Source organism: Mytilus californianus, unplaced genomic scaffold (assembly GCF_021869535.1).
Source record: "Mytilus californianus isolate M0D057914Y unplaced genomic scaffold, xbMytCali1.0.p SCAF_3, whole genome shotgun sequence".
Taxonomy (NCBI): domain Eukaryota; kingdom Metazoa; phylum Mollusca; class Bivalvia; order Mytilida; family Mytilidae; genus Mytilus; species Mytilus californianus.
Genome location: NW_026262679.1, coordinates 124,913,773 through 125,057,951, shown reverse-complemented (window position 1 = coordinate 125,057,951; position 144,179 = coordinate 124,913,773). Strand labels below are relative to the sequence as shown.

The window sequence follows — 144,179 nt, the reverse complement described above, 5'->3', positions numbered from 1 at the left end:
AATAGGGTTCATCTGTCTAGCAGGGTTCATCTGACCTTTACTCCATCTACATGGATCATTGATCTGTTAATTTCATGTAATACTTATTGTATAACCATTTTCCCTAAGACTGACAACATAAATTCAATCATGACCAGTAATGCAATCGAGACATTTCAGCATGCACACTCTTGTTTAGTGTTTTACATATATATAATATAAAGCAAACATGATAGAAGGTCTAGATTTACAAATTTGTCAATAAATGAGTCATTGCCCTTGAATGCTGATTTTTATATTGCTTATAAGATAGACGTAAAATTGAGAATGGAAATGGGGAATATGTCAAAGAGACAACAACCCGACCAAAGAGCAGACAACAGCCGAAGGCCGCCAATGGGTCTTCATACATGTACATAGCTACGGGAAAAGGTTAAATAAAGTATTTTGCAGACTTACCATTATACCATGATAACGTTGTTTGCATGGATAGTTTTGGTATGATAGACAGTTTTGTGTGCTTGAAAATTAAATTGAACATAAAAAGATGGAGGAAATAAAAATGTTAAGCAACATTTGAGTCTTTATAGAAACGTGTATCATGAATGTTCATATACCAACTGAATACCACATAATATCACACAAAACTAATACTAGTACATGGATCAGTATTCAAACGTTCCATATTCCTAAAGAACAAAACGGACTTTATAATGAAACTGAAACTACACATAGGTCCTGTCCACAATTTAGTAATTATATCTTTGAATGTATCAACTAAATAACATATTCCACCTCTAAATATCAAAAAATTAGGAGATGTAGTATGAATACCAAGGTCCACATTTTGGTAAACCAATACCGGGCTTGGGAAAAAAGGGGGATACAAAAAGTTCATATTATACGATGCCTGCCTGAAATCCCCTTAACAATCAATAGCATGGATGTTGAACGAATGAATCAGAACCACATGTACTTAATTCAGCCCAATATATTAGCCAGTGAGGATCTATTGATATCCTCAGTGTTCAATATCTTCTTATCTTCTTTGCAAATTCAGTACATGGTAAGTTATTGGAAGCAAAAACTCTACATTTATCCTTATATACCCAATGGCCTATACATAAGGCTAGGGCCATTTCTCAAAAAGCCTTCTTCCAAAAACTCAAAATAGATTGAAAAAAAAAACATAATGCAATGCAACATTTAATCAATAGAATTCCCTGCATTATACATGACATCTAATCCATAAGTATCCAAAATGTTAAACATTATAATAGTATAACTTATATTACTGACAGAAACTTCATAAATATAAGACTTATAAAATGACAAGCATATATTGTGGCACATAAATCAGCTATACATCTTGAATAATCTGCTTGTTCCCTTATTTTTACTCTAAATCTTTAGTCAACATTCTCAACAGATATAATATATTTGCTTTCCCTTTGTTGCCTTTATTTTTATCTATGACTTGGTGGGTAGTTCCTTCGCAAAATGAAGTCCAGATATAAACACATTTCTCCTGAGGTGCCTGGTGTCAACCAGGGGGTTAACTGCCCAAGTGGTTCCCATTTACAGACCATCACATATTTGAGTCCAAGGACATCAGTGTGGACCAAAATGAACCTCGACTAATGACTATAAACTTTCGCCCAACATTCTGACTAGATGGAACAAAAACAAGATGCAATTCAATATTATTATCCACTACATATCTAAATATTTCTTTCAAAATACTACTTAAGGCCCGACATTTACCACCCTGACTATACCATGCTCGTTTTACTGTCATTCTATCAGTCAGTATGTCAACCCAGGAATTCAACAGTCTCTACTAAAGATCGAAACTTGAGAGTGGCATCAGTCTCCTTTTCATCAATTTGTCTTGTGTCATTATCAGACTTTTAATCACCAAGAACCAGTTTCTCCTTACTTGGCTGTACTAGAGCACCATACCTATATACCTATAACCAGATGCATTCGTTGACATTTCGTCCTTCAGAGCTATCAACACTTAAACCGCTATATAGAGGGTTATTTTCGCGGGTGTAAAATTTCGCGATTTTCATTGAATACGGTATACGAAGTATTTTGGCGGTTATTATTTTGGCGGATTCAAAACTTTTATCAATACCTTTGCATATACACTTTTAATTTGGCGGAATTTATTTTGGCGATTTTGTTCTATCCGCGAAAAAAAGCGAAAATTTACACCCCGCGAAAATAACCCGCTATACGGTATTCCTTATAGAAAAGAATATCGCTGCATTAATCTACCGACAAAACAGTGTACAACACGATAGAGCCAACGACATAGAACCGCATTTCCAACAGAATCTTTGCAATGTTCTCAAGGTTATCTCATTGCACGATAATATTGATTCCTAAATAAACATCTTGAAGTATAAAGCCTAACCGAGTCAACAGGAAAACCCAGAAACTTCTTGCATGAAGCTGGTACAAAGTAACACTTCTTTAGTGAGAGTGTATCCCAACTTTGTTAACACTTCTAGCATGACATACGTCAACTCATTAAATCGTGAATTGTATTATTCATAACATTTAGGCATCTTCAGTATTGACTGATACACGAAAGGTGAAGCCTTCTGACCAAAAGGGAGGGTTGTATTAAGAATTGAATGCTTCTTTTTGTAAATTTATTGGGGTGTGAAAGCGTTGACCGAAGTACATTTTGTATGAAGCGTGCGCGCGGTCAACGCTTTCACAACCCTATAAAATTACTAAAAGAAGCATTCAATACTTATAATTACATTTTTTTGCTAGGATCATGAAAACACGATTTCTATCAAGTTTTTCTTTTATTTACCTGTGCACTTTATTGTGGAAGCTCGTGTCATCATGCATGTTACATTTCATTTTGAAATGAAGGTTAATTTCAGAATGACGCGAGATTGCTGTTAGCCAATCAAAATAACGTATTATAATGAAACATACATGAAGTGTTACATGATACAGCACCTTCATAGGCACTTCTCTTAATGTCTCTTAGTGAAAAGCTCAATATTTTACCCACATGTTCTTAAACCGCTTACCATGGCATAAGGCGTGGTTTACTTGGCTCTATTATAAGTGGCATTACAACATATGTGGTAGACAAGTGCATATTTTTCCTAATAGTTTAATTGATCATGAAGAGATTCCCTTGCAGAATTTATTGGAAACAGAAAAAATATTGATTTGGACGAACATCTGACTAGAAGGCTTTGCCTTTGATATTGCCCTTGAAATGTCGGGTGGAAAGGGGGGTGGGGTGGAACCTCAAACATCGACCCTAATGGTTAATCATTTCAAAATATTTGTCTCCATCATTTCTTTGCTAATAATAGCTTGCCAATTTGAAAGACATTCCTGAATTTGGCCATCTACAAAACAGTCAGGATCCATAATAGCAATGAGCAAGAATAAAAATAATGATATCAATAAGCACTTCCTTGGCCTATGGTAAGCGAGTTGCAAACGAATGCGTTCACTGTCACCCGTACATGCTGGCTTCTAATGTGCACCTTTGTCAGATCAAAAACACTCTCAATTTCCAAGTCAGGAACTTGTTTATTAGTGATTCATGGTCTTTTGGTTTTTGTTCTATTCTGTAGAAAAACTAAATATTTGTTATTGCTTGTAAATTTATTAAAAACTAGCATAGCACTCCTCGGGTACAATTCACGCGGTATACCACTAGGTATATGTGTCCCTTGAATTGCCGACAAAGAAACTTCAAGCTGAACAAACATACAAAATGTATACAGTAAAGTTCAAACAGGAAAGAGGAAGCTTCCATCATGTATTGTTGTCATCTATATAACACTTCAAAAAGTTGAATCCGATGCGTTTGTAACAATAGCCTCTGCGAACAAAACATAACAACCTGGGTCCGTGAATGTACATTTTATAATTTCATAACTTTAGATATATACATACATAACATCTGCATCGCTGTCATTCGGTATATCGAGAAAATTGATCGTGTAAGAATAAGTAACGGTGGTTAAGTATTGCGATTGGATCGTGAAAGATCTGGTATAGGATCGTGAAGGAAATCTTATCGAGAAGACACATGCAACGTCAGAAAATAATCTAATTTAATGAATAATAATGACAAATATAAAACTGTCTGTCAAAAAAGTTTAACCTTATGATCAGTATCCGAGAAAATCAAGGTTTAAAAGTACACCGTTTTTACAAAACTACAAAAGGCAGATTGCTCCTCGAAATTTCAAAGAAATAAAAATGTAAACAAACATGATTTTTTTCATTTTTTGAATGCATAAATTACTTTTCTCATAAATATATCATTCCATATTACTGTTTAAAATGGTTATTAAAGTTATTGAGTTCTAGTTTAATTAGAAACTTCGCAAAAATAGGAATATTTGTAAACTTTGAGATTGATATTCCGGATCGTGAAAAATCGGATACCGTTTTTTGATGGTCGTGAAAAGGATCATGGAAGATTCGGTTGTCACTTATTCTTTATTGCAAAATTCCACGAAAACGATCAAATCATTTTTGAACACATGATAATCTATATTTGTAATTGTTAAGTAAATAAATAAATAAATTTTTATGCACAATCCTTTCTATAAAACGAAGATCTTTGTTGATTTTTGTAACAAAAGGGAAAAAGACATTGTTTAAAAAAAAAACCGCAGGAAAACAACTATCATATTCCTGACTTGGAATCATTTTGACAGACATATTTCTTTTTTCTGATTTGTTCCACTTTTTGAAAATACAGCCATAAATTGCACGATCCGATCGCAATACTTTACCACCATTTGTTATTCTTTCACGATAATTTTTCTCGATATACCGAATGACACCAGTGATCTGGTCCTATCAAAATTAGTCATTCAAATTACAAAACAACGATGGAATAACTTAAAAATATAAGATTGTCACAAAACCAAGTATATAAATCAATGTATGAACCACTATTTCATATGAACATACTAGAACATACCCGCGACATCGCGGGTCCGTGACTGAATTTAAGTACCTATGCCTTATTTTTAGCCTGGATTCGTATTGCCATTTAATAAAGTCATGCTGATTGTAAGGAGCGCAGTTTTCTCTGCTTTCAAAATCTTTCTGTTTGAACCCGACCTGGTTTACTTACTACAAGTTACTACATTACTATTAGTTATATATAAAGTTGTTTTTAAGGGGTTCACGCTTATATATTGGCGAGTTTAAGATGTGTCTATGGGCCACTCGATATCCTCAGAATCACGATTCTCAAAACGTCTCGAAAATTTTCCAACATGTCTTTGATACGGCCCCTCTATGGATAGGCTACCACGTGACATTGTATATTTCAACAATCCGGCAAAGTTCATTTGTAGATTTGAAAGTAAAACAATAAAGACTAGGTTGCATTCTAAAATCATTTATATGTTAGTACCTATTTGCCTTTTTACAAAACATATATGTTTTTAATTATGTGAATATTTATTGAATATCAAGTATAATGATAACGCAATTATATAATTCGTGCTTTGAGACGGTCCCTCTACGCGTTGTGTATGTAGTATTTTATAAACCTGGGAATAGTTTATTGATAAACAATGACCCAGAATAAACTGATTATTTCTAAACGTTTATCATTTGATATTTAGTATTTCAATCATAGCATGAGAAAATGTCGGAAAGCATGTAGAAAATTAAGAAAACGATATTTCTGTTTAAAATATTTATCTATAAGGTCGAAAACACAGTGGTCGGAAAGCAGAAAGATAATCAAACAAAAGGATTTTTCTTTAAAAAAAATACCTAATTTCATTAATAGATACTACCAGACTAAGAGAATACTCATCGTTAAGGTAAAACTGAGACTGAATTTATTCCTAATAATTATAGAATATAATCAAAATTGTAATGTATACATGCATTATGTCTCACAGGTTTGATCAGTCATTACATTTTTACATTTATGAAAATTATATGTAACGTATGAGCACCAATAAGCAGGGGTGCGTATCCAACGTTAGCTAAATAACTAAATTTTAAACGGTAGTGAATGAAAAAAATACTTGCGTGGTTTCAATTCACAAGAATTTTAAATCCTTGCATCTCACAAAAAACGTAATTAATATTTTACAATAATCATAACAAAATTAATTACAATCATAATGCCAATTGTTTTATACTGTTTAAGAAGGGATTTATAAGTCTCTACTTATATTTTGTATAGCAATATATTCATATAGTGGAATGATAGACTTTAAAAAGAGATTCATTTGATAAATAAAATGTCCATCCGTAAATACTTGACATTTGTGTTTATTGATATTATATGCAAGCCATTTTCGGAAAAAAAGTTCACTATCAGGATTGTATATATAAAAAAGAAGATGTGGTACGATTGCCAATGAGACAACTCTCCACAAGAGACCAAATGACACTGAAATTAACAACTATAGGTCACCGTGCGGCCTTCAACAATGAGCAAAGCCCATACCGCACAGTCAGCTATAAAAGGCCCCGGAATGACAATGTAAAACAATTCAAACGAGAAAACTAACGGCCTAATTTATGTACAAAAAATGAACGAAAAACAAATATGTAACACATAAACAAACGACAACCACTGAATTACAGGCTCCTGACTTGGGACAGGCACATACAAACATAATGTGGCGGGGTTAAACATATTAGCGGGATCCCAACCCTCCCCCTAACCTGGGACAGTGGTGTAACAGTACAACATAAGAACGAACTATTAAAATCAGTTGAAAGAGGCTTAACTCATCAGATGGATAAAAATACAAATAATACAAATACAAGTGGACGTGGCCGGGTACTTGTACATCCAAACAACAAAAAGACACTAAGTACAGGTCTGATAGTACTCGCAGTTACTGACAGCTAGTTCAAAGCCACTAACAACTAATAAAAAAAATCATGCATCTAAGACTAAATAGTTTATGTTTATTATAAAATTTCAATTTTTTTTTTCTTTTATAACCTTGTAGCATCTAAATATTTGTACTATAGTACGGTTTTGAAAATTGTATTCATTGTGGTGACCAGCTATCCTACACGTCTTGGTTCATTCACATTATACATCACCCTGTTCACACGCACACTATCGGTTTGCGTTCATAATGTCAATGAATCCGGAGTCAAAACAATTAAGGTAGGTAGTTTGACATCCGAATTCAACTATTAGATTAATATATGTGATGACGTAAATGCGTGTTCTTATCAGAGTATCAGTGCGTATGCTTTCTATTTACTATTTCTTGCGCAAAAATACCACATTCATGCATAAATATTTATTTCACTTTTCTCTTTTTCGCTTTTCTTATCTAAATTCAGGACACGGCAGTATAAGAGCTTGACATGTGACTTTCAAGCACGGTTATCATGCTTACGGTATTCTGACCTCTAGCTGTTTCTCTTTTGTTTTCTTTTTTGAGTCACTGTCCTTTTATAAACTTTGACTTTTTCGAAATGCCAAGGATTTTCTACCCAAGGAATAAATTACTTAACTTCGTACTTTATTTTGTCTTTTTAACTACTTTTATTCGAGCGTCACTGATGATTATTTGTAGAGTTAACTCGCGTCTGGCGTACAACATGTTAATCCTGGTATCTTTTTATATCTACATGTCTTTTTATATAAATTGGTTCTTTTGAGAGTATGTTCAGGTATTCATAAAACTTCTGAAAATAAGATATTCTTCAAAACCAAGTTTCCCTGTAGAATATTTGGGTTGATTTAAGTAAAATCAGGAAATCCTTAAAATTTGAGATGTTTTATGAGACCAAAATAAGTCTTTATATAAGAGGTCCAAATGAAGCTGGTGTGTTACTCTCAAGAAAAATATACGAAACCTTCTAATAAATTACATGCCACAGGGTTTCACTTCACATGGAAAATGGACTTTAAATGAATCTATACAACATCTACCATGAGTAAAGACAGCTTCAATAACGATTTGGTAATATTAAGGCATCCATGCAGGAAACAAAACACAAAGATATGATAGATAAAATAAATGCATCCAGATTATAAAGCAAACTGAGTGCTTAAATTTATATTGCGATTGGTTTGTGCAACTTGCATTATACATCCATTGTAGAAACTGGGATTTGCAATAGGGTTATGAAAAAATGATGTACAATCCCAAGTAATAAATGAAATAGTCGAGCTTTAAAATGAATATTCAAATAGTAGCTGTATGTCTGCCTATGTGTAGTGACGACTGTAAATTATACCTTGTCCATCGGATTTCTTATGATTAAGAAATACCAGGCTTTAGAATATTTATAAAGTGCCTAGAAAATCAACCTAACAATGTTAGAGTAGATTTGATTCTTTACTTCCTCCCCGGCCGGGGCTTGAACCTGTACTTTTCACTTCACACTTCTACGACAACACCGCCTAGCATTGCGCAGACGCCTTATCCCCTCCTCTAGCTATAGCTGATAAAAATCAGCTTTCGTTTCGGGGCTTAAAAATACTTTGTGTAATGCGTCTAGATGTCCTTGTTTAATTCCTACGAGAAGGTAACACCTCCCGAAACGAAAGCTGATTTTTAACAGCTATAGTTGGAGGAGGGGATAATGAATCTGCGCAATGCTAGGCGGTGTTGTCGTACAAGTATGAAGTGAAAAGTACAGGTTCCAGTCCCGGCCGGGGAGGAAGTAAAGAATCAAATCTACTCTAACATTGTAAAATTAAATAGTAGCTGTATATACACTTTTCTATTCACAACTATACAACATTGCTTTCAACTGACTTGTGCAAGAATGTACACCCTATTACATATATTTAATAAATGTAGTTTAACTTCATCATTATCTTCTTCTATTCACAATAAATTATTTCAATTCAAAAGCATACAAAAATTAAGCAACAATCTTTTGGTGACCAGTCAGCGGTCTTAGGTTCACGTATTGCTTTTTCTTTTTTTAAAGAAAGCAACTTGTTTTTTATTCGTCGTTTTTGCGTCATTTCGGCTTACAAATTAGACCTCGTTATTTGAGTAGTATAGATAATTTTACAATGTATAATTTTGCAGTTACGTGAATAACTTTAAGAACTTATAATTGTACCAGACATTTGTCACTGAATCGAGCACACAAGAAAATGTATGAACCACCATTTTATGTAAACAAGACCTTTTAATGTTCATCACATTTTGGCATATCTCTTTTTCTTCATCATCTTAAGCAGGTTTTTTGGTATTGCAACCAAGTGGTTGAAAATACGATATACAGCATTATAACCTTGCTTATAGCTAGCTCTACGTTCTTGTAGGGTTGGCCATTGCAGTTGTTGAAAAATGTTTGTAACACTGGTGGTTCGAATGTAATCACCAGTAACAAACCTTGCCGCCCTTCGTTGTACCAGTTCCAGGTTATAAATGTTGATGGTAGTTGTGTGTTCCATATGATGCTGGCATACTTCATCTGTGGTCAAGCTATCGGCATTCCCATGAGAACCAACTTTACTCCTCCTCTTGTCGACTTGTTCTTTTATTCACATGAGGCTAAACCAATACAAGAGCATTATCCTTTAAATTCACGATCCGCTATATAGATGATGTCATCTCACTAAATAATCCAAAGTTTGGTGACTATGTCGAAGGCATCTATCCCATCGAATTTGAAAGAGTTAAGTCTGCTCATGTCCTGACTTCTAGAAATTGACAATGAGGGTTGGTTTAGAACAAAACTCTAAGACAAAAGAGATGATTTCAGCTGCCTACTTGTGAACTTTCCATTTCTATGTAGCAACATTCTAGCAATCTCCCAGTTGATATGATATTCTAGAACTTGCATTTTCTATCATGATTTCCGTAATAGAGGGTTGCTGCTTACATGCAAGGAAGATATAAAACCAAGAGTTCCAAGTGGTGAAGTTGAAATCATCCCTTCGAAAATTTTACGGACGCCAGTTTGTTGACTGTTATGAAATATCTGTTTCACAGATAACGACGGATATGGTCCAAGACAGGCGAAGGCTACCAAAGGGACATTCACACTCATAAGTCGAACGCCATGGCAAAAAAAGAGAAAAATACCAAGAGTCAAAAACTAAAGACCGAGCAACGCGAACCCACCAAAAAACCGGGAAAGTTGCTACAAATCATACACAAGTGAACATAATATTGCGGAGTTTATAACTAAGGGTCAAATTGGTGAATAAGCAGACTGTTCAAACAAAGACAATCTTGTCACGAGTATTTTAACTCGATATATGTCTTCTGTCAATTGGAGTGCTTGTCTATTTTGCAATAAAAAAAAAAAGCTACAAGCATGACAAAAAACTTCTGAACACTGTATAAGATGACAGGGATTTCGCCATACAAAGGCTGCAAACTGTTACGGTGATTCAAACTTGCTAAATAAAATTAACCAGGACAATGTTATAATAATAATAATAATAATAATAATAATAATAATAATAATAATAATAATAATAATAATAATAATAAATTCTTTATTTAAAGAGGGTACACACAGTTAGTAACAACAAACTAATCTTCCCTAGGGCCCTTACATACAAATTACAATACAATCAAAAACAGATATTTACACTTAGAACATACTCACCCCTTCTCGTCCAATGAAAAGTCAATTTTTCCCTTCTAATTTTCATAGTACATGGCTTTCCATGCACTATGAAATGCTTTACATGAATGGCTTTTCATTGTAGATCAATTATGAAAGGGAACTCTTAATAACTACACTAACGAAGTGTGCAAATCCCTGAGGCATTTTCCTTGGGAAAATAGAAGAGGGACGAACGATACCAGAGGGACAGTCAAACTCATAGATCGAAAACAAACTGACAACGCCATGGCCAAAAATAAAAAGACAAACAGACAAATAATAGTACAGATGACACAACATAGAAAACCAAAGACTAAGCAACACGAACCCCACAAAAAAACTGGGGGTGATCTCAGGTGCTCCGGAAGGGTAAGCAGATCCTGCTCCACATGTGGCACCCGTCGTGTTGCTTATGTTATTACAAATCCGGTAAATAGTCTAATTTGGTAAGTCACATTCGTGAAAAGGGATGGTATTGTAGTTACGACATAAGGAACATATCCGATATCATCTGTGAAACGGTTATTCCATAGCCTACTGATTAAAGATGAAAGAGAATAGAATTATAAAAAAAACATTTTGAATTTTGCAAATGTTTATCATGGTACATATATATAACAAACAAAAATGAAATGGGGGCAAAGGTGTAGGTAAAATAATCTTTTATTCAATTTTGATACCAGACATTCGAGTCATTTATTTTCTTTCAAGAAAACAATGTCAGACTGCTGATATATAAAGCAAAGGACTTTTTCCGAGAAAAAAAAACCACACAATACTTGTACATTCATTAATAAAAAGTAAGCATCTGATGTTGAATGGTTGTAATTCAAATATGTTGTTGAGAATATACTGCAAATGTTAACGTTATGTTTCCCGTATTTACGTCTTATGTTTATGACGTTAATTTGTACCTTTGTATGGGCGCCTTCGATATAGATTTTGATCATAAAAGTAACACAACGCAAAGTATAGAGTTTTATTCGTTTATTACAATACATTTTGGTGCCGTGACGCCATGGAAAGTAAACTGAAAGCGGTGAGAGCAGGCCATAAAAGTGCTGTAACAAGACTTTTGAGAAAATCTGAAGAAGACCAGAATTTAGACATAGAAGAAAGTACAGAATTATTAGAAACACTTTCGCAAAAACAGAAGATTATTAGTGCTTTGGATGAAGAAATTCTAAATTTAACAAAGGATGAGGATGTTGAGGATGAAATTCTACAGACAGATGAGTATAAATTCTTTCTGAATACTAAAATTAGACACATTCGTAAAAAATACTCAAATTCACCAACTTCGAACATTACCACCTTACCTAATCTGAATAATCAATCAACGGAAAATACGAATCAGCATAGTTCAGTAGAAAATACATATAGCTCTGTTCAACAACAAATGTACCATGTTCCGCCCAACGTTATGCAAAATCACCAACTTCCGAAACTCACCTTACCTACATTTACAGGAGAAACACTCATGTGGCAAACTTTTTGGGACTCGTTCGAATCATCTGTACACTATAATCCCACACTTACCGACATACAGAAATTCACATATTTGAAATCGCAACTTAGTAATGAAGCCGTTCGATGTATTGATGGACTACCGCTCACAAACAATAATTATACGGAAGCTATAAAATTATTAAAAGAACGTTTTGGTCAGCCACATAAAATCACAAATGCCTACATGCAAGCCCTATTAGAACTTCCTTCACCGCAATACAACATTATTAGCCTCCGAAATTATCACGACAAACAAGAAGCATATATAAGAGGTCTAGAATCGTTAGGTAGATCGGGAGATTCATATGGCGCACTGCTCATCCCAATCATCTTGAATAAGCTACCGTCAGTTGTAAGACAGAACTTAGCCAGGGAAAACGGAACTGATAATTGGGAATTAAAAGAACTGAGACACGGGATATTGAAAGAAATTACAATTTTGGAAGCTGGAAAACGCACCGATGTAGTTATTGAAAATGTACCGTCTACAGCGTCATTTTTAACAAGCACCAATAAAAGAGATTACCTGCGAATGCAAGATAGATCTGAAAACCGCCAGAAACAAAGTACGAATATTCGTCAGAAACCTTGCATATATTGCTACGATATGCACGACCCCGCAAAATGCTTAAAAGTTCCAGATTATGAACACCGTATAACAATTATAAAACACAAGAAATTATGTTTTAATTGCTTAGGAACGCACCGAGCAAGTGAATGTAGATCTCAATTTCGTTGCCGACTCTGTAACAAGAAGCACCATACTAGTTTATGTACCAAACATACCGATAGATCGTACTTTGATAAAGCGTCAAATGGAAATAAATATGAAACGTCAGTAAACACCGTAGTCAACAATGAAAGTGTTGCCACTGCCACAAGTTTTCATTCGTCCACGATACAACCCCGTTCAAGCGTATTATTGAAAACCGCCGTAGCACCCGTTTGGAGTGAACATCAAGGAATGAATACGAATATATTGTTCGATGAAGGAGCACAGCGTTCTTTCGTGACCGAGGAATTAGCTTCAAAACTAGACATAAAGGCAGTAGGTACAGAAGTTATTCACCTTTCTGCATTTGGAAATACTAGTACTAAAGTTCGACATTTACCGCAAGCAATTGTATACGTTGAGTCAATAGAAGGAGTAAAAATACCCATTGAAGTCTTAGTAGTCCCAACTATAGCAAGTCCGATTACAAGTTATAGTGTAAATGATACCCGAGATTGCAAACATCTCAAAGGATTACAATTAGCACATCCGATCACAAACGACGACAAGTTTAGTATATCTTTACTGATAGGAGCAGATTTTTACTGGGATTTTATAGAAGATACCGTTATAAGAGGAAAAGGTCCGACAGCAGTTAAGTCTAAACTTGGTTACCTGTTGTCTGGTCCGACATCACCAGATTTGAATCGTAAATCGGGAGCCGTAGGAATGTTCAACATTTTGACAAATCACAAAACGGAAGAGTTTAATTTAGAAGCATTTTGGAAATTGGAGTCATTAGGAGTAGTCGACGTAGAACCGGAGGATGAAAATATCGACTTTATGAATGTGTACCAGAAAACCTCAGTAGAATTTCGTAAAAACAGGTACGTAGCTAAGTTGCCATGGAAACAAGATCACGAGAACTTGCCAACAAATTTTGTAATAACAAAACAGAGAACCCATAACGTTGTCAAAAAATTAAGTCAGGACCCCTACATGCTGCAAACATACGATAAAATAATTAAGGATCAGGAGCGCAGAGGATTTATCGAGAGAGTGGAGGAGCCAGATAAAACTATTGGTCAGGTTCATTATATTCCACACCACCCCGTAAAGAAGGACTCTACTACTACACCAATAAGAATCGTTTACGATTGCAGTTGCCGACAATCCCGACAATTACCGAGTCTGAATGACTGTTTACTCAGTACACCACCGATATTGAACGGCTTGACCACGTTACTTGTTAGATATGATTAAACCCTGTTGCCATAGTAACGGATATAGAGAAAGCATTTTTACACGTGGGACTACATGAAGAGGATCGTGATGTGACAAGATTTCTTTGGTTAAGTGACCCTAAAGATCCAAGAAGCCATCTAACGACTTACAGATTTAAATCAGTACTGTTTGGAGCGACTTGTTCACCATTTATTTTGAACGCCGTTTTACTTAAACATCTGCAAAAAGAAGGATCCGCAACAGCGAAAATACTTGAGCGAGACCTTTATGTTGATAACATTTTATCAAGCGTTACTGATGAAAAAGAAGCCATCAATTACTTCACAGAAGCAAGACAACTGATGCGAAAAGCTGGATTTAACCTTCGATCATGGACTTCGAATAATGGACAACTTCGTCAGCAAGCCGCCAAAGAGGATGTATTAGACACCGACAAACAGACAAAGATCCTAGGAATGCGCTGGAACGTTGAAAATGATGAACTTACGTATTCAAAACGGACAGTCGTACCAGCACAAGGAGATGAAAAAAGTATTACAAAACGTGAAATTTTGAAGGAATCATCTAAAATATACGACCCGCTTGGATTATTGAGTCCAGTAAGCATTAGAGCTAAGATACTTATACAAGACTTATGGAAAGGAGGTTACGACTGGGACGAGCTTTTACCACATGCGTTACTATCAGAATGGACCCGTTTAGCTCAAGACATAGAAACCGCTACAGAAACCACTTTTTCTAGGCACTATTTTGATGAGAGTAGCGAGTCATCGCAAAAAGTACTGCATGTATTTGTGGACGCAAGTATGAAAGCTTACGGAGCAGTTGCGTATTTAAACAACGAAAAGGACTCTTCACTGGTAATGGCAAAAACAAGAGTGGCTCCTCTTAAAAAACTTACTTTACCACAACTAGAGTTAATGGCTGCAGTAATAGGAGCCCGTTTAGCATGTCATCTTCAAACTACATTAAAATGTTCAAATATTACACTATGGTCAGATAGTCAAATCGTATTACAGTGGATAAAGACTACCAAAACATTAAAACGTTTCGTTTCAAATAGAATCAATGAAATTAAGAAATTAACAGACAACTGTGAATGGAAGTATTGCCCGACAAATTACAACCCTGCTGATTTACTATCACGTGGTATGACTACGAAACAGTTCAAGGAAAGCACGTTATGGAGAAAAGGACCGATTTGGATAGGTGATAAATCAAAACACCCGAAAACATTTATAGAGATAAATACAGCTTTATCCGTATTTACCGACGACGACAAAGAACCATTAGACGATGAAGAGAGCAAAACTTGCGAAAATGATATTCAGTATGGAATAGACAGAATTATAGATATTAACAATTATGGATCATACAAGAAACTTTTGCGAGTGTCAGCCTTTGTACATCGATTTATTCACAATTGTAGAACAGTCAAATCTTTTAGAAACGTTGGAGCAATAACACCAGATGAACTACAGCAATCAACAATTTTTTATTATGGATACGATGTTGTCAAGCGATAGCATACCAAGATGAAGTTCGCGCACTAAAGCTAAAACAGATACAGAAAACTAAATTGCCACGACTTCGACAACTTCAGTTATATTTAGATAACAACGATTTAATGAGATGCAAAGGAAGAATTCATAATGCGCCAATACCCGAATCGGCAAAACACCCTTACCTTTTACCGCCAAATCACCGATTATCGGAACTTATTGTATTGAACTCACACGAACTAGTTTTACATTCTGGAGTTAATGCCACGGTTACACAAGTCCGTCAAACATTTTGGATTCCGTCGTTGCGTCAATTTGTGCGCAAATTACTATATAGATGTACAACATGTAAAAGAGTTATAGGAAAACCATACAGGGCACCAGACCCTCCTCCGTTACATAAAATTAGACTTCAAGAAGCCCCACCGTTTACCGTCACTGGTGTAGATTTTTCTGGAGCTCTTCATATTAAGGAAAAGAACAGAACATTCATTAAAGCATACATATGTTTATTTACCTGTGCATCGACAAGAGCCGTTCATTTAGAGGTTGTACCCGACATGACAGAAGAATCATTTTTGTTAGGATTCAGAAGATTTACTTGTAAAAAATCCTTACCACATGTTATCATGTCAGACAACGCTACATCTTTTATTTCAGCATCACAAGAGATTAAACAACTGTGTGAATCCCAGAAGATCAAAGAGACATTATCTACGCATGGAGTCGAGTGGAGATTTATCCCTAGCCGAGCCCCGTGGTTCGGAGGATGGTGGGAGAGACTTATTGCATTAACTAAAACGAATTTAAAGAAAATACTTGGACGTGCATTGATTAACATGGAGACACTGCAAACGTTAATTGCCGAAATTGAAAAGATTTTAAATGATCGACCATTGACTTATGTATCTTCAGACATTGATGACAGTGAACCATTAACACCGGCCCACCTACTATATGGTCGTCGTATTACATCTGTACCATATCCGAGAATTGAGATAGATAATATTGATGAACCTTACGTAATGAACACGTCTGATGCTTCAAAGCGTGCACAAAGACTTTCGTTTATAATTGAACAATTTTGGAACCGTTGGAAGTCCGAATATTTAACAGCACTTAGAGAGTTTCATAAAAAGAGTGGAGACAACAAAATCAACATCCGGGTCGGAGATATTGTACAAGTTCATGACGACAAACCTCGAAATCGGTGGAAAATAGCAATTGTTGAAGAATTAGTTGTTGGAAATGATGGTTTAATCAGATCTGCAACTATCAGAACTAACAGTGGCCGTACGACTCGCCCGATCGTCAAACTTTATCCGCTAGAGATCAACGAAGAGGAACTACCAAATAAAGCAGATGAGACGAATGAAGTTGATACCAGAAGAACAGTGCCTATGCGAAAGGCAGCTATGCGTGCAAAGGAGAACATTAAAACTTGGACAATATCTTTGACATTAATTTTGTGTCCGATTTTAAAATCGTTATAGAGACTGCTAATTTTTCATTTTATCATAGTGATTTCTAGAGACAGTAATTGCCAATCATATTTTAAAACATATTTTTTCGTTTCATATATGGACAGTTAAAGAAATATTTCAATTTTATACAAAGATATACTTTTGCGGCCCCCCAGTACAAAATGTATTGTAATAAACGAATAAAACTCTATACTTTGCGTTGTGTTACTTTTATGATCAAAATCTATATCGAAGGCGCCCATACAAAGGTACAAATTAACGTCATAAACATAAGACGTAAATACGGGAAACATAACGTTAACATTTGCAGTATATTCTCAACATATGTATAGAGTTTGTTTTATAATTATCAAAAAATATACAAATTTCAAAAAGCTGATTTATATATATATATAACATTGTGGGCTTTTTAAAATCAAGAAATTTAAGGTATATTAGAATATAGCAAAGTACTCTCGACCAATGAAATTGTAGGATTGGATGCCTCTTAATTGTGAAGAATGAATGTAAATCATGTTCTTAGTAAGGGATTATCCTATTACTTGGGTCTATTTACAGTTCAAAACAAAGAGTTTCTATAAATGAGTTACAACTGCCCCGAAGCACATTTATCAGATTGAAAGGATTTATCACACAGTGATTGAAACTGACTAAAAGTTGAATTGTCAACATGATTGTGAAACAAACAAAAATCTCAAAATAAGTTGAAGTTTACTGGTGCAGTAAAATTGGTACCGTGAATTTTATTATGAAAATATTAATAACTTCAAATTACTATAAAATTAAACAATACCAAAGCAATGCAAAAAAAAAAAAGAAAAAAATCTACAGATAAAAAATAACCTAAATCTTTAGCTTTCCAAAACTTTGATTACTTGATCAGCGGTTGGGGAGAATAGTTATTTCCAATACATGTATTCCGATAAAAAAAACAGGAATTTAATTTTGAACATATTAAAAACTTTTAAGGGCATTATTTTTGAACATTCCCCTGACATAATGAAACAGTATTTGATGTAAAAAGCCGGACCAAATTATTGGCTGTGAAATAAAATTTAGTTGTAACTCAAATGTATTAATTGATTTAAACTGTAAATAAAAAAAGGATAATTCCTCACTAAAATATTACATGATTTACATTCATACTCACAATCAGAAAATATACAATTCCTACCTTTTCTTTCTACTGTTGTGTCACCTAATATCTATAACGCATTTTTTTTTTAAAAAGTATTTCCCAAAAGCCCAAATGATAAGAAAGTCCTCACATCACTAAAACTAATCCATAAATGACATGCCGAAAAAGGAAGTCATGCATCAATTATAAACATTGCACTGACAATGAAACTAATTCTTGAATAGATCATTTGAGCCTTGAGCACTTTACAATATTCTAAGTTTGTAAGAGAATGATAATCCCTTACTTCATGATAAGTACTCGCTAACGCTCGTACTTATTCATGAAGAAAGGGATTATCATTCTCTTACATATACTAAGTATTAGATTTTACCTGAAGCCGAAGAAAAACTCAATGTTTGAACAATTTATTCTTTTTGTCTTTACAAAACTGTGTTAGTGTTATTTCATTCCATTTATTAACCTAGTTAACGCTTCATTATGAAAAGTGAATTCTTATTAAGGTTTGAATATTACAATGGGAAAGGATAATTTTGTAAGGTCACTCGAAGGTTTGAATATGTTCCAAATTGGTCAGACAATACTTGGTCATGTTTTATGAACATTTAAAACCCTCAGCTCATTTTGGGCTTTAAATCTTCATAAAACATGACCAAGTATTGTCTTACCTTTACATAGTTAATTTACAGTCAAGTAGTTCAGAGTATTATTATTAACATGATAAGATATAAAACTGTTCAAGAGGTACATGTAGTAAAAAAATAAAAAAATAAAATAAAAATAAAATAAAAAATATACTAATCAAAATAATACATTGTAGAAAACAGATTCTTATCAGGACTGTGTTAAGTACTTCTTGATACTTTGTTTAAAAGTGAAAGTGTTTTGAGCTTTATGCATTTTGTGTGGTAGTCCATTCCATAACACTGATCCAGAATAGACAAAAGATTTCTTAAACAGCTCAGCTTTTGGCTTTGGAACTATCAGGTTACATTAAGTGACACTTCTCAAGGAGTAAGGATTATTATATGATTTCAGTTTAAACTTTTTAACTAGGTACATTGGTGCTTCCATACGCACACATTTATATTGAAGTAAATGTGTGTGGAATTTAATTTTATTTTCAACAGTCATCCACCCTAGATAAGGGGGCTGAGCCTAGGGGGATAAAGATCTGTATCTAGAATTAATCTTGCTGCCCTTTTTTGGAGTTTTCGTGTTATCCCTTCATTTTTGCTTTCTCCCCAAATAATACAGCAGTAGTCAATTAAGGGCAGAATATACCCTTTTGTAATATGTTATCCTAGCTCTTATATCTAAAATTTCTTTATTTTAGAAAGAAGGTATATTCTGGAGGATATATTAGCACAAACTTGGTTAAATTGATTTCTCCAGCTATGTGTGCTGTCAATTTTAACACCTTATAATTTTTCACATGAATAATTTTGTAATATTTTTGAATTTCTTATTAAGTTTGGTTGATAAGTCTGAATTGATAGTTTCTGCTTTGTTCCAGTAACCAAACATTTTGTTTTATTTGCATTGATGAACATGTTATTCATTTTGCACCACTCTTCAACCCTGCATAAATCTTCTTGAACATCATCATGTATATTTGTATATTTTCCCCTGATTTATGAAGAGTGGTGTCATCAGCATATAGGTCTGTTTCACAATTTCCAATGCATAAGGTGAAGGCTTGAAAAAACTAACAGTAGCCTCACTAAAAAAATAGGTACTTTTTTTAAGGCAAAAATGGCACAACCCTACCAAAAAATAATGAAGTTATCCCCCTACCCCGTGATATTTTTACAAAAAAAAACTGTTGAAATTTGGTCGTTTTTAGAGGCCAAGTTTGATATACATCGCGTTTTTTTAAACTGTGTGTTTCCTTTTTAGGATGCCTCAGAGCATGCAAATAACAGATACATGATGACTCATTGCTTCGGGGTAGATTTTCCACAAGTCTTTAGATTCAAATTTAAATGGTTTACTAGTAATATACCTTTTTTTTAATCAAATCTTTGATGTTATCTTGGAGATGGTAATTCTGTGAGAATAAAAAAAAATTGGCATTTTTTGTATGTGTTATATTAAAATTTTGTCTTTGGCAATTCATAATTTTACTAGTGTAAAATCATTCAAACAGGAAAACCAACGGTCTAATCTATACGAAAAACACTTATGAACCACATCAACAAACGACAACCACTGAACATCAGGTTCCAGACTTAGGACAGGTGCAAACAAATTCAAGCTATGGTATAGTAACGCTCCGATCCTGGAATTTTGAATGGTTGTAAACAAGTACGCCCCCGTGATGATGTCACACCCTTTCGGATACGTTCTTCCCATTAAATAGATGTAGATACTTAACTAAGAATAAAGTAACGCGTATATAAAAGCGTTAATTACATTTCAATCTTTTAAATCTCTCTGGCAAATGTCGAACAAAAGAAAAGTGTGTAAAAACATTTATTAGGCTTAGATCAGCATCTCAAAAAACTTAAAGGTCTACACAAAATAAACTATACACACAACACAAAAAACAAATGACAGTCAAAATACAATTACATGTAACTTACTCAAACAGAAGGTACAAAAACCTATCTTTCAAAGAACCCTCTATACACACGGGAGAAAAAATTCTGAATAAAAATATAATTTAAAAAAAAGGGCTGGGTGGGCGGGTATTTCAATAATTATGAATTTAAGTCGATCGACGCGTCAACTTAATAAAAATTATGACCTGCTCAGAGAAAACTGATTAGAAGAATGAAACTTTACTGAGTAGAAATGGACCAGCCAGGTAAAATGTAAAATTAACTGAACCAATGAGAAAAAATGTATCACTCTAATCGTGCATGCGGAACCAGCACTAAGGAAAAGTAAATGCTAATAGTTATAGAAAACAAATGAAAGATAATTGAATCTTAATTATGCATATTTAGAATAAAAAAAATACTATTGCGTAAGTATACGCGTATATGGTGTATTGAACGAGAATATAACAAATAGATTTGAATAAAGTATAAACGTGTTTATCAACGCGTCACATGATATTTTAACAACATACGCGTATATAACACTGACCAATATACGCGTATATAGCAGCAAAATACGCGTATATGTTGGTAATATACGACGGTATATAATTATATACGCGTATATTGTCGCGCAAATAACATGAACGGCCAATCATAGATCTCAGGTGCTTTGGAGGGGTAAGAAGATCCTGCTCCACACGTGGCACCCGTCCAAATGTCGTAACCACAATCACTTCCTCTTTTCTTCGAACGTGATCTACCGAATCAGATCTATCACCGGGTTTGTACTTACATGAGCAATACTACGGGTGCCACGTTTGGAACATAATTTGCTTACCCTTCCGGAGCACCTAGCTGAGATCATATGATACTATGATACGTCTAATCGCAATTATTACACTGCGTGCTTCAAGAACTGAGCTATAGTTGATTAAAAAATTATTGATTGTTTCTTTTGGACTTTTTATAATTAAGATATACGTTTAAGTATATGTTATAAGTCAAATATAAGAATTTGGGTCTAATCATTTAACACTGTTACGGATTTGACAGCTGAGCTCATATGCCCCTTTAAAGAAACACTTAGAATTCAAATGCATGCGGAACAGCATGACGTGTGGGTTATGTATCATGACGATGACCATGGATAATGGCTGCACTTTTGACGTGTAATATAGTTTGATACATTCATCCGTGATATTTCGATGCGCAGAGCTGCTTGAGAGGCTAGAAAAAACTGAATACATGTACGTAGACTTTCAATTTCGTTATTACAACCATACTAGTTTAGTGTTGGATGTCCATGTCCCCTCATCCATTAGTCCAGTATCTTTGAATTTTGTATGTCTACTTCTGATCTGGGGGTTATTATACTAACGGAACTGGAAACTGATCGATCTGTTGAGATTTCATTGTCCCGATAGCGGATTATTGACTTTTTGTTTTGATTGACAGCTTATCGTGTCACTTGGTTAATTAGCCTTCGATACATGTAAACAACAGATTTCGGCGAATAAGTCAGCATATAGAATACCGTTAAAATTGATGGATTTAGAATGAAAAAGAAATAATTAAAAGCAAAAAATACAAATATATAAATAATAAAACCATTTTAACAAATTAAATACATTAACCAGAAAGAAATATTTTTACACAGGAATAAAGTAATGCCGATTAAACTAGCTTTTTCTCAATTTGAAAGTTAGTATGATAGTCCCAGTTCTGATTTACACCGCCCCTCGTACATTGGGAAGCTCATTAACGGACTCGTTATAAAATAGTTAACTCATTCACGAACATATAAATAAATATCAGAGTTTTTTCTGTTTTCTAATTTTTTGTTTTTGTTTTTTTTTTTGCAAAATATGTCCTTGTATAGTAAAAAAGAGCACCATTAACTAAAAATGCAAATAGGAAAACAATGTGCAGTTTATAATATACCAAAAGAAAGAAACCAATTTTGAGGAATCGGTTTTTGGACATGTCTTCCCACAATGCACTGTAAGACAACGAACTTCCTGTACGTGTTTGTCGCCATTCGAGAAATTAATAGGTGCTTTATTTGAAATTTATCGCCGGAATTCGTCGTTTTACATTGATTATTCTGGTATTATCTGAGAAAAATCATTTTCTATCAAGATGGACATGGACGAATCAAACCCAAAGACACTGTAAGTATCATTTTACTGTTTAATTCTCCACAAATCTGTTTCGTTTTGTTATTTCACATGTTATTACTTTCACATTCACCCTATCTCAATGTCAGTCTATATGTAAGTGATATACACTTATTTCATAGGTATGTCGGAAATCTGGATCCATCGGTTACAGAGAGCCTAATCCTGGCCTTGTTTGGACAAATTGGACCATGCAAAAGTTGCAAAATTATATACGAGGTATGTTAATATAGCTTTTAATTCTTCATCATTTAGTTTTATCTTTCACAGCTTTTTTTTATATTGTTATAAATGTGATCTTGTGTTTGAAATGCAACATTGGTGTTGTCATGTTTGTTTTTCATGTTGGAACCACATTTGACTTAAAAGACAACTAGTGCAACCTTTGTTCTTTATTAAACCAGGAAGCTTATTAATAGGAAGTTCAGATTCTATTTCCTACTTTAATATTGTGTAACATTAATATTTTAAATTTTTATCAGCTCTTTCCATTCTCAACGTTTCTCTAGAAATGTCAGCATAGAAGTTCAAAATTTTGAGAAACTTCTGTCTGGGTTCATACGCATCATCCGGTTCCAGCAATTCAACCCTTGCTTAAGTAGGGCATACATTTGAATGTGTAAATACATGTATGTATCCAGGTCCGGTTAAACTGGAGGCTTTAAATCTCGTTGAAAGAGAGTGCCACATGGGTATGATTGAATTAAGAAATAAGGAGATGTGATATGATTACCATGAGACAACTATCCAGCAGAGGTCAAATGATGTGGAAGTAAGCAACTATAGGTCACTCCATGGCATTCAAGAAAGAGCAAAACTGTATAGACAGCTATCACAGGCCCGACATGGCAAAGTGTGAAAACCAATGGCTGGATTTATGCTAAACAGGTACATGTACATGTATGACAGACAGCAATTAAGGAAAACCACTGAATTACAGGCTCCTGACTTGGGACACACACACATATAGAATGTTGCACTGTTAAACATGTTTGTGAGTGCTTAACTCTCCCTTAACCAGGAAAGTGGTGTTACAGAAAAACATAAGATCAAACTGAAAAAATCAGTAGACATGAATCGCCAAAAAAAACTAACTAAAATTCAAAAGACACAATGTACCAACAAGAATACAAAAGACACAAAGTACCAATCTTAGAGTACTCACATGTACTGAATGCAAGTTCAAAGCCAATAATTACAACTAATAATTCAGTGATATTGTTTGCCTCAAATTACATCCGAAATTCGGCTTTTTCCCTTAGAGAAAATTCCCAATAACTAAAAAAAATGGCATAAAATTCCTCCCAATAAGTTTTACATTTTTCCCAAACATTGATGGAATCGGTAGTAATAAATGTAAATTTCGTATTCATGTTATTGTTTTGATATTATGAAAGCGCTTTTGAGATCCAGGTTTCTGATTAGAATCATCAAGGTGTTTGTAACACGTGGTTTTCAATGTATTGAGTACCATCATTATTTTCGTTTCTTTCCCCTCCCGAAAAAGTTCCTTTCAGGTTGAAAATGTCTAACAATCAAAATATACGTGAAAAAACTGTGCAAAAATGACAGGAAAGGTCAGCAAAAAATCTGAGATGTGTTAAAAAAAATTAACAGACTTCCCAATTTCAATAAAAATTATGCATTTTTCCCCCCAAAAAAACGGTAGAGGTAGTTTTGAAAAAAAAGACAACAATATCACTGTAATTAAATCATGTTGTCCCAGACTAAAATTAATTGCCTTCATAAGACCTTTTTAGTCTACAAGGGTTTTTGTCCTCAGGGTACATGTACAATTTGTACATGCCAGCCCCTTTTATATCATTAATTGCTAAATATCTTGAAAGCTATTCAAATCTTATCCCCTAAAACATTATATTCTCTGTTGTCATCACAAGATCTTTTCAGTGTAATGTATGTTTTGTCCTTGAGAGTTGTGCCTACCAGGCGAAGTGTGTGAGATTTTTTATCCCCATGGGATTAATTCCTGATCTCACCCTTAAGAACCATCAGACCAAAAACAAAATATATGTCTTTCCGGTTGCATGCCCCCAAAAAATAGGGTAGGTAGGTGGGGATTTTTGTTTTATAATAATTTTTTTTCTTCAGTTGATCTAGTCATGAAGTTCTTTGAACTGCTATTTGAATGTTTTAACAAATAGTGCAAATAAGACCCAGATGATTTTGGGACATGTTAAAGGAAGAGCTTTTTCCAATCACAGCAATTTTGGGATATGCTGAAAGAAGAGCTTTTTTCCCGATCCTACAGAAATTCAACAATTTTGTAAAAAAAGAAAATTGAAAAAATGTTAAGGATGCCTTATTAATTATGGTCTATAGGGCAACCAAAAAATACTTTTTTTATTAGCCTAAAGGAGAAGTTTGTATCCCTCTTGATTTTTGAAAAATTCTCTATCAGAAAACACATGATTCTAATATTTTAGGGAATAAATATGTTACTACATTAGACCATGGCTAAAATGATCTTAATTACGACACACAGATTGCATTATTAATGTTATAGTCATGTGTCGTTGTTTACAGGGGTAGATGCTGACCTGCCAAACATGACCTAATATATTCAAGTTGAAAATTCATCTTTATCTAATTGCAATCCATTCTATAAATACAAATGCATGACTCTACTTTCAAACTAGATATCTACATGTATTTCCAAATTAAATTTATTAAAGAAGTAATCTTGCAATCTTATACATAAGCGCCTGTTCAATTCTATTTATTAATGTTTGATTACAACTTCCTGTTATTTTTGGATGAAAATATGGAGAAATCCCTGTGACAAAGGGCCAAGTGATTAGAAAGAAGAAGATGTGGTATGAGTGCCAATGAGACAACACTCCATCCAAGTCACATTGTGTAAAAAGTGAACAATTATAGGTAGTACGGCCTTCAACAGGGAGCCTTGGCTCACACCGAACAGCAAGCTATAAAGGGCCCCAAAATGACTAGTGTGAAACAATTCAAACAGGAAAACATGGCAAAAATGTTCAGAATGTTGAGCTCTATCAATTGTTCATTGACTTCAAAACTGTTAGGGACTTCTTATAGGAGTTATTGCCCTTAAATGACAAATTTTACCATTTTTTTTTCATTTTTGCCTTTTATCTTGAAAACTATAAAAGCTAAAGAGAAACTTTAAGTTGCAAAAATGATCAGCAAGACAAGATCGATCTACGAATACATATGCATGGTCGAAATCGTCAGTCAACTCTATATTTGAATTCTTGCCCTTTGATGACAATTTTTACCAATTTTTGCATTTTTGCATAATATCTTTAAAATTATAATAGATAGATAGAAACTTAATTAGGCAAAAATGATCAGCAAGACAAGATCTACATTCAATTTGAAGGAAATCTTCTTATAGGAGTTATTGCCCTTTATTGATGATTTTAACCAATTTATTTTGCATTTTGCCTTATATGATACACATTATAATAGATAAATAGAAACTTTAATTACAAAATGATCAGTAAGGCAAGATCCACAAGCAAGTCATACATTGTATTTTGCTGATAAAGTTAACAAGACTTTTGTTAGAATAAGTTTTGAAATACAGCAAACATTAATCAATTCCTTAATTAATTCATTCAGACCACAAGACAAGGAACAAGATAAACAGTTGTCATGCAAAAGAATTCTAAAAATAAAAAGAAGGTACAGATGCAGCATCATGCTGGGCAATCTAAGTGCACCAAATAATTTGTTAGAATTGGGGGCTTGGGGTCATGCCCTGCCCTTTCATATAAATTGTTAAGTATATTGACAACAGTTGAGATTTCTGCCCATTAACCATATTTAAAGTATCCTTATTTGTCATAACAATACCTTACAGAGTTTCTAGTATTAGAATGTGTTCATTAGGCTTTTACTTTATGAGTGTGACTTCTGTAGATGAAGGACAGACACTAGTTTCACCTAATTATAATTTGAGTAGTGTGTGTGTGTATTTTTTTGTGTTTTATTTATTGATGTCTTGGGGAAGGTGAAATTTCTGTCAATGACCTGTCAGGTGACTGGCCTGAGAACTTGGTAGTCAGGTGTTCTCTTTAATCTATGTTGACTATACTGTATGTTACAGTGTTCTCCACGAACTTTTGGATAGCACCAGGGTAATCAAGGCAAACAAATTAGATATATGTGTTGAACATAAAATTGAGAATGGAAATGGGGAATGTGTCAAAGAGACAACAACCCTACCAAAGAGCAGAAAACAGCTGAAGGCCACCAGTGAGTCTTCGACACAGTGAGAAAATCCTGCACCCGGAGGCAGACTTCAGCTGGCCCCTAAACAAAAATGTGTACTAGTTCAGTGAAAATGGACGTCACACTAAACTCCAAAACATATAAATGAACTAAAATTAAAAAAACATACAAGACTAACAAAGGCCATTTCCTCTATCCTCCTTAGGGTTACTTCCCATAAAGTTAATCCTTCTTTCTTATTACCTTTTATCTATTTTGAGGTTTTCTTTTCTTTGTACTGTTTTACAGGTTTGTGCAGTAACTTAACTAAATAGTAAGAACTAGTGAAAATGGACATCACACTAAACTCCAAAACATATAAATGAACTAAAATTAAAAAACATACAAGACTAACAAAGGCCATTTCCTCTATCCTCCTTAGGGTTACTTCCCATAAAGTTAATCCTTCTTTCTTATTACCTTTTATCTATTTTGAGGTTTTCTTTTCTTTTGTACTGTTTTACAGGTTTGTGCAGTAACTTAACTAAATAGTAAGAACTTCTACTGAAGGGATGAATCCTTCAATATGTATGTTACCAGCACCAGGTCCTTCCATCAAATAGTTACATGTACATTTTATATTCTCTTTTTAATAGACAAAACAGTAGTGAAAGAGAATGTATTCTCAATTCAGTCATGGGATTTGATGGTATTGACTATCTCATTTATACTTCATATTTATTATCATTAGATTCAGTTTGAGTAAAGAAATCCACATAGATTTTATACTTAAATATACAAGGGTGAGTTTAAGCAGTTTTGACTATCCAAGAGGTCTCACTCAGTCAGCAATCACAATGTTGATGGGGATGTCTAATCACTCTAATGTTTAATCTCATTAGAAGTATTGAAGATATTACCTCTCATTTACAATGTATTATTTCTGTATGTATACAGAATTTTAATTTTTATTAAATTACATTCTATTTCAATAGTTAGTAAATAATTTTTGTCGAGCCTGCGACTTTTGTCGCAGAAAGCTCGACATAGGGATAGCGATCCGGCGGCGGCGGCGGCGGCAGCGGCGTTAGCTAACTTCTTAAAAGCTTTATATTTTAGAAGATGGAAGACCTGGATGCTTCATACTTTGTATATGGATGCCTCATGTTACGAAGTTTCCGTCAGTCACATGTCCAATGTCCTTGACCTCATTTTCATGGTTCAGTGACTACTTGAAAAAAAAGTTCAGATTTTTTGTAATGTTAAATTCTCTCTTATTATAAGTAATAGGATAACTATATTTGGTATGTGCGTACCTTGCAAGGTCCTCATGCCCGTCAGACAGTTTTCACTTGACCTCGACCTCATTTCATGGATCAGTGAACAAGGTTAAGTTTTCGTGGTCAAGTCCATATCTCAGATACTATAAGCAATAGGTCTAGTATATTCGGTGTATGGAAGGACTGTAAGGTGTACATGTCCAACTGGCAGGTGTCATCTGACCTTGACCTCATTTTCATGGTTCAGTGGTTATAGTTAAGTTTTTGTGTTTTGGTCTGTTTTTCTTATACTGTATGCAATAGGTCTACTATATTTGGTGTATGGAATGATTGTAAGGTGTACATGTCTAGCTGGCAGGTGTCATCTGACCTTGACCTCATTTTCATGGTTCAGTGGTCAAAGTTAAGTTTTTGAGTTTTGGTCTGTTTTTCTTATACTGTATGCAATAGGTCTACTATATTTGGTGTATGGAATGATTGTAAGGTGTACATGTCTAGCTGGCAGGTGTCATCTGACCTTGACCTCATTTTCATGGTTCAGTGGTCAAAGTTAAGTTTTTGAGTTTTGGTCTTTTTTTCTAATACTGCATGCAATAGGTCAGCTATATTTGGTGTATGGAATGATTGTAAGGTGTACATGTCTAGCTGGCAGGTGTCATCTTACCTTGACCTCATTTTCATGGTTCAGTGGTCAAAGTTAAGTTTTTGAGTTTTGGTCTTTTTTTCTAATACTATATGCAATAGTTCAACTATATTTGTTGTATGGAAATATTTTATGATCTATATGTCAGTCACGCAGGTTTTATTTGACCTTGACCTCATTTTCAAGGTTCATTGCTCAGTGTTAAGTTTTTGTGTTTTCGTCTGTTTTTCTTAAACTATAAGCAATAGGTCAACTATATTTGTTGTATGGAAGAATTGTTAGCTGTACATGCCTGCCTAGCATGGTTCATCTGACCTTGACCTCATTTTCATGGTTCATTGGTCAATGTTTAGTTTACTTGGTTAATGTTAAGTTTATGTGACAGTTGTAATAAAGCTTTATATTTAGGACTATCAACATAATATCAATGATTAGTAAAGAAGGCGAGACATTTCAGCGTGTGCACTCTTGTTAATTTATTAACTTTCTTACGAGTTAACATATTTTTAGCATGAGAATTTCAAAAAGCCAAAAATAGGGGGAGTAACTCTTTATGAATTTAATATGAAAACGTATTTTGCTGTTTAAAAAATAATCATCATACCTCTGTCAATAGAAGTCACTTTAGGGTCCAAATAAATTTTGGCTGATGTGTAAAATTCATAAAATTAACTGGGCTAAACTAGAAGAAAACCAGCGGTTAAAAACGTAAGTTTTATTGTTGTATAAGAGAAGGAAGACCCATTCAAGGTGACAGGATGTGATTGCTAGCTTGGACAACTTGCTTCATACAGAATAAAAATATGCATAATTGTCAATTATTATTACTTAATGGACCAACAGTTAATCTTTTATAAAGAATAAACAATTTTCGGCACATGTACAACTGTTGGCATGGTGTACAAATTAAGATTCTGAGTAGATCACTGGTCAGTGCTTGGGTGGTTAGTGAAGCAATAAAATTGTTGTCAGAAGTCATTAATTATCTCCATATCAATTAAAACACAAAAGAATCATGTTACATGGACTAAATCCAATCAACAAGGTCAACCTCATAAGGTAAATTGATCATGTGGTGTAAACAATCAACATACTGGTTAAATTTCACCTGGAATTTTATACCGCACGGAAAAGATTTAAGTTGTTTAAAATTTTACCGATTTATGATTTCAGACCGGTAGAACCAATCTAAAAAATTATACCACCGCGGACCTGCGGTCCTTTAAGGGCCTTGGGAGAACACTGTAACAGTTAAATATTTCTTCTTTATACCATATCTCATAGTTGGTGCTATTGATAAAAGGAGAGATAAAAAGAACATGTACCATGTTTCAGAATGATTTTCAAGTCCAATACAAGTTTAACCTTGCTTAAAAGGTACAGACTGCTTTGCAATATCATAAATTACGTCAACAAGAAGCAATAATTGTTGATTGGGTCTTGAATATCCTTATTGTGGTATTTTCTTCTGTCTGGGTCATTAGATAAAATTTGAGGAAATCCCTGTTGACATTGAAGCCATTGACTTCTGTTTTAGTGAGAAAGTTGCAAAGAAAAACTTTAATATATAAACAATGTATGTGATATATTTTATTTTAAACTGAAATCAACAATTTATACAGAAAATAGCAATACAAAATCCTTTTTACATTGTAGCTCACTTGGCCCATGGGCCAAGTAAGTAATTCTCATCACTTCTCATCTGTCTTTGTTAACTTTTACAACAATCTTCTCCTCTGAAACTATTGGGCCAATTTGAACAAAACTTGGCCACAGTTATTCTTGCTGTATTAAGTTTCTGATGGTCCAGCCTGCCACCAACATGGGTACCAAGAAGAAAGGGTTAAAATGCAAGTTTTGTTTATTATTTTGACCAATATGGATAGAGAAAACCTGACTGGGGCAAAAGTGTTTTGAATGTAAAGGTCCACCTAATGTCAATTTTGACCCAAAAAAATTTCAGAAGACTCCTTATAGAAGTTAATGTCCTTAAATGACAATTTTTGTCTCGCCTGCGACAGCAAAAATGTAGGTATTGCTTTTTCCAGCGTCATTGTAGATGTCAACAGTTGTTAAGTTTTCTGCTTAAGTTAGTTTGATAAGAACTACTTGTGATAGATCAATGATATTTAAAGTTACATTACTATCAGTACATCTCAGTTTGATGACTATTTTGACTCCCTGCCCCTGTAGGTCATGGTCCAGTGACTTTCAATTTATTAGCAATTTTCAATGTTAAGTTTTCTACTTACATGCATGTAAGTGAGTTTGATAGGAACTACTTACAATAGACAACAATATTTTCTATAACGTTACATTACTGTCTGTACATCTCAGTCTGTTGACCATTTCAAAGACCAGACCTGCCCACTAGTTCATTGTTCAGCAACTTTGAATTAATAAGCAATGCTACTGTCCGTCATATTGTCTCTTCCTGAATTTTATGCCAACAGGTGAGACATATCTCTGTGTCATCAGTTTATTATAATTTTGTTTTAATTTTTGCTGTCATAGATAGAAACTTTAAATGGCAAAACTGATCATGATCAGCAAGAAAAATATACAAATAATAGAAAAGAAAGCATGACACAAAATCAGTACAAGTACAGCAAAAAATACAAAAAGCAAAGAAACAGCTCTTTTATTGCTGTTCTTATTTCAACATGGCCGAAACTGTCGCTCAACTCTTTTTTAAGATATAGGAGTTATTACCCTTTAATGATGATTTGTTTGCCATTTTTTTAGCGTTTTTGTCATTTATATTGTAATAGATAGAGAAAGACAATATATATATAGCAAAAATGTTGAGCAGGGTTTCTTAGTTTGTCAACACAATCAAAATGGTCTGTTAACTACTCACAAGAGTTATTCCCCTTTAATGAACATTTTTACCAATTTTTTGGCAAAAGTTTAGAAAATAAAGAAAAACTTTATAGCAAAACATGATGTAAAAAAAATGTCATCATAGCAGAAATTTTGTTGGAAAGTAGACGTTGTAGAAGATACACATACATGTACATGCAGATCCAGGTGAGCAACACAGGCTCTCTAAAGCCCCTTGAAAGTGAAAAGCTTTGAAAAGAATAATCTTACCAAAGAATAAAGATTTAAATGGAAAGCTGATTTATATATAAATTTTCTGATACATGTCATTCACCTGCCAATATGTTACATGTATATGATGTAAATTTACATTCAAATATTGATTCCTACTTGTATGTTTTACTTAAATTACACAAAAGTTATCAATGCATATCAATTACTTCAAAAAGGGATGATGGGTTATCTGGTTATATCAAAATAAACACCAACCCAACAACACAATAAACAAGTAGACATGTCAACATACAGTCTTCAACATACCACCATTGTCAATAATATAACAAGCTTCAAATTGACCAAGTCTTAGATAAGTGTGAAAAAATTAATATACATGTAGACCATCAAATTGGCTATAGGACAAAAGCTTAAAAGACATTACTCAAGGCAAACTAGGATACTGTCAAACTGTAAAAAAATTATAGAGCGAAAAAAAATACACAGTAACAGCCTGACTTGATTACAAGTGCTATTTAATTTTTTTATAGGGGACAACAGCTTTCATTTTCAGCTTGTTATCATGGTCATGGGGTTAAAAGAAATTTTATTCAGTGCATTAGCTAGGGTCACATGAAAATAAGGGATTCCCATATGTCATTAAGAATGAGGTGCTTCCTGTGTCTCAGAAGTAGAATTATACATAGGAATGATCATTATACATTGTCTTATGGGTCTGTTATTGTTATCACTTTTATAACCTACTCATTGCACTGTCTCTATATTATTTTTCTCTCAATATTTTTGGTGTTTCCCATTCCAAACAATACTGCATGAAATTGATAAAATTTAAAGCTACAATTAAGACCCCACTTTTTTGGGCAAATTTTCAACAGAAGTAAGAGTCCAGGCAAGAAAACTTGACACCATAATTTATTTTTGACCAATACCACATACAGAGAACTGAGAGCAAGAGAACTACTGTGATCATCTAAAATTTAAAATGATTGGCTAAGATTTAGAGAAGTCATCTATAAGCTCCACAAAAATACATTTGTAGACCACTTGCGAGTACAAATGTATGTACCAATGAAAAATGGTATAATTTTCAGTTATGCCATTGTTTTATTAAACTTTTTTAACTAGGTCTGTATCTTGGAAACATAAGATTTTGTTTAAGAATTACTTATAAAATTAAATGCATATGAACATGTACTCCTGCAAGGTTTATTGGCCTTGACCTGCTGCCAGCAGTAGGACCATTTTTGATTGCCAACTCTTGTCTAGTTTTACATGGTTTTATGCAGGGAAACTTTAATTTGCTTACATGTAACTGTATGCGAATGTGATGTGTGCAAATTACAAGTAGAAATTCTTCCTGGCACATATCTTGATTTTAGGACCTTCTTTGAAGTGAACTATATCTTTTTCCTATGGCTGTTTTTTAAGTTACATAGGATGAAGGACAATGTATCATATGAATCCCTGATTTATTAAGTTTACATTTCTTCTATCGTTGATACAAAGTTGCTTCCCTTTATCTAATATGTATGCCTAGTAAATGTTTGAAAAAGGCTTACTTACTGAAGTGTCACTAGATTTAAATAGAGTTGTTTGAACCAGTTTGATAGTTAAATTTATTCTTTGTAAACTTTTATAAAAGATGTGCTTTATGTACTTTTATTATATATGCATGATATGCAAAGTCTTGTCCAATATCACCCATCTGAACAAATTTTATCAAATAAATATGAATTTTGGAAAACTAAATTAGATATTAATATTTTATGGAGCACTTATACTTTAATTGAAATTCAAATCTAAAATTTTGTCATATAAAAGTATGTTTAACTTATAAAATGTTGGCATTTAATATTGATCAGTTCGGTTGATTTGATATGACAAATGTGACATTCGTAGAGCGAGGTATGTTGTCTACAGCAGTCATGTGATGTGTTTTGATATGTAACCAGCAATGTTGAAATCTAACAGAATAAAACATGAAAAAATTGATAATTTACATTTAATAACAGGATATTTATTGTGGGCAATAAACGTTAAGGTTCCCTAGCGTGAATTACTAAAATGTCACCAATTATCCTGTTAACAAATTGCTTTTAGTAAAAGAGCCCACCAGTTTGTAATCGTTTGTTATGAGTCAGTGTCCTTGGCAGTTGTGTTGTCATATAGACCTGTAGGAATGGATAATCTGGTTTTACTGACCCCCGTTTACAATCCCCAGCCACAGCTGTCATTGGCCTATGGGGGACAGGATCTTTACTGTGTGGTAGGAACTTTTTCAATTGTTTCTGGTAGTTTGTTACAGCAGTTTTTTATATAAATTTGATAAAAAAAATAAAATATGTTTAAAACCTTACATATGAATTGTGGTATGCTTATTTTGAAAAAATGTAGATTTTCATTTTACACTTAAAAGTACTTGAAGAATACCAGATTTGACCATAAAAAGTTCATTCATTTTTAAAGATAAATTAAACCTCCAGAGCTTACAAAGGGAATTTCATTTTATCTGGTTTAATGTGATCCTAGTGACTATTCCTGTTGTACATCTTCAAACATCATAAACTATTGATATTTCTTTAGAATTTTTTCCAGAATAAGGGTAATATCTAAGAAACTTTCATGTAGATATATACTGATGTATTGTATGATTAAGGAGGATAATTGATGACTTATTTTAGCTTTCAAAAGATTTTCCAAGTCAAGTTCAGTAGTTTTTGTGTACCTTCCTTTATATCAGACAGTGGGTCTCTGATGACATAAAATGTGTCAGATTTCAAATAAAATTTTCAAACTTTTACCAGCATGTCATTGTAGCATTGATATGAAAGCTTTGTTGACCTACATACATGACATATGATTCATTTAAGAATGCATTTCCTGAAAAAACAAAAAAATAATATTGTTATGGAAATGCTTCCTCAATCTCTGACCATTATTTGTATAAAAATAGCCACATGACTATTATTTGTGAGTCTTTTTAAAAATGCAAACACACTTAAATTTTAGACACATCAAATTTATGAAGTTTTATTTTCACTTTTATCTCTTGGTTCATACCACTGCTGATGGACTACTAGTCTCCAAGGATATCACCAGGGACATCACCTTAGTAGTCAGTGCTTCTGTACTCATATACTTTATAGCACAACTTTCATAAATTCTCTGTTGACAAATTTAGAAATCATTAAGGAATTATGGTTCCAACTCCCTCAGGCAAAGTCGACCTGCTATTGAGTTTGCCTTTTTTATGGTCCCTTTTAGTTTAAACAATATTTATTCAGATAAATTATCGCAACGATACAAAACAATTGAAACAAATAAATAATTAGGATTCAGAAACAAACAAATTTGCTTTTACAAATCTGTCTCCTTTTACACAAATAATACACTATTGAACAATATATAAATATAAATACTGGCATGCTCTGGTCCATTTTGATTATAATTGATTGATCGATTGGTGTTTAACACCACTTTCAGCACTTATTGTTTAGTTTCTGAACAATAAAATATGTTTAAACTAAACTTATTGGCTATTTCATGGCAATAAGTTTTTATTGGTGCAGCTCGAGGAAGCCAGAGAGAATCATGACCTTCGGCATGAAAACTGACAATCCTAATTCATTATGATTGGAGTTGAATGCACATGCCACATGCAGGATACTGACTGACAACCTCAGTATTGACAGGCTAGTGAAACAGTTGTTTGACTACTTATTCCACTCGGGCCATGAGGCCACTTTTTGGTTATAAAGCTCCAGTATAAAATAGTTATACATCCTTTGCTTTTAAATTTTTGGATTTGATAAAAATTCCTTTGAGAGTTGGCTTCAGACAAATCATATTACTGTACCGGTATAACAATATATTGAGCTTGAATAGAAACATACATTAGTTGTATCTGTCTGAAAAGTTGCTTTTTGTAGAAGTTTTGCTAGCCATGTCTCAAGCTGCTTGTGTAAGTCGTAAATTGAGTGTAATTGAAGTATTCCATTTTTATACGACCGCAAAAAATTTGTGTTCGTATATTGCTATCATGTGGTCGTCATCCGAAGACATTTGGTTTCCGGACAATAACTTTTGGGGGTTATGTTCCCAACTGTTTAGGAATAAGTGGTCAAAAAGGGGCCAAAAAAGGAATTTTTCTAGTTACCGGACAATAACTTGTGTATAAGTGTATGGATCTCTATGAAATTGTACCACAAGGTTCCATACCACAATGGGAAGGTTGGGATTGACTTTGGGGGTTATGGCCCAAACTGTTCAGGAATTAGGGGCAAAAAAGGGGGGAAAACAAGGTTTTTCTGGTTAATGGACAATTACTTAAGTATTAGTCTGTGGACCTCTATGAAATTGAAACACAAGGTTCCATACCACAAAGGGAAGGTTGGGTTTGACTTTGGGGGTTATGGCTCAAACCGTTCATAAATAAGGGGAAAAAGGGGGGGGGAAGAACAAGGTTTTTCTGGTTTCCGGACAAATACTTAAGTATTAGTCAATGTATCTCTATGAAATTGTACCACAAGGTTCCATATCAAGGATCCGGAAATTTTTCCAGACAATTTCGGTCATTTTGAGATGTTTGAAAAGTTGGTGCCCCTTTTCAAATTGTCGATATCAACTTGACTATATTCATAGCATCAACGAACATGACGAACTTGTATTGTTGTTTCATCGCATTTACTAAGTAAATGTCTTACCATTACCATGAAGGACAGTTTAGGGAAGGCAACAGTCTAAAATTGAAATGATTTTAATGACTCAAAATGGTTAATTTCTCAGACATTGCTTACGTTTCTTTCGATTTGACAAAAGTTAAAACCGGAAGTTCAGGGAACTAATGTTTTAAAGATATTATTCTGAGCTTGTGATCACTGTCAGGTGTGAATTAAAACCACAGGTAAAAAGTGATTAGCGATCATTAGCCAATGTTTCCCGGAGGCATTGAGATAGATATTAGGAGGGCCCTCAGGATTATCAAACTACTGTAGTGGCAGTTTTATTACAGGAAAGGGATTATAAACAAAAACAAGTGATCACAAGTGCAAAATGGCGATTAAGAAATCCGATTTCAAACATTGAGTCAATGAAATGACCGAAATTACTTCTGTAAAAAAATAAAATTTGTCCTAAATCCCAATTACTCGTTTAGGACAAATAGTTTCATCTTAGGACATGACTGGCAAATATGACCGTTTCCGGACCCTTGTTCCATATCACACACAGAAGGTTGGGGTTGATTTTGTGGGTTGTGGCTTTCTTCATAAGAAACTAGAGGCCAAATAGGGGCCAAAAACAAGACTTTTCTAGTACTGGCTAAGCTGGTTCTTACATAAATTATTTCTGATCTATATAAAGAAACAACAAATACTGATATGACAGGAGATACACACCAAACAGGGTGTGTAAATTATTATATTTAGTATGTAAACTGATTTACTAAGTATTGTGCAACAGCATAGTATTGCACAACAGGAAGAAATCTTCAATTGAAAATAAATACAGATCTTTTAACCAATTTCAATGAGGATTAATTTAAAGTCTTGAATTTTTGAGGTTTTTACCATGTATTACTATATTGGATATTTGGACATTTTTAAATAGGTCTAGATTGAGGTCCATAGGGTCCAAAATTAGACTTTGTTTGATTTCATCAAAAACTGAATTCTTGTGGTTCTATGATATGCTGAATCTAACTGTGCACTCAGATTTTTAATTTTTGGCCCTGTTTTCAAATTAGATCATATTGAGGTCCAAAGGGTCCAAAATTAAACTTTTTTTGAATTCATGCTTTTTTTATGCCCCCGCCATAGCGGAGGGGGCTTTAAGTCGTACCCTTGTCCGTCTGTACGTCCGTCCGTCCATCCATCCGGAATTGGTTTCCGTTCTCTAACTTTAGTTTGCCTCAACCAAATGCTATGAAACTTATACACAATGCTTATTATTACCACAAAACACAGATCAAGTTTGAATTTTGGTGGCGTTACTTTTACCGTTCTAGAGTTATGCCTCTTTATAAATGGAAAAATTGCTGGATTTTTCGTTTCCGTTCTCTAACTTAAGTTTGCCTCGACCAAATGTTAAGAAACGTATACACAATGCTTATTTCCACAAAACTCAGATCAAGTAAAAATTAAGGTAGTGTCACTTTTACAGTTCTTGAGTTATGTCCCTTTATAACATTATATGGAAGCGGGGGCATCATCTGTGTCCCATGGACACATTCCCCATTTATTTTTATATGCTGAATCTAACCATGGAATTAGATTTTGGATATTGGACCATTAAGGAGATTAAATGTCCCATTTCAAATTTTTAAGTTATCTGACTACATTTATTCTGTGTCAGAAATCTATAATGTGTCAAATATTTAATCACTATCCAAGTTCAGAGCTGTATCAAGCTTGAATATTGTTTCCATACTTGCCCCAACTGTTCAGAGTTCTAGTACCTCTGCGGTCGTATCGAGCTGCTCCAGGCAGAGCACATTTTTGTGAAATAAAAGCATGTTGACAATATTAGGAATAATAAATGCATAGTAAAGTAATGTGTTTAGATTTTTGTTGCCACAACTTCTCACACAGAGTATTTTTTTAGACACACCTTTTAGGGAAGGGTTCATCAGATAGACATCCAAATTGTACTATAGGTTTAGTAAGATATGATGATTTTATTCTTCCAGTATATCGGTTTATTTTGTTGATATCAAGACCTAAAGGAGGAATGATAAAAGACCAACATTCAGGTGTTCAAATTTGCTTTACGTAATGAAAGGTCCAGGACTAATTGATTTTTCAAATGTAAAGGGCCTCCTTTAAGATCAACAGTTCAGTTTAAAGTATCAGTGTAAATACTGGGAGGTCCTTGATTTTTGTAATTCAAAAATGAAAAGCCTCCTCCCAAAAAAGGGAGGTTAGGAACCTCTTACCCTCACTAATTTGAACCCCTGAACATTGTATAAATTGATTGCATAATGCATTTGTCAGTTGAATGTGGATCCAACAAATCAAAATTCTCATTATCACGATATTCATTTTTATCATACTTATGTTGTTGTTGCAGGAATATGTTATATATGTACATATTTTATGTTAAGTATTGTCATTTTTATCAAATCAATAAATACTCCACTTGTATTTTATACCAGGATGTTACCAGTTATAAAGAGCTATCATAGGCCAAATGAAATTAAATATTTGTCAGGGTTAATACCTTCTAATCATTTTATGCATTTTGAGTTTCATTTTCATTTTGATTAAACACATTCAATGACATGGAAAAACTACATTAACACATGATCATAATAAGAATTAGACATGTACAGAGGATAATTTTTGTTCAAAGATTTTTATTTAACCTCTTCTTCAATTTATAGGAACCACACATATTATGTTTGTTTTATCTTATTTAATGTTTTCTTTCATTGAAGAAGATTCTGCTGAAGTAGCTCTAGATAGTGATTTTATAACATCCTTGTCAAAAGCAGTATACTGTTATTGTCTCTTAAATACACACATGTTTATACAAGATCAGTTCTAAAACTTGAACCTTTTCAGGATACTTCATATAGGGAAGACTGGGAATGTCTGAATAGACCAATTTTGCACTTATTGAGTTTTATCTTACTTAAAGAAAAGTCTTAATTTTACTTGAATTATTTTAAATGATATTTTTACAATACTGAACATCCGAAACATATTTCAGAAACAGACTCTGAACTGTACTGTACTAGCACATTGGGACCAAATGCAAGTCAGAACTGTTCAGCACTGTTGACGCAGGTTTGAACAAATTGGGTAAAAATTCAAACTTTTTCTGAGTTGTTAAGTAAAACTTTAAAAAGTTATAAACATAAGTACATTAAGGTTTATTCAGACTTTTTGCAGTTTTTAATGTAACTACTTTCATGCTGAATTCAGTACTTCTGAGACTAATTGTAGGCAAAAAAAAAAAAACATATTGAAATTTGAATTTTCAGTTAATTCAGGTCTTAAAATAATCTTTATAAAACTTGAACAGGCACACAGGTATATATAAAACAGGTGCATACTGTATCTTATGTTTTTTTCTCCAGAATATTTCATCAATTCATATATAAACTAACGGTATTCTTCAATAAATCATATATATTTTTCAATATTGAATCATGCTTATATAATTACAAGTACTAACACCATAATAGTTTAATACCATTACCACTGGCAATGTACTGTTGATTTTATTACAGACTATGACCAATGCTCGAGGGGATCCAGCGGCAGAAGTAGGTCCTATTTCATTTTTTATCTTATATCACATGGCTGAACCACTATATAATGTTTCTAGATTCTCAGTCAACTTCTTTTCTGAATTAGATGAATCAGAGAAGCAACATACATATAGCTAAAAGTAACATGATTATTGTAGGTATCAAAATTTAACATACATGTAGCTAAAAAGTACATGCTCATTGTAGATGGTATCAAAATCTTACTTTCAAAACCGGTAAAGTTTGGTGTTTTGCTAGGCTAGGGGGTTCAACTTACACAAAGTATGTTAATGGAGGTCTGCTAAATTTGGCACTAAATATACTTACACAAATGAAAATAGATCTTAGTTATCTATGCAGGATGAAGATTAGCAATTCAGATAATTCTTTTAGATATTTTACTCCGTAAAGCATGTAACATCAAGCAAATATTCTGCAATATTGCATTGATGGTTCTGTGGCAAAGGTAGGATATATAGGGAAGTCAGGAAATTTACTTACTTTCAATTATAAAAGATTAACAAACTTAATTGAAAGATAAGACAAAAAGCTTTTGAAATTAGTTTCTGTCAGGAAGAACTTGAGGATTGTGAGATCTTTAAACATTGCATGGTTCAGCCTCTTAAAAATATCAATCATATAAAACAAGAGTTATTGCTCTTTGTAAGTTAATGGAGGTAAACATACCATTATAAATGATATATGTCTCAATACAAGTAAAGAAGACAAACATTCTCTTCTTATGATTGAACAGGGTTTACAGATCTATATATTGTTCAATTACTGATTTTGCATTTAGAAGTTAGTAGCTCAGTGGTAGCTCATGGAGTATTTATGTCTTGGGTATAAATATTTACATCAGTTGAACTAAATAACAGTAAGTATATTGTATCCTTAAGCCCTAAATAGTAAAACAGTTGTTCTGAGAAAAGTCACAGAACTACCTTCGTACCACTAAATACATCACAAATGTTAACTGTCCTTTTAATAAACCTTATATGGTATTTAACAGTTACCCAACAATATCTGAAGATGAAGGTAAGTATTCAATGAAATAGGGATCTCCGCTGACCTACCACTGAAATTTTATTGTTTTATATAAAGTAATTATTGTACAGCTCTTATTTGTTAGTTTGATTTGTTTTATTTCAAATTTGGTAGTTCAGTTATCTGCTGACAGTGAAAATCTGTTATAATGCATTGCCTTGAAAAATATCAGTTTGAAGAAATTTTGAAATGAAAAAATGTTTAGATCTGATAAAGAGATTTTATCAACAGAGAGTTCAGAAGAGGGATATCTACAAAAATTCATTTAAAAATAAAACAGGCATGACCAGGTAAGACAATTTTCTTTATTTTTTGAATTTTTTAACATTTGACTGCAAACATTTTGAAAACTTGTCTTTAAGGTTGGCTGAAGAAGTCCAAAGCCAGACATCACAAGTATCAGGTCTGATGACAAGTCGTGGGTATGGACTTTTTGTTTTTATACATTATATAGTCCATTTCTGATTTGTACACTTATAGTTTGCTGTTAATAAACAAGCAAACAAATATAACAGTTGTCAACAAGATTTTTAGGGAATACATGCATAACATTTAGATGAAAATATGCAAAATTCACACTTCTGACAAATTTATTAAATTGGCACATGTTTATGGCATAAATTTTCTGCTTTTCTAATTTTATAATGTCCATCTTTAATCTTTTTGGAGTCTTTTTTGGTTTCCTTAAGAAACAAAAACATTTCAAATTGACTTGGGAGCTGTACTGTAAATTAGCCTAAAAACATTTGGACTTTTTATGGTCAAGTCTACAAAAATGCAGGATCAGTAAAAAAAAGCTTAAACATTTAATTTTTTTTCATTTGAGATTTGAGTATATTTGTGTTTTTTCAGCCTGGTGCAGACCCTTATTGTTTTGTTGAATTCTATGAACACAAAGATGCAGCCGCTGCCCTATCTGCCATGAATAAAAGAATGTGCATGGGAAGGGTAAGTCGTGTAGTATTGTCATTACATTGTCTCTTTGTTTCTTACTTTTGACTTTTTTCACATTCCACATATTGAAAAAAAAACTTGGTCATTTTCTCCACAAAGCCAAAATACAGATGCAGATATTAACCAATAGACACAAGGTGTAGTGCAAATTTTTGTTAATATTTGTTGTATGTATAAAGTCTTTCCAACTACCAAGGATTGTTTTGCACACAGTAGTCTAAACGAAATCATAGGTTTATTGAAGAACAACAAAGGCCAATTGTATATATATTTATAAAGTCTGTTGACAAGGGGGTAAAAAAACACACAACATTCCATTGATCAAAAATAGAGAGATATGGATGAAGGGAAGAAGGAAATGACTGCATGAGAAGGTAAGTTTTGGGGTGAGTCAGTCTACAGAAGCAGGTAAGTAACTGTATTATATATTGCATAGTAATTAATTGACATGAAAGTTTCAATATGAATAAAAAAAAAGCCTTAAGGTGATGATTCTGACCAATTTTAATGTTTATAAAAATATATTAAATACATTTAAAAAAAGGAACAATTTGTACAGAGTTGAATGTACTTGTACAAATCTTATTCATGAACCACTTTTTCGTAAATGGCAATTTTATTAAAAGAATTGTAATAAAGTCTTGTAATATCTGGACACACTGAGTGGATTTCATTTAAAAAAATGTACCATGGCTCAGGGCAATAAAACTTTACTCATTACTCGAAGTACAGAATTAATATTTGAAAAACCAAATCCAGCATTTTAATTGATTGAATTCTGAGTCTGAGTAAGATAATCATATATATACTCAAAATGTAATATTGACTGCTAGGCCTGATATTTCTGCATTTGAAACTCTTACAATAAAAAAAGCTTTGGTCTGAGTAAAAAATCATGCTTCAGGGAAGAGACTAGAAATGTTAACTAAGAATCCTGACCCCCTAAACTTGTACTATATATATATTATGGATGGTCAATGACTTTGCCAAGCATGAAATAGTAACATTGAAATAACATAAGTTTAGCGATACTTTGTATAAAGAATAATTGTATCAATTGATCATTCTAAGAATAAATTTGCAGTTCACAAAAGAAGAATTGTCATAGACGACTTGTAGTGAATCATATTTTAATAAAATATTAAAGATTTCAATAGTTTCCATCTGAGTAAAACTTTGAAGTCTGCCTGTAGTTACAAGGTTTGGAATCCTAATGAGAAAGCAGGGAATTTATCAAAGTTAAATGTATAAACAGTGATAGAAGTCTTTGGGTTTTATCATTAATTATTGATGAGTAATGTGTGCATCTTAACACCTTAAATATTAGAATCAGACTATTTATATTGTATTATTGCATGTTGGAATCCATTCTCAGCCTATTTTTATACGACCGCAAAAATTGAAAATTTTTTGGTCGTATATTGGTATGACGTTGGCGTCGTCGTCGTCGTCGTCGTCGTCGTCGTCGTCGTCGTCGTCGTCGTCGTCTGGCGTCGTCCGGCGTCGTCCGAAGACACATTGGTTTTCGCACTCTAACTTTAGTTTAAGCGAATGGATCTCCATGAAATTTTACCATAAGGTTCAATACCACGAAAGGAAGGTTGGGATTGATTTTGGGGGTTATGGTACCAACAGTTAAGGAATTAGGGGCCAAAAAGGGGCCAAAAATAAGCTTTTTGTAACTTCCAGACAATAACTTGTGTGTAAGTGTATGGATCTCTCTGACATTGTACCACAAGGTTCCATATCACAAAGGGAAGGCTGTAATTGATTTTGGGGGTAATTGCCTCAAAATTTTAGGAATTAGGGGCCAAAAAAGGGGCAAAAAACAAGCATTTTTCTAGTTTCATGACAATAACTTGTGTGTAAGTGTTTGGATATTTCTGAAATTGTACTACAAGGTTCCATATCACAAAGGGAAAGCTGGAATTGAGTTTGTGGGTAATTGCCCGAAACGTTTAGGAATAGGGGGCCAAAAAGGGGCCAAAAATAAGCATTTTTCTAGTTTCCAGACAATAACTTGTGTTCAAGTGTATGGATCTCTCTGAAATTGTACTGCAAGGTACCATACCACAAAGGGAAGGCTGGGATTGAGTTTGGGGGTGATGAATCATAAGGGGGTTCAAAAAATTTGGGGGGGGGGGGGGGTTTTTTTTTCCTTTTTTTTTCTTTTTCTCCTTTTTTTTTTCTTTTAAAATTTTGCATTTTAAGTTGGTTATTTCTGATTAATATTTAAAAGCAAATAATAATGATATGGTAGGAGATACACACCAAACAGGATGTGTAAATTATTATATAATAAGTATTGTGCAATAGCAAGTAATTTTCAATTGCACAGTATTGCACAATTGCAAGAAATCTTCAATTGCACAGTATTGCGCAATAGCAAGAAATCTTCAATTGCACAGTATTGCGCAATAGCAAGAAATATCCAATAGCACAATATTGCGCAATAGCAAGAAATTGTCAATTGTACAGTATTGCACAATAGCAAGAAATATTCAATTGCACAGTATTGTGCAAAAGAAGATACTTCGTATAAATTGCTTATTTCTTGATCAATTTCAATGGGGTTTTATTCTTGAATTCTTGGGGTTCTTTAATATGCTGAATCTAACCAAGTATTAAGTTTTTGGATTTTGGGCCCCGTTTTTAAATTGGTCCACATTGAGGTCCAAAGGGTCCAAAATTTAACTTTGTTTGATTTCATCAAAAATTGAATTATTGGGGTTCTTTGATATGCCGAATCTAACCGTGTATTTAGATTCTTAATTTTTGGTTCCGTTTTCAAATTGGTCTACATTAAGGTCAAAAGGGTCCAAAATTAAACTTAGTTTGATTTCAACAAAAATTGAATATATGGGGTTCTTTGATATGCTGAATCTAACCATGTATTTAGATTTTTTATTTGTGGACCCACTATCAAATTGGTTCATATTGAGGTCAAAAGGGTCCAAAATTAAACTTTGTTTGATTTCATCAAAAATTGAATTATTGGGGTTCTTTGATATGCCAAATCTAACCGTGTATTTAGATTTTTAATTTTGGGTCCCGTTTTTAAATTGGTCTACATTAAGGTCCAAAGGGTCCAAAATTAAACTTAGTTTGATTTTAACAAAAATTGAATTCTTGGGGTTCTTTGATATGCTGAATCTAAACATGTGTTTAGATTTTTGATTATGAGCCCAGTTTTCAAGTTGGTCCAAGTTGGGGTCCAAAATTAAACTTTGTTTGATTTCAACAAAAATTGAATTCTTTGGGTTCTTTGATATGCTGAATCTAACCATGTATTTAGATTTTTTATTTGTGGACCCACTATCAAATTGGTTCATATTGAGGTCAAAAGGGTCCAAAATTAAACTTTGTTTGATTTCATCAAAAATTGAATTATTGGGGTTCTTTGATATGCCAAATCTAACCGTGTATTTAGATTTTTAATTTTGGGTCCCGTTTTTAAATTGGTCTACATTAAGGTCCAAAGGGTCCAAAATTAAACTTAGTTTGATTTTAACAAAAATTGAATTCTTGGGGTTCTTTGATATGCTGAATCTAAACATGTGTTTAGATTTTTGATTATGAGCCCAGTTTTCAAGTTGGTCCAAGTTGGGGTCCAAAATTAAACTTTGTTTGATTTCAACAAAAATTGAATATATGGGGTTCTTTGATATGCTGAATCTAAACATATATTTAGATTTTAGATTTTTGGCCCAGTTTTCAAGTTGGTCCAAATTGGGGTCCAAAATTAAACTTTGTTTGATTTCAACAAAAATTGAATATATGGGGTTCTTTGATATGCTGAATCTTACCATGTATTTAGATTTTTTATTTGTGGGCCCGCTATCAAATTGGTTCATATTGAGGTCAAAAGGGTCCAAAATTAAACTTTGTTTGATTTCTTCAAAAATTTAATTATTGGGGTTCTTTGATATGCCAAATCTAACCGTGTATTTAGATTTTTAATTTTGGGTCCCGTTTTTTAAATTGGTCTACATTAAGGTCCAAAGGGTCCAAAATTAAACTTAGTTTGAGTTTAACAAAAATTGAATTTTTGGGGTTATTTGATATGCTGAATCTAAACATGTGTTTAGATTTTTGATTATGGGACCAGTTTTCAAGTTGGTCCAAGTTGGGGTCCAAAATTAAACTTTGTTTGATTTCAACAAAAATTGAATATATGGGGTTCTTTGATATGCTGAATCTAAACATGTATTTAGATTTTAGATTTTTGGCCCAGTTTTCAAGTTGGTCCAAATTGGGGTCCAAAATTAAACTTTGTTTGATTTCAACAAAAATTGAATATATGGGGTTCTTTGATATGCTGAATCTTACCATGTATTTAGATTTTTTATTTTGTGGGCCCGCTTTCAAATTGGTTCATATTGAGGTCAAAAGGGTCCAAAATTAAACTTTGTTTGATTTCATCAAAAATTGAATTATTGGGGTTCTTTGATATGCCAAATCTAACCGTGTTTTTAGATTTTTAATTTTGGGTCCCGTTTTTTAAATTGGTTTTTGCTATGTTTAGCCATGACTATGATGTCATTTTCTATTTTAATATCTGTTATGATGTATTTAAATGGGCTTTTATGGTTACAAAGGAATTTTATTTTTAGATATTACTATAAAATGTTGCTGATGCTGATTAAGGATTTTGTTTATTTTTAGCCATGACTATGATGTCATTTTCTATTTTAATACCTTTATGATGTAATTTCCATTTTTAGATATTACTGTTAAATGATGCTGATTAAGGGTTTTTTGCTATGTTTAGCCATGACTATGATGTCATTTTCTATTTTAATATCTTTATGATGTATTTAAATGGGCTTTTATGGTTACAAAGGAATTTTATTTTTAGATATTACTTTAAATGTTGCTGATTAAGGATTTTTGTTTATTTTTAGCCATGACTATGATGTCACTTTCTATTTTAATACCTTTATGATGTATTTAAATGGGCTCCCATGTATTTAGATTTTTGATTATTTATACATGTTACCAAATTGGTCCACATTGAACAAAAACGGTCCAAATTTCAACTTTATTACATTACATCAAACATTGAATTCTACATATTCTTTGATATATTGAAATTAACAAACAATTTAGTTTATGGATATTCCACCATAATAGGTAAATTAAATTTTTTCCAGTTCTTACACCACATTCATCCTGTGTCAGAAACCTATGCTGTGTCAAATATTTAATGACAATCCAAAGTCATAGCTGTATCAAGCTTGAATTTTGTGTCCATACTTGCCCCAACTGTTCAGGGTTCGACCTCTGCGGTCGTATCAAGCTGCGCCCCAGCGAAGCATTTTATTACATATTTAGAGAATTTTTTTTATCACTTTTCAACTCATGCATTATTTTATACCCACTGAACTTTATGGTTTTGTGAAACATGATACATGTATTATTAATTCTTGTGCATTCGAAAGAAGTTATGATTTGGGGTAGAATTGGCCCTAAAATCAAATATAGTTTAATTTTATCAGTAAATTTGTGCAAATTTTAAATATGTGTACTCATATAAATAATTGTAAATTGGTTTTAAAATATACTCTCTCCATGGGTTTTACAACCTTTATATAACAGAATATTCAGCAAATTGGAAAAACTTTGTAAAACCATGACTATTTGACTTGCACATGCTTAGATTTTCCATAGAGTAGTCAGTACAACCCATAGTTCAACAGTTGGTGTATTTTGTGTTAATCTATTCACTGGCAATAAATAGTTCAGGCCCATAGCCAGGACTTTCCAAGGGGGGGTTCGATACAGTTACAATTCAAACAGAATAACGACTAACAGTGCTTATTTGTTTTCAAGGGGGGGTTCGTACGAACCCCTCGATCTCCCCCTGGCTATGGGTATGTAGTTATTGGTGCAGCTTACGTTTTACATGTCATGAAGACTTGCAAATATTAAAATTTTCTGAAAGCCTTTTTTTAAGCTTAAAAAAATTGATTAATATTTATCATTAAATTATGTTGTTTTATGAATTTGCAGGGCACAATTAGCCTCATTAAGAACCTTCTTATATCTTCCTATTTATATTTAATTTTGGTTCATTTCCTCAACAAACCTTTATAACTAGCTAAACATGTTACTTTAAGAGCACAAAAATATGTCCACATTTTTATATATAAGCAGTATTGCAATATCCCTGTAGACATTTCAGCTAACAGCATTGTTCATAAGTCATGTTTTATATGCCATGAAATGCTTGAAAGTTCAATACAGCTGTAGATTGTAGAATTAATAATTTAAGTACAATAAATTGCCCTGAGCTGTCTTAACTTTAGAAAAATAGATTAAACACATCAATCTTCCTTTTGAATGGAAAGAGAAAGCAAACAAAGACATCATTTTTATTGAGGCATATTGCAGCTAATGTACTTATTACCTTTTCAATTAGTACATACATCTACATCATTTGGTCTCTGGTGGAGAGTACTACTTAGTCTCACTGGTAATCATACCACATCTTATTTGGCAATCATACCACGTCTTATTTTTTTTATATTGGTGAGCATTCTAATACTCTTGAGTGGGGTAATTTTTTTTATCATTAAAGAGTTAGCAACCTGAATGCGTGTTTCCTATAGTGGGGTTAAAGAGTTAGCAATCTAAATAAATGTTTCCTATAGTGGGGTTAAAAGTGCTGTTTTAGATCATAGTGGGGTTAAATGTGTTGTGACAGATAACTAAACATGTAGCTAGGTCCAAGGAGGTTATATGTGGTGTGCTGGATACCTACACATGTCCTGTATTGTGACAGATAACTAAACGTGTACCAAGGTCCAAGGAGGTTATATGTGGTGTGCTAGATACCTACAAGTGTGTCCTAGTGGGGTTACATGTATTGTGACACCCCTAAACATGTACCAAGGTCCAAGGAGGTTATATGTGGTGTGCTTATACCTACATGTGTCCTAGTGGGGTTACTTGTCCTGTGATGGTTACCTAAACTTCAGTCACCAGTGATACCAAGGGGACAATTAACCAGCAACAATTATATGCTATAAGTTGTTTATGCCCCTGTAATGGACAAAGGTGGCATTAAGGTTTACCCTTGTTCGTACATCCGAAAAATTGGTTTCTGTTCTCTAACTTTACTTTGCCTCAACCAAATGTTATGAAACTTATACTCAATGCTTATTACCACCAAAAACAGATCAAGTTTGAATTTAGGTGGCATCACTTTCACTATTCTTGAGGTTTGTCCTTTTATAAATGAAAAAATGCTGAATTTCCCATATATATTTGTATTTACAAACAGGAGCATCTACTGGTATGTCCCATGGACACATTCTTCTTTTATTTTTATGCCCCCGCTGTAGCTGAGGGGGCATTAAGTTTTAACCTTGACTGTCTGTACGTACGTCCGTATTGCCCGATATTGGTTTCTGTTCTCTAACTTAAGTTTGCCTCAACCAAATGTTATGAATCTTATACACAGTGCTTATTACCACAAAACACAGATCAAGTTTGAATTTTGGTATCATCACTTTTACCATTCTAGAGTTACGCCCCTGTACAAATGGAAAAATTGCTGAATTTTTCTTTTCCGTTCTCTGACTTAAGTTTGCCTCAACCAATTGTTATGACTCATACACAATATAGAAAAGAAGATGTGGTATGATTGCCAATGAGACAACTCTCCACAAGAGACCAAATGACACAGAAATTAAAGCTATAGGTCACCGTACGGCCTTCAACTATGAGCAAAGCCCATACTGCATAGTCAGCTATAAAAGGCCCAGAAATGACAAATGTAAAACAATTTAAACGAGAAAACTAACGACCTAATTAATGTATAAAAAAATGAACGAAAAACAAATACCGTAAGTAACACAGCAACTAACGAAATTACAGGCTCCTGACTTGGGACAGGCACATACATACAGAATGTGGCAGGGTTAAACATGTTAGCGGGATCCCAACCCTCCCCTAACCTGGGACAGTGGTGTAACAGTACAACATAAGAATGAACTATAAAAATCAGTTGAAAAAGGCTTTACTCATCAGATGGATACCAATAGAAATACATATAAGAAAAACCTGTAGACGTGACTGGGTACTTGTACATCCCACCAAGTATAGATCTGAGAGTACTCGCAGTTACTGACAGCTAGTTCAAAGCCAATAACAACTAATATAAAAAATCATGCATCTAAGACTAAATTATCAATCAGTAAACATCCAACATCCAATGGATTTAGTGTAAAGAAGTCATAAACAGTCAGAGAAAAACATGACCTTGTGCAATGCCAAGATACAGCGACACTTTTCACAAAAAATCTTACGATTAAAATTGATCGTAAGTTATACTGAAATGTTCATGACTTACGAGTATTTTTACTCGTAAGATTTTTTGTGAAAAGAGCCCCTGGAGTCCACAGATTGTATATCCATGAAAGTGCATATGTATATAACAATAATATTTAGTTTGCTTTTAATTTACAGATAACAAAATCAATATTAATACCAATAAAAATAACATTCAAAGATCTAATGACAGTGTTGAATTGGTAATCTTTTAGAATAAGTTTATTTAAAGGATCAATAAGTTTACCAGGATTATTTCTAAATTTCCGGGCACAGTAAACAACATCTCAGTAAAAATGAGGATGTGCTATCCCATTTGAAATAAGTTTTCTACAGGTACAACCGAACTTCAAAACCAAATATTTATATCTATGGAAGAATTTAGTAAAAGTTTTAAGTAATTTGTGGTACTGTGGATTCATTTATTTTTGTGGGTAACAATTTTCGTAGATTGAGAAAAAATTGCATTTTCGTGGATATTAGATTTCGTGGTTTTGTCAATCTCTGCATACAAAGCCTTTAGAAAATTTGTAATTCATTGAACATTTGAATTCGTGATTCGTCTGTACCCACGAAACCCACGAAAATTGGTATCCAACGAATAATAATGAATCCACAGTAACAAAATCCCTGACTTAATAATTTACCAGTAATACATAGGACAATGCTTATTACCACAAAACACAGATCAAGTTTGAATTTTGAAGGCATCACTTTACCCTTCTAGAGTTATGCCCCTTTACAAATGGAAAAATTGCTGAATTTTTTGTTTCCGTTCTCTAACTTAAGTTTGCCTCAACCAAATGTTATGAAACATATACACAATGCTTATTACCACAAAACTCAGATCAAGTATGAATTTGGGTAGTGTCACTTTTATTGTTCTTGAGTTATGTCCCTTTATAGCGTTATATGCAAGTGGGGGCATCATCTGTGTCCATGGCATCTGTGTCCCATGGACTCATTCCCTATTTATTTTTTAAGGACTTAATTTATGAAATGGCAGACATGTATAAACATCTTTAACATGTACTTGTATCAAGTCTATGAAAATTATTTACGATACATAGAATAGAGAATGGAAATGAGGAATGTGTCAAAGAGACAGCAACCTGACTAAAGAGCAAACAACCTGACTAAAGAGACAGCAACCTGACTAAAGAGCAAACAACAGCCCAAGGCTACCAGTTTGTTTTCAATGCAGTGAGAAAATTCAGCACCAAGAGGCGAGCTTCAGCTAGCCCCTAAAGTTTACATTGACAGTTATTGTCTCTTTCCAAGCTTAAAGACCTGGTCTTGATGCACACAGATTATAATTAGCAAGCATGGTATTCATAAACTTCCACGAGTTTTCTATATCTATACATATTTCTAATTTCAAGTTAATCATATCTGATACAATTAATTTGAAAGTAGAAATATGTAATTCACAATAATCCTAAAGGTTATGCAAAGTTAATGCAGGTTCTGTAAAAGAAATAACAATTTTTTAAATAAGATGATTTTTGTTAGGAATCAACAATAAAGCATGATGTATATAGGTTCTTTGTACATAGATTGTTTATTAGGACGGAAGCTTGGATGGTGGTAATCCCTCATAATTAAACAAGACGTATGACAAGTTTTGCCTGTGATTCAGGCAAAGAAACAGATGGGATTTTCATGTCTTTGTGTCAGAGACGGCCATTGTTTGATTCAGTAAAAAGCTTAGAGATATATATTGATTAAGTTGGCATGTTGTATTAAAATTCCAGTTTTTTCCATAGCTAACCTTTCATGCTATATTATATTCCTATCAACTCAGCGGGATTGTTAAATTAACTTTAATGGCCACACAGTTGTGTTGCTTGTATACTTATTTTTAATGTGAAATGAACTTTGTTGTTCGGCATTAGCTGAAAATTCAGACAGAAATCTGCTTCCAACGTAACTCAGTCTTGCATTGTTATATGTATTAGTGCACATATACTTATGACTTTAGTTGATTTCACTAGAACTGGTGATACAGATGTTAGAGCAAACATATTGATGTTTGTGTAGAGCATAAGCATATTTGTTTAAAAAGATAATTCTCTTACTTCTTCTTACTTTTGTTTGGAAAGTTTTATTGCATGGGATTTGGCTGGGTGTAGGGATACAGTTTCTAGTTTAGCTTTTTACATTTTTAGATTGAAATGCTAATGTCTATGTTTGGCAATCAAATTTTTCATGAATAAACACTAAGCTGCATAAACCTTGATGACAGTGTTCTAATATTATGTTGTTACACCACTCTCCCAGGTAAGAATGGGGGGTAGGGGTTGGGGACAGTTCACAAACATACCTCTACAACTTCTTTATGTGCCTGTCTCAAGACAGTATCCTGTAGTAGTTGCACTTAGTAACTGTATTCAATAGATATTGAATAACATTTTTGAAGACAGCAACCAAGGGCAACATCACAGTTTATATATATATATATATATATATATATATAAGTACGTCTGAACCAGTGACAACTCTACTACAGATTTATCCATCGGATCACCAGCAGTGATGGTGATACATGGCTGTGTACATTCTGTATATACAACTCGTCTAAACATCAGCCCAACAATGTTAGATCTGTAAATTTGCTTTCGCAAATTTTTTGTTCTTCCCTCGCCTGGATTCGAACTCATGCTACTGAGATATCTGATATATACAGCACAAACAACAATTTGTGCTGTATTTAGACCCTTCTACCAAGAAATTTGTTTTGCATGCACACGTATAAAAATTGTGGTTTTTATCCAACGCAATTATAGGTTTGAACGTTGTTTTCAATTTAGACTTGTATATATATATATATATATATATATATATATGATTTACTTTTGAAGACCTCTACAGACTTAATATTGATCTATAGAAATGGTGAAAGAGTGGGACTTTTAATGTGAATACTACATAGCTATTGTCTGAATAGTTGGATATTTATTGACTAGATTCCTAACTGTAAATTATGGCACGACTTGAAAAGAGATATCAAAAAGTAGACTTTAGGGATTAAGGAAACATAGAGAATAAGAGCTGGATTTTATAAAATGTCTTTACTTTTCATGTTAAGATGTAATTTTTGTAGAGACAGTTTTAATGACAATTTATTGTAAGGCTGTTCAGAAACAACTAATTCTGCAATGACTGTGATGGTCATCAAACACATCTGTTTAAAGGCTGGATATGACATTTCTCATTATGTATTCCTCATTTGCTTTGAAAAGTGCAGAAATTTGCAAGATACAAGAATAATTAGGAGTTAGTTTTTTTTGTATTTATATAATATAATATTAGCATCCTCTTCTTAAAAATATAATGTTAGTGGTATTAAAATGTCAGTAAGTACGTTTGTATAATTAGGAATCATTTGAAATGGTATACATATTTTACAAGGCTTGCTTGACGACTTAAAAGGTTAAACTATCTTGGTTCCAGACCCAATGTTTTCTAGGATTTATCAAGAATCAAATATCTATTCCTTATAAAGAGTTACTTGAAAAATCTGCAAAATTCTTAAAACTTAATAATTAACTTATCCCACTCTTACTGACTCCCAAAATAAGATTGTTACATAAAAATTTCTGGTATGTTAAAAAAACGACCATTTCAAAAACAACAAGATCAAGCTGTAAGATGAATCATTTGTGAATACCTACCATCATCAGTTATATTTTCTTGTTGACCCAAAAGTTCAGTAGTCATCACTGTTTTAAAACTTCTGGTGATCCAAGGGGTAAAGCAACAGTGTATTATTTGTGAATTATCTGTCAAGATCTACCATGTTAACACTTGGGGTAAATAATTGATTTAGATGACTACTATATATCCCCAGTAGTCAAGTAGTTGTTCAATGTACTATGGATGGTTACAGGGTCAAAGTAGCTTTTGAATGTACTCTTGGTGATCTTTGTGGCTAGATAGCTGGACAGTGTACTTTTGTTGATCCAATTGGCAAAGTAGCTGGTCAATGTACTTTTGTTGATACAGTGGGCAAAGAATGTGGTTGGTGATCCAGTGGGCAAAGTAGCTGATCAGTGTACTCTTGGTTATCCAAAGAGAGGCAGTTTGCCCTTGTTGATCAAAATTTATCGGGTTTTGTTTTTGAACTTGAAGTCCAATCAGATTTAGTAGGTGGTAAATATTCTTATTGACCCAAAGGTTTGAGTAGCTGGTCAATAATGAATAGATCAGTTTCTACTGTTGGTGATACCTCAGTGGGTCGGAAAGGTAGTCAGCCTCTATCTGAAATGACCAAAATGATCTGTTCCATATTACCCATCTTTGCTAGCCAAGGGTTATGATCCAGTCCCCTCCTCTCCACCCTTGACTGATTAAGAGAGAATTTCGGATCCACGAGGTAATGCTTTCCATTGGTCGCAGTTGTAACTGGCTGCATCCAATCAAAAAGGACCTTTAACATGATCACGTGTAAATGTAGAAAATGTTAGATAAACAATAGCCACGTGCTGATTGTGCAACAAGTCTTTACCCCCAAAAATATACGACGATTTTTAGTAACAATTTAAAGGTTCTTAACCAACTAATAGAAGTTCTTAAATATGTTTCTTGCGCAAATGTTGGAATGTCAACGTATATTTTTGGTTCCTGCTTCACGAAGCTTGTAAACTCTTAGAAGCTACCGTTTTTACACCTCCACACTGAAGAGAGTTCAAGTGCTACCATTGGTCAAGAATAATGTATTCAGAATGGGTGTGACTGTTATCAACCGATAGATGGCGCAACATTGTTATCACAAATGTTGGCTTAATCTGCCAAGGGTGGAGAGGAGGGGACTGGATTGTAACCCTTGGCTAGCGAAGATGCATATTACCTTGACTGACCAACTGAGGTAAATTTCTCTATTTAATTCACCTTTGATGACCAAGATCAAACAGTTTTGTACAAGCAGTTTTTACTAGACATCCACAAATTAAATTCTGAAGGTTCTCATATTTTGTAAAGTTCGGCCAATAAAGAAGTTAATATTACTGGGAAACACAGAGTTTTTGACTAATGCTGGTCATACAAATGAAAAACATTTAAAAAAGACTGTAATAACAATTTAAAGACAAATTTTTGAAACTGTTACTTATGATAGCTTGTTTTGAAAATTTTTTTTCTGTTTTTTTCCAAGAACGATTAGGCTGAATTAATGAAAATATGAATAATTAATTACTGTATTTGCAGCTGTAATGAATCAGCCTATATTTTTTCAAGGGGAAAATTTCAGGTAATGATAAAAAGATTATGAATTGATTTTTGCATCCTGAACAAAAAACGCATAATATTTATCAACTGATTGTTGTCAACAAAATTCATTACAAATTATTGAGGCATTAATTCTTGTTGTAATGGGAATTACATTTAACAGATGAAACAGGATCATTATTTGGTGTTCTGGTTCTATTGCTTTTCTATTCTCTTTGAAATTGGTGTTTTGTGGAATAGGATGGTTTTAATATGTGATCACACATGATTATCATTGAGAAAAACAAGTAATGCAAATAAAAAAAAAATTAGAAGAAAAAAAGCCTAAAGATAAAATTATTCGAAATTTTTTATGGACAGTGAATTTTACAGATTGGTTTTCATAACTATTCAATTGTTACAAGAAGACCATCTGTTGAAAAATCACTGAGAAGAGGGAAAACTACCCATCTTAGAACATTCCTAGAACCCTGGAACAATTATACCACCCCATTTTAGAAGTGGGAGGTATATAGTGATTGAGGAGTCCATGCATTTGTCCACCCATTCATGTTTAGGCAGAATTTTGTGAAATTTTCACAATCTTACTTGCATGATGTTCTTTTGCACTTGCTATTTCATTTCTTTATCTGAATGATTTTTGGGGTTTTCTTTGGTATGACATGGACATTGTCATGTCAGCACAGTACAGTTTGCATTTGTTTTGCCATCTCCACCTTAACTCTATAAATAAGAATGTTATGAAACTAACACGACATAAAATCCAGGGATCTTAATTGTCCAAAGAATACATTATAGGAATGTATCTATTGTGACACAGCATAAGATACTATGGGGGAACTGAATTCTTCAAAGAATTTCAGAATACATTATAGGAATGTATCTTTTGTGACACAGCATAAGATCTTGGGGAACTGAATTCTTTAAAGAATTTCAGAATACAGTAAAGGAATGTATCTACTGTTACATGGCATAAGATCTGGGCGAACTGAATTCTCCAAAGTATTGCAGATTAGATTTAGGTAAGCTCAGGTCCGAAGGCATTATAGAAAATTCTCAAAGTATTGCAGAATATATCTGGTAATAAGCTCAGGTCCGAAGGCATCATAGAAATTCTCCAAATATTGCAGAATAGATCTGGTAATAAGCTCAGGTCCGAATGCATTACAGAGTGCAATGTTTCCTTCTTCATGTAATGGTATTGTTTCAATTCTAGTTTCAGTGGTAAGCTGAGATCAAATCACATGTGGATAATTAAATAACAATAATGATCCAGTCTGTCAGTGACAAAATCTCAGCAGATAACTTTCATCTATTATATCTCTATTGTTTCAGGCTACATTAAAATTGTTTTTATAATGACATTACATTTTTCGCTGAAAACTTAAATGTGGGTTAATTGCCAACATCGTGTAGTTTCAGGATTTATATCCTTATTTTACCATATAAAACAAGGACTAACAATCATGATATTGAAAAAAGATTAAACTTGTTACACTTAAGAGATATAATTATGTCTTTTTCTATCGTTATCGTTGGTTTATGTATGGTTATTCTGTTTGGTAAACAGAGGTTTGTTCATGCAATTTAAACATAATTAGCGTTTAAACAAGGGAAGTAATCAGGATTTGGTTGTTGCATGTCTAAGAAAGTGATTACAAGTAAACTTGGAAGGTTTCACATTATTAATCCGGTGACAGAGATATTATTTTGCTAATGGATGAATGCCTGGGTAATCACTGCCACTTATGTGTAATTATATAAATTAACTCGTCCAGATATTGTGATTTACTATATTCACGGAGCTCGACTGACAGAAGACGACAATAGAATCAATGACAACATATTGTAGCAGAGGATATTGTTTTAATTTTCAAAACGTCCAAAACATGCAAGTGTCTTTTGAACATAGATAGGAATGTTCAACTTTAATGTGTTTCATCCCAGTTGTCATGAGAGCTGATTGTCTTTAAGGTCATGGCATGTTTAAATTGAAATTATGAAAATAATTATGGTTTCTAAATGTATGTAATGTAAGATTCTAGTTCTGTCATGTTTCATGTTAAAAATAAAAGTTGTTTTCCATAATGGTTGACTAACAAACCAATGAGTCAGCATGGATTCCTTCTGACTGATATGACATGGAGTTTTAGGAATAATATAGTTTGTGTTTGTCTGAGTTTTTATTTTGACAGCCAGAAGCAAGCTGTATTAAGATTGAAAAGAATCTGCTTTTAGGTTTTAAATAATGATAATACAACTCAGTACAAAGCTATTGAGTAGTTTCTTGTAAATGACAATCATATATTACCCTATCAATTAACCATCATGACTGCCATTACTAAAGATAGAAGGATGAAACTATCTTCTTTTACTTGAGGAGTTCCTGTACTTAGGGATTTGGGTTCAGTTTATGGTTAGGGCTTTGACTAGTGATAAGGATAGGTAGGTGTTAGGGTTACCCTAGTTTAGGGTAAGTTTAATATAGTTTTGTATGAATTTGAAGATATTATAAATACATTTTTTCCCAAATTTTTAAGTAAATATCAATATGGCTAACTTCCTCCAGATGAGTGTTTCAGGCTCCGTAGAGACTACTATTTTATTTTAAGGATTTCTCCCACATATGTATCTTTATAAGTACCACTTGGGTTATGAACACTGTTTCGGATGTGAACACTTCAGCTCATCATTTAGGACATTGATAGGTTTTCAGGATGAAGTAAAGATGCTGCTCCTGTGACATGTTTTCCAATATAGAGATTCTTTTCTCATGTACATCTTCCTTTATACCTCATCTATGAATCCGTCTTTAATCAAACAACAGTCCATTGAAAATAGAAGGAATAGTATGTATGTTTTTATGCCCCCGCTATAGCCGAGGGGGCATTAAGTTTTACCCTTGTCCGTCTGTACGTACATATGTCCCAAAATTGGTTTCCGTTCTCTAACTTTAGTTTGCCTCAACCAAATGTTATGAAACCTATACACAATGCTTATTACCACAAAACACACATCAAGTTTGAATTTTGTGGCGTCACTTTTACCATTCTAGGTTTATGCCCCTTCACAAATGGAAAAATTGCTGAATTTTTCGTTTCCGTTCTCTCACTTATGTTTGCCTCAACCAAATGTTATGATACTTATACACAATGCTTTATATTACCACAAAACACAGATCATGCATGAATTTTGGTGGCGTCACTTTTACTGTTCTAGGCTTGTGCCCCTTTATAAATGGAAAATTTCCTGAAATATTTTTTTCTGTTCTCTGACTTAAGTTGCCTCAACTCAATGTTATGAAACTTATGCACAAGGCTTTTTACCACAAAACTCAGATCAAGTACAAATTTGGGTAGCGTCACTTTTACAGTTCTTGAGTTATATCCCTTTATAACGTTATATGCAAGCGGGGGCATCATCTGTGTCCCATGGACACATTCCCCATTTATTTTTATTTACATTGTACATTTTGTGTTAGATTCAAATTTGGATAATTATGTGATTGCATGATATGGTTAAAAGTCTTACACTTAATAAATTTTAAGAATATGTAATAATTATACAATTGCATGGAGTGAATACCTTTTGAAAGTGTCTGTCAGCTTACTTGCTTATTTTCAAAGTTATTTGGGATAAACTGCACTAATACATATTAAGATGGATTTTCTTGCCTGCAACCTAGCAAGACCTACCCATGCTGTTTGTAGCGATATTTGCAAACAACAGCTGTCATGGTCCATTGACTTTCCCTTTTTTGCATAGTTTACATGTTAGTGATTTGGTCAGTGTAAGGGGTACTTACTAATGGTTAGTCAAAGATAATTGGTATGCAGTTGTATAAGCAGTTGCATTTCTCATTTCAATGGCGATTAATTTGTCAGGTTCTTCAGTCATGGTCCATTGCTTTTGAAAGTTTTGTATAGTTTAAATGTAAAAGTGTCGACCTTTAAATTTCATTATTGTATTTTTGAAATTACATACAGACTAGACTTATATCTCTGTGTCATCTCTTCATTTTCATTTTGTCTTCTTAATGACAGTTTACTTCAGTGGCTTGGCAACAGATTTTGGATAACTCTTACAGTTTCAAAGTTATAATGGGACATAATCACACTTCTTCAATCAAATAAATGTGTTCATCAGCACATATCCACGGTGACTTTTGATATACTTATACACATACAAAGTTGATTCTGTTTATCATGTATTGAAGTCTTGATATCAGATATTTAAGAAATAATTCATGGGGGCTTGAATATATCGTGATTTTACCACGGGTTGGCCCTTTATGACAAATATTTTACCCTGAGCGAAAGCGAGTGGTAAAATATCGGCATAAAGGGACAATCCGTGGTAAAATCAAGATATATTCAAGCCCCCATGAATTATTTCCATTCTAATAGGACAAGTACGGCAATTGTTTTGGATCGAAGCACTCTAGATGAAGGCATTATTTGCTGTTCCCATAAATAAACGCACTATTAAATTGACGTAAAAGACCGGAGCAAACTGAATAAATGACATGCTTAAACTATTTACAATAACATATTTAGATAGGTTTGGATGAATCTAAATGATAATTGTACTTATATGTCTTGTATGTATACAAACAATGGCTTATATAATACATTTTAGCATCGTCTGTTTACGTTTCCTTGTTGTGATGATTTTCGGTTTCACAAGCGTGTATTTTCCAGTAAAATGCTTATATTCTTACGTCATCGTTCTATGACGTCGGGTAGCTCATTCATAAAAAAGCATATGACGAGGGAGTACGATCGAAACAGCCCAACAATATATTCATATTTTACCATGGGTGTGTACTCAAAGCGTTTAAAGAACGTCATGTTAGAATGGAAGATAAAACTAGTGTTATTTCTGTCTTAATTAAGTCATTAGGAGACATTATTTTAAAAAAAAATGATAAAATATTTTGCTTAGAATAATTTGAGAACCTAGTTTAAAGTATAGACAGACTTCTTAGTTTTATATTGTATAATCATGGTTACAAAATGTTTGTCAGTTTAACCAGCATTATTAGATAGAGAGGCTGATAATTCTCAGTTATTTGACAGGCTAGTGGTAAGCATTGTAGCAGTTAAGATTTATTAGGCTTAAATTGCTTTAATAATTTATTTCAAATTTGTTTTCTCTTTTATTTATTGTGTCAGGAGCAGGCCTCATACAGAACGAAAAGCTAATATAATTTCAATTAAAAGCAGTAACATATAATACCTTGACTCAGTTAATGATTATTAAATTTTCCATGCTACAAACACCAGGTTTACATAGTTGATCTGAAAGTCTTCCAATTAACACAGGAGTGTGTAAGGATATGGTCATATGACTTACAGTCGAGTGCCTGCTTACAGATGAGACAAAGTCATTTATTCTCAGCTTCAGCTGCTAAAAAGGAAGCTAATTTCATTTTTTATTCTTCAGGGTATTTCTGGTAATGGATGAGTCTGGGATTAGTTAGTTAAGAAGAAAATTACCTGCCCACAATTGTCTCGGACTATTCTATATAATTTGATATTAACGTTATAAATGTATTTATTTGATTTTCGGTGTAATGATAGAGAGGCTGTCATTATTCAGTCATAGATACTGTGTCATATATGAATATTTTTCAGAATTATGATGTATCATGATGTTTGTCTGTCACCAATACGACTTACTTGTTTACAATTTGTGCAATTTTTCTTGTTTTTAAAATCTGTTTCTCGCCTAAAGTTTTGATTGGACAATCTTAAGTAGTTTTCTATGCTTTGATATATTATCTGTCTGAAATATTTACATTTAAGTTGTTCATTGTATAATTTTGCCACTTAGTCAAGTTTTTGTTTTGCCATGTATTGACTAGTACTTTGATAGTGTTTTGATATATCACCAGTTTACAACTGCCAACTTTTTAGAACAGCATGGCTTCATTTTCACAGATTTTTTTTCATTTTTGTTTGTCATTATAGATAAGCTGATTTTTCTAAAGTACTCTTTAAGTAAAACAATTTGAAGTTTGCTCATCCTTACAAATCTACCTTTTCTTGATAGAAAATATAGGTCAAATTTATTGGTTGTTGGAATAGGCATGATATTTTTTGGCTAATTCTGGCAATATTATTTGACGATACTATGTTTCAAAGCAGTCACCTTTTCTTTACTTGAAATTTGTTCTTGTAAGAATGCACAAGAATTTACAGTAATTTTAAGATTTTTTGCCTCTCTTGTACATTGGGCATGTTGGTCCAATTTATCCATTCTGAGATATTTATCTTTCATTACAATCAATACAGCAATTGTGGAATATATGTTCTTCTATATCCACATTTGTGTGGTATGTTTATGAACTGATCAGGTCCCTAGTGACTGAGTTATTGAGTCATTGTAGAGAAACAATAAAGTACCCCTATAGTCAGCTCAATAACATCTAAGCATTAAATATTAAAGTCACATTACTGTGTTACTGTCATAATTAGATTATAACATATTGAAGGGAAATTTGTATGTATGCCTGTAGCGCAATTATTTATACTGTAATTGAATATCGTAATGGATTTTTTCACCAGTATACTTGTTTTCCAATTGCAATTTAGGGTAGCTAGAGACTTGTTGTTGAGAGTCGTATAGCAGACCTACATTTTTGAATGCCTCGTCTAATTTCCGAAATGATTTTATGTAATTCATATGAAGTTTGGAGAATATTTCCCTGGTTACTATTCTGTTGTCTAAATATATATACTATGTCTTTTAATTTTTTCTTGCTTTTCCTTGGTTATTTTGTTTCTTTGTGCATTGCACTTCCCGTCTTTACATATTGTCTAATAAACATGTATTTGATGTTGGTAATATACTTTGGTTTAAAATAAATTTGACAAAATACATATATCTTAAGAATAAAATACACTAAGAGGTTACTTACCTCAGACATGGTTCCTGGCTTTGGACAGTCACATGAAAATGTGTTTGTTTTAATGATCATTTTGGTACCTGGAGTAAGAAGGCTTGGTGAATTTTCATCAAATATGAAATAGTTGCTGGAAGTCTCCCAGACCCATTATTTTTGAAAAATGTACCTAGGAACCATTTATACCTTGTACCAAAAGATAGCAATTCCAAATGATTGGTTAATTTTCGCTCAGATCCCTTATTTTTGGTCAAGTATCTATTAACCATATCGCCTGTAATCAATGACTCCGTCTGTCTGTCTGTCTGTCCGTCTGTCCATCCGTCAGTTGGGCAAATCAGTTTTCCACCCTTTTTTTCTTCATGCTTGAAGATATTGATTTGATATTTGGTGTATTGTTTTATCATGACAAGTTACAGATTAAGTTTGAATTTTGTCCCAGTCTGATGATTTTATGCAGAGTTCTGGTCCTTTGACTTAAAAAATTCACTAAAATAATCAGTTTTCCGCACTTTATTTTGACATTCTTGAAGATATTGATTTGAAAATTGGTATATAGTTTTATCATGACAAGTTACAGATCAAATTCGAATTTTGTTCTGGTCTGATGATTTTGTGCAGAGTTATGGTCCTTGGACGTACAAAATTCACTTAAATAATCAGTTTATAAAAAAAATGTTGTCATGCTTGAAGATATTGACTTGATATTTGTTATATAGTTTACACCATTACAAGTTATAGATCAAGTTAGAATTTTGTTCCAATACAATGAATTTTTAACCGGTAGGGGACTATGTATTGCCATGCAATACTCACAGAATGCTTGTTTGAACAAAATTACCCTGCACCATCTGTTTCTGGAAACAGTACTATTTCACAGACATTTTGATTTGAAAAGATTGCTATTCCAACTTTGGTGAATTACCAGAACAGACTCAATATTTTTTGTGGGGATGGCGATATATATAGCCAAGAAAATGATAAACAATTTGGAAAGCAGCTTGGCAACATTAATTTAGAAATGTAGGTGAAATTGCTTGTTGTAAACATAAGCCAGTTCCCAATTTCAATTTATTCCAGAATGGATAGACTAACATTACTTTGACACAGTAGAAAAATGATCATTTAAGATAACATGCATGCTTGTACAGAAGTTTTCCATTTTGTTCTGTGGGAGTCTTGTCATTGAGTTTAATAAATTTATTTTTCTGTGGCCAATATCAAGGATAAATTTGTTCGAAATAATTCAAATTAATGACCATGATAATGACATCTAAGTTGAAAACATATTAAATTTGATATTTTACAACCACTGATTGAACATAAAAATAATTTGTATAGGATATACATTTTTTTCATACATATAAGAATGAATCGATATTAAAGTATTCACTTTGGTAGAAGTAAAAAAGTCTTTATTTAAAATCTTCCACTGTATTTGAAGAGTTTTTCAGAAGTTAGAAACATAACAAAAATAGCTTGTAAAAAAGTATAGCAAAAATACCAAACTCAAAGGTAAATTAAAAAAGGTGAAGTTTAAAAAACTGACAAAAACAAACGTTATCAAACCTGTCATATTCCTGACTTGATACAGGCATTTTCTGAAGAAAATGGTGGGTAAAACCTTGTTTTATAGCTGGCTAAACCTCCCACTTCTATGATAGTTGTTTATTAAGTTCTGTTATAGTGACAAAACTGGGTCAGCAACCCAAACAGAAATAATAGGTTAATGTGACAATAGTTGAGATCCAGTAGCAAAATCTATGTAAACATACATCAGTAATAACTGACTAAAAAATTCAAACAAACATACAAATGAATCGAACAAACTAAAGGGTTGTTGTAGTTGATAGTAAGTTGACAAGGACACTAATAAAAAAGTTTTTTTGAAAGTACATTCTGTATATAGTATATGCTTTCTCAATAAATTACAAATTAAGTAAAATATAAATATAAGGGTAAACAAAATGGTAACAACACTGTTACAATCTCGTGCGTCCGAATCACACCTCATGACCCACTTGCACCAGGAATGCCCAAAGTCCAAACCCCAATAGTGGAATGCATAAATACCGAGTCACGTATATGACCAAAAGAAACTTAAAAGTTCAAAGACAAATAAAGGTAAAACTGTACTGTGAATAAAAAGATGCACAACTTCAGCACCTAGAATCTATAACTCAAGACCATCTTGTATTATGTGTGAAGTAGACACTGAATATATGTCTATTATGTCTTGATTTTTTCCGGCAAACTTTTTTTTATGCCCCCGCCTAAGCGGTGGGGGCATTAAGATTTACGTCTGTATGTACGTACGAACGAACGTACGTCCCAAAATTGGTTTCCATTCTCTAACTTGAGTTTGCCTCAACCAAATGTTATGAAACTTATACACAATGCTTATTACCACAAAACACAGATCAAGTGGAAATTTTAGTGGAGTCACTTTAACCGTTCTAGAGTTATGCCCCTTTATAAATGGAAAAATTGCTGAATTTTTAGTTTCTGTTCTATAACTTTAGTTTGCCTCAACCAAATGTTATGAAACTTATACACAATGCTTATTACCACAAAACACAGATCTAGTTTGAATTTTTGTGGCGTCACTTTAACCGTTCTAGAGTTATGCCCCTTTATAAATAAAAAAAAAATTGCAAAATTTTTAGTTTCTATTCTCTAACTTAAGTTTTCCTCAACCAAATGTTATGAAACTTATACACAATGCTTATTACCACAAAACACAGAGCAAGTTTGAATTTTTGTGGCGTCACTTAAACCGTTCTAGAGTTATGCTCCTTTATAAATGGAAAAATTGCAAAATTTTTATTTTCTTTTAAATATCAAGTAATTATACGACCGCAAAAAAATTTTTGTGGTCGTATATTGGTATGACGTTGGCGTCGTCTCCGGCGTCGTCGTCGTCCGGCCTCGTCATCCGAATACACATTAGTTTTCGCACTCTAACTTTAGTTTAAGTGAATGGATCTCAATGAAATTTTACCATAAGGTTCAATACCACAAAAGGAAGGTGGGGATTAATTTTGGGGGTTATGGTACTAACAGTTAAGGAATTAGGGGCCAAAAGGGGCCAAAAATAAGCATTTTTGTAACTTCCAGACATAACTTGTGTGTAAGTGTATGGATCTCTCTGACATTGTACCACAAGGTTCCATATCACAAAGGGAATGCTGGGATTGATTTTGGGGGTAATTGCCTCCCAATTTTAGGAATTGGGGGCCAAAAAGGGGCAAAAAACAAGCATTTTTCTAGTTTCATGACAATATCTTGTTTGTAAGTGTATGGATCTTTATGAAATTGTACTACAAGGTTCCATATCACAAAGGGAATACTGGGATTGATTTTTGGGGTAATTTCCTCCAAATTTTAGGAATTAGGGGCAAAAAAGGGGCAAAAAAAAAGCATTTTTCTAGTTTCATGACAATAACTTGTTTGTAAGTGTATGGATCTTTATGAAATTGTACTACAAGGTTCCATATCACAAAGGGAATACTGGGATTGATTTTTGGGGTAATTTCCTCCAAATTTTAGGAATTAGGGGCAAAAAAGGGGCAAAAAAAAAGCATTTTTCTAGTTTCATGACAATAACTTGTTTGTAAGTGTATGGATCTTTATGAAATTGTACTACAAGGTTCCATATCACAAAGGGAAGGCTGGGATTGATTTTGGGGGTTTTCCCTCAAAATTTTAGTAATTAGGGGCCATAAAAGGGCAAAAAAGACATGCATTTTTCTAGTTTCAGGACAATAACTTGTGTGTAAGTGTATGGATCTTTATGAAATTGTACTGCAAGGTTCCATATCACAAAGGGAAAGCTGGAATTGAGTTTGGGGGTAATTGTCCTAAACGTTTAGGAATTTGGGGCCAAAAAGGGGCCAAAAAACAAGCATTTTTCTAGTTTCCAGACAATAACTTGTGTTCAAGTGTATGAATCTCTCTGAAATTGTACTGCAAGGTACCATACCACAAAGGGAAAGCTGGGATTGAGTTTGGGGGTGATGAATCATAAGGGGGTTCAAAAAATTGGGGGGGGGGGATTTTTTTTTCCTTTTTTTTCTTTAACATTTTCCATTTTAAATTGGTTATTTCTGATTTATATATAAAAGCAAATAATAATGATATGGTTTGAATAGGCATACATGTGAACCTCCCGACGGGAGTACAATAATCCCGTTTTCAGGGGTCTCCTCCCGACCTCCCGTTGAAGAGGAAAAAATCCTGTGTATGAAATTTTTCATGAATGAAAAATTTCTGCCCAACATATCATCTCAGGCATCTGGTGTAACTGACATTACCTGAAGTTATATTTTACCTGTAAATCAATTAACATGCATAATTATATGGCTTCACTTGTCAGCTTGGGTGTCAAACATACAGGTAATCAACGATTTTTTTCTCAGGCTAACTGCCGTTGTGTAACAAAAACTGTGTATTTATTGGGTTACTTCCCTTGATTTATCCTGTTTTAAGTTACTTTCCTTTTAATAATGAAAATTTTTAAAAGAATATAAATAAAATATAAATTGAACAAATAATCATAAAAGGATGGTTATTAAATGATTTTAAATGTCTTAGGACAAATAAAAAAATAATAATTTGAAAATTATTTGAGGATTCTAGACTTCCTTTCAAGGCTTAAATTGAAATTTATATAATAACTATGACCCTAATTGTACAGATAAAATGATTTTCTGAGTTTGCAAATAAAAACTATTTGCAAGAGAAAAAATAAAAAATAAAAACTATTTGCAGATAGCTAAACAAATGTTCTGGTTGCAATGATTGTTTTATAGAATATGAAGTAAAAAATTTAAAGAACATACTGGAAAAATACAATGTTAGATTGAACATGTAGAATATAAAGATGGAGAAACTTTATAAGTACAAGGGTACTATAAACATAATAAATTGGATAGAAAGTTGAAGAAAACACACTTTAAAAGACCATTTTTACAGCACACGGTTACATTTACAACAAAATTAATGTCGATTAAAAACCTCCTGATCTGAGTCCTAATCTCCTGACCAAAATTTCCCAATCTCCTGATCTGAGTTTCACAGTCCATCACATGTATGAATAGGTAAATTGAAAATTTTTAAGTTCTTAGACCACTTTCATTCTGTGTCAGAAACCTATGCTGTGTCAAATATTTAATTACAATCCAAATTCAGTGCTGTATCAAGCTTGAATGTTGTGTCCATACTTGCCCCAACTGTTCAGGGTTCGACCTCTGCGGTCGTATCAAGCTGCGCCCCAGCGGAGCATTTTATTTTTAAAATTGGAGTTATCTTCCTTTGTCCATGATTATAGTTGAATCAACTACAATCAATGCTTTATACAATGCAATGTTTAATTTTGACTTCCACTGATAAAACACAGAACAAGTTGAATTTGGGTACAAAATGTAGGCTCACTTTAACTATTATTGAGTAATGCTCCTTTATAAATCGAAAGATTGCAAAATTTTTAGTTTCCATTCTGTAATTTAAGTTTGCCCCAACCAAACATTATGAAACCTATACACAATATTCATTACCACAAAACTAAGATCAAGTACAAATATTTTGTTTCCGTTTTCTAACTTAAGTTTGCCTCAACCAAATGTTATGAAACTTATACACAATGCTTATTACTACATAATACAGATTAAGTACGAAATTTGGTGGCGACACTTTTACCATTCTTGAGTTATGTCCCTTTATAAACATAAAAATTGCTGAATTATGTGAGTTTATAAATAGAAAAATTGCTGAATTTTTAGTTTCTGTTCTTTACTTAAGTTAGCCTCAACCAAATGTTATGAGAATTACACACATTGCTTATTACCACAAAACTCAGATCAAGTTCAAATTTGGATAGCGTCACTTTTACTGTTCTTCAGTTATGTCCCTTTATAACTATATGATATGCAAGCGGGGGCATCATCTGTGTCCACATGTGGACACTATCCACATTTATCATTCTAGTTATTATGACATCTTATTGACAGAATCACAGCCCTTTCAAGAGACATTTGTATTGTCCTTATAACATTTATTTTTAACTATTTAAAATAAGTGGTTATTAAAATTAATTTGTTGTGGTATGATTCTCTTTTAGACAACTATCAACCAGAGTAAGCAACTATTGGTCACTGTATAGCCTTCATCACTGAGCAGAACCCATACTTAAATAGTTAGCTATAAAAAGTCTAATTTATGTACAATTAAACAATTTTGGAGGACATATTGCATTGTCAGAAAATTAGGATTGCCTTCAGCTTCTTCTGCAGATTGTTGATGGTAATAGAATTTAAATGCAATCTGAGGTCTAGTTCATAGCAGAACTCATAGATTAACTTGTATCATTTCTTGTGACCTGATGATGCAATGTACTTTACTGAAGTATCTTCGCTTGTACATTTCTCAATGGAGTGTAAATTTCATTTGATTACATAACTGAGAATGGGAAATAAAATAATTTGACAAGAGTTTATTATGTGAAAGCATCTTCAGTAATGCAGCGATGAAAATATTGAACTGTCAACAGTTTTTTACACATTGCACCATTGGGAAATATCATTGATTGAAACTTTGAAAAAAATACTACATTTTGAAAGCATATTGCAGATCATAAGAGTGAAAATATTGAAATGTAACTTGGGTATTGTTCTGTGTTTGTTTGATTAATCATCAGAGATGATATTTTAACATTAGTTGCTGCTATAAATTTCTATTTACTCTGTTGTATCACGAAATTTTACACATAGCAATACGGTAATTGACTAAAATATAGATGATCTTGATGGAGTTTATCAAAAGTTGATATAAATATGAAATTTTTCAAACATTTATGAGACAAGCACAATACAATGCAGTGTGGTATTGTTGGAATTATGCCATTTTGCACTGACAGTTACTGTTACAGCACTGCCCGATCATTTGGTTTTATTTCTCTTTGTAAAGTTAAGAGTGAGAATATACTCATGTATTTCAATTAAAGAAATAACTTTTGATTCTTTGATTTGTTTTAAGTGTAAAATGATGGGGAAATTTTGTTTTTAAGTTTTATCATGGGATTAACATAGCTGTTGTTATGAGCATTTGGATTTTGTTTTTGAAAATTTTATTATTTCTTACATGCAACAGTTAAATCAAAAATAAAATACTTAATTGAATGGTATTGAATAAATCTTAAAACTCCTTCATACTTTCCAGCATGCTCTCTTTAGCTTGAACTATATGTTTGTAATGAAGAAAGGAAGGCGACAAGAGTTCTTGAAACGTGTTAGTCTGAATTATTTGAATGATAAAAATGTCTGACAGAAGTGAGTTAACTTTTTAATAGATGAAAAGGTATTTTAGACGGACAAATTTCAAATACTGTCAGTCCAAATTTCCCAAAAGACAAATTTTTTTCAGGAACTTTGGGAGGCATGTGGTATACATCAATTAGATGGAAAACCCAACAACAATAATATTGCCAACTGAGATTAAACTTTAAAGTGGTCAAGAAGAAAAAATTATTTAAAGATTATTATTTTTGTAATGGGAAGTCATTATCTGTTTGTTTTTGTATTTTGCAGTATTTTCAACAAACAGTCCTTTTAATCAAGTCTGCAGTTTCCTGTCATAGTCCTATAACATAATATCTGCCATATTTGTCAAATACTCTTACAGTACCATTATATTATGTCTGCCATTTTTTGCCAAAGTTTATACTCTTATAGTCCTATTTATATTATGTCTGCCATTTTTTGCCAAAGTTTATACTCTTATAGTCCTATTTATATTATGTCTGCCATTTTTTGCCAAATATGCTTATAGTCCCATTATATTATGTCTGCTATTTTTTGCCAAATACTCTTATTGTCCCATTATATTATGTCTTCCATCTTTTGCTAAATACTCTTATAGTCCCATTATATTATTTCAGCAATTTTTGCCAAATACATTGATAGTCCCATTATATTATGTCTGCCATTTTTGGCCAAATACTCCTATAGTCACATTATATTATGCCCACCATTTTTGTCGTAAACTGTCATATTCCTATATCAACATGTTGGCAATTTCTTGCCAACATCTATCAATAGTCCCATTACATTGTATCTGCCATTTCCTGTCTTGTCCCTTTACATCATGTCTGCCATTTCTGCCTTGTCCCTTTACATTGTGTCTGCCATTTCCTGTCTTGTCCATTTACATTGTGTCTGCCATTTCCTGTCTTGTCCCTTACATTATGTCGCCATTTCCTGCCTTGTCCCTTTACATTGTGTCTGCCATTTCCTGTCTTGTCCCTTTACATTGCTTCTGCCATTTCCTGCCTTGTCCCTTTACATTGTGTCTACCATTTCCTGTCTTGTCCCTTTACATTGTGTCTGCCATTTCCTGTCTTGTCCCTTACATTATGTCGCCATTTCCTGCCTTGTCCCTTTACATTGTGTCTACCATTTCCTGTCTTGTCCCTTTACATTGTGTCTGCCATCTCCTGTCTTGTCCCTTTACATTGTGTCTGCCATTTCCTGCTTTGTCCCTTTACATTGTGTCTGTCATATAACAAAAAAAAAATCTTTTTCAGCATAGCAATCCTTTACCTCATATTATTTTGTACCTTTTTGTACTCAAGTTTGAATGAACAGGATAAACATTGAGAAAAATGTTGCAGATAGTAGGTAATAATCTGAAACACATCATTTAAGATTGGAATATTATTCTAATGAGGGATTTTTTTTTATTTGACTTTACAGCTTAGGAATTTTAGAATTATTTGATCAATTACTGTGATAGTTTTAATCATGACATAAGATGACTACATATGTCAGTTACTCTATTTAAGATTTTTTATGTATTTTTAGGGAATCTAAAAATGTATGAAGGAAGTTTTAAATCTTTTGTCAAGGGAAGTTTTCACTTTATGTAAGTGAACCAAACTATTAACTGCCATAAAAATGCATTTCAACCACATTTTATTGAATTTACTGATTTTTGATAGAACAAATTTAGTCCCTGGAGTCATTCGTGATAAAATGTAGACAAACCTTAAGATATAAATAGATTTCAAAGTCTATGGAAAACATTCCTGGGAATAAGTTATTGCATGATTTTTAAAACATAATTTATCTTCGTATTCATTTAAGATAAAACAAATTGTAAATCAATTTTTAAAAATGCATAGGGCTGAGATTCTTAAAGGCAATGAATTCTTATTTGAGAATTTAAATATCTACATTTGAATGTGTATATGTGTTTTATAGTGAGTGACACATAGTGTTTAAAGAAATCTTTTAGAGTCAACAAGATGCTGTTAACAAAGGAGAACAAAAGCAACCAGGACTCTTAATCTCCCCATTTCTAATTCATCTTCAGCTTTACACACCTTACAATAGCTAAATAGAATTCTTATACTTGCATGGACAAGTTTTTTTGCAAATGGACTGCATTTCCTTACTTTATTATAAGTCTTCCCACGGAATTGCAAAAGTTGACATTCTTTTTCAGATTGAATAATTTTTAACGGTTCACAGGAGTTATATTTATAATTTATTCAACAACCTTGATGTTGAATTGATAGATTAATCATAAATAATCCTATATTTTATAGAATTTCACAAAAGGGACATTAAGCAAAATTGATTCTTAAGATTTTTGTTAACTTACAGTAATATTCTAATAGATCGTGTGATCCATTTATTTGGAAAATAAAAAAATAAAATACATATGCAGCGTATATTACTGACATATGGAGTACATCTTTAAATCATTGGTTAAATGCAAAGTTTTAAGTGTACCATGAGGATGATGTCTCAGCTATTACATTTGTAACAAAGAGGCTGCTGGCTTCCTTGTTACGGGGTCATAATTTTATACGTAAAATCATTAGAAAAACGTTGAGGTCAGCTAGAGATGCTGAAGACGTAAACTTTAGCTCTGGCACTGAACTAATACCAAACTCACAGTAAGATTTTCTTGATTTAATTCCAAACCAAAATCACATACAATGGTAAATGTCTATATAATATGACTCCTACAGCAATAATACAATTCTATTGTTGTTACTATCCTACTCTGTTCTTACTTATTGAATTCACAACATATATACTATTTTACCATGACAAGTTTTGAGTAAACGAATTCACTCTAATTAGTACAAATTCATAATTACAATTATGTCAACTAATTAATATAATAATACTGATGCTAATGAGAATGTCCAATTAATTACATAACACATAATTAACTCAACTTGAACTTGTCACATGATGATTTCTCAAAATTTATGACACCACAAATAATTAGAACTAGTCCAAATCTATACAAAATGCTGAAGGTCAAAATAACTCAAAATGCCTCTATGACACATTACTCTCATGTTTAAAGAAGGTTGTAAAAAAGGGGGTGTTCATGGACGAACAGGAAATATGGATGAATGGAAAATTTTGAAAATAGTTTACACACTGCTGTTCCCCACTTTGCACAAAACACAGTGAATAATGAGCTTCAAGCATGAAAACACATGATATAAAAATTGCAAACATGTTACACAAAAAAATAACACTTTGCCACTGCCTTTAAAGAAGGTGTCAGAGACAAAACTAGATGTATCTTAGCTTAGACAGTTAACTAGCATATTTACTGATTATTTAATGGTTTTAGCTGAAACAAAAATGTGATACTTATAGAAGGTCTTAGATCAAAATCGTGATGATTCTTATTGTTATCATTAATACTATGATATTCATGTATGTATCTCCTCCAGGACTTGAACCCGGGACCTCTTGTTCAAATTCAGCGCTCTAACTGACTTAGCTAAAGAAGTACTTCATTACCTCAACCGCATACGACTGGCTAAGTATCTATCACACAAGGGAAGCAATCCCGTCACAAATGTCACCAAATGAGGGAGAACGGTTCAGCAGGAAATTATTCACATAGTGCAAGACTTTTTAATGTTAGCATTCTAAGCTAACAAATAGAATACTATATACTGAATCATGTTCAATTTTTCTTTATGAATTCTTTTAGGAAGTTTAAATTATTGTTTTAACAAGATGGAATTAAATATGAATCAAAATAATTTCAAATTTAATTTCAGAAGCAAGAACCGTTCAAGTATTCTACATTTGTAGGCTGCACTTTCAAAAGAGAAAGACGTGTCTGCAATAACCAATTAATGAACTGTTAATTTAAAATTACATAAAAATGTTAAAGTTGAAATATACACTTTTGGAAAATAAGCATTTTGTTGTCTCAATAAAAATACATTGCTAGAACTATACGGATGAAGAAAAAAGATAAAGCTCCCTTTTTAACATTTAAAAACAATATGAAGTAGGATCAAAATTAGCAATTTAAATATTATTCTATCTTTATTCTTTGCTGCAACATGTATTAAAATCCAATTAACATACATTTTATTTCTTGTCCATGTCAGTTTAGATGTAGATTTTTCTAATCAACTTTCAAGTTCCCCATAATTTTCATTGAGCATTGGAAATGTAAATTGTATTTTATGGAGTTAATGAATTGTTATGTTAGTTAATACAAGAACCATCTGCTTTTGTATAATATGTATCTATCTTTTGTCCTTTCGGAAATGTTTCTAAGAGACATTATTGTACTCATAGTTTGTAACTAACATGTTGTCACTTTTCCCCCTTAGGACATGTAGAAAATTAATTTTGAGTGATTCAAGTAACACTCACGTAATTTGTACTTTATAATTGACCATCCATTGATCATATATTATAGATCACTGTGTGACCGATTGATTTTGTCCATGTTTTGACATGTTATGATACTTCCTAATTTTTGTCAATATTTTTTCATTACAACAAGGCCTCAAGGGTACAAAAAAACCACAAGCAGATTTCTTTACTGAATATAATTCATATCCATTTTTTATTATTTTTTAATTAGTATTAAAACTAATAATTTACTAGTTGTTAAACCTTTTATTCTGAAAGTGAAAATATCCAGATAAAGCCAAAAATAACATTATTATCACAGTATCAGTTCTTATTGATAGATTATAGGCTCTGAGTTGATAAATATTTTGTGTCTATAAGTCTTTATACAATGATGTCATTTCTGATTAGAATTGATATTAGGACATCATGCTCTTTATACCATTTATACATTTATTATACCACTATAAATATAATGATGTTGAAAGAAGAATTGGAGATATTTTAGACAAAAAATTAACAGAAAGCCTGGGTTCTCGGCCATCTTATTAAACTTTTCCCATTTTTAATACAGAACATATTTAATAGCAGCCTGATATTGTTACTTATCGTCCTTCCCATCCCCTATGTAACCCTGTTTAGTCGCTCCATAATTCTCATATCACGGCTAGAGATGTGAGCAAACATTATCAGTGACGTCACAATGTCTGAAGAGAAGTTTCAGGGACTGTGTGAGGAGACGTTATCAAGCTTACTTTCCTTAAGCGTAAAACTGTCTAAAGGTGGTGGAAAAGAACAGTAATAGAACAATAATCAGATTATCGAGTTTTCTACATATAGATTTGTAAAATATCAGCAGCATGACACAATGTGAAGCTTTTTTGCTTATGCTTTAGCTCACTTGCCAAAAAGGTTCACATTGTGGCTCCAGCTGATATTTTATGATATCAATGGGTAGAAACCTGATAATCTCAACATCCTTTTAGTAACTTCCTGTTAATCCAATCTTATACAACGTCTATAGGACCAAACATATATTAACCATCATATCATGGCCACTCAATAACAACTGCCATTCAAATCTGTAACATTAGAACTGAGTGTCTTGTCCATTATGAAACGATAGAGTCAGTTAGTGGGAAGCCATTACAGTAAAATATAATTTTGATTTAAAAGGAGTTATTAATAGTTGTATATTATTTCCTAAAGATTTTTAATAATGACAAATGATTTCTTTCCTACCTGTAAACTACACCTGTTGCTATACAGGTATTGATCAGTACGTAGGTATACATGTGTTACATTCTCCTTAATATGCAAAACCATTAAAACCTTGTTCATATTCAGTTGTATATACTTTTAGCTTTGTTTAATCTTCTCTTTGATCTAGACCAGTCATTAAAAATATAGTCAAATATAATTTTGTAAAATAAATGAAGCAAAAAAACTCCATTAAAAAAGTCCAGAAATACAAAGCATTGGATTTAATTCATTAGTGATGCTCAAATGAGGTTTTAACTTTTTTTCATCTAAATCGGTTTAAAAATGTTGATTATTTTAGTATGTCCCAGGCAATGTTGAGGACATACACAGTCTTCATTGATCTACTATTTCGTCTCTGGTGGAGAGTTGTCTCATTGGCAATCATACCACATCTTCTGTCTCTGGTGGAGAGTTGTCTCATTGGCAATCATACCACATCCTCTGTCCCTGGTGGAGAGTTGTCTCATTGGCAATCATACCACATCTTCTGTCTCTGGTGGAGAGTTGTCTCATTGGCAATCATACCACATCCTCTGTCTCTGGTGGAGAGTTGTCTCATTGGCAATCACGCCACATCTTCTGTCTCTGGTGGAGAGTTGTCTCATTGGCAATCATACCACATCTTCTGTCTCTGGTGGAGAGTTGTCTCATTGGCAATCATACCACATCCTCGGTCTCTGGTGGAGAGTTGTCTCATTGGCAATCATACCACATCTTCTGTCTCTGGTGGAGAGTTGTCTCATTGGCAATCATACCACATCTTCTGTCTCTGGTGGAGAGTTGTCTCATTAGCAATCATGCCACATCTTCTGTCTCTGGTGGAGAGTTGTCTCATTAGCAATCATACCACATCTTATTTTTATATTATTTTTTTTTTCTTTGTGGTGTTTGTGGACTGATGTTATTGTTTTCTTTTTCACCATGGTGTTGTCTGTTTCTATTGATTTATGATTTTTGTTTGCTTCCTTGTTGGTAAATTTTGGTATTTGTACACTTGTAAAGCCTTAGATGACATGGAATAATTATATTTTTTACGGAGCAATGAAATATTTCTAACTAAGACATATGATCAATGTATAACTAAATGAACTCTATGTTAATATTATATGTTCAAATAATTTTGTGAAAAATAAGTTATTCTTTTGTTCAGAAAAATAAGTAATACTTTTGTTCAGAAAAATAAGTAATATTTTTGTTCAGAAAAATGTAACGAAAAATTCTGTATCCTTGAATTAGATAGGAAAATGTTCATCTTTGAAGAAAGTTTCACATTAAGTTTATAACATGGTTATCTTTCCTGATTCTGGCTATGGTTTTGTAAGGTAGACAAACATCATTATCTATTGAGCATGTTTGTCCCTGCCATTGCCGACCATACTATATGAAGCAAATATATTCTTTAGTGGCGTCTTAAATAAATTATTTATGGAAAAACTGCTGTTATTTAATAGGAGAGCAATATCTATTTGGGATTTTACAGCACTTATATATAAAGGGTCCCATGTCTTTTTTTATGCCCCCGCCATGGCGGAGGGGGCATTAAGTTTTACCCCTGTACGTCCCATACGTACGTCCGTACGTCCCAAAATTGGTTTCCGTTCTCTAACTTTAGTTTGCCTCAACCAAATGTTATGCAACTTGTACACAATGCTTATTACCACAAAACACAGATCAAGTTTAAATTTTGGTGGTGTCAATTTTACCGTTCTAGAGTTATGCCCCTTTACAAATGGAAAAATTGCTGAATTTTTCTTTACCGTTCTCTAACTTTAGTTTACCTCAACCAAATGTTATGAAACTTATACACAATGCTTATTACCACAAAACACAGATCAAGTACAAATTTGGGTAACGTCACCTTTACAGTTCTTGAGTTATGTCCCTTGTAACATTATATGCAAGCGGGGGAATCATCTGTGTCCCATGGAGACATTCCCCATTAATTTTGTTTAAAAGCCGCTTTTTATACGACCGCAAAAATTAAAAATATTTTGGTCGTATATTGGTATGACGTCGTCGTCGTCCGAAGACACATTGATTTTCGCACTCTAACTTTAGTTTAAGTAAATAGATCTCTATGAAATTTTACCATAAGGTTCAATACCACAAAAGGAAGGTTGGGATTGATTTTGGGGGTTATGGTACCAACAGTTAAGGAATTAGGGGCCAAAAATAAGCATTTTTGTAACTTCCAGACATAACTTGTGTGTTAGTGTAGGGATCTCTCTGACATTGTACCACAAGGTTCCATATCACAAAGGGAATGCTGGGATTGATTTTGGGGGTAATTGCCTCAAAAGTTTAGGAATTAGGGGCCAAAAAAGGGGCAAAAAACAAGCATTTTTCTAGTTTCATGATAATAACTTGTGTTCAAGTGTATCGATCTTTCTGAAATTGAACTACAAGGTTCCATATCACAAAGGGAAAGCTGGAATTGAGTTTGGGGGTAATTGCCCAAAACGTTTAGGGATAAGGGGCCAAAAAGGGGCTAAAAATAGCATTTTTCTAGTTTCCAGACAATAACTTGTGTTCAAGGGTATGGATCTCTCTGAAATTGTACTGCAAGGTACTATACCACAAAGGGAAGGCTGGGATTGATTTTGGGGGTAATTGCCTCAAAATTTTAGGAGTAGGGGCCAAAAAGGGGCAAAAAACAAGCATTTTTCTAGTTTCAGGACAATAACTTGTGTTTAAGTGTATGGATCTTTATGAAATTGTACTACAAGGTTCCATATCTCAAAAGGAAAGCTGGGTTTGAGTTTGGGGGTAAATGCCCTAAACGTTTAGGAATTTGGGGCCAAAAAGGGGCCTAAAAACAAGCATTTTTCTAGTTTCCAGACAATAACTTGTGTTCAAGTGTATGGATCTCTCTGAAATTGTACTGCAAGGTACCATACCACAAAGAGAAGGCTGGGATTGATTTTGGGGGTAATTGCCTCAAAATTTTAGGAATTAGGGGCCAAAAAGGGGAAAAAAACGAGCATTTTTCTAGTTTCAGGACAATAACTTGTGTGTAAGTGTATGGATCTTTATGAAATTGTACTACAAGGTTCCATATCTCAAAAGGAAAGCTGGGTTTGAGTTTGGGGGTAATTGCCTTAAACGTTTAGGAATTTGGGGCCAAAAAGGGGCCTAAAAACAAGCATTTTTCTAGTTTCCAGACAATAACTTGTGTTCAAGTGTATGGATCTCTCTGAAATTGTACTGCAAGGTACCATACCACAAAGGGAAGGCTGGGATTGAGTTTGGGGGTGATGAATCATAAGGGGGTTCAAAAAATTTAGGGGAGGTATTTTTTTTTTCTTTAAAATTTTCCATTTTAAATTGTTTATTTCTGATTTATATATATATAAAAGCAAACAATAATAATATGGGTTGACTAGGTAAATTTAAAATTTTTAAGTTCTTAGACCACATTCATTCTGTGTCAGAAACCTATGCTGTGTCAAATATTTAATCACAATCCAAATTCAGTGCTGTATCAAGCTTGAATGTTGTGTCCATACTTGCCCCAACTGTTCAGGGTTCGACCTCTGCGGTCGTATCAAGCTGCGCCCAGCGGAGCATTTTATTATGGCTTATTTTTACCATACCTTGCAATTCAGCCAAAAAAAATAACCAAAATTTTGTCTGGTATTTAACAATTCAAATCGGTAAGGAAAGTGTTAATACACATGTATACTTTTGGGGACAAAAGTTGCTTGCTTGAAACTTTGTTCATAATTCTTTCCAGTAGAAAAATTTGCAAATGAAATAACAACCAATCACTGATAGCAAGCTTTTTTTTATCTCTTTGTTATGTTGCTGTCACAAATGGCTGCACCTATATTGCTATATTTAGTACATTGTTCCCTTGAATGACCACCAATGAAGTTTAATACAGAGCCATTTCTGTTGCTAGTTTGTCTTGCATATATGCATGAAATATTTGCCACTGGCCAGTCTGAGTGTTAATCAATCTTCAGTAGAGATTAAGTTTCCCTTGTTATAGTTGTTACCCTTTATGTACCCCGTGTTAAGTATAAAATCATTTGTGTAATTTTCACTCTATAAAGACCTGATATGTAACAGCTGAAAAAAAAACTGTATTTTCTTCATGAGAGAATGTAGTACTGTTGCTAACAAGATTTTATTTTCTTTGTAAGGAAATTTCATTATTATATGAAGTTCATTTTTCATATATTCTCAATCTATTGATTTTATTTTTGATCTTTTCTATCCTTTAAAAGCCTAGATGTTCATACTGCATGAAAATTTGATTACATTTTAATATACAATTTTGATGACATGGTGAATTTGTTTCCTCTAACTACATTTAAGTGACATTTTGTTGGTAGTTTAGTGTCCATATTTTTTTTGTTATTGAAAAAAAAATTATAATTCTTGTCTGCAGAAGTAAGGATAAATTTAGTGTAGTTTGTGTGAAAGAATTTTTTTTCTGTTTTGTATTATTGAAGATTTTTTCTATAATTATCTAAACACATTTTAAAGTAATCTGAAAATGGTCAGTCATTAATAAATCTTTTAATTTTTTTTCTATCTGAATAGACTTATTGCTCATTTTGCCGTTTTGGGCCAGTGTAAGCTTTTGCCATCACTCGTCAGTTGTAACCATTGTCCTCTAATTTTTACATAAAAAATCTTCTCTGAAACTACAGGGCAAAATTGAACCAAATTTGGCCACAACCATCCTTGGGGTATTTGGCCTCAACCATCCTTGGGGTATTTAGTTTAAAAACATTTCTAATGATCATGCTGGTCAACCACATGGATAGAGAAGAAAAAAAGCGATAAGCAAGAAAAGATCTAGAAATGAAATGCTTAGATCTTTATAGGTGTTATATTGCTCTGTAATGATGACTTTTTACAACTAAACTTTAGTAAATAAATAAAGAAAAGATCTACAAATAAGTCAACATAGCTGAAAATTGTCAGTAGACTCCTTACAAGAGTTTAGCCCTTAAATGACAATGTTTACCCTTTTTTACATTCTGATAAATAAGTAAAAACTATAGTTGATAGAGAGGAACTGTAAACAGAAAAAATTTGTAAGGGTTCCACGGAACCCAGTGTCTCGCCTACTTTTGCTGTTAAGCAAAGGCTCAACAAAAATGAGGTAAAAAAATAATAACAATATTCCTTTTGATTGTAAGAAGCTTCTGTCCAAGTTTGGTAAAAATCCAGGATAGTTTATGAATCTAATAAATGTTTTAAATCTTTAACTGCAGACTGTATGTAATGTTAACTGGAAGAAAACTAAGTCCATTTATAAGTAAAATACGGATAAACAGATACAAAATTTTAACAAAATTTCCTTCAAGATACTTGCTTTTGATCATAAACAAGCTTCTGACCAAGTTTGGTACAAATCCAGGATAGTTTAAGAAAGTTATTAAAATTTTAACTTTAACCACAGAGTGAATGCAATGTTTCCTGGCAGAAAAACTAAGTCCATTTATTAGTAAAATACAGAAAAACAGGATATTTTTTTTTACAAAATTTACTCCTGGATACTATCTTATGATCATAAACAAGCTTCTGTCCAAGTTTGGTAGAAATCCAGGATAGTTTAAGAAAGTTATTAAAATTTCAAAAACTTTAACCACAGAGTGAATATTTGTGGACGCCGCCGACGGAATGTAGGATCGCTATGTCTCGCTTTTTCGACAAAAGTCGAAGGCTCGACAAAAATGATCAGCAACACTAGATACAAAAAAGAGATTTTAGTCATGAATTATGTTCTGGTCTATACTGTTGGAGAGTGACCATTGTTTAAGATACACGATGATACATACAGTTGAGCAACGCAGGCTCTTTAGATAATTTTGCCTCAGAACAGTACATCTTAGATCATTTGTGCAACATAAAATTAACAGCAGGTGTCTTCTGTGAACTTTATTATTTGACAAGAGAATGGAAATGAGATAGATGCATGTGAGAATACATATCAAATGAAGAGAATATGGGTTGTAGTTCTGCATCTGTAGGATTTCTAGTCTTTCAACACACATTAAAAATCCACCAGAAATATATGGCTTCTTTAACAATACACCTTATCGCTATTTGTCCGCCATTACTGGACATCACAAAGGTTCCCATAAAATTTTGACGTCACAATAGAAAATATCTGACGCCACAATAGAAAAGTGATTGTTGTATGACGTCAATAGTTCAAGCGGAGCAGATCCTCGGGTCAACCGGTGCAGATTTCCAAAGAGCGATAAGGTCTATTTGTCAGATGAACCTACATATGCCTTTTGAAGGTAACATTTGTAGTGGAAACTCTACTTGATATAAGTGAGACAACTTGAAGGCAATGTCATCTGCTGCATGAAAACATAGGTACACTGAGAACATTACATAAGCTGTCCACTAACAACATGTTTGTTAAATAGTAGAAAGAAAAAAATAAGAAAATTGGGACAACAAAACTTATTTGACTTCTTCGATTTTGTAAAAACAGTAACTTTAATGAGAAGTTTTAAGAGAAGTTATTTTTTTAACTCACATTGCATAACATAAATGTTTAGATAATTTTTTGGGGAAGTTAAAGTGATCAAAGATATTCGTTTGAAGCATCAAAATTCTTAGTTCACCAAACTTTAAAAACAGAAATCTATATCATGTAACTTTGAACCTTAAAAAAAATTACAAAATGTTCAAATCAGATAACCATAATTGATTTCTGAAAAAAAATTTTGTTTATATTTTTACTTGTACTGTTTCAATATATCATGTCCAGATTCTGATGATAAATAATTTACATATTTTGCTGAAGTATCTTTTTTTTATTAATTTAGTGACAATCAATTTCCTGAGTTGGAATGACAAATGAATACTTAAAGTCGTAATCATAAAGTTATTAAGTTTGAATTTTTCATCCTTTGTATAGTATTGACATTTATATTTGACCAAGGATTATTTCTCTTCATGTTGTCAATACAACTAACTATATATGATTGTTAAATGACTGATTTTCATGGTTCCAGTTTCCCAGGAGATGGCTTGGGTTCGGATAAGAAATGAATTAAAGCCAAACTCTGTCAATTTTATATGCACGTTTTATACCTCTAATCCCTTTTCATAATTATGGCTAGGTTTCATAAAAAATTTAAAGCAGGGAAAATGTTGATTTGCACAAAGCCAACTGGATATTTAAATGTTTGAGAGTTAATAATACATGAAGCAATACGAGAACGAGTGCATCAGTGAAAAAGGTAATTTCAATTTCATTTCAAATGTATGAAATTCAGTCTTGGTTGAGAGATTTTGCTTGGGAACTGTAGACTATTTGTGGACACGGTTGACTAGATCTTTGGATAACAGAAGTTAGGATGAATCACTGATTGATCGTCATTTAGAGGACCAGGAGACATATTTCACTTGTCACCTCTGAGGAGTCGTACCCTCAGATCACCCATGTCATACCTTAACTTGTAATGGAAACCAATTACTACAGTTAACACCAAACATTACCGTTTATTTTACTAATAGTTAGTTATTAATGCTTCTGCTTTTTAACGGCCACAAGTGAAAAAAAAAAAAAAGAAAATTAGTGATAATCTTCTGTATAACGACAGGAAATTGTCCACAGCCGTGCATGAATGAAAAAAGTGAGGAATATTGAACATATTATTAGAAAGCTGACACACACGCATTCACCTGATCTATATTGAACTGTGACAGTGTATAATTGTGTAGCGTAGTTCCTCGTCAGTCTGGATCAATTCAGTACTATTGCTGCTTTACAGCTAGCCTCGGCCTCCTCATTAACACCTGTTCCTCGGATAAAACCCGTTGTTAATCTTAGGAGGTTCGCCGGCAATAACGTCAGGATGCACCCGTACCAATATTACGTCCAGTATGTTCCAATGCCTATAAAACAGTCAGATTTAATGGTAAGAAAATACTTTATTATTAACTCTTTGGCACTTGTAATATTTTTTTTTTATAATATTTTTCTGAAATTTTTTACTTGCTTTTTCAGATAGAATAAAGTAAATTTTGAATTATTTGAATTATTTATTAATTTTTATTGGTGAAAATAGATTTTTAGGCAAAGGTATAATTTGTTTTATAAGGAATTGTATCTTAAGTATAAACACTTTGGATCATTAATAAACCAATTGATATATTTTGAAAGTAGTTTTATTTTGTTACTCCTTATAATATGTGGCTAACTATTTATTTTTACATATAAACTAAGTTACAGTAATTTCTTAAGTCTTTTTACCATCTGATGTAATATGGGACGTTGATTGTAGGACTTTTCTAAAAGTTTTTTTTTATAAGGTTTATAAGTGTTTCAAAAATTAACCATATTTGTGATAAAAATCTCTTAGTAACCAATTATACCAGAATTACGCAATTTAAATATGGTTTTATAACACTGCCAATAAGAAGTTCAATTTCTTTTGGATTAGCTCAAATGATTTAAATTTAAATTTGTTTTTGATTTAATCAATTGGAAAAGAAAAAAAATTTCAATGATATGAATAAAGTTTTAAGATTTCTGACCTATGATTACATCACAGTGCAATTAAATTCATTGAATGTAGAAAAATAAGGTTTTAAATAGATTCCTATATAAAAGTAAATATGTACATAGTCTGTAAATTGGTATATTTGAAATTCAATGATTTAATGGTAATTTAATTTTATTTTGTCATGGCATGTCTTCCTGGTGAAAAATTGCTAGTAGCCAAATGTTGTATCTACAACTAACTAGGTGTCAAAAGGAGTTGATAGTTTACTAATTGTGAGAAAATAACATCCTTGTTTGTAAAATTGCTCTCTAGATAATTTTCACGCTTCCTTCAGGGTATGTGGTTTTGGAAGTTTTCACTTGATTTCTGAAGATAAAAAAGTTGTAAAGTGACAAAATCCAATTGATTAAATGAATTATGTTCATTGAAGTGTGCCATTAAAAAAATAAAACATCCATGTTAATCTTACCCTTTAGAGAGCAAATTTGTTTAACCTAAGAATTATTTTCAAGTGGATATGTCCTAAACTTAGTCGTATTTTTGCATATTGCAAGTTATATTGTGGATAACGTCACTCCATCATTTTGGTATATTTTAAGTTAAGCTGTCTGTATGAAGGTACATGGTCACTATTTTGGTAACTATAGGTTACTGGTCATATATATGTGACCACTATTTTGGTAACTGTAGGTTACTGGTCATATTTACAGGTCACTATATTGGTAGCTGAAGGTTACTGGTCATATTTATGAGGCCACTATTTTGGTAGCTGTTGGTAACTGGTCATATTTAGGAGGCCACTATCATGGAAGCTGTAGGTTACTATTCATATTTGTGAGGCCACTATATTGGTAACTTTAGATTACTGTGAATTCATTTATTTTCGTGGGTATCAATTTTCGTGGATTGAGGAAACATTGCATTTTCGTGGATATTTTATTTCGTGGTTTTGCCAAAGTCTGCATACAAGCCTATAGAACATTTGTATTTCGTTGAACATTTGAATTCGTGGGTCACCTTTACTCATGAAATCCACGGAAATTGGTATCCCACGAATAATAATGAATCAACAGTACTGGTCATATTTGTGAGGCCACTATATTGGTAACTTTAGGTTACTGGTCATATTTGTGAGGCCACTATATTGGTAGCTGTAGATTACTGGTCGTATTATTTATGAGGCCACTATTTTGGTAACTGTAGGTTACGGGTCGTTGCTATCATTAGATCATATGAATGTTGTTATCACTAATAAAGTTTTGTTATATGATCGGTAGATACATTTAGATATGTGAGAATTTAAATGATAAAAATATAAAATTAGATGGAAATATCCTCTTTAAACAATTAGATGCATAGAAATAATGTCCACTCCTATTGTAGTAATGTCCTAGATTCCAGATCCTTACCTGATTAAAGTATAGATAGAGCATTGATTAGGTCACTGTAACGAATACATTCAAAAATTATTTACAATTAACCATACTTAACATTGTAGTATTTGTGAATATTAATTGTGAGGGGTCTATAAAGTTACACATAACTTTTGAGTTGTTACTACTACAATCTGATTAATCCTCATGCAATAGCTATGCTGTCACTATGAAATGCTTTAGTATGCATCACTATGAATTGCTTTAGTATTCTTCCCTGCGAAACGCGATAGTGTCTTGTAATAGTTCTTTTACCTTAATTGAAACTAAAACAAAAAAGACAAAAGTTATTATTGATAGTAAAAGTTTCTTTGAAAATTAACATTTCTGCTTTAATACCAAGTGTGTTCATACAGCATTGGAAAGAAAAGGGTAGATTGTGATATTCTCTGTCTCATTGATCCACACATATCCTTTTATTATATTGAAAGCTCAATGTTTGATGACTTGAAACTTTAATGTAGTGCTCTCCTGGGTGCTGCCATATTGGTTTTTGACGTTGTATTTCTCACACCAGGAGAGCATTTAGATACTTGGATATTTTTATGTTATTGAGTGTTTATAAATGTTTCTGTCCTGATATGTATCCAAGTTTTCATTTGTGATTCACATAATCTGAGTGACTGAGCTAGGTTTTAAGGCAATGCCAAATAGTTTATATTGAAGTTTTCATAAAATTGAAATAAAGTTTATTTGGTTTAATAAACAAATGACTTGTTTTCTGTTCTCATCACTTCAATATAAATAAAAAAAGATAAGGGTTAAATGTCAGTATGACAGCAACCCAAGTACTAAAGTTCATCCTAGTAAACATGTAGTAGTCACAGAAGACCCATAGGATTGCCCCTAAAAATGCGTTGAAAGTTTGAAGGATTTTTATGCAGTGTCACAGTTATATAACTGAAGATGTTTGTGTCTTGTATGATATTAAACTTTAAGTGCACATTTATATGTGAAGAAAATATTTTTGGGGTCAATTCAATTCAAAAACCTTTCAAATTTCTGTGCGTTGATGCAGAGAGGATACATTATAAATGTCTTGTTAGGCAGGAAGTCAGGTACAATGTTCTTTGCATAAAAATCGCATGAGAAAAATGAGAAATAAAGATTGATATTGTAACTGTTGCCTTCTTTAAGGGTTCCAGTCACATGATATTGTAACTGTTGCCTTCTTGAATTTGGGGGTTCCAGTCACATGATATTGTAACTGTTGCCTTCTTTAGGGGTTCCAGTCACATGATATTGTAACTGTTGCCTTCTTTAAGGGTTCCAGTCACATGATATTGTAACTGTTGCCTTCTTTAAGGGTTCCAGTCACATTGATCTACACTGCCAACACAGTTTTACTGATGATGTTTCACTGGGAAAAGCCCTGCCTTACACCTCTTCATGTTAACCATAGATTTATAAAATTATGCTGAAATTCAGTAATGTTATCCAAGCTGTTGCATGATAATGCTTGAAATCGTAGGGGTTAAGCAAACAGGATTACACAAAAATGATTTCTGCATGTTTGACTTCTAATAAGTAACACATGCTGTACTTCTTATAAAACAACACCCCCTGTCTAATCTCAACTTATTTTATAAGTAAACAAGTTTGGACTGATTTCGTCATATTTAATTTTTGTACACAAAAAAGTTAAATTGTCAAGGTAATTCAAATGATTGACTTAATTACTTTGACAAATACCAAAAGTATATTCTCAACACAGAAATTAGATTTAATTGGATCCCCTTTATAACAGTGCACAATAGAAGTTACGTACACAGCTGGTGATATTATTAAACCCTTTCACCGGTTTATTATAGTTCCTCTATAGTAGAGTTCCTCCAAAGAATAGAAAAGCTTTCGTCAATAAGAAATTATGAATAATTCAATTTTAGATGAGACGCTTTGTATTTCCTTTCTAAATCTGTCGTCTGTACTTTCAAATCGCATTTTTGAATACATAAGACCTCTACCTATATGAAAAACTTTAAAATTATCGGTTTTTGAAAAGAAGCCTTAATTAAAAGTAATTAGCCTAGCATTGGTCGTGTATAATCAGACAATTAGTTGGATGTTTGGAAGACTTTAATTAGAATCTTTTAGAGTAAAGGAATGTTTAAAGTGTGAAGTCATACATGAGCCTTGAAATCAATTTTAGTTCATTATTTAGAAAGACATTAACACCTTTTAAAATTTTATGTGTCTTTTTAACACACTAATTCAACAAAACAAATCTCTCCAAACATGATAAAACTTATGCTTTTCTGAGATAGCTGAGAATATGTCAAGCATATTTTTCATGTTTTTTTGTATCAGCTTAAAATCAAATCTATTGTGTGATTGATGATGAAGTAAAATATGCCCGAAAAAGTTGAATTAAGCACAGGTATTGATTTTTTCTTCAGAATTTTGTACAAAAAGTTCAAAATATGTATTGCTGTATATTGATGTACAGTAGTCTTCATAGATATTTTTGGAGATGCTAAAAAAAAATTCAACTTTCAGTAGATGTTAATAGGTTCTGTATTCTATCTAACATTTGGATTGCTCCTGATGCTGTAAGTTTAGGCAACAGTAATGTACCAATGTTTAAATCACATAATTTGATTAAGAAGATACAAGGTAACCATCAAAAACTCAGGGAATCACATAAACTCTAAAATGCTCCAGCCTTTGTGTGTCGTCAGGGTAAGCATATATATCCTGCTATACACCCACCATGAGCTTCCACACTCATTAAAAATGTCGTACCCTAGAATAAGAACAAAAGTCAGCCAAATCTGTCTTTTTATTCATATTGGTGATCAGGTCATTTTCTATTAATTATTTCTACCAATAAAAAATGACCAGCATACTATAGCCAATAGTGCCCTGAAAGTGGCATTCAACACCAACAATCAATTAATCTATTAAATCTTATAAGGAAATGTCTCAGTCTTTTCTGTACGTTCCTCAGAATGAATTTAAAGCTATATGAGTGATTGGCCTTGGCCATTTTAAGATAAAGTATTTATGTGTGAGTGAACTGATTAAACAATTCCTGTTGAATTCTTTGATAAAACAGAAAATCACACCATAATGTAAAACATGAGAATATACCAAAAAACTTTGTAAGAAAATGCATTTCCATTATAAGAATAGATTCAAACTTGTTCTAACAGATTAATCATAACAAATTGTTTAAAAGTTTCGAAATGATATCAGTTACAAATGTTGGTAAGTAAACATAAAATTGATATCAATTTGTATCATCTTATGGCATGAAACGGAAAAGTTCTAACTTCATGCAAGATTAACACGTGAGTAGTGTGAAAAGGATTTACTACACTGAGAAACGTGACAAGAATTGCCTAATGAAATCTCCTCTGTTTATATAGAGCCTGAATGTGCTAAGATAAAATGTAAGCCAAGTCAAGCTCGTCTGTTAGACTATGATAATGTACCCCATTATATTCCATAATGGATTTTATCATTAAAGTTGTGTTTGCTTTCGGCATCAGTAAACACTTGAAATAGTGTATACAGTAGTTCAGTTCTGTCAAAGCATATTCCCCTAAGGACGTTATTACAAGACTTTTACATTTTGTCTAGGTATTAAATCTATTGAAGAGTAGCGATTACGAGATGTAATTCTATCGCAGATAATTTCCTGGTGTTCACTTTCCACAGTTTTGTCTGAATGATTACTGGAAGATGACCATAATAAGGAGATAATAAGAGTGTGAAATGCTTACAGCATCTGTTCCATTGTAGATTTTATGTATAAGGAAACATAAGCAATTGTGGATTGTAATGGTTTAGGCTTAATATTTTGTTCTAAATTGATGGAAACTGTCATTGGGAGAAGCCACCATTATATATCTTTCTATCATCCCAATATGTCCCTGATAATCCAGAGATATTTATGACTTATTTATGAAGCAGTTCTTTCTGTTGTCTTGGTGATAATTTATTGTTATTTACAGCAATTGTGAAAAAAAAAACTATTTTCATACCCAGTACTCATATGCCACTTGTGACAGGTCAGCAACATTTAGGTCACTGTGGCCTTCATTTTATGCTAGAAAAAGTTTGGTGAAGTCTTTTCTAAGAAACCTTTGGATATTTTTAAATTCAGCGACAAACTAGTTCCCTTTTCATTTTTTTAAGACAGGACGTTCGACACATCTTCTTGTTCATTCATTTATATTTGTTATTCTGATATTTAAAAAAGAACAAAAAATAATAATCAGTCATTTCCTGTCATGTCATTTAAAATAAATGCAATTTGTTGACATAAACCTTGAAGGTTGCTTTACAGAGACTACATAGATAACTGGTCATCTTTTTAGCGGATTACAATATCAAATATTCATAAATTTTAATTGAATATATGAAATTCTATAGCACATTACGTAGGTAGACATGTAAAGAGAAAAAATGAAACATGGAATATGAAATAAAATAGGTTTAACGATGCGCTCAATTCATTTGGGTTTAATTGTATAATATATTGTATCACATGATATGAAATTTTTACAGTTGCTTTATGAAAATGAATTAATGAATTATTCATGGTTGGTATTGAAAAATGACTGAAAGTTTTGTATATAATTTTCTATAATACTTTGTATTGATTAGGTAAACATGGAAACTGCTGTACCTTGGGGAAATAACAGTCCTTAATATTTTTTCATCATTTCACAGTCTATATTACTGCCTTTTAATAGTTCGTAATTTGATAAATTTAAGTAGTTGGATTTGTCATTTCAGATTTTTTATTTCCGATCGATATTTAGGAAATAGGGATAAATTTGATTTGAAGTCCCAAGTCTATATGTAATGAGAAAGTGATGCTATGGTTGGGTTTAGTATGGAGTATTTGTGTAAATTGCTTCATAAAAGATTAATACCTGTTTAGAATATCAATTGTAATTTATCTTGTTCAAATACTGTATCGATGGAAAGCTGGTGTGTTTCTATGAATTATGCATGCTTCAAATTACTCTCCCTATTAAATCAAAACGCGTATGATGAGTATTGGTCCTTAAAATAAGTATCAAATATTTTTGTTGTTTACTATCATGATATGGCATTCAACATCAGGATTTTTCTACCTGTACTTGGCCAATTAAATTATGCACCTGTCAACAAGGGATGCATTATGGTTTATGTTCTTATCTCTGCCTGTATCAATCTGATCAGCTCTTCATAAAATTGCATAACACACCTTTGTGAAGTCAAATACGTTGACCAAGCCTTAATAACTTTGACCTTTTCGAGTTATATTCCCATACGCTAAACAAACAAAAAAATCAAAATCCCATATGCACAAACTAAAGTATGCCATATGTCATTTACTGTTAATTTTTAACCCCAAAAATTAAGAATAGTGGTGTGAGTGTGTATACCTTTTGACAATTTGGTTTGTTGTCATTCAAGAGTTATGGGACATTAACCTTTTAAGAATAAGCAATTGTTCGCACATCACACACAGACGCAGACTTATGAAGCCCCAAGGTGCCTTAGGGCCTCTCTTATTGAGCTTCATATATGTTTAATGCATAGACTTTTATATGAGAATCATTTGCTAATGTAGCTCAAATTTGTAAAAATAATGCAATTAAAAATCTAATAGTAAATAAAAAAGATACTTCTATTACAATATCAATGTTAATAACTTGTTTTATAGGATTTCTATACCAATATTAAAATTTTTCCAAAAGATTAACATGGTAAGGAAAGCAGTAACTATGGTTTTATTGTCTCGCCTGCAACGAAAGTCCCAGAATGCGATGATGGATGACTGCTAAACGTCCAGCGGCAAATTAATATGCATATTCAGGACGAGAACATGTCAATGTAATATGGACATTTACCCTACTTTGTACTAGACCAACACGCTGAGCCGACTTTTTAACGTGCTAGTTCACAAGGTAACAGTCCACAGGAAGATAAAATTGAGAATGGAAATGGGGATTGTGTCAAAGAGACGACAACCCGACCATAGATCAGACAACAGCCGAAGGCCACCAATGGGTCTTCAATGCAGCGAGAAACTCCCGCACCCGGAGGCGACCTTCAGCTGGCCCCTAAACAAATATGTATACTAGTTTAGTGATAATGGACGCCATACTAAACTCCAAATTATACACAAGAAACTAAAATTAAAAATGATACAAGACTAACAAAGGCCAGAGGCTCCTGACTTGGGACAGGCGCAAAAATGCGGCGGGGTTAAACATGTTTTTTGAGATCTCAACCCTCCCCCTATACCTCTAGCCAATGTAGAAAAAACAGACGTACAACAGTACGCACAGTAAAACTCAGTTCAAGAGAAGTCCGAGTCCGATGTCAGAATAGGAAACAAAAGAAAATAAACAAAATGACAATAATACATAAATAACAACAGACTACTAGCAGTTACTGACATGCCAGCTCCAGACCTCAATTAAACTGATTGAAAGATTATGTCTTCATCATATGAATATCAGGCACAATCCCTCCTGTTAGGGGTTTAGTATTATACCGTCATATAATATATGAGAAAAACATAACCCGTGTCATGCCAACAACTGGTTTTAGAATAAATATGTTTAATTCCGATGCAAAGACCCTATAAGTGAATCAATATTAAAGCCAAAATATGCAATCTTTAATGACTTGACAACAGTATCGTAACTATATCCCTTCTAAATAAGTCTGTTTAAAGGTTTTGTTAGCTTTTGAGGTGAATACTGACATTTTTGTGCTTTGTAAAGAATATTACCATAAAAGATTGGAAAAGAAAAGAACCCATTACCTTTTGCACTCAAGGCAAACACGCTACCACGAGACCACCGAATGCAGAATGCGAGACATAAGTATTACAATCCGGCGGTCATGGAACTATTTGTATAAAACTTAATATTTCAGAAGGTAAAAAGATCTGGATGCTTCATACTTTGTATGCAGATACCTTATGTTAAGAAGTTTCTGTCTGTCATATGTCCATGGTCCTTGACCCCATTTTCATGGTTCAGTGACTGCTTGAAAAAAAAATCTTTTTTGTCATGTGAATTTCTCACTTATGAGTTATAAGATAATTATATTTGTTATATGGGTTCCTTGCAACACCTACATGTCCATCAGACAGGGTTCACCTGACCTCGACCTCATTTCATTGATCAGTTATCAAGGTTAACGTATACTTTAAGCTATAGAGCCACTATTTTTGGTATATGGAATGATTGTAAGGTGTACATTTTATCTGGCAGGTTTCATCTGACCTTGACCTCATTTTCATGGTTCATTGGACACTTTAGTTTTTCTTGATTGAGCTTTTTCTCAGATATTATAAGCAATAGCACAATTATATTTGTTGTTTGGAATGATTGTAAGGTGTACATGTCTGTCTGGCAGATTCATATGACCTTGACCTCATTTCATTGTTCATTGGTCAATGATAAATATTCATAATTTTGTTAGTTTATCAGATACTATAAGCAATAGGTCAACTATATTTGTTATATGAAATGATTGTAATGTGTACATGTCTGTCTTGCAGGGTTCATATGACCTTGACCTCATTTTCATGGTTCATTGGTCAATGTTAAGATTTTGTGGTTTATTCTGTTTCTCCGGTACTATTAGTGACCACTATATATGGTGTATGGAATGATTGTAAGGTGTACATGTCTATCTGGCATGGTTCATCCTATCGTGACCTCATTTTCATAGAACATTGATAATGTTAAGTTTATTTGCTACTTGTAGTAAAACCTTCATATTACAATCATATTACAGACTTTCAACATGAATTCAATGATAAGTAAAACAGGCGAGATATTCCAGCGTGTGCACTTGTATTTAAATCTAATTTTAATTGATTGGTTTGTTCGCATATTTTGGTATTGAATGATTGGTGAAGGTCTTATTGTAAAATATTAGAGTTTTTAGGATTGTTTGGTCCGATGTCGAGGGCTTCTTTGTAAGTAGGTCTGTGATTGCACTTCACTGGATTATATGGATTTTGAATACAGCTTTTATAGGCCATAAACAAAATAATGAGGGGATTTGAAGGTTCTTATTCAGGGCTTTCTATGTAACCATCAATACATTTTCTGTGTCAGAGCTCTCAGTATGCCTAAAAATTCTAGTTTTTGTGGTCCTTGCATTTTTAAAATCTGTTCATAATATATTTGATCGAACACTGTTGGTTCATTATCAGTATTATTCAGGGGAGATTAATTTCGTTAATATTTTGATATATGTGAAATCAGAATTAAAGTGTTCAATAAAATACAAATTTGATTTAAACTTAAATACAGAATTGTTTATAAAAACTAAATCAAGTTTCAACGAATATACAATTTTTTCACAATCCACAAAAATAAATGAATCAACAGAAATTAAAATCAGTGTTATAACATGTAGTGACTGTTGTTGATTTCTTGATGAAGTAGATTTTCTACAAACATTCTCATAGAGAAAATTAAAATCATTCAATTCTCTATGCTGTCGAGTAATATTTTGATGGCATTTGATTATCTTGGAAACACAGATCCTTTTAATAGGAATGGAGTTATGAATTCCATGTAGTATTATTGTTTAATGTTTATATGGCATTTTAATTGTATTGTACCGTCCCATGGTGTGTGTATTGCAAGTTTTTCTCGCAGGCTTCGTCATAGTTGTATAATGTCAGTGTTAGAGATCAGTTGCTAATGACATTATATCTATCTCATAGTGGAAAGGAAAGTAGACCTCTAGAGAGGTAGGAAAGAGGAAGTAGATAACTCGCTTATCCTCGAGATGCTTATTTTACTCCAATATTATAAAAGTAGGGAAATGTGGTATGATTGCCAATGAGAAAACTATCCATAAAAGACGGAAGTACAAAGATGTAAACAACTCACTTATCTACTACATGTTTGTTTTATACCAAGCTAACATCAAAAATTGTCATTAGTACCAAAGTGAAGGAGGGACCAGATAGAAAGGAATTTTCAAACTTTTGAATGAAGGAACTATATCCTTTAATTTATTATTTGAACATTGAAAGTCTTTGCCTAATGTAGACATCAAATCAGATATTTTTTGCTATACATCTCCCTTCCAAATAAGTCATGTTAATGACCTAACATACACTGGCTAGTGGTCAGTTTCCATCAGTAGATAGTGGCCAAATCAGTCATATTCATCAGCTTTATAAGCACTGGTTACTGGTCAGTATATAATTGTCCAGACATACCATGTTGACTATCTTTAGTAACAGTGGTGGCTGGTCAGTAGATAATTGTACAGACATACCATGTTGACTACCTTTAGTAGCATTGGTTACTGGTCAGTAGATAATTGTCCAGACCTATGATGTTGACTACCTTAAGTAGCATTGGTTACTGGTCAGTAGATAATTGTCCAGACCTACCATGTTGACTACCTTTAGTAGCATTGGTTACTGGTCAGTAGATAATTGTCCAGACATACCATGCTGACTACCTTTAGTAGCATTGATTACTGGTCAGTAGATAATTGTCCAGACCTACCATGTTGACTACCTTTAGTAGCATTGGTTACTGGTCAGTAGATAATTGTCTAGACCTACCATGTTGACTACCTTTAGTAGCATTGGTTACTGGTCAGTAGATAATTGTCCAGACATACCATGTTGACTATCTTTAGTAGCATTGGTTACTGGTCAGTAGATAATTTTCCAGACCTACCATGTTGACTATCTTTAGTAGCATTGGTTACTGGTCAGTAGATAATTGTCCTGACCTACCATGTTGACTATCTTTAGTAGCATTGGTAACTGGTCAGTAGATAATTTTCCAGACCTACCATGTTGACTATCTTTAGTAGCATTGGTTACTGGTCAGTAGATAATTGTCCAGACCTACCATGTTGACTATCTTTAGTAACAGTGGTGGCTGGTCAGTAGATAATTGTCCAGACCTACCATGTTGACTATCTTTAGTAACAGTGGTGGCTGGTCAGTAGATAATTGTCCAGACCTACCATGTTGACTACCTTTAGTAGCATTGGTCAGTAGATAATTGTCCAGACCTACCATGTTGGCTACATTTAGTAACAGTGGTGGCTGGTCAGTAGATAATTGTCCAGACCTACCATGTTGACTACCTTTAGTAGCATTGGTCAGTAGATAATTGTCCAGACCTACCATGTTGGCTACATTTAGTAACGGTGGTGGCTGGTCAGTAGATAATTGTCCAGACGTACCATGTTGACGTAACCTTTAGTAACACTGGTCACTGGTCAGTAGATAATTATGCAGACATACCATGTTGGGTGATATAAATAAACAGTATATTCTGGTATTGATTATACCCCATATTCTTGCATATCAATAAACTAATGTGTTCTTCAATACCCAGGAGCAAACAATCTTCAAAGAATTACTCTTTATAATTATTACTCATTCCTTGTTCCTGATATCTGATCAGTGTTAACATATTGTCATCAAAGAGTATATTTTAAAAGTCTGTGTTTAGCAATTTTTTAATAAGATCCTGGTCTTTTGCTTCACTTTGTTTTTACGTAAGATTTTTGCTTGATAAGGAATTGAAATCTATGATCTAATTAATTGGCATTATTTATTTGATTGTGTTATATTGATTTGGAATGTTAACAGAGACAGCAACCCAAACTAATCCAGTTAAGGTAAGAGATTACGCAATATTGAAAATTAAGAAAACAGTTCTACAAGTTTGAAAAAGCTGTCGAAAGTCTTCGTTTTTTATATGACAATAATGATTAAAGAGCTCCTGAAAACATGACCTAATTTATTGTTTTATTACAAACAAATTCTTTTGGTTTACGGCTTTGAAACATAATTATGGCAGAAATGTCTGCCTTTGTTTGGAATTGTTTCAAATTTTGTGTGCAAGACCTTTTTTCATAGCTTACTATATGATATGAGTTTGCTCATTGTTAAAGGCTGTACAGTGACATAAAGTTGTTTATATCCACATCCTCCGATCGCTGGTGGATAGTCGACTTATTAGAAACAATACTACATCTCTTTTTTTTTTTTTATTAATAAAAAAGCTCGTTACCTTTTTAAAATTCACAGATCATTTCTATTTTTCCTTTGAATATAAAATATGTTTATAATGAGTATAAATGAAAAATCGAACATGTATAGACTTTTAACGTTATAGTACAAATGTTATGCAACTAATTTAAAGATTATGTGTTCAGCTCATTTATGAGTATACTATAACATGCATATATATATATATATATATGAGCGTCACAATTTTTTAGCAGTGACCTTCAACATCATGAATTACTAATGTTAAAATTGAAGTGATTGTAAAGAAAGTTAAACATAATACCTGTAATATAAATTAAATGCTTTTTTGTTAGACTTTTAAATCCAGCATTGGGACAGAATAATGATTTAAAGTCTTCTGAAAGCTGATAAATATGGCAGTTATATATCTCATTTTTCTAGAAAATTTGTATGGGTGCTTTTATATACATTCTTGAATAAGAAGCTTAAATGCATGTATTTGCAGTTATGGCTTGGAATTTAATGAACATATATTTTCCATGATTGAAGGGCTTTTAATACCCAGAAATTCATTCTTAAATTTGTAAAGGGTGCAATCATCCTTGCTCAGTTCCCTAAATGAGATAAAAAGAAGATATATCTAAATACAAATGACTGCCCTCAGGTTCTCGAACAGGATCAGGCAAATTTCAACCTGTGACAGGAGTATTTTATTGAGAAATGAACCCTCCCTTTTAAATTTTGATCAGTAAAATATTATAAGTTAAAACTAGGTAGAACACCTTGAATTACTTGTACATAACATGAAATAACTTCTATTATTAAAAAGATAAAGTATTATGGCTTCAGCTGTCTAATACAGAAGACTTAAACAAATAGGACTTTACTGAGTAAACATAATTCTTGACTATCCCTGTGTGTCTCAATGTTTGTAATTCTTTTATGCACAAAGTTTATGTTGCAATCAGTAGTTAATTTCCTCATAAGTTTTCTTCCCCTTAAAAGTTATTTATAAAACTCAATCTTTACATAAAAACCTACTATAATGAAGACGCTTTCAGTTTAATTCCTAGAATTGCTGACACCATTAAGTTCTAATGAGTAATGAGGTTTTTTATGTAATGGCCAATTTCCCTTTAGGAAGGTGTTAAGGGTATTGTTTAAAATGTTACTTCCTAATTAATCTAATGATTGGATATTTTTCTGTCGTGACCTGAATTTTATTACTTCCTGGTTATTATGAAGCATTTTTTAGTTATGAGAACTTTTTTTCCAAGAGTATTTTACATATAAAATGGATTTTCTCTTCTTTAGTTGGTTTTCTTGACATTTCAAGTTACAGAATTATTAAGAGGGGAATCTTAGTGGTATTTAACTGGTAGTTTGTAACTTGAAATGTATTCTGGTGTAAATATCACTTCAATTTAAAGTGACAGCTTGAACATTTGAATTTTTAAGTTAGTGAGTCAGTGATTATGTTGGAGTGCGATCAGATTATATTCCATGCAGATACTTTTATTCAGTATCCAGTGATTCCTGCACAATACCAGGTAATCCTCAACATAGGTATTCTCAGTATTACTGAGAACATTAAGTAAAAATAAGTTAACATTCGTTTGAAACGTTTTAGTTTTTGAATTTACCATTTGTTTAGGGACTTTCCGTTTTGAATTTCCCTTGGAGTTATGGCTTTGGTCTAAACATAATTAGCAGAAATAATTGCATGTGGTTTCCAATTTGAATGCTTTAAAGCAACCTTTACAATAATTGTGTTGCTTGATGAAGAAGCTGTGCTGACTATCAGGGAACACTTCTGGCGTCTTGCAGTGTAATTGTAGTCAGCATCACACCCTCATAATCTTCGTCTCCTTATAAAGACTTACACGGATTCTTCTACAGGACATAAAATTATGTACCTGCTATTTTAATATTTGAATCTTGAGTGATTTCTGGGGTTCATCATACAAGAACATGAACTCTTCTGGAGACAACAGACAACATATCTTCCTTGGAAGCTTCACACACATTGACTAAGTCAAATGGTCATCCAACTCCTGACGAGAAAAGTTTCAGTATACTTTCACCATATAGAATCATCATTAATTGTCCAATTACTACTCTGTTGATTCCATTCCATCGATCTCCATAATACGTCTTACAAGCTGTTGCAGATTTCATGAAATAATATAAAAGAATAAGAAGTTTAAATTAGAGTAAATGACCACTTCTAATGAATAATGGAGATACAATAATGGTGAATATTGTTGAATAAAATGTCTCATTTAGTGTGTTACAAAGAGGTAATAAAAGGTTCAAGCAATTACCGGGTATGTGATGAAATCAAATTGTTTTATAGAATTACCCATCAGCTTAATAACTTCATTGTTTTGTAGAATTCAGTGGAGAAAGTCTAACTTACATTATTTGTTTGATTAGAATTAGATAAATATATTACATTGATGTAAATGATATGGATTGTGTATAGGGATGTTTACATTAGCGCTTGTTTTCCAAATTTAATTGAAAGGTTTATATTGGATTTGAAAATAAAATTGATTTAAATCAGAGAAACAGATGAGATCAAATGTTTAATATCGCATCAAGAAATGAATTTAGATTATTTCAAATATCATCTAATAAGTTTGAAATGTAAAATGGAAATTTTGATGTAACGTATAAGTTTTCATTGTATTTGTGTGTATGAATAAAAGCCACATGAAATAGATATGTTTAGACTTGCCCAGTCCCTTCCATGGACTTTTTGGAAGATTGCATAAAGTGAAATTCAGCTTCATAGGTGTATGGTGTATGATTTGTCATTGAAAATAAATTACTTGTTCAATCTATAAGTTTCTATATTTAATTGACCATGTGTGGATTACTTTGTGTACTTTTTTGGAGAGTTTTTGTAGATTGTAGGAAGAAATATTCAATTTTCAAAAGCATTTGTGAAAGAGGGTTCACATTTTGAATAGTAAATCCCTTCTATTATGTTTAAAAACTTTTTTTTAAAGTCAAGCATTATTATTATTGTTTATTATCTTTTGATCTGTTTGGTATAGTAGGTTCTCCAATTCTGGGCTTTCAATGTTGTTTCAGAGAACTTCTAATTTAATCATGCTATTTGGTAAAGCAGATTCCCTATCTTGCATGACACTGTTGTATCAGAGAACTTTCCCATTGTATTATGCTGTTTCACAAAGGAGGTTCCTGTTTCTTGCCATGCACTGTTGTCTTGATATGCTGTGTATTAGATTGCCTATCATTTGAACCACTGTAGTTTCAGAAGTTATGATATCCATTGATTGAAGCATTAAGTTTTCATAATGCAGTTTGATTATCTCTCCTGTTACATTTGTTAATTGAATGATAAAGGTTATAATAGAATTTAATTAACAAGCATAGAATATCCTGATCAAATTCAAGTTTCCATTATGATGATTTGACAGATCAATGTGATGCAGGTAGATCTATGTTAAATGTTTCTGTTCACAGCAAACAATCAATAATTAAAAAAAAACTGCATTCTTTGTTGATGTAGAAATTCAATTAGATATAAAGATTACTTACACCTTTGTAATAAGCTGTTACTAAACCATATGGTCCTCGATATAACAGATGTTACATTTTTAGAAACATGCATAGTAATGAAGGGCTTAAGGATTAATCAGGCATGACCAAATTTTTTGCCTGGTTGGCTGCACTTTATGTCCATTATTTAGGAATGTCCATGGACCAACAGGCAGGGTCCAATCTACTTGTACAGCCAGTTCAGTATAACAGTACCATGATGTACATAATCCTACCTCAGGTAAAGTCCATTTGTTAATTCCAGTACAGATGACATTCATCATTTGCTGTGAATAATAGTTGTAAATTGTACAGAAGGTCTATTCTGTGAATTTACTGTCGAAAAAACTTAGTTCTTAAACTCAAATTGTTTAGGATTTTGTTATTCCATCAGTTTGTGGGTTTCAAAATTTCTAACCTTACTCAATGAAATGCAAATGAAATTTTGCTTTCATTATGAGTAAAAGTTTTGAGTTAACAAGAAATTTTAGGAGAGAAAAGATATTACATACAGAATAATTTGAACAGTAGTGGATAGTTTGACAAAAGTGTGTACACATTCTGTATTTAACTGACTTCAAGTGCTACTATAAAGTATGGATTTGAAAAGATATTGTTCCAAAATAAGCTGGAAATTGGTGCACTAGTAATTAGTCTAAATTTATTGAAAACGTTTCAGACAGTTTAAAAAAAATTGGTCAGAATCATATCAGGATTTCAAAACACCGTTTGGTCTACTACCTTTATCTGTATAAAATTGAGTTTTCATGTTTCTTGTTTATTTTTAGTTGTCTTTGTATTTAACTCAGATTTGTTTTTTCTTCCAGGAAATGAAAGTAAATTGGGCAACATCACCTAGTAGTGCACCAAAACAAGACACAAGTAGTAAGTAGATACTTTGGGACTTAGTAGTGCACCAAAACAAGACATAAGTAGTAAGTAGATACTGTGGGACATAGTAGTGCACCAAAACAAGACACAAGTAGTAAGTAGATACTTTGGGACATAGTAGTGCATCAAAACAAGACACAAGTAGTAAGTAGATACTTTGGGAAAATCTGACTTATGTTCAAGAGGCCATGATGTTAGTTAAACAATAATTGTTGGGTATTCACTATGTTTGGACCTAAATCACCCTATCGTTTATTTAAACTTGAAACAAAACAAAAAGTTAAACATCACCACATATCTCATCAACACATAAATATCATCAGACCATCATTACAGTTTTATGTCTCGCTTGCGACGAAAGTCATGGAAAGCGAGACATAGGTTTTCCAGCAACGACGACGTCAACAATTGTTAAGTTTTCTGCTTAAGTTAGTTTAATAGGAACTACTAGTGACAGATCATTGATATTTGATATAAAGTTGCATTACTATTAGTACATATCAGTTTGACAACTATTTTGAGGCCCTGCCCCTTTAAGGTCATGGTCCAGTGACTTTGAAATAATTAGCAATTTTCAATGTTAAGTTTTCTGATAAAGTCACTTTGATAAGTACTACTTGTGATAGAACAATGATATTTTGTATAAAGTTGCATTACTATCAGTACATACCAGTTTGACGACTATTATGAGGCCCTGCCCCCTATGACATGGTCCAGTGACTTTGAACTAATTAGCAATTTTCAATGTTAAGTTTTCTGCTTAAGTTATATTGATAGGAGCTTCTTACAATAGACAACAATATTTTCTATAAAGTTACATTACTGTCTGTACATCTCAGTTTGTCGTCCATTTCTAGGCCCTGCCCACTAGATCATGGTCCAGCGACTTTGAATTTATAAGCAATGTTGCTGTCCATCAGATTGTTTTTTTTCTGAATTTTATGCCGACAGGCGAGACATATCTCTGTGTCAATAGTTTATTAATGGACAAAAGGTGAATTTAAAAAAGGTGATAATCTCTTTTAAAAAGATCATCAAAGTTTTCCAGAAAACACAAGGAAATATATCTTTTTCTTGTGTTCTTTCTTCGTTTTGATGCAAATTCAATTACAACAACTTGACAACATCTATTTTTGAGGTCGAAGCATTGAAATTATATGATTTATTTCACATGTGAATTACTGACTTTGATTAGACTGGGAAATAATGGTATTTCATTGCAACTAATGTAATAATAGAATTTAATTAATTAACTGTGTTTATAAATGTATCTGTTAATGAATATTTATTATCAAAAAATCTGCTTTTGGATAATCAGAATACAAAAATAATGACAGACCTGAAAACGATAAAATGTAAACCGTACAATTGTTAGAAACGTGAATCATTTGATCTTACAATGGCTTAAAGTTTTTAGTGTGGGAGACAAAGACTAATTTTTCATGATGATAGTTAAAAGCAGTATGAATCAAACTGTCTTGCTTCATTAACACTTATTTTGACCCTATTTTTTAACAAAGAGTATGACAGCTGTATTGTTGTTCTAATGGCTGTAGATAGTAATTATATGTCCGCTTGTAGACCAGTCTTGATTGGATGGTATGCTCCTCAATCAAGCTTAATTCTCTGTTAATTAACAAAAATCTCCTGTTATTAAAAACATAATGAATCAGGATAGATGAGATTTAGATGTGTATATTAGGAGAGGTCCATACAGGACATTATATGTTCTTATTTTCATAAAGTCATATATATTCTCTATACTATTCTCATTATTTTGGCTCTTTTAAGTAAATTAACGAGGAAAAAATTGCTAATGAGATGGAAAATTAAAGAAATTTCCTTTAATGTTGAGCTCTAATCCAGCACTGTCCTCATGAATTTGGGGGTAACATCTGTACATATATGAATGAAGTATTTATTAAGATCCTGACATGTTGCATAAACAGGAAGTCGGTAATGGACTATTCTATGTTGTCCGCAAGCACTAATGAACATGCTTTCATCAAGAAAAATTGTCAACCTTTTTATTTGGTCATGTGATCTTTTGTTTAATATATTTGTTTATTGTGAAGCTCTGTATACCTAAAAAGTAAAATAACAAAAATACCGAACTCCAAGGAAATTCAAAATTGAACGGCAAAATCAAATGCTCAAACACATCAAACGAATGGAAAACAACTGTCATATTCCTGACTTGGCACAGACATTTCCTTATGTAGAAAATGGTGGATTAAACCTGGTTTTATAGCTAACTAAATCTGTCACTTGTATGACAGTCGCATAGAATTCCATTATATTGACAACAATATGTGAGCAAAACAAACAGATCTGATAGGTAAAAATGTAAAAAATTGGGGTACTGCAGTCAACATTGTTTTATAATCTTAATCACTATAAAAACAAACAACTATGTCAACTAAGAAAAACAAAATGACATATAGACAGACAAGATATAATAGACCTTACAGACAAGATATATATTTTCATTAAATAGAATTTGAGTTTTGTTTAAGATTAAAGAATATCTTCCTTGTACATTTTTTGGCTCAATACTCAAATTTTGCAAAAGTCTGTCAAAATTGAAGTTTTAAGCAATCTTCAGACCTTTTTGATTTGGTGAAATGTTTGAAATGCCCTTGACCTGTCTGTTATGTATTTGGTTGCTGTCTGTTTTTACTTAATTTTGGTCTGGTTGCTCTTAGTGCAAAACCAGCTTATAGTATGAGGATGGATGTCAGGCAGACAGGTGGGATTAAGTGGTTACCAATTTTGTGTTATCAGCTCCTCAAACAGTTTTCAACCCAGATCCCTGAAACTTTACAGAAAAATTGCACACATCATAACCTTAAAAGCTCACAGAATCTTTGTAAATCTAATGAAGTTGTGCACTTTGCAGTTGTTTGAAAATTTTTCCCATTTGATTTTTCCATATATTTATTTTTAAAAAAGGGGGGCCGAAGATACCAAGGGGCCATTCAAAACTCCAAAGAAACTAGAAACACCAGTGTTAGAAATGATAGACACAAATTACAAACAGGTTCACAAAACTCCAAAGAAACTGGAAACACCAGTGTTAGAAATGATAGACACAAATTACAAACAGGTTCACAAAACTCCAAAGAAACTGGAAACACCAGTGTTAGAAATGATAGACACAAATTACAAACAGGTTCACAAAACTCCAAAGAAACTGGAAACACCAGTGTTAGAAATGATAGACACAAATTACAAACAGGTTCACAAAACTCCAAAGAAACTGGAAACACCAGTGTTAGAAACGATAGACAGAAATTACAAACAGGTTCACAAAACACTACATAGAAAACTAAAGACTGAGCAACAAGGACAACTTTTAAATGTTTATCATGCATTATTTTCCATTGCCATTTAATAGGTCTTTGATCCATTTAATTTTTCCATGTTGATTTCCATTAGGAATGAACACATGGGACATTAAAAGAAGAAATTAGTTTTTAAATTGCCATTAAAATATCTATTAAAAATTCTTTCCAAATATCAAGGTTTGAAAAAAAGAGTAAAAAACATTAGTATAATACATAAAAAGAACAATAGAAATGACCAAAAACTTAAAACATTTATGTGGTTATTGAAATGTCATGATGCATATTTAAAAACAAAGTTTTTTTCAGAGCATTACCATATATTTGTTGGTGACTTGAGTATGGACATGGAACAACAACAGTTAAAAGAAGCATTTCAACCATTTGGTGAAATTTCGTAAGTATTCAATAGATCCTTCATTCCTTCTTCATCCTCTTGTTTCTTTGTTGAATTACCCATAATGCCTTGAGAAAGGGCTCTGCTTTACGGTCTTAATACACTGCTCTCTCTTGTTGACATACTTGTTCACTGTTATAAGACAGGAATTTTGAGATATTTGGTTTGTATCTTAGGGCTATGTGAATCTTAATGTTGGATCTCAGGGAATTGAGATTCTTAAGTTCGTATTTTTTGTTGTTATCTTATGAATTTTGAAAGTTTGTATCTGTGATTTGTGAATCCTTTGGTTGGTATATGAGGGATTTGTGAATCTTTTTATTGTATCTCTAGGACTTGTGAATCTTTTTAGAATTTATAATCTTTTTTATCCCAGGGACTTGGTGATCCAATGTTGACATACTGTCAGGTTTCATCTGACTGTGACCTCTTTTTCATGGATCATTGATAATGTAAAGTTAATGTGATATTTGTAGTAAAACCTTTGTATTACAGACTTTCAGCATAAATTCAATCATAAGTAAAACAGGCAAGACATTTCAGTGTGTGTGTGCTCTTGAATCTTGAATCTTTTTATGACATGTTTATATGACACATATTTAGTGATCTCTTCATACTTAATTCAGTTGTTTGGATAGTTCAACTAAGGAAGCTCAGGGTATTTCTTTTATTGAGCTGAGAAGTTGAAGAATCTTTTATTTACCTGCTCAGTGCATTTGTGATGACCTCTTAGTACTGAAAGTAAGTTATATGGAAGGCTGTAGATAAAAAAAAGTATATAAGATGTTTATTAAAGTAAACATTACATTGAAAACAGATCAGATATTTTAAATTAATTTCTTTTTAGATTGACATATTTTAAATGACTTAGATTTGTAAAAATAGTATTTTAAAACTACAAACTTGGTAATGTGTTGTTTATATATAGTAACATTTGATGCACAGACTAGTGTTACTAATCTGAAAATTATTCTAAATTAAGTTGCATGTTTTTCTGATAAGAATTTTGACGTGTATAGATATTTTGGTTTTGATAAGCTATTATAATGGTCCATTAATTTTTTACAATCAATACTGATTATTTTCCAAATGTTTTGACATTAACCGGATCAGATTTATAGAAGTGGAAATTACATTGTTTTCAATGGAAGTGATATTCTTTATTAAAAAGTGATTCTCGTTTAAAAGCTATATATTGATTCTTGTCTTTAATTCCCTTTAATAAAACTCATCAACGAAACAATTTCTGAAAAGAAAAACCTGAAATTGCAAGACTTTGCCAATGGTATTTTAATCAAAGAAGTTGTAATTTGATTTAGAGATGATTGTGTCCAACCGGACTTAGGTCACACAGACAAACATAACATTGAGGCATAATCCTGGATTTTATGTCTCTTGGTTATTAGGCAAGTCACAACATTCCATAGTAACTCATTGGAAGAACAAAGATAACATAATATAAAAAGTCTGCTGCAAGATAATAGGAAAGTTTTCATAGATCAAATAACTTCAGTTTGCAAAGACTTTGTAAATGGGGCAGTTGCTTTAAAAAAATACTGTTTTGTAATCTCTTTGTTACCATAGAATTTAAAACAGATCAGGGAAATCGTAGAAACTTTTCTCATTGAAAGTTGCAGCATATAAATAAACATAAAAATTTTAACAAACAGATACAACAACCGATTTCTTGACAGAAATTTAACATTTAAAAACATTAAATACATTTAAATTCACACAGCCTGTAATTCCTGAAAGACACCATAGATGACCTGAATAATTACGGAACATTTCATGTTATATAATCCTCACACCAAACAGTGTAGCTGTCTCATACATAGAACAAAAAGATTTTTCTTTAAAACAACAAGTCAATTAGAACTAAAAGTAAATGCAATGGTCCACAGATGATAATTTGTTCCTTACAGACAGCCTATCCCCATTTTTCAACACCATGTGATTTCTTTTACTTTTGCTTTAATTCACGAGTTGAGTAATACAACAAGTAATAAATAAGTGATTTGACCATGCCAATATGATTGCAATGAGACAACCCTAATATCTTAATACCCTATTAGGGTTCTAATCTATGTAATCATTGAGTAAATTTGAATTTAAAAAAAAATGATTGTTAAGTCCAAAGGCCAATATTTTTGCCAAATTTGAGCCATACTTGGTGTTAATTAATTATGTCATTCTATTTGTTGAATTATGTCTGAATGGCTCTGGGTTTTCTCTTACTATTGAACATAAAGGAATCTGATGGAGAAAACTTGCAATTTCCTTGTATGTGATTAGTTTTACAATATAATCATATCTCAGGGCGTTTATTTCTAATTTATAGGTATTTTTAGTTAGGATAAAATCCTGCATTTGAAGTATTGATACATTTTAGAAACTTGTGTTCTAAGTTGGAGAATGAATTTGAAACAAATTGAAATGTTCAACAGCTCAGGTATCATAAAGTTTGAGATGATCTGGCATGCTAAGATACATGATGAGAATTAAATTTATAATCAAGTAAATCTTGTATTAAATAATTACAATCATGTTGACGGATTTGATTGTCGTTATAGCGTAATATCAGTTTTGTATTATTTTCTCCATTTCTTAATATTGCCTGATTCCATTATATTTCAATTTGTTATCTATTTGTGTTCATTAGAAAAGACGATCAGAGGCTTGCATTTTATCGTGAACGAGATCGATAAAGACATGTCTAGAATGGAAATGATACGATAATAAGTTAGTGTCATTCAAACCATCGTCTTGCTTAATGTACATGGAATACTTGAGTTTGTGTCAGATACAAAAATATTATCTTATGACAAATTCTTATGGAAATGGTTTGGCCTGAAGGAAGCAACGGAATCTCTGGAGCAATACTGGACATTATTGTCCAAAGAAATTCCTAATCTAGGGAGACTTGACGACTTAACTAGTTCATTCTTCACATTACTTTATAAAAGGTTTTGTAGCATATAACAATTCTAAAAGTAGCCATTATTTAATGAAAAAGTAAATCTCTCTTCTTTCCCATTATTCTTTGTCGAATGTTGAATAAAACATTTAATCCCAGGAGATTTCAGGAGATTTTTTGTTCAAAACCTTTTAATGTCTTTTGAACTCTTTATCTTGATACCATTGTGAAGTAATAAACTCAATCAGCACTATTTTAAGCTATTTTTCCACATTTTATATCTTGAAAAAACATTAATAAATCCTATTGAGAATTTATTCAGTATCAGTAGTCAAGTCACTTTTTTCAAGCATTCAGAATTTTCTTTTTTTTTCTCCGAACATTCATCTTTTGACATGAAACAAATTATACATTTTGGTTGACTGTAAAGAAAAGATTTAAGTACATTTTAAAAATTGTCAAAACCTTTAAAAAGAAGGAACATTATTTTGTTTTAAATAATTTTATCTAAGTACACCTATAAAACTATTGACATCTATTACAATTAAAACAGACAGTAAAATGTTTTTTATGGATTTATTTTGAATCAAATATTTAATCCTTGTTTGTAACTAGATTTGAAGTAACTATAAATTCTTTGCCATGACTTTATAGGATGAATTGATCACCATAGTTCCAATAGTTTAATTTATACAGAAATATTCACACGATGTTGTGACGGAATCCTTGAGCTTAAGGCTATTGAACACAAGGTTCATACACCATTGACTACAAAGATTTGAAAATGAATATCATTATTTTATTATTCCACATATATACTGGTGAATAAATCTTCTCTTTTAAACCTTGCTACAAAAATCTACCTGAATGCATCCATTAATAGAATTTTATTGAAGGTAATGACTTCAAATGAACAAAACAAACACATAAAATTTCCTGTCATATCAAAAAGCCTGTGTGATAAATCTGAGGCTAATGTAGATTATTTCCCATTATCAAAAGATTTGCCTATAGAAGACATGGCCATGATATGCTAGGACATGAACAGATCTTCTTGTAGAACTGTGTTGATTACTACGGTCAGGAAACATTGTAGAACATTGTACTTCTTCAAGCACTCTTTATCACTTCCTTTATATAAGATATAAACCTATAATGATCTTTGTGTCTGGCATATTGTCTTTGTTCCTTTTAGTGAAAATGTCTATTCCTAAAACTAGTTTTATTTTTTTATTTTGAATACTGTTACATATAAATAATATATATATATAGCATTAGGAAACCTTTTATTATCCAACAGTACAGCAAAAACATTAAGGCTATTGGTACTTAGTGTTACTATATGGTTTTAACTTTATTAAAATTTTGTACAGTTGTCCTACAGATCTTGACTTCTGTTGTGCCTTTGTGTACACTTGTGCTAGATCTTGACTTCTGTTGTGCCTTTGTGTACACTTGTGCTAGATCTTGACTTCTGTTGTGCCTTTGTGTACACTTGTGCTAGATCTTGACTTCTATTGTGCCTTTGTGTACACTTGTGCTAGATCTTGACTTCTGTTGTGCCTTTGTGTACACTTGTGCTAGATTTTGACTTCTGTTGTGCCTTTGTGTACACTTGTGCTAGATCTTGACTTCTATTGTGCCTTTGTGTACTCTTGTGCTAGATCTTGACTTCTGTTGTTCATTTGTGTACATTTGTGTTAGATCTTGACTTCTGTTGTTAATTTGGGTACACTTGTGCTAGATCTTGACTTCTGTTGTTCATTTGTGTACACTTGTGCAAGATATTGACTTCTGTTGTTCCTTTGTGTACTCTTGTGTTGATAGTTTGACCTCTATGGTTTTGTTTTAAGATTTGTACTTTGACATTGACTTTTATTGTATTTTATATTCCAGACAATTGTGTATGGCATATTGTGATCTTGCCTTTAGAATTATTAAGTGGGAAAACGGTTAGTGTTTTGAAAATTTTCTCATTGAAATTATTGGGAATTCTATCTGCTCATAAGGGTTTTAGAAGATGTCTTCATATGAAAGTAAAAAGAACTTTTTGCAAATGAAATCTTTCATCTATGATAATTAGAAATCACCACAATCAATTTGACTGTCATTTTTGCATTAATACATAGTGTTGTTGTAAAAACCATGTCTTTTGTCTGTTGGAAAAATCATACATATTCAATTATTCTTTTGTGTCTTTGATATTATAAACTACTGAGGAAAATCTACATTGGGTTTTTTTTCGTGAGTTGTGATAAATTCTAGACAATTGTTTTCTGTAGGTGTCTGACAACATTTAGATGTAATAAATAGTTATCAGTATATATTTTATATAATTCAGTATAGATTCACTGTTCATCAACATTAGGTCCCAAATGACTGATTATATCCGACCAATCAAACAAAAATCGCATGTTTGTGTTTATCCCATAAAATATTCAAAAGAAGTATGTAAATTTCTGCTTTTTATATGTCTGCCACAAGCATTGCCATTAACTCTTGAAAGGAAATTGTTTATTAAATGTGTCCCATGGGACTCCTGTTATAATATTTTCACTAGATTCAAATTTGGTTATACATAATTGATGATCAGACAGGCTTGTTTTGATATGTCAGAAAGAGTGTGATATGATACAACTCAGACGAGAGGATATGGTCATCTGGAAATATTCAACATGGCATCATAGAGAGAGAGGCAAGATTCCAGACAGATTACAAACATTTCTGGCACCCATCAAGTTACTATTGAAAAAATAAGGGGCATCCATGAGTATTGTGAAAGTAATGTTGGAAAACTTCCATTATAAAGGTTAAAGGGCACCTGGTCTTCATTGGGGATATTTAATGTTGATATAGTCCACCAAATGATTCAATGTTTAAAGTCTGTCATCTGTACTGATACAGGACTGTGGAAGACAATTGATATGAGACCAGGGATAAGGAGGATTGTGCTATCAAAACATTACTTTAATTAACCTAAGTGTCTTATTATTTTTGATCTATTCTGGATGATCTATCACTCTGCTGAGTATTGAAACAAACATGTAACAAGCCTGAGTTTATGTCAGTCACATTTTATAATAGTCACATTTATCACATACTAAGATAAAAGTGTGAATTAAAATAATGTAATTGAATATGGTACAATGAAATGTTCTTATCTCTGTCGTCTATCTTCTTTTCTTCAGCAGTTTTATTAACAATGACATATCATGGTGTACTTTAATTGGCTGCGTGTGTTGTCTATTGGTGATAAGTTTTTTTTGTGTACTTTAATTGGCTGCATGTGTTGTCCATTAGTGATAAGTTTTTGTGTTGTACTTTTAATTGGCTGTATGTGTTGTCTATTGGTGATAAGTTTTCATGGTGTACTTTAATTGGCTGCGTGTGTTGTCTATTGGTGATAAGTTTTTGTGTTGTACTTTAATTGGCTGTATGTGTTATCTATTGGTGATAAGTTTTCATGGTGTACTTTAATTGGCTGCATGTGTTGTCTATTGGTGATAAGTTTTCATGGTGTACTTTAATTGGCTGCATGTGTTGTCCATTGGTGATAAGTTTTCTTGGTGTACTTTAATTGGCTGTATGTGTTGTCTATTGGTGATAAATTTTCATGGTGTACATTAATTGGCTGCATGTGTTGTCCATTGGTGATAAGTTTTCTTGGTGTACTTTAATTGGCTGCATGTGTTGTCTATTGGTGATAAATTTTCATGGTGTACTTTAATTGGCTGCATGTGTTGTCCATTGGTGATAAGTTTTCTTGGTGTACTTTAATTGGCTGTATGTGTTGTCTATTGGTGATAAGTTTTCATGGTGTACTTTAATTGGCTGCATGTGTTGTCTATTGGTGATAAGTTTTCTTGGTGTACTTTAATTGGCTGCATGTGTTGTCTATTGGTGATGAATTTTCATGGTGTACTTTAATTGGCTGTATGTGTTGTCTATTGGTGATAAGTTTTCATGGTGTACTTTAATTGGCTGTATGTGTTGTCTATTGGTGATAAGTTTTCATGTATTTGATTGGTTAGAACAAATGTTGACCTTAATAAAAAAAAATATTATAGAATCATTTGCATTGTCTGTGGATTGGAGATTTTATCCTTATTTCTGTTTTTAATACAAATGAAGTGCAGCAAAAATTACAAAGGATAAAACATACTATAACTTAAGTAGTGCAGCAGAAATGACACAAGGATAGTAAGCACAGAAACAACAAAGCTAAAATGACCCATGGAGAAAAACATCTATGACTCAACAACAGCAAAATCCACCCATAGATAGTACATACATGTTTAAGTTAAGTAACTGCTATATACAATAGTTCATTCCACTAGTAGCCCTAGACCAAGTCTGTTTTTATTAAAGGATAACAGTCACTATTTTAGAACCATCTACACAGTAAAACTTGATAACTTGATTTATCGTATCCAAGCTGATCAAGCTCTTTAATACTGCTTGTGTCCAGATATATTTTTACTAATATCTGATTTTTCTTGCTTAATTATGTCAAGATTGGAAGGTAAAGAAATGATCCGAGTGGTAAGAAAGAATTTTTTTTGCATAAATCATTGTCAAATATTGGCAGATATGGTTTATGGAGTTATTTCTTGTATTGAGCTAAACTATTTTATGCGAGTATTGTATAATAAAGCCAGTCTGAATCATCTCGGATTAGAAAATTATATTCCTTGGTATATCATAGCACAAAGGCCATGACATTCACAGAGCTACGAACTTAAATCATATCCAATTTGGATCAAAATGTATGGAATATTCACATGACGGCCATTTTTTGTGCAATTAAATTAAATCTACAAGACTGGTACTTGACAGCGGGAGACATATTTGTTTGTTTGTGAGGAAGTTTTTTTGATAGGACAGCCTGTTGTAACAATCAAAAGCATCATGTATTAAGTAAACTGAATACGGCTCACTGATCAAAAATGAATCTTTTAAATCTTTGTCAGAAGAATTCAATCAGTGGTTGTAGAAATGGGATAAAACATGTGATTCAAACTTGTTTTATGTTTGCATTATTGAAATTGAAAAGTGTTCATTCATTTCTATTGAATTATCAATCATTGTATTGGTAAATTTAATATATATATTTAGATGATGGTTCGATTGAAAATTTTGTCTGAGCTTTTGTATTTTCTATCAAATATAAACATTTAAAATGTATATAATTAATTCTGCTAGAGTGGGTATTTTGAGGTGTGAATTATTTAAAATTCAATTAAGTTATGAAATGGAATCCCTTCTTGAAAATGATAAAAGTTGAAATTGAATCAATAATTATTTAACGACTGGTTTTCTCAAAGAATTACAAAATCATCTTGTTGACAAAAAGAATCCCTCATGAAAAGGGGTATATAATATGTGTATAGATTTAAGTACAAATAGTGTGAAGTCTATTTCAGAAACAGAAATAATAAATTAAGCGCTTAGAAATTACCATCTAAAACCCAATTATAAAAAGCTGATGTGAATGGTCAGTAAGCCCATGGAGCAGTTACTGTTAAAAGTTTGGTCTAGTAGAGAAAAGATACCATCTTGTTAAAAGTATGGTCTACTGGAGGAAAGAAACTCTTGTTAGAGTATGTTCTACAGGAGGAAAGAAACTCTTGTTAAGAGTATTGTCTACAGGAGGAAAGAAACCATCTTGTTAGAGTATTGTCTACTGGAGGAAAGAAACCATCTTGTTAGAGTATTGTCTACTGGGGGAAAGAAAACATCTTGTTAGAGTATGGTCTACTGGATGAAAGAAACCATCTTGTTAGAGTATTGTCTACTGGAGGAAAGAAACCATCTTGTTAGAGTATTGTCTACTGGGGGAAAGAAAACATCTTGTTAGAGTATGGTCTACTGGAGGAAAGAAACCATCTTGTTAAGAGTATTGTCTACTGGGGGAAAGAAAACATCTTGTTAGAGTATGGTCTACTGGAGGAAAGAAACCATCTTGTTAGAGTATTGTCTACTGGAGGAAAGAAACCATCTTGTTAGAGTATTGCCTACTGAAGGAAAGAAAACATCTTGTTAGAGTAAGGTCTTCCGGAGAAAAGAAACCATCTTGTTAAAGTATTGTTTACTGGAGGAAAGAAACCATCTTGTTAAGAGTAAGGTCTAACGGAGAAAAAAACCATCTTATTAGAGTATTTATTACTGGAGAAAACAAACCATCTTGTTAGAGTATTGTTTACTGGAGGAAAAAAACCTTCTTATTAAAGAATGGTTTAAAAAAGGAAAAGTACCATTTTATTTAGTGCAATCTAATAAGATTCTGTTAATAATTATGACTTCCTGCATGGTCAAAGAGAACTTGAAAATAAACAGAAGAATAAAATTCTGCATGAATAATTGAGTGTTTTAATAGGTGATTGTGTATACAGCATTTGTTTGATGATAGAATTTGAAATGCAATATAAATGCAAGTGACATTTGAAAGGTTGTGCTCTATTGACATTTTATGGATTTGAAATTGAAGTTTTTGCATAATGAAAGACCTAAATAAATTCTATAGGCAATATTAATTAAACAAAGATCTAAATAAATTCAATATGCAATGTAGATTAAACAAAGAAATCATTGCAGTTGTCGTTCACCTTCTGAGTAATTGATGAAATTCACAGATCTGCAACTGAACACATTTCTTTCGTTTATATAAATAAATGTGCAGTATTAGATGTTTTGAACTTTTGCTGCATTAGAGAATCCTAAAAATATGAATGAACATGAATGAAATTGAAATAATTTTAAATATAATTCTGAATATATACCAGAAGTACCTGTGCCTTTTTTTTACTTAGAGTCAGCACTTTTTTTATCATCAACAATTCCACACAAAAGTATGCATCCAGGCTCAACAAGGGTCAACACTTCCTAGAATAGTCAATTCTACAATATTTTCTGCCTCAGGGACCCCATTAACGGTCATTACTTCTGATACTCTGCCTCAGGCACTCGAAAAAAAAAATATGATTAGAACTTCTGATCTGCATCAGGAACTCCAAAAAATTATCTGAACTTCTGATTTTTTTGCCCCATGGACTCCAAAAAAATTATCAGAACTTCTGAATGTTACTGCCTCAGAAACTTCAAAAATTGGTCAGTAGTTCTGATCTTCTATTTCATCGCCTATAAAGAGTGACTACATCTTGTCTAAGACTTATACAGTTTCTTACTCAATGCTATTTCAGGAGCTTTAAAAGTATCAGCTTTTCTTTCACTTAAACAATTTGTTGATTTTTTTTTTTTTCCTTTTTTTTTTTTAAATGTTTGAGAATGAAAAACAGATAAATATGTAAGTAATACAAGACTTTGATCTGAGTGTGTAGAGTGTGATCTGAGTGTATAGAGTGTGATCTGAGTGTATAGAGTGCCAATCCATGAATTTCTCATCAAACATTCAATTAAATGCATGTCTGACACTTTACATTGAAGAAAGGAAATTAAGAATTAGAAGGAAATAATTGTGTTTATTGTCAATTCACAACAACTAACAATCCACATCAGTCAAAGTCTTATTCCTCAATATTAGCCATTTGATTTAAAAATAATAATAATTAAAACAATGAAAAAAAAAGTAAGATAAACTTAAATTTTTTAATGAATTAAAGACTTCACAGATCAATAATGCTATTGTTAGTAACTGTAAACGATTGATCTGCATTTAAGTTAATTTCACTGGTGTTTGATTTGATAATAGATATGAAATACTGTTAACTTTGGCAGATTTTGTTGTGTATGTGGCATGTCATGTTGTCATCAGCACACATTCTTACAGAAATAGTCCAGCAGCAGTTCCATCTTAATTTAAATGGATTACACAGTCTAGACATAAGGATACTAGTACTTTCTTCTTAAAAAGAAGTTGGAAGAATGTCTTTCAACAAACACTGACATGTTTTAAGTAATGGCTGTTTTCTGCTGTTTGGTCTGGTTGTTGTCTCTTAAACACATTCCCCTTTTCCATTCTCAATTTTATTTAAGTAGCATATTAATCCTGAAAAAAACAACACCATTGACTATATCTATATAAAGAAAAATGTATTAACTGTTACTTCTGTTAGCAGTAATCTCTGATGGAAAGATTACTTGATACATCCTCACAGTGACTTATAGAGCATATTATATAAGTGAGGTAAAAGAATTCTAATAAATTAAAGTAACAGAATGAAGGTCAATGTTTACACATGGGGAAAAGCATATTTATTGATAAAACTACAAAAAAATGGTCATAAAGTACCTAGTTGTTAATTTATTTATTGTCCTTGTTGAGCAGACTTAATTGGAGAAGCAGTCAAAAGTTTAGGTCCAGCCTCTGAGGTCCATCTACTTTTAGAACTAATTATTGACTTGCTGTGTCTATCTCTTTCTGGTCCCAAATGTTTATGTGTCCATTTACCATAGGACAATAATCAACTTACACAATCCTGTCCTTTCCTGGTTCATAACATCACAGAATACAATTTCTCACCAATGTTAACATGCCATGGGGAACAGGATGGGTGCCACTCATAAGGCAAGATTTCCTTTCTGGACACCTTAGTTCACCTCTAATTATTCAGAAGACTTAATCTTTAGTTTTCTTAGTTTTCTGGAGTGATGTTTGTCTTTTATTTCTTTTTCTTTTGGTTATGAAGTCTTCTTTCTTTCTATGACAATGTCTTTTAATTTGCGATTTGGTATCTTTTCCCCCTTTTTTCAAGTCAATCTTTCAGATTAATCAGACTGTCTGAAAACGATTTTTAACTAGTTAAATACTGTTCATGTATCTTACAAAGAACAATTGATAGGTAGAATCAAGCATTGCTTTAAGGTTTGAGATTAGTGTTAGATTTATGTCATAGTGAACATGTAGAATGAGATTTTTTAGGCACAGTTAAAAATTTATGTTAAAAGAGGATATTTTTTTGTAAAGAGGTGATAATTTAACATCAGTAGGAACTGAAGTATCTTTAAGCTGTGTGCTGTTTCCTTCCTGATTTACAAGTGATAAACACTTGTTGTAAAAGCTTACAAGTGTCAATGGTTGAATGTGGGTGTTTCCCATGCTGACCAATTACAAATTAACTCATCTACTTTCATTTTTACAGAAACAGTACAATAAACAGAAAAGATCTTTTTGACACCTACAGACACAAAATTCAATAATGCCATACAAGTCTCTATAGTGAAGTTAATAGAATTTATTGTCTTACTGTAACAATGTTCTCTTTGTAATCAGTTATAATTTTGGAATTCAATTCATGTGAATTTGTATAGTTTCATACCATATATTGATTATTATTCCTGGAGCAATTTTCAAATGAGTGTTTTGGCCTTATCTTCCTAGCCCTGGACTTGACAGGACTAATATAACAATTAACAATTCAGGGTTCTGTCCCAGAGGAGACAGTTTGCCAATACAGCACAGAGAAAAAGTCAATTTTGGTTTATCTCTCTCATATTGCAGTGCCACAAATTAAGAAATTATATTGGAAGCACAGCCACTAGGGACTAATTCACTCGCCTTTATATAAGGCTTTCTGGCAAATATCATAATGAGAAGTGTTGTATTCATATATTACCAAACCCGTCACAAATATTACAGCTAACACTGCTTGTTTTGACGAGTTTCTAGATCGATTTCACTTTACAAATCAAATTAGGTTAATGTTTAAATTTCTTTAATGATGAAATTGTGATGTGTCAAAAAGATAAACTGCAAATATGGTTTTATCTGTCAATAAATTGTCATAGATTTTCTAGATAAATTTTATCAATAAAACAAGTAATTGTAACATCATGAAGTGGCTGTATAAAATCATTAGATGAATTCACAGACTATTATTGCATTGCACAAATAATGTAGGTTTTGCTGTTTCTTCTCAATATTTCACTCTGATGGAAAGATATTAAAAGACTAAAGTCAACTATGTTTCTAGAACCAAATATTTACTGCAAAATTTGACTAAGTACGAGCCTCACAGTTTTTTTTTTAATAAATAAGACAAAAGAGAAGGTTTGCCCTTCAAAAAAACAACATGGATTTTATCGTGGTGCAGTGTCTCTGAAGTAGGAATATTTGTAAAATGTCAAAGGAACTTGTAAAAAGTGTCTGACCTATTATTTAGATATTGTTGTCACCTTTTGAAATCTGTTGGTATCGGAGAATTGGCTTTGTACTGGTTTTATGGTTTTCTTCTGCTTTTTAGTGCAAATTGTTTTTTATTAGAGACTACATATATGTCTGTCTGTCTGTCTGTAGGCTGTGTTAATTATATTATTCATCATAAATGTGTTGGATTTTACAGTATTTGAGTAGAGATGAGGGAAACATTAAACTTTGACTTCCAGATGAGACTGTCTGTAATGAGAGGTAAACAATGTTTGTGATAAAAAGGAAAAGTTTGTATTTGGTGGCAAGTTCCTTCCTCCTTTTTATACGAGCGCAAAAAAATTTTTGTGGTCGTATATTGGTATGACGTTGGCGTCGTCGTCGTCGTCGTCGTCGTCCGGCGTCGTCGTCCGAATACACATTAGTTTTAGCACTCTAACTTTAGTTTAAGTGAATGGATCTCATTGAAATTTTACCATAAGGTTCAATACCACAAAAGGAAGGTGGGGATTGATTTTGGGGGTTATGTACTAACAGTTAAGGAATTTGGGGCCAAAAGGGGCCAAAAATAAGCATTTTTGTAACTTCCAGACATAACTTGTGTGTAAGTGTATGGATCTCTCTGACATTGTACCACAAGGTTCCATATCACAAAGGGAATGCTGGGATTGATATTGGGGGTAATTGTCTCCAAATTTTAGGAATTAGGGGCCAAAAAGGGGCAAAAAACAAGCATTTTTCTAGTTTCATGACAATAACTTGTTTGTAAGTGTATGGATCTTTATGAAATTGTACTACAAGGTTCCATATCACAAAGGGAATACTGGGATTGATTTTTGGGGTGATTTCCTCCAAATATTAGGAATTAGGGGCCAAAAAGGGGCAAAAAACAAGCATTTTTCTAGTTTCATGACAATAACTTGTTTGTAAGTGTATGGATCTTTATGAAATTGTACTACAAGGTTCCATATCACAAAGGGAATACTGGGATTGATTTTTGGGGTAATTTCCTCCAAATATTAGGAATAAGGGGCCAAAAAGGGGCAAAAAACAAGCATTTTTCTAGTTTCATGACAATAACTTGTTTGTAAGTGTATGGATCTTTATGAAATTGTACTACAAGGTTCCATATCACAAAGGGAAGGCTGGGATTGATTTTGGGGGTTTTCCCTCAAAATTTTAGTAATTAGGGGCCATAAAAGGGCAAAAAAAACATGCATTTTTCTAGTTTCAGGACAATAACTTGTGTGTAAGTGTATGGATCTTTATGAAATTGTACTGCAAGGTTCCATATCACAAAGGGAAAGCTGGAATTGAGTTTGGGGGTAATTGCCCTAAACGTTTAGGAATTTGGGGCCAAAAAGGGGCCAAAAAACAAGCATTTTTCTAGTTTCCAGACAATAACTTGTGTTCAAGTGTATGAATCTCTCTGAAATTGTACTGCAAGGTACCATACCACAAAGGGAAAGCTGGGATTGAGTTTGGGGGCGATGAATCATAAGGGGGTTCAAAAAATTGGGGGGGGGAATTTTTTTGTTCCTTTTTTTTTCTTTAACATTTTCCATTTTAAATTGGTTATTTCTGATTTATATATAAAAGCAAATAATAATGATATGGTTTGAATAGGCATACATGTGAACCTCCCGACGGGAGTACAATAATCCCGTTTTCAGGGGTCTCCTCCCGACCTCCCGTTGAAAAAATCCCGTGTATGAAATTTTTCATGAATGAAAAATTTCTGCCCAACATAACATCTCAGGCATCTGGTGTAACTGACATTACCTGAAGTTATATCTTACCTGTAAATCAATTTACATGCATAATTATATGGCTTCACTTGTCAGCTTGGGTGTCAAACATACTGGTAAACAACGATTTTTACCTCAGGCTAACTGCCGTTGTGTAACAAAAACTGTGTATTTATTGGGTTACTTCCCTTGATTTATCCTGTTTTAAGTTACTTTCCTTTTAATAATGAAAATTTTTAAAAGAATATAAATAAAATATAAATTGAACAAATAATCATAAAAGGATGGTTATTAAATAATTTTAAATGTCTTAGGACAAATAAAAAAATAATAATTTGAAAATTATTTGAGGATTCTATACTTCCTTTTAAGGCTTACATTGAAATTTATATAATAACTATGACCCTAACTTTACAGATAGAATGAATTTCTGAGTTTGCAAATAAAAACTATTTGCAAGAGAAAAAATAAAAAAATAAAAACTATTTGCAGACAGCTAAACAAATGTTCTGGTTGCAATGATTATTTTATAGAATATGAAGTAAAAAATTTAAAGAACATACTGGAAAAAAACAATGTTAGATTGAACATGTAGAATATAAAGATGGAGAAACTTTATAAGTACAAGGGTACTATAAACATAATAAATTGGTTGGAAAGTTAAAGAAAACACACTTTAAAAGACCATTTTTACAGCACACGGTTACATTTACAACAAAATTAATGTCGATTAAAAACCTCCTGATCTGAGTCCTAATCTCCTGACCAAAATTTCCCAATCTCCTGATCTGAGTTTCACAGTCCATCACATGTATGAATAGGTAAATTGAAAATTTTTAAGTTCTTAGACCACTTTCATTCTGTGTCAGAAACCTATGCTGTGTCAAATATTTAATTACAATCCAAATTCAGTGCTGTATCAAGCTTGAATGTTGTGTCCATACTTGCCCCAACTGTTCAGGGTTCGACCTCTGCGGTCGTATCAAGCTGCGCCCCAGCGGAGCATTTTATTATATATAATGATTTGTGTAGATTTTACTCCAATATTAAGATATATAAGGTTTCCTGCAAGCTGAAAACAATGTAGTTTGATATCATGAGCTCTGTGAAATACAAATGTCTTTATAGTTCCTAAAATAGCATCAAAAAATCTTAAATTGCGTTTTGGCAATATAAAAAAAAATTAAGTCATTTATTTTTGATGAAGAGGTTCACGTTACCTTTAGAAAGCATAATTAAGTTTCTGAATTTTTCAAATTTAGCCAAATCATTATGACTGAAATCAAACTTATACAAGAATTACAAAGAATTGAGATCTAATAGACAGGTTTGCATTAAATCATTAAGATTTGTGTCCGTGTACTAATGGAATTTATTTTTATATTATTGTAAGAAATGATATATCTTCCCCAAAGAAATCAATCGAAGATTATAAACTAATTTGCATATTATATTTATTAAGAATATTGTGTATCAGTGAGAATCTTTAATGCTGGAGACAAGTTCATATAGTTCCTTCCTCAATAGTAACACTGTATTGAAGAGGACAAATAAAGATAGACAATGGATTAACTCTGCAAGATAAATAATTATCTTGTAGTAATCACAAACTTAAGAATGATGCAATTTACATTTTAATTGAGAAAATCTTGATAGGTTTTGTATGTGATCAGAAAGTTTTAGATTTCTGTAACAAAGCAAGCAATGGTAAAGTTTGTTTTCAAACAGAAAGCTATAGATAAAAGGGGATGTAGAGTTTAATGTATTGGTTGTGGAATAGACTGAGGATTAGTCAAATATATTTTCTGTATTCCATTCTTAAATTATTAAAGTATTGGCAGGAATATAATGCAGATAGATGAAATATTTTCATTATCAAATTTGTTTTTGCTTGACTAGATTTCAGAAAATTATTTGAAATTATATGGCTATTAAAAGTTATTTTAGTTACATCACATTAGAGTTTAGGTTAATAAAGAAAATGAATCAAATGATCTCTTCAACTTTCCTTTTAAGTCATTTGATGTTGCTTTCCAATACATGGGTCAATATGCACAGTTTATTTCAAGTAGGCGGCATTGGGAACATTTTCTTTAATTCCTGTCCATATTGTAAACTTAGTTATATATGATAACTTGTTTTAACGCTGAGAAGTTTTCCTCCCATATGTAGTTCTATTTTTGGTACTATATGAGATTAAATTTTCTGCAGTTAAGCAAAACCGAAAAAACTTCATGATGTGGCTTTGTGTGTGAAAAAGATTATAATTTTTTCCGGTGGACTTTCAGTATATATGTTTGAGTCATTTTATCTTCTCTCCTAGCATATGAACAAGTCAGGTAATATTTGTACTTAGACAGAATGTGTACAAGTTGGTTAATATTGATTCTCATACAGCATATGTACAAGTCAGTTGATGTCATTTACCTGCATATGTATAAGTGAGTTAATGCTATTCCCAGAATATTTACAAGTCAGTTGATGTCATTTACCTGCATTTGTATAAGAGAGTTTATGCTATTCCAAGAATATGTACAAGTCAGTTGATGTCATTTACCTGCATATGTATAAGTGAGTTGATGATATTCCCAGAATATGTACAAGTCTTGATGTCATTTACTTGCATATGTATAAGTGAGTTGATGCTATTCCCAGCATATGTACAAGTCAGTTGATGTAATTTACCTGCATATGTATAAGTGAGTTGATGCTATTCCCAGAATATGTACAAGTCAGTTGATGTCATTTACCTGCATATGTATAAGAGAGTTGATGCTATTCCCAGAATATGTACAAGTCAGTTGATGTCATTTACCTGCATATGTATAAGTAAGTTGATGCTATTCCCAGAATATGTACGTCAGTTGATGTCATTTACCTGCATATGTATAAGTAAGTTGATGCTATTCCCAGCATATGTACAAGTCAGGTGATGTCATTTACTTGCATATTTATAATTGAGTCAATGCTATTCCCAGTATAATAAAAAAAACAGCTGATGTCATTTAACTTCATATGTACGAGTGATTTGATGCTCTTCCCAGCATATGTACAAGTCAGTGGATTTCATTTCCCAGTATATGATTATTTGAACAAGTCTCTTTATATTATTTCCCAGCATATGTACATATTAGTTGATGTTATTCCCAGCATATGTACAAGTCAGTTGATGATTTCCCAGCATATGTACAAGCCAGATGATTTCCCAGCATATGTACAAGTTAGTTGATGTTATTTCCCAGTTGATAAACATTATCCCTTTGAGAAAGTTGACTTTTATATACTAGTGAACATAATCCTTACATATGATAACTTACATATGATAACTTACATATGATAACTTACATATGATAAGTATTTGAGTTTGTTTATCCACTAGTTTTGGGTTGAAAGTGAATATCTTTATACATTAAGATGATGTTTTACTTTTAGTTTTATTAAACTTCCAATTAATCTTTCTACAGATGAAAAGAGATGCCATCAGCTAGCAAAAGCCAGAATGCAGGCCATGTATGCCTTTTTCTTTCTATTACTTTTTTATTTTTGTTTTTTATTTATAATTCTCTCTTTACTGTATGCATATTCAGAATTCAGGAAAATTTAGTAACTTTTTATTCACTATATTTTCATAACTTTTTTTACTTTTTATATTTTATATATGCTTAAAGTATTGGATATTCAAATTTCATCCCTTTACTATTTAAAATTATAGTCTTTATATAAAATTTTGGGAAAATCTTATTGGATATTTTATATTTCAGTAGTAGTTATCTCCCTTTTATCCTTGTTGTGCTTGGATGAGCGATGCAGTAGTTTTACATTTCTCCTGTAATCTGTAGAGCAGGCATGGATTGTTGTTTGGTACATGAAATATATATCTGGTTTATTCACTTCCTCCTCTGCCATATCAAGATTGATAATAAAAGGGCTTATTTATTTTTTTTTATAAAATTTTCAGACTTTGTTTTATTTTGTTGTTTTTGGGTCTACAATCTAAGCCTTTTGTCAATTATGGAATATTAAAATTTTTTGGAAAAATTATTTAGTACCAGATAATGTTATGTTTCTTGTTAAAATAATTCCTCATCTCAGGTTATATTTTAAAACTAGAAGTCTTCCTTTTTTAGTAAGTTAGCCTTATAGTTGTTTTTTAGAAGCTCTATTTCTCACACCTAAATAAGGACTTTCTTTGAGGCAGCAAGGTTGACCATCTCAAGTCTTCACTAGCTGAGAAATATCTCTCAATATTTTCTTCTCATTTTGTGAAAAATTAAAGTACAATGTATACATCACTGCTATAATTGATAGCTACTTTTAAAACATTTCTTGTGCAACTTTTCTTTTAAAAATTTGAATTCAGAATATATCAGATCGCATTCTAATAGATTTGTAAAGTAAAAAATTCAATTAAAATTGATTAAATAATCAAAGCAATAATAAGAACATGCTCATTTCTAAGTGATGCATTATATTTAACCCTGGAAAGACTCAATACTTAGTTGTGCAATGTTTTTATTGCCTTCTTAAAATCATGTATTCAAACATGAAGTTGGTGTGGTGTTAGAGTGTACCAAGTAACAATTTCTGGCCTCTACAGTTGGTAAGGGAGCAAGTGTACAGTTTGATAGTATGTTGTTTATTTTAATTGACTAGTGCGTTGTATCATAACAGAAATATTTGAATAGTTTAACGCAATTTAAGTCCAATTTTATTGCATGTTGCAATTTATAAATAATATATCTTCAGGTAATAGTGCAACAAAACGTCCTGAAAAAGGTCAAAGAAGCTAAGTCTAAACGAAACAGGCAAAGTTTTTCTCTAGCTGCTGAGAGTTTGCAGGTTTCTGACAAAAAAAGCTAAGCAGTATACAGTGTGTTGTATTGTGCTGGTATCTCAAGAAAGACCGTTATATAATTGTGAATTAATTGTAATGAGTTCATCTTCATTCTAAAATGCATAATATACCATAGAATAATGCCCAATAGAATTAACTCCAGTCAACCAAAAGTGATCAATTTTAATATACCATAGAATAATGCCCAATAGAATTAACTCCAGTCAACCAAAAGTGGTAAATTTTAAGTTTATTGCTGTTAAAGGCATAACAATTATTTTCTTGTAAGTTTTTATTGAGTGCATATAGTTTATTAGCACAGCATTGATTTGTTTATATGAAGGCATACCATTTTTATTGTATTTTAAACATTATTTATTTTCAATGTGGCAGTTATGTTGACAAACAAAGAATTTCCCAGTTATATATAACGTCTTTGTTCTTGAGAGCTGGTTTTCCTTGATTTATATCTTGTCATTAATACCTGATTAGAAGTTTTGCAATAGAAAATAAAACTCCTGAAAACGACTGGAAATTATAGAGAAATTAGATTAGAAATAGAAGTATCCCTCTAGGGTTCTTAATTACGTGACAAATCTTAAACCCAGAGAATTAATATCACTTAAATTAGTCAATAAACAAGCTCTTATAGATTAGTTGAATTAGAGTAAAGATTTTTTACCAAATATTTCCTGATGGTAGTCATCATTTCACCTAAAAATCTTATTTGTGTTGACACGGAAAATGTATCGAATTGGCTGAAGGGGTACAAGTAAAGCAGATGATTTTAATAGCCTGAAGCACAATTGTTTTTCAAATTGCAATCTGAAACTAGTTTAAGATGTGATGTATTAGATTCATACTAACAGTAGCAGCTGACACTGAAATAAATGTCCTGGCGAGGAGATGCTGGTGATTAATCTCAGGCGTATAAATGTTTTATCGTGAGCCGAATGATGAGTGGTTGTGTCATGTTACAGGAAACTTGATTTTGTGATTTAAACTAGAGGATTCTGGGGGAAAATCAATAGCTATAACCATTAAAGCGGGGGTCTGCCACCCAAGACCTGGGTAATTTACTGCGATTATACGCTTAGGTCTATAATTGAAATGATAAAATTGAAACATATTAGCATCCGAGGAGTCATAAGCGATAACTTTGATTGCATGTTCAATTCCATCGGAATTTGATATTATTGTAGTGCAATAGTAATGGCCTGTATCGCTGCCTGAAAAGTCATTTGTATCAAGTTCTTAATGAAACAATGGTAAAGTTAAACTGTCAATGTACTTAACAAGTCAATAGAAAAGACATATGTTGGTAGTCATTTACTTCTAGACACAATGAATATATGTTAAAGTCTGTTATTAGGTTCTAGATAAAGAGAAGTAGTACATCTCAATGTTCAAAAGTGAAAAAAATAGATTGTTTCCACTTAATTGTATGCCATTAAGGATCAGTCGACCCTGTAGTGTCACTTTCAGATTGTCTCCACAAAATATTGTGCAACCAATGAACAGTCATGTCATGTTGTGACAAGTTTGTCTATGTTTGGAAGTATTTTGAAAACTTTCTATCATTTGAATTTTTGGGTTTTTTTTTCTAATTTTGTTTTCCCCATAATTTACAATCATCCATCCTACATCAGAGCTGATATTGAATGGGACTGATTGCTAAAACTAATCCCCAGTATTTTAATTCTTATGAACATAATGAGATGAGGGGTATAACGGTCTTCATAGACTTGAGTGCAGGAGATCCACTATTTGGTCACACTAAAATAGAAAATTTGATCTCTGTCATGTTCTCATCATTTAGGAGTAATATCAAAGAATGGTTGGATTTTAGTTAGAACTATATGTCTTGGCGAGGGTACATATCTTCTGCCGAGCTTGCACATGACAAAATGTTGCTCCTCTTCTTTAATGTCTAGTATAAATCAGGATATAATCTTATTTACATGATCTCATTCTCATTAGATTATACACAACAGTATCTCTATCATTTCTCCCTTACCTTTGCTCTGTAAAATGTCTCCTAGGACCATATATAAGAATAAAAACTATAGGATTTGTTTCTTTCTGTCAGATTATGTTCACAATATCTTTAAAATCACCAGTTCTTAAAAGCTGTGTCTCACAAATTAGCGAGTTTACTGAATTACAAGTTTTATGTTGTGCTCTACACCAATCAAGGTGTGGAAATGTCACATGGCACATTTCAAATTGTTCAGAATCTTACACTTGTCTTAACAAAAAAATAAGACATATAGCTTTAATTTGTTGATTTTTCTCCATCCCATTATAGAATGAAATAAATAAATAATATTGTCAAGAATGTAAGAACCAAATGTACATTGCTGTATAATTCTGTTACCTTAGAATATTTATAGTATTATATTATTAGCTGCCTCATCTATACTTGAAGCATTATTCACTGACTTTTAATACTTTCATCAATTCATTTCAATGAACATTTTTTTCCTTAAGTAAATGTGAAATCCATTGTAAAGAATGTTAATTCAAGTCCTGTTTGTTGATGAAAATCTTACTCTTCAATAAGATGTAAATTAAGATGTTTCTCAAGTTAATGAACTTTCTATTTCTTGTATTTTTCAGAGATTGTAAAATAATAAAAGATCCACAGACACTGAAATCCAAAGGATATGGTTTTGTCTCATTTGTTAAAAAAGTTGTACGTATTTCAGTAAATAAATAAATAGTAACCAAGGCAACACACCAAACGAGATTGTTTGATTTTTGAATACTTTATTGCTCTTACCGATTCTGGGCAGATCAAGCATGCGTTTAGAGAACCAAACACACAAAAATCTTTGGAGCTTAAATACACAAAGGTCCGAAACTAAACAGAAATAATAATCAGCATCATAGCAAACCAGAACATAATGGGTCTTCTGTGACAGAGGGGAATTTATTTCATATTAGATGAACTGCTAATTTTTCCATCTTTTGAATTCATGTCACAGGCTATTTCTTGTTCAACAAGTACCTATCAATAAACCTCAATATTTCCATACCTGCTATATACTGCACTACCGATTTCCATATCGACTACGTGTGGCAACACAGTTCCAAACAGGCTGTCTTTCTGATTAGCTTAACCTAAGATAGTGTTACTAGCAGAATGACCTTGTTATAAATAGTTAATAAGACATTGATATTAAGCAAAAATAGATTAGAAATATAACTTAAATGTTTACTGATAAAAGTCTGACTTTGGTGATAAATAAAGAATAGCATTATAAAAACCTTAAACAATCACTGTATTAAAGTAAGAATTCTAAGTATTGGGTAAACGGAGAATCTGATAATGAAAAATAAAATTCATAGGGGAAGTTTTAAATTTGATTTTAATTGAAGATCGTGACCTTATTAATAGACAGAAGTTACATGACTAGAGTAATTTCCATCAACTCCCATTTACAATGTTTCTATGAAACAGAGCTCGGTTTTTATTATGCAACACATTCAATTTTAATCAGTGCACGTGTCAACAGATCATAGTCATTTTGTCCGGGGAATAAATTCCTTAACAAACTTAGCTAATCTTTGATTACCGTGTAAAACCCAGGAAATTGATATCCGTCACAGATATATGGAAGGGACGGACTTGTAAATGGAATGTGCTTGTAATCTTCCTGAGCATGCTTCGTGTAATTAAGAAAAAATAATCCACCTCTCAACGCTCTTTACAGGAACAGGATATTAACATATGGATTGGTTACCACTATAAACAAGGATGAATCGTTTAGAAATGTCGTGCTATATGAAGTATCTTTTCCATAGAAATTCAGAATTCTTGTTGGTAGGAAATGCCAAGGTTTGATAAGCCTTTGTGTTTTATGAAACCAGCAATACTTTGTATTTGACTTGTAGTTGTCATGTGGAAATTCCAATAATTGATTAGATTTTTACCTTTATAAATTTAATTAACAGAAAATTGTTATTATGAAAATGTTGATTTTTTTCAACAAAAAAATAACAACATGAGTTCAGATGGTCCACAACATGTTTCCAGTTCACAGGGTTCAAAAGAATTTTCACAAGTTTAATGAAAAAAAACATACATTAATTTTATTTGCCTACTACCAGGTTTATTTAATTTTTTTTTCACAGTTTGTCTCTTCAAACTTTTTTCTTTTTTTTTTTCTATTTTACTTTTTTGCAGTAGAGTTTTATAGAATCAGCTGTTACCTAGCAAATAACCAAGAAATTCAAAAATACAAATGTTTTTACTTTTATTGTTCTAAAACAAAATTGATAAATAAGATAGGGAGACAAGATTTAAAACTATTCATTTGAAGCTTTATTTTCTGTGTAACTGATTAAGCAGAATAAACAGTCAGATACAAACATCAAGATAGTTTTTAATGAGACAATAACAACATTGCTAGCAGGGTTTTAAACTAGTTTGAGACTAGGAAATTTCCCTTATAATTGCTGGTACGTCCTGTGAGCCCATAAGGCTTATAATAAATACTCAAACTGATGTTGGTCATTTATTTCTAAGCATGAGTTTATGTAATCAAATGAAAATGGAACAAATACTCTGATCAGGTCATGTATCCTTGAAACTTTTTTTCTTATGTAGAAGAATTATTTAATTAGAGAGCACAAAAGGATGATTTCTATATGCTACATACTTTATAATCTTAGGATGCTGAAAATGCTATACAGAGTATGAATGGTCAATGGTTAGGTAGCCGACCAATCAGAACCAACTGGGCAACGCGGAAACCTCCTGCTCCGGTACCTAAAGAAGGTAATTTGAATTATGTAAAGAATGAGAGACATTGTTCCTTGAAAGATATCAGTGTTGTTGCATTTGAAGCAATATTGATAACTTTATGTGTTGACTTCCAACGTTAACCTTCAGCATGAAGCTGAGAGACAAAAAGATTTAAAACCTATAACAAATAACAATAGATTGAACTGTGCAAGGTCAACTTTCTTTGAGGAGTTTGAACTTTGTTTTTTTTTTCAAATATTATAAAATTAATCAAAATGCACCAGGCATGCACCTTTCTAAATTCAGAAAAAATATATTTGCATAAATCTTGTCAAAATACTTTTAGCCTTGTTCTTCTGGGCTAATTCCTAACATGCTGTGTCCCCACTAAACTCAAATCCTGTATCAACGCCTGCATTGTAACAAGTAGTAAATAAAATAAAACAGTCTTCTTCAATTGAAGCTTTATTCAAGATTAGCACAGAAAAACCAAAGATGTAGAAATACATTGGGAGGAATGATTTTCAAACTAGACCCAATAAAACATTTCAAAACTGTGGAAGGTTTTCATTTTTGTTATACATAGAAAAAAATCACTTAGACCAAATGAATGAACTGCATTAGATCTATTGCATGTTTGTATCTGTAAAAATGACACAAAGGTTCACCTTGGTTCAAGGTAATTCAGTACAAGTTTGATAGAAAATTGATAGGCTTTTAGATGCCCTCTACAGAATCTAAATTACTTCTTTTGTCAAATAAAATAGGATACTGAAATATTGATGTAGGTATAGAAAAATTTTAATTCAGAAAGTTTTATAGCAGATGAAACAGAAGGTCCCATGACATTATAGTTAAAAAATTGGTATATTGAAACAATAAGTTAATTTGCATTGCCATGGAAACACAATATACAACCCTTTGTTTATTAAGTCATTATGAGTAATGTTATAGATGTCTGATAAATAAATAACATGTTAACAGTAAGTTCAATGGTGTTGATATGCTACAAATATTGATTGAAAAATACATATATGTATATTCTGGCCTTGGGCTGTTTTTTGCTCTTTGGCCAGGTTGTTGTCTCTTTGACACATTCCCTGTTTCCATTTTCAATTCTATAATAAAGAGGGGGTTTTAGAAAAGCTTGTAACATAAGAAAAATGGAAGAATGACCCTTTGGTTGATAACATTATTTTCTGTTTTACACATATGTGACCTTTGGTGCATGTTTTGATTTGCTTTTTTCTCTTCATTTCAGTAAAACAATTATCGTATGATGAAGTTTATAGTCAATCTAGTTCTACTAACTGTACAGTATATTGTGGTGGATTAACACAAAATTTAACAGGTATGTATCAGACATATACAGTATATCGTGGTGGATTAACACAAAACTTAACAGGTATGTATCAGACATGTACAGTATATTGTGGTGGATTAACACAACATTTTACAGGTATGTATCAGACATATACAGTATATCGTGGTGGATTAACACAAAACTTAACAGGTATGTATCAGACATGTACAGTATATTGTGGTGGATTAACACAACATTTAACAGGTATGTATCAGACATGTACAGTGTATTGTGGTGGATTAACACAAAACTTACAAGGTATATATCAGATATGTACAGTATATTGTGGTGGATTAACACAAAACTTGACAGGTATGTATCAGACATGTACAGTATATTGTGGTGGATTAACACAAAACTTGCAAGGTATATATCAGATATGTACAGTATATTGTGGTGGATTAACACAAAACTTACAAGGTATATATCAGACATGTACAGTATATTGTGGTGGATTAACACAAAACTGAACAGATATAAGAAGATGTGGTATGAGTGCCAATGAGACCAACTGTCCATCCAAGTCACAATGTATGTATCAGATAGCAGCTAGTTATACTCACAGGAGAAAATGACAAGTTTTCTACTTGATTGATTAATGACTGCTTTAAGTCCAGTGGCAAATATTACATGCATATCAATGACAATAGTATTATGAGATGTGAAAATACCCCTTCTAAGTACAAGACAGACACCCACACACTAAGTCTGCAGGAGACATACCAAACAACTTGAAAACAGTATTTTGACTCTGCAAACCAGCCTGTTCTTAAAGTTATTATAGTTTATCAAGGTAATTTGGGGACAAAGCAACCTTTGTAATCATAGAGTACTAGTTGTTTATTATGGCCAATGGACATGACAGTTGATTTTGTGATTTTGAATCTTGTTGTTTTGTCTGTCAATAAAGTTTATAAATGCAAAATCTCAGTTTACATATTGTATTACAGCAGGTAATCTGTTTAATAAATTATAAAAAACAGCTGATGATTTGACAAATATGAATGATTTTATACATAATTCTGATATGTTTTATGCTGTGTTAATGCATATTTGCTTAATACATTAATTTATTTTCATTCGGTTGCAATATTACAGATTTTTGTGTCATTTCAGAGGAATTAATGCGACAGACATTTACCCAGTTTGGTCAGATACAAGAAATTAGAGTATTTAAAGATAAAGGTTATTCATTTATAAGGTAAGAAAACTAATGGAAAAAACTAAGTTACTCAAAGCAACAAAATTTCTTGTCCTTATTTAATCACTTTTGTACATTAAACACCTTGTTCCAATAAAGAAATAAATAATATCATGTCCTTTAACTGACACAATATTGCATTTTGAAAAATAAATCATGAAGATATACAATAAGGAGATGTGATATGATTTCAAACGAGACAATATTGAAATGAGGTGGATTCAAGTAATTACAGGTAATGGTGTGGCCTTCAACAAGGAGCAAAACCCATACTGTACATTCAGCTTTAAGGGTTTACATAAGGCATTTCTTTATGTACTCTTGGTTATAAAGTTTTATAACATAAGATAGATAATATAAGGCATATAAAGAAGCCAGTATATGTATAACAGACCATATCATGGATACAAGGATTGTATACTGATTTATGCAGAATCATTGTCTTAAAACATTCTAAATAATAGAAAATTAAAAAAACATTCTAAATTTAACCTTTAAAAAAAATACACACTTCATCGAAGAAAGTTTTCATGCATTTATTTTTTTTTTCTCACTAGATTTTCAGAAAAACAGGCAGCAGCACAAGCAATATGTCAAGTGAACGGTACAATGGTGGCAGAACAACAAGTCAAGTGTTCCTGGGGGAAGGAATCAAACGAACCTAGTCAGACCAACTCATCAGCTGGAGGAGGCAGTGGAAATGGTACACCACATCAGATGGTATGTACACAACAAATCTTACTACTAGCACAGAAGTTGATTCTACTTATCTCAAGTTCATAATTTAGACATCTGAAAATATCCGAAAGAGTTGTATGTGGATAGAAGAGCCTTTGAAGGCACTTAAAATAATTATTGAACGTATTGCAGTTAGGGATTCATATGACTTTTTAGAATAGAGAAACGATTCTGATATCTTCAATTTATTTGGAAAAAAAACTTCCTTTCAACTGACTTTTGCCTGAAACTAAAAATAATGTCTAGTTTTTGACGCTTGATGAAAGAGTTTAATTTGGTTTTCATTAGATAATTCATTGACTGATCTAATTGTACAGGTACAATAACTAATAATTTCCATGGTATATTTAGATTTTTTTTATTATACTTACATAAGACATGAGAATCAGTGTTCATCATTTAGAATGTTACATGGATATTTGCTTGATTTGCTTGTAATATTTTTACTGAACTACATCATGAATTGGTTATTAAGTCCTTCTGATGATGTTTTTTAAAAATGTTTTGTAGGTTAGTCAACCATCACAACAACCGCCTTCACAACAGCAATATTCCGGTTCACCTGGTTCCTATGGCCAGTATTATGCCAATATGGGTTATTGGTACCCAGGTGCATACCAAAATATGGGGCAGGGATACAACATGCAGTCAGGCTACCCTGCTGGTTATGGTAGCTATCCTTACAGGTAAATAGACTGTCAACAATCAGGCAACCTGTCCTGAACTAATTCCTGATAGCTTGCTGCAGCCATTTAAATAAAAATGTAACTTATTATGTTCCTAATATATGACTTTTCGAATAAAGGTCCTCATAACAATTTTACAGCAAACTCTTTTATTTCAATATTATATATTGGCTGAAATATAATAGCTTTACTTGAACCTCATTTTTACTTCAATCACTATGGTAATATTTATTTATTATTTCATTAAAAGCGGCATGAATATGCCAATGCAGCAATGGGGACAGATGCAAATGCCTCCAGGTCAACAGTTCAACGGTCAACAACAAGGTATGATGGGATACCAAATGCCACAGGGTACGTTTGTACAGCTTAGCTAACAACATGCTTTATTGAGCTGTGTTGAACTTATTGACCCAATTCTCTCTCAAAACTTTGTAGCACTTCATATAATTGATTAATATTCTTTTAATAAAAATATTTTATTTATTTTTACTCTAATCAAGATTATCAATGTCTTAAATTATTTTTTTTTTTAAATTAATTAGTAGTTATGGTAAAATAATTTTTTTTTATTGATATTTTTTTTGGGGGGTGATTCAGTGATATAATATAGTTTCATTTCATCAATTTCCATTTCAACTAATCATAAGTTGTATTTGTTTTGGGTAACTTGAATTACCATTGTCATATTTCATCACAGATGACTTCTACGATAAAAGTGATAAAAGTAGTTACGATCGACACGATGAATACTTTGTATGTATTAGTGCTGAGTGCTATACAAGATTATTAATATATTACTATGCCAATTTTCTGCAGAGCTCAATAAGGGTTTGATTAGAACCAGTTTACTGCTGTTACCAATTTAATATGTTGAAGGACAAGGTCGGCTTGTTCCATATTTTGCTATAAAAATGGGTAAAATTTTCCACAATTTTTTACATAATTCACAAAACACGCTGGTAACACGAATTTAAGGAATTTCTTACAATTCATCTCTTTTTTTCTTCAAATATGTGCAGATCATTGACCTTGTGTTTGAAAATTTGTGTAACAGCTTTGATAAACTGATTCTATGTTATTTGCATATGCAAAAGCTAACACAAGATGCTGAACACATGTGCTAAATCTGAACGCTACATAAATAAATTATGAATTTAGATTAGTTATTTTAAATTTGAATATTATCAAGTTTTCTTTTGGTAGTTTTTATGAAATCATTTTTCATATTAACAGCATGATATATCGAAATGTATAATTCATGTTTGCTAGTTTTGAAACAAGGCAAAGATACATGCCAAAAAAGGGGAAGTAATCCTTGTGTGTTCTGCATTATGTGTTACTTTGTGTTCTTGTAAGAGTTATATGTTTTAACAAGTGTAGTTTGAATACTGTGTTATATGGTATGTGGGAATCTTGTATTACCAAACTTATCTCTAATTATAACAAATATATATTGACATTCGGTCACAATCTGATGGTCTCTTTGTAACAGTGAAACTTCTCATTTCAGTAACTTTTGCCCCTTCCCCTTTCAAGGCACATCATTTTATTTTGCAAAATTTATAGAAAGAAACATATTACTTTTATTCCTATATTGAAGCTTATATAGATGGTTACTTATTTATTCAATAGCCTTTGAAGCTGAACTTATAAAACTGTTCTGAATAGAGAAGTTTCATGGTTAAAACTTTATATATTTAACACCTTGTGTAGAAACTTTGTATATTCACTAAGAATCATATTCAGAAATCATATTTTCCATATTAAACTATATCGACCTTGTTTATAGAAACGTTGTTTGCAGTTTGTTTTTGTTTGACTTCTGTAAACAAGGTTTGATATAATCTCTCCCTACTGATGGAAGCCATACAAAAAGTTCTTTACATTATTATTTATATACAATTCCCCTAAATTTAGGGTTCTTTTTTTGTCTTAACCTACACTGATAATCATAAAGGCAAGACATTGTGATCCTTTCATCCTGTAGGTGTTCCCACATTTAGGTTTTATTTAGACATTTATAACTTCAGCCTTCATAGAATTTTATGAATCTTGGGACAGAAGCTTTTTTACATTGATGAAATAGCATCTAAAGAATAATTTAATTATCTTTTAACTTTTCTGTCAACTGATGATGGACTTTGTTTTAAAGGGCTTAACATCAATAACCTTTTTCAATCTGTATGGAATTTCGGGAAATTTTTATAGAAGTTTCTTCATAAATCAGAGATACCATCTAGAGTCAAGTTTTTTTTGACTTTTTCTGTATTTTACTTTAATTGAACTTAGTTTTGTTTTAGGAACAGGCTGTAAAGATTTTAAAAAACATTTGAATAACTTTATCAGCCTTCATTGAACTTTTCAAAACTTGAACCAAAGCTTCTGCATTATCTAAAGAGCACCTTAAGCAAAAAAATTTTCTCTCATTTTTCTTTATTTTTTACTGATAACTGAACTTATTTTGGCAGTCAACATTTACACTGAGAGCAGGCAAGAAACATGATTCTGGGGAACCCTTCTCAAATTTTTTGTATACATTCCTGTTTGAATTTCTTGATGTTTCATTTCATGTAACATGTCAAAAGTTTTATTTATGACACTGTTTGTAAAGAGATGCATGCATGTTTCTTTAACTTTAATTGGTGACTAAAACTAAATGGTGTCAGTTTCTGTCCACTCAATGACCAGCACAATTGTCTGATTGCCAAACAGACTTTTTACAGTGGTCATCTTGTATATAGATCAGTAACATGAAGATGATCAATGTTACTGTTAAAAATAAATTTTCTTGTTGAATAAGAAATGTCCATCATAGCCAGAGCTTTAGACAATGATACTGGTTTGTATTTGATCTTGGAGTGTGACATTCAAACTGATACCATTTTGTACACAGTAGATAGAAGCTGATTTCACAATTGTAACATGTATGTATAATCTTGGGCAGGTGTCGGCAGTGTGATGGCATTAAGTTATATCAAGTCCAGCCCATGATTGACCAATCGGCTATCTATCGGTGGGGTGAGTTGGACTTTTTGGCCAACTTTTCCTATTTTAGTCTTCTTTTACTTTGTTTACTATTTAAGTGAAACAATATATTTTTTTTCTAATTCATTCAAATGAATGAGCAATTAATATTTAAATGGATAAATCAGTAGAAATAGAAACTTTATATGTTTTTAATTAAAAAATTTATTTATGTTTATTGTAATTTGTCAACTGAAGAAAATGTGTGTCTATGTTATTGAGAAAAGGGATGCAATAACATTAAAAAATAAGTTTCCTTAGTTCTTCAACCAAACATTAGAAATTTCACACCATTATGAAACAAATCTGGCTAATATAAATAGTTAAAAGGAGCATGATAGCAAATTTGATAAAAGGCACTACAGGTTACTTTGGTTATTTCAAAACCTAAAATCTGTTTGACACCATTTTATGAATGTCACTAAGTTATATAAGGCAGAAGAAATTTGTTTCATTTTCCAGTAGAACTTCTTTTTCAGTTGATAGATTATAATAATAATAAAAAAAATGTATTGAAGGCGTTTGAACTGGCCTCTCATATTTCAGACTTTGCACTATTTTATTTTCTTAACTTTCCTCTACTTGATAATAGAAAAAAGAAGGAATATTATTTTTTTATGTCTAGAATAAATAGATTGACAAGCAAGTGCATAAGAATTTGCAAATTAATTATTTACTGTGCATTCTCATCCAAATACTACCAGCTGGGTTTTTATTGTTGAAGGAATTGAATTTTCGTTACTGTGAAGAAAAATCTCAAATAATAAAAAACAACAAAATTTTAAAAATATGTAAAGTGGTTAACATCTTAAGGTTCCTTTGTGCACTAAAGATCCTTTTTTCTTCAGACAATTTGTTTGTGTAGAGATAATGGACTAGCACAGTTACATATAAATCCTTGTATATGATAATGCCTTTAATGGGAATAAGGATCATGTACATACATTGTTAATGCATTTTGGATTAATCTTTATTCCTCAGGAGAAAAGTCAGGGCTATAAATTTTTACAATTCCAAGTTAATTTCCACTTTTACATGAAAGTCTGTTTTTAGAAGAAAACAAAACTGTCTGGGATCTTAAGTCTACTAATTACTTTTTAAGAATTTCAGTAATGCAGAACTAGATTATGTAATAACTTTGAAATGTAAAATGAAATAATTTCAACAAATCTTTTGCTTCATTAAGCATCTTTCTCAGACAAAGTTTTAAAATTTAATGTTTTGTTTCCTCTTGCGAGTCTCAAGCATAGTAATTCTACTTTAAGCATGTCTGATACGGATCAAGCTTTTCATCTCATTCTTTGTAATGCCAATACCTTTAATTATTGAATTATTTTCAGAGTTATTTGTTCATGTCATATTTCTGTAGATATGTTTCCGTTATTTGTCAAGTAATCTGTCTGTAAACTGTTGACAATTGTTATGTTGACACCATAGAAGGCTTATTTACCTAGTTAATAGGATTCAGTGAAAGTAGTCAAAAAATTAAAATAAAAAATTTCATTAAAGATTAGACAACTAAGATATACAAATACCAACAATGATAAGGTTATTGACATGGAACACGCACATTAACATGGCAACTCAAACACTCCACACTTTTGTATTATAAGGAGATGAAATTTTAAGTAGTATGATTCACAAGTTGAAATGTAGAACACTTTTGGTCTCAGACTTCTCTACACATGGTTTGTACAAGTTTTTCTGAGGTCATAATTCATGCAATAATAAGACATGCAAGGTCCTTTTCAAGGGCACTTGCATATGTTTTCAATACATCCTTTATTTACAGAATTTTAACTCTCTTTGACTCAACTTGACTCAATTTGTCATTAATACATGTCAATTGTTTGGTGACTTGAGTTTAACATAACAAGCTTGACCTTAATTGAATTTATAGTTTTAACAATTAGACTGACTTAAAATTCAAGTTTAGTGTTTATGAAGGATTTGTTTTTATTTCAGAATGATGCAAGTCCAGAACTAGGCTCCAATCACTATTGACAGTAAGTCATTTTTAGTTCATGTAGATAAAATCCTGGATGAGCTTTTGCCATCACTGTGTGCTGTCTGTCTGTTAACTTCTTACATCTTCTCCTCTGAAACCACTGAACCATAGAACCAAATTAGGCAGCAATGTTTCTGGGAAGGTCCTTGACAGAATTTATAATTTTGGTTTGATTGAATATCCAACATGGCTGCCAATTGCATAAAACAGCATTTTTATTTGAAGATTAAAAAGAATTACCTAGTGAAAATATGTTACATTTTAGAAACATAGGAAATTACATTGTATTTATATAATTACAATTCACAGTTCTTAAAACATGTCTGACTTTAAAAAAAATATGTAGTCAGTAGATTTCATCATTATAACCTTAAAGACACACGCATTTAAAATTGCTTGTTTGTTTAATAAAACATCAATTTAGGAGTCTTACTGTAGAAACTCAAAGAAAAATGTGTAAAGTATTTAAAGTTTAAATTACTTTAAGGATATAGCCTAAGTGGTCAATGAAATTGTGTGAGGTGTCTCTTTATCAAGTTTTCTATATGTACTGGGCTAATCTCTACACATCAGTTCTTATGAATAAAGGGGATGTTAGGTATTTACTACTTATGTTAGGGGTTACCACAGGGCTCTTGGTTTTCCTCTATCCACTGAGGAAGCTGATTATAGTAATTTGACATAGTCCCTCTTTGTCCTCCATGTGGGACAACTGAGGTAGTCATATACTTGCAGATATAAGGAGTTTGATATAGTTCCTCTGGTTTATTCCATGTGAAACCACCAAGAAAGTTATTGACTTGCTGATGTTTATAGTTACACAAAGTCTCTCTTGTTTCACCTCTTATGAATTTGACCACCATAAATTGTTTGGATTCGTTAAAAGGAGAAGAAAACCCTGTCAATTAAGACAAAAATTTGTCAGATTAACCCAAGTCCTTTGTACAAAAGTTCATTTCTTCGACTTTCAAATGAAAACTAAAGTTGACAAATTATATTTCCTTCAGTAGGAACAAAATGTTCTGCAAAATAAATACAATAAATGAATACCTGGATTTATTTTGCCCCAAAAGGAATGTTTGTATTATGTGAGATATAGATTTAGTTACATATTCTTATTTCTTCTTTTTCAGATTTGATCAGAAACCGTACATGAAATGTACGACAGAGCATGCGGCGGAAAATGGGAATAGAATTAAAAAAAAACATAAATGATGTGTAAATATATATATGTACATAGTATCAGGGATAGGGGGGACAACTCTATGGTGCACACAAATCATCATCATTTTACATGAGAGTACTTGTTTTTATGCTGGTTTTATTTCATTTTATGCATTTTACCATGGGTTCTCTGACACAAAAATATTTTACAGTGCAATTGATAAAAGTATTTTGTAATACCTTGATAATTTTTGACAGAATGTTGCTTTACTCAATCATGTCAGATTTAATTGTTTTAGAAAAAGCATTATGGTCTTGTACAGAAATGTTTCTTCACAAAAAAGGTGCAGATTTCTGGGTATATACCAAAGTTAAATGTAGTTATTTGTCCATTTTTTTTCCTTTAAAATAATAATGTCTAAATTTATTATAATTTTTAAGCCTCTGCAATATTTATGGAAATATTATATCTATGCAGAAGGAAAATAGGATACAATAATGGAATTTTTGTTGATTTTAAATTGTTGCAAGGATGCAACGAAACATTTTTCATTTTTATATAAATATATCAAAAAGTGAAATAGAAATAAAATGCTAAGAAAGCAATTATTATAAGAACAAGTTAAATCATTAATGAATTTAGGTTACATGCTGCAATTAGTTTACTGTTGTGTGTTTTTGTAAGAAGAAGTATTCTCATTTCTAATCATGTGTACATCATTTCTCTGCTCAGTACACAACTGTGATGTAAATGTGAGGAATATGTGTAGAGTGTGGACGATCGAAGATTCCATGTGCAAAAAGTATATGTGTGAACTTTCAGTTTCCTTGACTTTGAATTTTTACATTACTATACCTTTGTATACTTTAAACTGTAGAATTCTAAAATTAACTTTATTAAGTTTGATCCTTAAAGATGAAAACATTGAAGGAAAACAAAAATGACTATTTAATCTTTATTGTTCTTGTACACAAAAATACCTCCCACTTTATCAGATTAAGTTGATACTGTTGAACATGGAATCTTTATTATTTGGGTGATGTAAAAACTGTTACTTAGCCTCACAGCTTGTGATCTATGTCATAGACAGGGATAAAGTCATGAAAAATTTAATTTATGGTAAAGAAAATGTTTCTGGGCTATACAATAATTTTTTCTTTTAAGTGATTGTTTCAGTGTGATTTTTTCTTTGTTTGTTTGGTAATACATGTATAAATCCTGTAGGTCTAGCAAATTTACAATAATGAGGTTACCTAGGAAATGGGCTATTGGTAAAAAAAAATCATTTATTTTAATTCTCCATGTAGTAAATTCTATGACTGTTCTAACCCTTGTTTGTGGCATACATTACAGAATGTGAATGTCTTTGTTGATATGTAGTGATCTTTTTACAAGTTATATGTAAAGATTTATATCTCTGTTATAAGAATTTTCTATGATTTGTTGCATAAAAATGTTCCTTTTGTTGAAAAAAGACATGTTTTTTTAACAATTTGTAATGGAAAGTATTATTGTATAACATTGCCATTTTATGACTGTCTCTAAAATGAAATACACCAAAAATGTCATTTTTACCTGTTCCATCTGATATTGCATCATATGTAAATATAGCATCAGAGGGTTAAAGGTCATCATTGTAAAATAAATGCTTCCAATTTAATGTCATGCTTGTAATAATGATGTTTTGTTGTAGCAGTGTAGTATAGCACCCTGGTTAAAAACATTAAAACATGTATAGCAAACATTTTTGTATTAAAAAATACTTGGGCTATTTTCTTTAATATTACTATTTCAAAAAGTCTGAAAAATATAAAAATATTCCTAAATTTCCATTTACATAAAATTCTGTGAACTGATTTGTTATTGAAAATCTAGAATTGAAAGAATTTAGTTTCACTTCATAGTGTAGTAGATTTTCCTACTTTTAAAGTTTTATATTATTGTGTAGCATCACTGAGTTAGGTGATACTAATTTGTGTATCAAGTAGAATCTTAGAGCTAACATTCCTAAAAAATGAAAGCTGAATCAACCCAAAAAAAGACAATTGGCATTGATTTCTGTAGATGAATGTTATAAAACGATCTGCTAGATTCTACAAACAAACCATAATCTGTTTAGACGGAACATAATCATCCACAAATATTATGTAACTGTTCTATTTTATAGCAATTTCATTCTATTAATGGCTTTATGCGGTGAATTTAATTTGCTGTTAAAGCATTCTCAAGTTTATTCAAATGCAGTTTTATTTTTGGTTATTTTAGTTCATTGGCTCTAAATCAGTAGTGATTGCTAAGGAGTATTTATGAAGTGGTTTTAATCGGAATCATTACTATTAATGGATTTCTCAAAGTATAAATACAGAAGATAAAACACATAGATTACAAATGCATTTCATGCAGTTAACATGTTATTCAGGATACTGATTACCTCAGAGTCATAGCTAAATGTTTATTTGTCCAGTAAGGTATAATTATTTTTTTTATTTTATTTTCACATACCGATAGTAAAAAAGTTTCCAGTAAAAAATTAACTACCTGTTGCTTTTCTATTAAAATCAATGGTCATCGCTACACTATATCCTGGTAATTTAATTAATCAGGCATTTAAATGTAATTATTGTTTATGAAGATATTTTGTGTAAAGATAACCCTACATAAAAATAGTATATAAATGATTAAAGGAAATGATTTAAGAACTGTGTATGGATGAACTACATGAATATTATTGAGTAATTATAACCAGGTGTTTATAGAATTTGTCATATTTATTTGTGTGACTGTTAAGTTATAGTGCTGATGTGATTTTAAATGAAGCAACATTTTTATACACCCTGTATAATCTAGTTGAGTGTTGTTTTATCATAGTACAGTCTTGAAATTATCCTATTTGATTTATTGGTACTGGTCATTCCTTGAATACCACCTGTTAGGTCAGGCATTAATTATTGACAACTTTTGACATGAATAATTAAAAGCCAGAGTAATCTACACCATTGATCCGAGTAAGATATCTACTCTATCACACCATTATATTATAAGAATTAAAGCATTTTACTGCTAAGATAAGTATTATATTAGTTACATATAATAACAACTTAGCATGACACTTGACCAATTTGCACTAAGGTTGTTCTATTTATAAGTTCATAACTCCCCAATGCATAAACCATATACTCTCTTGCTGACTTAAAGTAACGTGTATCCAAATAAGGAAGTTATCTTTTTAATATCATTGGTTTTATATTGTCTTATGTCTATTATTAGTTTTCATCTTTTATACAGATATATATGATAACAGATTTGTTTTTATTTGAGAAAGAATAGGATAATTTCAAGACTTGTATATATATAAGTTTGATAATGTCTTATTTATTATTGTACATAAGATATTTAAATTGTACAAAAAAAAGAAATTTGTTGTATAAAAATTCATGTAACAGAAGAGGTCTTATTTCTTATTTTTATATGATAAAAAATGAAACCAACATTTTGTTTCCAGAATAAGATTTGTTTTGTGTTTTTTATTCATATTTCAGGATGAAACAATTATTTTATGTATTGTGAAGTTTGCAATAGTGTACTTAACACGCATATAGTCATAAATTGCTTTTGAAATATTTCCAACTCCAGCTTACAAAATAATAACAGTTATGTCTTGTCAAGCAAACACTCTCTATTTTATAAGAATTATTTAGTACCAAAATTGCATGTAAAACCAGTGCTCACAAGTAGCATTCAGATAAATTGCATTTGATTAACAGACCAATGTATGTGAATTTTGTGTCAAATGTATGTGTTGATTTTGACCTTTGCAAGGTCATATGTATGAAACAGTCATGTTGTTGTCAGGGTGTGAAAAAGACCAATAAACTTGGTCACATGTTGTGTGAAATAGACATGGTCACATGTCTTGTGAAATTGACCGAATGTGGTCTCATGTCATGTGAAATCGACCTTACATGGTCATGTTTTGTTGTACATGTCTGTTTCATGTTGTTATCATTGAAATCATCATTGTAAATCATGTGACATAAAAGAGAAAAATATAATTTGTACATAAAATATCTCCTTTTATTCTATTCATCCTGTGTTTATCCTTTAATGTCTTGGCTTTTGACTGTGAACAGTCTTGGTGAAGGTCCATCCAGTTATGTGCATCCGAAACAACACAATTTGTCCATCACTGACATGGACTAGATTGCTATTGTCTGCCTATTTTGTATATCAAAATTTTGAAAAAGAATTTTCAGAAATAATATACTGCAGGTCTGCTTAATTGTAAAAATGGGGAGATCTGATATGATTGCCAATGAGACAACTATTCACCAGAGACCAAATAATGAGAATGGTAACCATTATAATTCACCATGTGGCCTACCATAAGCAGAATCCCATACCTTTTAGTAAGCTATAAAAGGCAACAGCCTAATTTAGTGTGTTCACACCATGATCTTAAAATGGTCTATATCTTATATGCCAAACATTAATTGATAGAAGGTCATTAACTTATCAAATTCTTTATTTGTTGCTTGGATAATGACTGAAATATATTAAGAATAAAGAGAGAAGTCCATATTCCACCATGAAGGATATTACAATCAGATCTAACAGGTATCACATGCTGTTGAACAAATTTAAACCTCATAAAGCCACTGGTCCTAATTCTATACCATCTTTTATACTCAAAGCAGCAGCAGACAAACTTGCTCCCATCCTTACACACCTGTATCAAACATAACTGAACACTGGCCAAGTCCCACAAGATCAGAGATGCAAATGTAGGGTCACTTTTCAA

The 144,179-nt window shown here is 32.2% G+C and overlaps 1 protein-coding gene across 12 annotated transcripts; it reads left to right on the top strand.

The window, feature by feature from the left end:
• Window positions 1-22,714: 22,714 nt before the first annotated feature.
• Window positions 22,715-143,463, top strand: LOC127736088 (nucleolysin TIAR-like). 12 transcript variants are annotated; one of them, XR_007998797.1, is made up of 16 exons: window positions 22,715-22,876; window positions 23,005-23,101; window positions 40,299-40,334; window positions 42,219-42,314; window positions 101,038-101,095; window positions 104,755-104,842; window positions 127,063-127,138; window positions 129,121-129,226; window positions 130,455-130,544; window positions 131,673-131,757; window positions 132,315-132,477; window positions 133,006-133,181; window positions 133,432-133,508; window positions 136,129-136,202; window positions 138,174-138,214; window positions 139,350-143,463. XR_007998797.1 is itself a non-coding variant. In XM_052246596.1 (16 exons), the coding sequence occupies exons 1-15, from the start codon at window positions 22,845-22,847 to the stop codon at window positions 138,210-138,212; spliced, it is 1,302 nt and encodes a 433-aa protein (XP_052102556.1). In that variant the 5' UTR covers window positions 22,715-22,844; the 3' UTR covers window positions 138,213-138,214; window positions 139,350-143,463. The 12 variants fall into 12 exon arrangements, 10 of the variants coding, with proteins under 10 accessions (XP_052102556.1, XP_052102557.1, XP_052102561.1 ...); XR_007998796.1 differs by having other exon boundaries at window positions 133,432-133,535; XM_052246596.1 differs by lacking the exon at window positions 136,129-136,202 and adding an exon at window positions 133,882-133,937 and having other exon boundaries at window positions 133,432-133,535.
• Window positions 143,464-144,179: the final 716 nt, after the last annotated feature.

Coding starts and splice junctions, on each gene's coding strand:
- LOC127736088 (XM_052246596.1), top strand. CDS start 22,845: ATGGACATGGACGAATCAAACCCAAAGACACT. Junction 23,102..40,298: donor GTTGCAAAATTATATACGAG/GTATGTTAATAT, acceptor ATTTTATTACAG/ACTATGACCAATGCTCGAGG. Junction 129,227..130,454: donor TGCTCCGGTACCTAAAGAAG/GTAATTTGAATT, acceptor TCTTCATTTCAG/TAAAACAATTATCGTATGAT.